The 144,179-nt window shown below is 36.7% G+C and overlaps 1 protein-coding gene across 5 annotated transcripts; it reads left to right on the top strand.

The window, feature by feature from the left end:
- The first annotated feature begins 44,900 nt into the window (after nucleotides 1–44,900).
- GLRA3 (glycine receptor alpha 3) lies at nucleotides 44,901–136,555 on the top strand. Of its 5 annotated transcripts, XM_037389923.1 has the most exons (11): nucleotides 44,901–45,300; nucleotides 66,237–66,364; nucleotides 72,657–72,724; nucleotides 92,632–92,855; nucleotides 95,863–95,945; nucleotides 108,666–108,803; nucleotides 120,780–120,994; nucleotides 122,593–122,739; nucleotides 127,951–128,070; nucleotides 131,912–132,052; nucleotides 134,483–136,555. In XM_037389923.1, the coding sequence occupies exons 1-11, from the start codon at nucleotides 45,182–45,184 to the stop codon at nucleotides 134,573–134,575; spliced, it is 1,476 nt and encodes a 491-aa protein (XP_037245820.1). In that variant the 5' UTR covers nucleotides 44,901–45,181; the 3' UTR covers nucleotides 134,576–136,555. The 5 variants fall into 5 exon arrangements, with proteins under 5 accessions (XP_037245820.1, XP_037245829.1, XP_037245846.1 ...); XM_037389932.1 differs by having other exon boundaries at nucleotides 72,714–72,724; nucleotides 131,912–136,555; XM_037389949.1 differs by having other exon boundaries at nucleotides 120,912–120,994; nucleotides 131,912–136,555.
- Nucleotides 136,556–144,179: the final 7,624 nt, after the last annotated feature.

The raw sequence follows: 144,179 nt of genomic DNA, 5'->3' as shown, positions 1-144,179 counted from the left end.
CTTTCTACTCCTACTAACTTCCTATCACTAGGAATACAATAAAATTCAAGCTCACGTATCAGGGCTGAACGGCCATCAAACGGTGGCAGCACACTGCTAGTAGACAAGCAATAGACCACGCTTCATACTAGCAAGCAATGGTTAGGGCAGCAAAAATGTCTGTCAAAAATATAGATATTCCCATGAACATAAGGGAGAAGAGAAAGTTTATTAGAATTTGGGAAGGTGGATAAGCAATGTGGTCAGAAATAGATGTGTGAGGATGTAAGTAAAGAGTAAGAGGAGATTCCTTTTACTAAGCTGTGAAACAGTTTAACGAAAGGAAGTTATGGTCTTATCACTTTATTATTTTTTCCCCCGATATTTGTTCTGCAGGTAAAAGGTATATTGCCTTATTAAATACTTTTCTACACCTTTAGTCTGGAAAAACAGATTTAGGCCATCACGGTAGTTAACTTTCCTGTGTTCCGGTGGTTTTTGAAGGGGAAGCTTGTTTTTCATTGCACACACAAGCCCATCAAAATTTTCCTTTTGTATTTTCCCTTCATCGTCCAACATGCAACACAATCGTTTTCAGATTAAGTTTGGTTTATGCAAGAGTAAGACAAGAGGTTGGGAGGAAGGAGAATGCCAGAAGATTCCTCCACCCCATCAATAGTAATGTTCCAGTTTCTAGTCATCACCTATATGTCTCCAACCAGAATACTAACAGGCAGAATTAAGAAATTCTAGTTCCTTCATGTATATTTGAAAACTCAATGTTTCCCTTAGTCCTGCCTTGTTCACTTCTATTTGTCTTATGGAAAACTAAAAAACTGACATCAACAAACGAAGGTTGAAGTAAGCAAAGAGTTAAAAATAGGACAGAACTGAAAACAGTTTTCTGTATCCCAAATGACTTTTGTAACCACTCAGACAAAGGCCTGAGTGGAGGAAACTCCTCTTATTAAAGAAAAAAACCCAAAAAGAAAAAAAAAACCAAAAAAAACCCCAAAAAAACCCAAAACAAAACCAAAAAACAAACAACAGACACCCCTCAAAAAAAATTAAAAATACCTACAAAAAACCTCCACAACCACCAATGCCCACAACACCCAGCATACACAAAGAATCAGGGCTGCTCATGTCAGCAGAGATTAAGCATTTCTATGTATTTGTAGAATACAATTAGATAATTTTAGCGATAAGATACCAACAGAATGAGGTGAATTTTGCAAGTCACAGTCTTGACCTGAAGAGGAACTTCATACCCTAAATCCTTCCTGCATCTGACCTGTTGTACTCCCAGCATGCTGAAAGCAGACACCCTCCCCCAGACCCCACCTCCAACAGTACTGGAGTGTTTAGCAATAAGGTCTCTAATTATGCTTATTGGTGAAAACCAGTGGAAGGCTTATGAAAACAGTTTCAACATTGTCATTTACCAATACAACTGTGACTTCACAAACACCACAGACTATCACACTCATTTCAATTACATCTAAGATATCACTCAGGAAAACAGTGAATAAACCTGAACCATTCTGAATTATTGTAGTACAAGTGGCAAAAAATTAACACAGATTCTGTAACTGTGTTGTAACAGGCTGCTGTATTTTACATAATACTGCAAGTCAAAGCTCTGATGTGGTTGTGATGAATTTATCTATGCTTGATAATCCAAGATTTTTATATCTCATTTTAAACAGTTTGGATATATCTATATTGTATAAAATTTGGTTTGTAACTTTGTAACAATACAAAAATTGATTAATTATTTATCAGTGTTTACAGCACTAGCTGATATTATCTGAAAAACAATATAAGATTTTATTATCAAGTATATATTAGGAACGCAGACAGGGTATCAAGTTTGAATTTGATTCTATGGACTTTTATAACAGGATGCCTGCACCCTGATAATAACAAAATAATTCCAGAAAATCCATCCTCTCTGCTCCATCTTGTCCCTTTCTCACCAGTTCCTCAGGGTTTAGGGTCAGAATGTTACATGGGGAAAAGAAGAGGTGTCATCTATACCTTTCCTCAAGTGAGACATTTGTGAGCCAGATATGCAAGTCGAAATACCTGATTTATTGCTGTTCTAGATATTCCAGCCTTCAACCCCCAGTGGCATCTAGAAAGCCAAATACTAATCTATCAACTCTATCACAAATTCTCACAGTTGTAATCAGCACTAAGAAGGAGATTATTTTTCTTCAACTGCTTGGGGTGGGTGGGGAGGGGGACAACAACAAAACACCTTGTTTACCTCCAGCTTTAATCTGAGCTATTTTTTATGAGACATAATTGCCAGATAACACCACTGGTAAAAATATAAGTCTGGCGACTATTTCGTCCCTGGTATAAAGTCTATATACAGAAATTGTTTTTCCTGTCTAATATTCAGACCACTCATGAGTGATCGGTCTTAAAAAGCTCACATTTGCAACTGACAGGTTCTCAAATGGCTCACTAGTCACTTAGCACTCAGACTGAAACAGAAGTGTGTGAACATAAAAGTTTATTTAAACTTCAATTTACTATAGATCTTGAATTATTTTTTGTAATAAAGTTTTAAAAATTTGGAAAACTGTGTCAGTTGATTTAGTATCAGCTATTGAGATGTGATTAAACCATGACTTATTGCAAAAATAGATGCATCTAACCCATGCTTATATTTCTTGTTGAGCCTATCTTTGGGCTAGTGGGCTAACATGGAAAGCAATCAATTGTTTTCCATATCTTTGTATGGAATTTCCATATCTTTGTATGTATATTTGTGCACTCTACTGCAACATCCAGGATACAGAATCAAAATCTGGCCAGCTAATAATTCACTTAATCCAACTTCAAAACAAAGATGTATCACATGATACTTGAATTGCAGTAAAAGCAAATCTAAACCAAACTATTGGCCAGGAGGTTTAATTCTTCCTCACATATAAAACACTTCCTTCACAAATTCTGCATAAAAAAAATTCTCAGAAAAATAAATTTAAGAACCTAATTACTTGTAAAATACTGCTACTGAGCACAGACCTTTACAGCACTACAAGACTGCCTACATGATGTTAAAATTCAGGGCTTAAAACTAAAAATAACTTGATATATACGTATTTGTCTTAAAATTATATCATACTGAAACTTTTTCAGGAGCAAGATCAAGCTTCAGAAGAGCTCTCCACAAAACGTAGTTTAAAGGCTACACAAGGTTTCCCAAAGTATCACAGAGCGTGTGTGTGTGTGTGTGTATAAATCTTTTTCTTGCACAAAGCATGAGTGATTTAGTAGACTCTGCATGTGGCCAGGAGTTAGCTATGGTGAAATTTGAAATTTTACAAAGACAGTCATCTTCATTTATTCTGTCGAACTATGTACCACACCAGGATTGTAAAGGGTTACACGTGAAGTTTGTAGCAGCCTTGAAAAAACACTCTGGATTTTGACTAATAGCAAGGGATATTTTCAATAGCTAGTTGCATACCACTTAGGATGGAAGTCACTTCTGGTTTTGTGACCATAAAACTACAGCAAAGAGTTGGAGAAAGACCTGGTGGCAAAAACTTCCATTTTTAATCTACCCTGGAGCAAGCTATAAAACTCCCTATTCTCCCTTAGTAAGAGATTTGACCTAGCCTTGTAGCAAATCAGGTCAGAGGCAACGCAGAGAGAACATGACACTGTCAGACTGACATACAAGCTGCATTTTATAACCCATACCACAGAGGAGTTCACTGGGCTGTTGCTAGCCACATCAGAATATTTTGACAAGCCTGGATAAAAGTAAATACAAATAAATTCATAGCTACCACCTTTACTCTAAAGTATAAACTGTTTCTTCCATAAGTAGTTCCAGGGCCAGTAATCAACAATAGACAATGTGTATTCTAGGCAGAAAGTTTTTACCACAAGGAGTTACTAGTACCCTGAAAACATGGAACATGTGGAAAGTGGAAAAAAACCTGCCGGCTGTTTTTATTATATTTGCAGTTCTTAAAAAGCATACCTGAAGGCTCTATTGAGATGAACACTTTTTATTAAACATTTTGTCCCCTCTATTACTATTTAACAAAATAAAATATAATAAGCAGTTAACAATTTCTGGGCTTTATTTTCCTGATGAAGTACAAAGCTTAACATTTCTCCCAAGTAAATTTTATTGGGGGGCGGGACAAACAAAACAACAAAAAAAAATAATCAGAGAAGGCACTTGTCAGAACGTCAGGTTGTAGAGGTTGTAGTTGCCAAGAAAACCTTGCTAACGTTGAGTACAGTAGCCACAAGAGTTAGCCGTCTATGAGCACTGCTGCAAGCAATGACAACATGAATGCTTCAGCATTTCAGCATGAATAAATTTGCCTGTACATATTCACTGGCAAAGCAAACTTTGCTTTCATGAACAAGTATCCCTGAACTTCCTTATTAATTTGTTTAGAAATATATTCTGTTTAATTCAAAGTAATAGATCTAACACCCAGATAACAAAACACATGCAAATCTCTTCTCAACTCCCTTCACAGTCCCCTTCAGTCTGTTAAAACACCATGAAAGATTGGATGTCCCATAAACTTTTCCATCTGCAAGATAATTTTATTATTTGCTTCTTGCCTGCTTCTACAATACTTTGTGCTTAGGCTTTTTTTGGGTTGTCTCACTGACACTGCTGTAATGCCATCCTCTTCTAGATTTCCATTCCATGAAACAGCACACAAATTATCACTTCACAAACCCAACAAATCACAGTAAAATCTTTATTTAAAATGAATGTGCTTCAAAAGCAGCAAATAGTATTAAAATGATCTTTTAAAAATATTTTTTGCAAATAAAAAAAAAAGATATTTTATTCCAAGTGGAAGATAATTAGTAGTATCTTGGCAACAAGCATTTAATTGTAGGGATCGCAGAATTCCATATCAAGTTAGTGGTATAAACAAACCTCTCATCTAAACCAAGTTACTAATATCACATACTCAGTTGTGGGAGCACATATGTATGCTCCCTTTTGTGTAAGCACCAATCCCACCAGCATGCTAACTACTTGATCACAACAGCCAGTCCTCCCTTGGTTTATAAAAATAATTGTTCCCCAAAGTGTGTGTGCACATTACTCTGCAATTGCAAATGTTTCTATTGCATTCAGCAATACTGACACAATTATTTTTTTAATGTCTGGACTCATTTTTAGAAACTTGTCTTGGTAAAGCACTATCTTGCAGAACTATATTAACTAGGATTATCTTGGGAAAAAAGAAAATGTACAGACATACTCAGTATAGTAAGTTCACATACCCATCATAGCACTTATATGAAAGTACAAATAGAGCAGCATCTAAATGAAAACCTGGAAGGAAGATTAATTTAAGGAAAGTAGTACACACAGCCTTCTCCTATTTCAAAGCTTCCTTTAATGAAAATATTTACATTCTAGCAAGACAACACAGGGCCATAAAAAGACAATAAAAATGAAGTTGCCTCTCCTTTATCAGCTTAAAAGGGAAGAAAAGAAAGTTTCTCCCCTTGTCATTTCATACATTGTACATTGTCTTATTCCCATCGCTTCTGTTTGACAGAAGGATTTTCATCAGTACAAGAACAAACTGTAGAAATGTGTTCACTATTACACAGCCACTTAGCTCTTCTCAAATCCAGAGACACCTAAACATCCATGCTGCTATCAATGATGTATTTATAGAAAATAAACCAGTTTGAAAGATCCTAAGTATCACTGTTTCAAAAAAAGTCCAAGAGTGTTTCAAGTCGTCACTTGCTGCTCTAAATCTGTCAGATACCAACATAACATTATCAAGGAGATATCATTATCAATAAACTTAAAGGGCTTTGAGATAATCTAAACTTTATCTCTGTCTATACCTGCTTCCAGAGCATATAGATCAGGTTTTGATTCCAAAATTAATCCTGCCTACTTTTTTGCTTGAACTCCTTTGCCAAGTTAGATATTAAAAACCTGAGTTGGATTTTTTTTTTCCAGGTGTCAAGCATCAGTTTTGTAGCCTTACCTACCAAAAGCAAATGTTCAAGTATGCCTGTTAGCTCGATTCTGGATAGGTTGTCCACATTGCCTGTATCTGGCAGTAGAGATGCCCACAATGTTGACAAATAAGGCTATCAAAGACCACCTATGCATTTTCAAATTAACATGCAATTAAAGAACTACTCCAATAATTCAATACTCAGAATAAAGCAAACATTCCCTGAGGGCCATAGTCATTATAAAAGAACTTTCTAGAGATCTTTTATTGATTAACAAAAATGTAATCCAAAAGGACAGTTGCATAAAAACTTAACTACTCACTAAGTCCTTAATATACCACAATTGGGCAAGTTATTTGTCACTGTGCACCTAACGGTCCTCAAGAGCCTGGGGTAGTTTGACAGCAGCCATACAAAAGATTTCAGCTAGCTAGAAATAAATGCTGCAAAGCCAAACCACAATTGGTGTAAGAGGCTTCACTGTGCCACCATAGAGGGGGGTCAGTTTTCAAACACGAAGCAAAGCTTGCATGGTAGTGAAGCTCCATCAGACTGAGCACTGATTGTGTCAAGCTGTTGCAACTCTAAAGTATTTCAGGTGTTCCAGAATCATGTTACTTTTGTGACTAACAAAGACATTTGGTTTGATATTTGGCATCAGTATGACAGTTTTCTGAAGGGCAATCCCAGCTCTCTTACCTCCCCTCCTCCCTAATCTTTCCATTGTACAAAGCCGACTTTTGGCACTTAAGCCATAATCTTGTAACCCGTATTAGGACTCATTCACAGATATACTGCTTCAGAGCTTTTAAGTACTTTATGTCCAGATTAAACTAGAAAAACAAATAGTCCTCAACAAAGTGAGCATACTGGACTATTTTCTCCAGCTAAACCAACAAAAATCCTGCTGACATATTGAGAAGGCAGTAAATCAGATAAAGACTGGAATATCAGTTCAATTAATACCAACCTCCCATGTTTAATGTTGTTGCAAGGAGAAAGGGTTTTCTGCATCTTTCCCTTCATCTGTACATGTAAACATAGTCACAACAATCTTATTTGTGTTTTTGACAAATGAGTAAATTCAGATACCCATTTACCTTTAGAGAGTCAGATATATGAACAAGAACTCTTAGAACTGAATTCAGTACTTATCTGCGTGGTATCTGCTGCACAAAATAACAAATAGACTAGAGAATATAGGGGGGAAAAAATCAAGTGACATGGGTGTGCATATACTAAACATCCCTCAGTTAAACTGTACTCTGCTTAACCATTTTTACTTGTCTGCCTTCAGCAGCTCAACAGCAAATACATTGATTGTACGATTGCCTATACCTATACATGGCTTAATACATGCTTGGTTGTTTGACTTGAGCTTTAGATCTGAAAAGAATCTGAGCAACAGAGCAAGACAGCTACAAGAAAAACAGGTAATGGAGAAACCTGTTATTCCTGTAAACGATATTTGAAAGACAGGTGTGTCTCTACTACCTGTCTTTCAAAATATTGTTTACAGAAATAACTTTTTCTGATAAGTGCACCAGTCTCAGTAGAGTTACAATGACATTTTGTAATGTCTAGTAAGATCACACCTCAAGTTTCATGGCCTGTTGCCACTATTCTGGTTGAGGAGCCATGCTGCACTCGCAGCAGCACTATTAGCTAAGAATTAAGTGGAACTACAAACAACTTCCTTCTTAGTGCTGACAGTTTCAGGTGAAACTGAAGTTCAGGATCCTGTGTAGAGGAAGCAAGGCAATGAGCAGGATTGCAACTCTGGACTTGAGGAGAGCTAACATTGGCCCCCTCAAGGACCTACTTGGGGGAATCCCACGGGTTAGGGCTCTAGGGGGTAGGGGGGTCCAAGAAAGCTGGCTAATAACCATCACTGTCTCCAAGCTCCAGATAGGTGCATCCCCATGAGTAAGAAATCAAGCAAAGGGGGCAGGAGGCCTGCATGGGTGAACAAGGAGCTTCTGGAAAACCTTAAACAGAAGGATGTTTATGGGATGTGGAAAAAGGGACATGGGATGTGGAATATAGGGATGCTGTCAAATCATGCAGGGAGGTGAAGAGGAAGGCTAAGGTCCATTTAGAATTAAATCTAATGAGGAAGGTCAAGGACAACAAGATGAGCTTCTTCAAGTACAGCAGCAGGAAAAGGATGGTTACAGAAAATGTGGGCTCACTGCTGAACAAGGTGGGTGCCCTGATGATGAAGGACACAGAGAAGGTGGAGTTATTGAATGCGGCTTTTGCTTCAGTCTTCACTGCCAAGGCTAGCCCTGAGGAGCCGCAGACTCTGGGGACAAAAGAGGATGTCCAGAGAAAGGAAGATTTTCCCTCAGTCAAGGAGAATCAGGTTAGAGACCACTTAAGCAAACTTGACACCCACAAATTCACAGACCCTATGGGATGCACCTCTAGGTGCTGAAGGAGATGACATGTTATTGTCAAGCTACTCTCCATCATCTTTGAAAGGTCACGGAGAACAGGAGAGGTACCCGAGGACTGGAGGAAAGCCAGCGTCACTCCAGACTTCAAAAAGGGCAAGGAGGAAGGCCCAGGAAACTACAGGACTGTCAGTTTCATCTCCATCTCTAGAAGGGTGATGGAACAGCTCATACTGGAGGTCATCTCAAAGCATGTGGAGGAGCAGATCATCAGGAACAGTCAGCATGGATTCACCAAGCGGAAATAATGCCTAACCAACTTGATAGCCTTCTGTGATGGAATAACTGGCCATATAGATGAGGGAAGAAAGATGGATGTTGTCTACCTTGACCTCAGCAAGGCTTTTGACACTGTCTTCCATAACATTCTTATACATAAGATCAGGCAGTGTGGGTTAGATGAGCACAGGAAGGTAGATTGAGAACTGACGGCACAGCAAAGCTCAGAGGGCTGTGAGTGATGGTGCAAAGTCTAGCTGGAGGTCTGTAACTTGTGGTGTTCCCCAGGGGTCAGTACTGGGTCCAGCCTTGCTCAGCTTCTTCATTAATGACCTGGATGAAGGGACAGAACATATCCACAGCAAGTTTGCTGGTGACACAAAACTGGGAGGAGCAGCTGATACCCCAGTCAGCTGCGCTGCCATTCAGCGAGACCTGGACAGGCTGGAGAGCTGGGCAGGGAGGAACCTCATGTAGTTCAACAAAGGCACACGTAAGGTCCTGCACTGAGGGAGGGACAACCCCCCACACCAGTACAGGCTGGGGCTGACCTGCTGGAATGCAGCTCTGAAGAGAAGGACCTGGGAGTTCTGGTGGACAGCAAGTTGCCCATGAGTCAGCAGTGTGCCCTGGTGGCCAAGAAGGCCAAGGGGACTCTGGGGTGCATTAGAAGGAATGTGGCCAGCAGGTTGAGGGAGGTGATTCTCTCTACTCTGCCCTGGGGAGGCTGCATCTAGAATGCTGTGACCAGTTCTGGGCTACCCAGTTCCAGAGAGACTGGGAACTACTGGAGAGGGCCCACCCGAGGGCTACAAAGAGGATTTGGGCCTGGAGCACCTCCCTTATGAGGAAAGACTGAAAGAGCTGGGCCTGTTTAGCCTGGAGAAGAGAAGACTGAGAGGGGATCTTACCAGTGTCTACACAGATATCCTAAAGGTGAGTGTCAGGAGGATGGGGGCAGGCTCTTGTCAGTGATGCCCAGCTAACAGGACAAGGGGCAATGGGCACAAACTGCAACACAGGCAGTTCTACCTGAATATGAGGAAGAACTTCTTTACCCTGGGGGTGACAAAGCACTGGGACAGGCTGCCCAGAGAGGCTGTGGAGTCTCCTTCTTCTGTGATGTTTAAAACCTGCCTGGATGTGACTCTGTGCAACCTGCTCTGGGTGAACCTGCTTTAGCAGGGGGTTGGACTAAATGATCTCCAGAGGTCCCTTCCAACCCTGACCATTCTGAGAATATAGACGTGCTTTGTTTAAGTTGCACGTCCTACCACTTCATTCCTCTTATCTGAAGCTTGTCTTCTGACCACATATAACCCTCAACATTAGTGCTCAGTGATTTCATCCCTCATCTCACTGCAGGAACAGAGTATGCTGCCATTGCTCCAGGCTGGTGCTCTTTTGCTATTCACCTCCTCTTCTAGATACACTATCAAAGGAGCTAACAGGCTGCCATGAGGCCAGACAACTCCTCTAGTTCTATAGGCTTCCGTTACTCTTTTCCCCTGATGCTTGTTGTCAGATTGGGGTTTTGGTGTTTTTGTTGTTGTTGTTATTGTTGTTCGTTTCTTTAAGTTCCAAATAGTTAGGTCAGTATTCAAGATAGTTCTGGGAAGACAGAAGGTATCTCCATAAAGAGGAATAAACCCTCCCAAAATTCTGATATAACACAGCTAGTGCATGTGCCATTCGGTCCTGTTCCCTTTCCAGACTGAAGGGACATGTCACCACCACTTCGGAGTTAGAGTAAACCACGCTGAAAAGAAGTACATCTCATGTTGCTCTTCCAATACTGCAGCTACAATAGAAAGAAACAATGCTAAAATTGTGACAGAACATCAAAGATATCCCCGCTCTAAGGGAGACAGGCACAGGAAGCAACATCCATAGCACTCCCTTACAGACAGGGAAAACACATCTATCCTATAGTCAGAAATCACTAGATATATTTAGACTGTGTTCCCTAATACAGATCAACAGACAGTCCTTGGGCATCTTCCCCACAATCCTGATCCACCTCTTTCATATCACTTATTTTTGTCTTTCAGTCCTTTGAAAAAAAAAAAAAAAAAAAGTAGTTTCATCTCCTTAGCATCCTGCCTTTTCCTTACAAGCTGCAAATTGCAGGAAAAAAACGAAGAAAACAGTCTGACATGAAGAAAGACAGAGTTCAGTTCAGTAAGCTTGCTGTTATAAACCTCCTCCTTTACATCTGTTTTATAAGCCAGAGCAATTTAACACCTCAAAATATTTCTGAGAAATTACAATTAATGCATATTTTCTAACAATATTTACAAAAGCCAGATCCAGCAAATAAGATACCATAGCTCTGATCCAGCACCATTTAAATTATTCACATAGTAAGCAACTTTGTGTGTGGAAAAAAATCCTAAGCCATTTAATAAATTAGTGTTTGTACTTGTTTAAATAAGGATAAAAATCAATGTTCCATTGTGTTGTTCACATAGTTCTTTGTGTGACCAAGAGGGAGGGCTGGTTGTTACTGTTGAAGTCTAAATATGACAAGCTATACATTGCATACAAGTAGGGCAGGGGTCCTCAGACTTTTTAACCAGGGGGCCGGCATGCGGAGGCAGTGGCAGGCAGTCATCTGCGGCTGCTTGGTTTCCCCCCCCCCAACCCCCAGTGGCTGGGGTGTGTGTGTGTGTGTGTCTGTAAATACCAGGGGCCGGATTGAGGACCCTGGGGGGCCGTATCTGGCCTGTGGGCCGTAGTTTGAGGACCCCTGCTAGTAGGGACTATAATCTATTTAACAGCTGTAGCTGAAAAACTACGTTGAGTTGCCTCACTTCAGCAAACGGCAACCTTAGGTTAAGGTCATTTGCAAAGTCTGGTAAAGAGCTTCATATATGAATACTGTCTGTGGGTTTGAAAAAAAATAAAACTCCCAAATCATACCAACATCTACACAGTAGGTCTACTAAATATAAGTACTTTCCCTTTATTAACTCCCACTGACTAAAGCCTGGTTTCAAGTTAGGACTGCTTGCATTTATTACTTCCAAAAATGGTAATAGTTGCAGGGTAGTGCATTAGGCTGAACAGGGAGAAAATTCTGTTGTCAAAGCAAATGGGTTAAAAAAAAAAAAAAAAGCAAAACCCTCTCCAAATGCACTTCTTCCCTTGTTTACTACGGGCTGTGAAATTCCCTCTTCATTCTGTTCATTCTCCTTTTTTGATCTCTGCGACTGTGAACTATTCTTAAGAATATTTAGATGTGTGGGGCTTTTTATTTTATTTTTTTTTCCTTTTTTAATTAAATAAGCCTTGTCTCAGTTACGTCCAAAAAAAAAAAAAGAGCCCAAGAAAATCCATGCATCTTTCAGTAAGACTGCAAAATGCTCTTAGAGTAATCTCATTTCTATCCTTTTAATTAAAATACTCTGTTCATTTCTTAAAGTGTAAACTCCCAGGGAAAAAAAGCTTTAAAGAAGCATGAAAACAAAAGGAAAACAAAAATATGATCACAAGAAGCATTTCCACTGGCTGTGAAAGACACTCCAAAATGATCTTTCTGGTCATGAAACAAAATCTCTTTGAAATTCATTTAGTCAGACACTACCAACCCAATCCTGTAATTCTGACTCAGGCAAAACTGTCATTGACGTCAATGAAAGCTTTGACTTCATGAAAAAGTGAGAACAGATTTCAAGACTGGAACCTAGTAGTGCTTCATTTCATTACCATCTTCTTTCACAAGCAAAAACCCCATTAAACTCAGAATGATATTCTAATCTAGAAGAACTGCACATCCACAGAACACAAAACAAGCATGGTATGAATTGCAGTGGAATTTTATAGTGGCCTTTATTTTAACTTTCTGTTAGATGTCAGGACAGTGCAGAAATCAACATATTTTCCTTATGAGTGTTGGCTTCTCTCAAAGTGATTTGTGAAAACAGATTTGCTACTAGAAGTGCTGTAGGGTAGACAGACTGTTCTAGGGAAAACATCAACACATTAAAGAGACTAAAGAAAAATAGGCAAGAACAAAGCAGTATAGGAATATTCAAGTATTTAAAATTTCCTTGATATCTTACAAACACAGAAGAAGCCATCCCATTTACAGTTGGGAAAAGGAAAGAAAAAAAAAAGGAAAAAGTAGGCTAGATATGGTGTCAAAAGGACTTTCTTCCAGAATTCAGTAAATATTTGAAATTAGAGACCTTCAGCTGTCTCTTGCCTTTCAAAAGTTGCATCTGCGTCTAACAAGCAGCTAAGCCAAATTATTTTAAAATTAACATCCTTACATCTTTACAGAGATGCATAGCATACTCTATGATACTCTGGAAGACCTTTTTCTTAAAAGACACATTTTGCAAAACTGATTTGTCAAAGATAGGCATCAACAGCTTCCTTTTAAAACTTAACATTGCAAGTTTATGAAAGATCTTGAACTTCAAGAAACCTGCAGGAAGCTTCAACTTTATCTTAAAACTAGTGAATCCTCTCTCAATTTTCACTTACCAAAGGCCCTGTCTTCTTAAGAAAAAATAACATGAAAATTTTAATGTTACAGTTCAGAAGCAGACCAGATTCAAGTCTAGAATTATAAATCCCCTAAATTTGAGGCTTCTCATTACCTAATCATGAAGAGTTACATCTGCAGTTCATAGAATATCTCAAGTTGGAAGGGTCCCATAAGGATCATGAAGTTCAACTCCCTCCTCCTTCTCACAGTTGGTCATATTTCAGTAGTAATATAACCAATCACAGTCCAAAACCTTAAGAAAAATTGGGATAATCAGCACTGGTTTAAGGCTTCATTAGCTCTTGCTATGGAATGGATCAAGTACGTTTAGGTTTTCTACAGTTCCGTGCAAATGTTTCAACTCAGATTAAATGCATAAATAAACACGAGGTAGTGACATGCTCCTACACTGTACGTTCAGTGTCTGGCTCATTTAGTTGACTGGATCCATGCAGTGGATTATACCCAGAATCTGCAGATCCTGGCAGAGTAGACTGTATTGCCATATAGAAACCCTGTTTATTTAAAGGAAAAAAGTAGTTAAATTATTCTTCTGCCTCAAACTTTCCTCAGGCAGGAACTTTCACAGAAATTCTGCCATGCTCCTTTTTGATATTTGTCTTACTATTATTGAATCATATTAGTAAATATTTGAAGACAAAAAAAAAATCACATTCTTCATTTCTTTTCTTAATTGAATTGTTCACAGATCAGTAGAACGTGTGATACTATAGAGATACTTAATGAACAGTAACAGAGTAAGTTCAAGAATGACTGTGGCTGTATCTCAGATCTTCTAGGTCTAAAGGCAATTGCCCAGTTTTTGTTTGAAGTTGACCTTCAATGGCAACCTCATAGTCATGGAGCTACAAGTGTTCAAAAAACCATCTGTACCACAAATGAACTTCAATCCAAGTGGGGAGTCACGGAGCACATATCCTACACACGCACCACCCCAACAGCCCCACCACACGTACACCTTCGAAACCAAAAGTGACAAATATGTCAGAACTAAAAGCATCGATATTTTTTCCTATAATTGGATTTCTAAAATTAGGTTTCATTTACTGTCTTACTTTAGAGTGCCATAAAACTATCAGCATTCTGGATAGCTTCTGTAGCCCATTTAAACATGAATATTTAATTTCTTGTGCATCATGTTGTGATGCATGCATACACTTAAAAGCCTATAAAATGTGACACAGAAGTTTAGGATTATTTGTAAATAAATGTAGTCACTCAAGCCCCCTGCTGTCCTGTGGAGTGATGCAGTTCAGCCAGAAGAGCACCTGTTGCACAAAGGGGATACACATGCTGTCCCAGCATTCATTCTACTACATACCCCATTGCAACAGTTCTACCTTCAAAACATTGGCTGCCTGTTGAGGAACTAGCACATGCCCTCAGGACTTGAACCATCTAGTCAGCAGTCTGTCCACTTCCACAGAACGTCAAGCATTCAGTTGAGGATTTCACCTCATACCCCAGCCCCACACCTTTTTGTAACACGTAGATAAGGTCATGGACTCAAGGTTTCTGCTCCAAAATTAACGTTGCTATGCTCAAATCTTCAAGGTCTGGCCAAGTATTGGCGAAACTGTATTGGCATTGGATTGACATCTGCAAAAATCCTGTATTTTTCACTCTATTAAAAGAGAAGGTTACACAAGAAGATCGAGAGAGTGTTGTTTGCAACTACAATAGCTGTTACAGCCTACCATTATATAGAATGGCTCAGTATCACAAGATTAAGATTCATGCCACTGTACACGTCTGTTACTTTCCTGAATAAGCAAGAAAGATTAAAACACAACTACAACAAAATATGAACTGCAGCTTCAAAATATTTCCTTTATAGGTTTTTTAATGTGGATCTTAGATACTCTATACCCAAAGTCAGTTTTCCAGTGGGATTTCTCAGAGGGGGCACGAGAAAAGAGGGTGCAAAATGAAAGCAGAAAAGTAAGAAGACTGAGGGCATGGAATCAAGTTTAAAGGTTACCAAGTAACTTTTTGCTAAAGAAGTTTGTTTGGAAAGCTGCTCATTGCAACAAAAAATGTAATGAATTTAAAGAATGTATTGACTTGTTTTATATATATATAAGTATAAAATTCTCTCTTGAAGGCAGATCTTTTTGGACAGGCTTCTAAGTACATTTTTCAGTCCTTAGTACTGTTTGATGTTCATTAGTTTTTTATTTCTTAGATGTATCTGTTTTCACCATGTACTTTTTAGTACCTGCTGGAGGAGGGGAATGAACAGGGCTTAAGAAGGACTTGATATTTTCAGCAGTTATCTGATCACATGTAAGTAGTTTACATTAAGATTTAGTACATGAAGACATCAAATAGGGATGCAATTTTATTTTTTTTTTAGTGAATACTTTACAAATTGAACCTGGTCTTCTGTGTATTAAAAGGGAAATTGAGACAGTTTACATCTTGAGACACAGCTTTCCCTTTTATTTCATTGCTCAGATAGCCTGTAAGGGTGATGCTATCCCAGGCAATTCTTATACAATATATTTTAAAGTAGAGCCAGGTGAAGGAAACAGCATAGGAATAAGCAAATCCTCTCCAAATTGGTAAAAATCAGAAGTTGATACTGGGCACCTAGAACCTTTAATAAAATGCTTTCCTGTGCAACTCACAGAAGTCATCACCGTGACTGGGCTTTCAAGCACTCGTTGTGCCAAGGAGTACCTAACAAGCACTTGTTTGCTACACTGTTTGCCCAGAGAAGTGGTGGAGTCTCCATCCTTGGAGATATTCAAAACCCATCGGGACATGGTCCTAGGCCACCTACGCTACATGACCCTGCTTGAGCAGGTGGTTAGATGGACCTGACAACTTCCAAAAGGTCCTTTCTGGGATTCTAAAATTCAATGATAGGCTTTAAATATGATCAAATAATGCTCCAGTATCTGGCTTTTGGATTATTTTCCCTATTGAAATACACCACTGGGAATCAGATTCTTAGATTTCTAGTCTGATGTGTACTCTTGTCCCATCATTTGTTTTATATACATATTTATCTCTACACAATGACTCCTGATCCTAAGTCTTTAAAAGATATACCTCAAAACATGAGTAAAAAAAATCTTAGTCATGGAAAAATCAATGTAACCAATTTTACTAAAAAAAAAAAATCTTGTTGAAAGTATTTTTATTTGTTTTCCTGGGGGAAAAAAAACTACCAAAAAACCCCAAAAAACTCTTCTGCTGTTCAAAAAGATACCAACCCAAACCCCACATCTACCTTTGATGTAACAGGTGCTCTTTAAAACAATCGCCGTGTGTATATGCTGTTCTATTTCAATTCTTTTTCTCCATTGCTTTTTCACACTAACGAGATGAACTTGTTTGGGGTTCATTCCTCCACCCCGACCATACTTATCTAGGGTTTTTTTGGTAGATAATCCATGCAATACATCCTAAGCTAACAAGGAAGACATTCTGTACTGTGAGGGTACTGGCACAGGTTGTGAGGGTACCTCACTGAGGTGAGGCACCGGCACAGGTTGCCCAGAGAAGCTGTGGATGCCCCATCCCTGGAGGTGATCAAGGCCAGGCTGGATGGGGCTTTGAGCAACCTGGGCTGGTGGAAGGCATCCCTGCCCATGGTAGGGGGTTGGAACTAGATGATCTGTAAGGTCCCTTCCAACCCAAACCATTCTATGATTCTGTGATCTGTGTGACCAACACGTTTGCTGGAGAAGTGGTCAGCCAGTTTCTGATTTTTCTGTTTAGTCTAATAAAAGCCTGCCTTTGTGTATTACATTAATAAGGGCATAGAGATTTCTTCTTATGGGAAGCATAACACAGGAAATAAAAGGACATTGTACTTCACAGTACATTCATTAAACTGTTGCAGGTAGATCCACTTCCAATAATGCCGTTTCCCAATGAGTTATTTTCATTATACAACAAAACCCTGGGAATTAGTTGCGTTTTGCCTGCACAAGACTGCAGCCCAGCTCTCCTGTTCTGAAGGCAGGAAAGCAGAGATTTCGGCTACCCAGTTGAGAGTTTGCTTAGTTTTTATTATAGTCTTAGAACTGGGAACAGCACTAACACCTGCAGCAGGTGAAGATCTGCCAGTCTTGCTCATTTTGCAAGTCTGAAACCATTTGCCTGCCAGTGGTAGGCTGTGACTTCATCCACATGTACTGGTATAAAGCATCTCTTTCTACTCAGCATAGAAGCTGCTTCGCCAACACCCTTGACCAGGCTTCCCACTGAACACATTGGAGAAATCACTTCAGATAACACCCTATCCTTTTAAAGGGATTTTACAAATGCATAGAACATTAACAGATTTCCTTGTTACATCCTACCTGGAAATTGGCAGTTAGGTGACACATTGTCAGTAATCTTAACTGCAACAGCATATGTCAGAACTCTGTTAGCATTAGCAATAACAACAGATAAATGCTTACAGTCTCCAACTTGCATAAGTTTCTGAGCACACAGAGAGTCAGTAAAAAATCCTGTATGCTGGCTTTGAAGAAGTCTCTCTAGGGCCTTGGCAAAATATTGCATTAAAACTCACACTATGGGGGAGTGGGAATTACAGTGAAGGTATTTAGGGTTTTGCTTACATATTTTCCTCCCTCTACCCCTCAGCTGAAATCCCAATGTATTGTACTGGGAATTCTCTCTTCACGGATCACATAAGCCATTAAAAATTACAGCATTGTTTCCGTTTGGGGCAAGAAAGTTCCATGAATCTGGTAGATTTTCAGCTATAGTGACAAATCTCATTTGTGAGAGGGTAATATCAAAGAAAAGAAGAACTCGGTCCATCAAAAGTTTCCCTGGATTAAATAAATATATCACATTCAGCAGCTTTCAGTTGCTGTTTAACTTCTCCATTAAAGTTTTTCCTATTGTCTACTTGATGGTAGGTAAAGCTGAGTGGGGGACTAGTCTATGTTTATGCAAAGCTAATTCACTTCTTTTCCTTCTGAACATTTAATTAGGAACATGTACAAATACTTATAAGTTAACTCAACAGATTCTCTTCATGTTTAACAAAGATATAAACACACACACCCCCCAAAACAGAAAGATGAAAAGAACAGCCATTACTTCTTCAGCTTCTGTTTTCCCTCAGAGAAAAAGTAACACCTTTGGTGAGAAAACCCACAGAAAATGCAAGTTTTTTTCCTGGTCAGTTCACTTTGGTAAACGCAGGGACACATCTCATGCCTAGTGTCCTCAGTAGTTTGGTATAAGAACAACACAACATGAGTTAATTTTCATAAACTAAGAGATGCAAAAATGTCTGTAAAATAACATGGCCCTGAAGGCTAAACTGAGTCCCATAGAGTCCCTCATTGTTAAGTATTCTTTAACTTCACAGGCTGCTTTGGAAAGCCACTCTCAGGCTTTATCTGGATTCTTTTCAAGTCAAGTCTTTTGGATCTCTTATTTTTATCAACTAGCAAGGTCTAGTCAACCTTGCCCTGACAGAATGGCCCCGTCTCAGAGCTAGTCAGCTAAGGGCAATGATACCAGCTTTTCCATGAACAAACAGAGCTGACACACAACAGGCAGTCTGTAGTGTATTTCACTATCTGGAAAGCAACTGATCTCAGGTAAGGTATTTCAGTTGCTACTGGTCATAAATTAGAGTTGACCTTGACAAGTTGCCAGTAATAAAAAAAAATAAATAAATCATATTTCTAAACAGTTAAGACAAGGAAAAACTCTTCTAGCCTCAGCTGCCTAGCAGTAAACACAAACCCTTCAGAAGTCACTGGTCACTGACAAGAAGCATTAACACCTGAAAATTGTCGGCATGAGTCCCAGTACAACTCAAATCGTGTAAAAGCTACTTATTTCATAGGAATCTTATAACAGCCCAGTTTGGAAGGGACCTTGATAGATCACCTGGTGCAACTTTTCATGGAAAGGGGTCCTAGATGAAATTATCTAGCACCTGTCCAATTACATCTTGAAAAACTTCAGTGATGAGTACCATCACATCCTGGGGAGATTGCTCTCAGTATCCTAGTATTTTAGACCAGGATATTCACAGTATTCTGAAATTCTTCCCATTTGACTTTTTTTTACCTCTATTGTTTATTGAAATAAGACATTCATAGTTTGACACATTTACATACAATAGCTGTATCTTAAAAACATTTTTGAATGCTAAGCTGAAAAAAGAAAACTGGTGGACAATGAGTCACCTTCTTTACTGCACTTCCTCTGCTTTAGAGAAAAACTCCTTGCTAATAACATTTTTGGAGAAAATGTTTCAAAGAACAGATTTTTTCCTTTCTTGTGGCTAGAAAAATCTGATTCACTGTAATGCCAGACTCCAAATGTCTCATGCAAGAGAAGTTTATTTCCTGCCCACAGCCTTTACAAGATGCCTGCACTGTATTTAACTTCAGGATGTCATTTACATGTGCATCCTTCCCATAAGGGATATTATGGCTGGCTATGGCAAATAGCCACCAAGTAGCTTTGTTATTAATTCTAACAACCCAATGCTTTTTCCATTTTACATTTTTCACCTAACAGCCTTCATTTATTCAAAGAGGGCTCCCACAGGTATCTAGGCATGCATGATAATTAGAAAACATTTTTCCAAAGGAAGTATCCAAAATGCACTACTTTTAAGAAAGAGCACTGTGAAACAAGGGTCACCCTGGTTATATTGAATTGAAGGGGTTTTCAAAGCATGCTGCTTGATCTCACCTTCCATCAATTTTAAATACAATCATTTAAGTAAGTCATAACAGTAAAAGCATAACTGCCAGCGTAAGTCTAAATACATTTTTAAAGACTTCCTCCTCTCTCTGCACCCACTACAGCATTATTCACACACTTTAGTAACAAGTTTACAAGTTTACTCTAGCCACTGCTAATCTTTGTGAGATACTGAAATAGATTGTAAAACAAGTAAACAATTTACTAATGACTGAGGAAGCAAAGAATTGAGATGCTTTCAAGAATCCAGTATGAATTAGTTTGGATTTGTTTTCTACATAATTTGTATTAACATTTCTTTACGAATGCAGCAGAGTTTTTTTATTATGTGTGCAAACAGAGCTTCTGAAATATGTCAAAATTTATCTCTTGCTATTGCTGTTGAATGCTGTTTAAGCTAGGCAGAGGTAGCAGTCATCATTCTTAAATGTGTTTTCTTGCCTTATCGACTGACAAGGATGTCTTAGAAGCTTCAACAGTTCAGCCATTTTTAAAAGCTTTTGATAAATGAGAAATTTTTGCCACTATGTTTCTATACAGCAAAAATATTTTGGACCTCCCTCTAGAAAAAGTAGCTTAACATTTATGAAAAATGAGTAATGTTTCCAGCAGGTTGAAAGTCCTACATATTAGTAAAGTCTCACGAATGGGATTTCTTTGTCATCATGGGGGTTGTATTTAACAAGTTGGGTCGATTACATATCTATAATCATTCATCTATACCAAGAAGCAAATAAGAAAGAAAAGTATTCTTACTCCCATTTTAGACTTTGGAAAGTAAAAAATGAAATAGCTATATACGTTCTCCAGATTAAAGAACATTACTATCTCCAAAGGACATGGAGACACTTAGGGTCCTCCAAGAAATAAAAAACCAACTCCTTTGCTATACAAAAGTCCATAAAATGACTTTCATGTTTCACTCTATTTCCCAAAAAGCAGTATAAAGCAGTGCCACAGAGACAACAGAACTAATGAGAGCATCAGTTTTAATCTGTACTCCTGAAGACTACATTCTATCCTACTGAGGCCCAGGAAATGCACAGCAGCTTAATTTACTTTTTGCCATTACTGCATTCCTGTTCCCTTGGTAATAGGTCTCTTATTGCTAGACATCCTAATTGGTGAACTGACACCCTTCATTTTTATTGCAAGGCTATTTACATTTGTATTGCAGTTTTTCATCCAGCTTCTTTTATTCCAAGGAACAAGCCCCAAAAATCTGCTATATTACTCATCTGCCAGAGACTATTTGAGTGCATTTACATCTCCAGATTGAAAGTATGAATCTCTCTTCAACATCATTTCTGTATTTAGACCACAGCTCCCCACCACCATTTTTAAATGGATTTGAACTTCATCCATCAGGATCTCATCTGTTCCAAGATCTTACACCCAGAAGAACTAAAGCATATTTCTCATTTTTCTCATCTCCTGGGCTGACAATCAGGAGCATTTCTTCAGAAAATGCATTTTGACAACATTTTCAGCAAGAAGCACCCTTACTGAGGATGAAGAATGGAAAAAACACCTATACATAAATTGAAGTCATTAATTTTTCCAGTATGTGTCAAATTGTGCAGGGTTCAAACAAACTGCAGTATTCAAAGACACACTAACACTACACCCCAATTCCACCATGCTTTTGATGATTTCAGTTGAATCCGAACCTTTTTGCCTATATCTGTAAATGAAATAGACTTGCTTCATTCTCTTCCTCTCCTCAGGAGAAAACACACCAGGAACACCATTCAGAATAAAAACAATTGATACTCCAGATGAGGTCAGAATTAGTTTATAAACAGAACCAAGACATTGTCCAATGAAACAAGCTGCTTAAGTCAGCAAAACCACATCACACCCCTCTGCCCCTGAAAGAAACACATACAGTAGCTGTTCTAGAAGCAGTGGCAGCCTCCTATTTCTGCTGCAGTTATATAAACTATAGATTTCTTTTATTTTCTGCCTCTCAGCCAATACAATCAGGATGAGAGAGGTCTCCTATCCCTTGTCTCTTTGGTCAACACATGGAGTGATATACTGCAGAAGAGTTGCACAATCTCATCATTTTCCTCTTCCCTTTCCTATGCTTACTGATTGTCACTCCCAGCAATGCATCCCAGTTACCTGAAGCTATGAGTTATTCCAGACTGCCATCACACAGGTGAACCATAAACCAGCCAACACAGATTGTTGAACTGTGCTGCAGAGCACACCAGTGAGCAGTGCATAGACTCAACTCTCCTAGATAGAAGCCATCACCAATGAGGTGTTTAAATACACACACTTTAAATTTTTGCCCAAGATCAAGCAGGACTCAAATTGCACATTAAACCTCCTTCATAGTCTGTAAAAGGAAAAAAATTACTCTAGCTTGTCAGGCAAATAGAACATAATGATTATCTAAAAAAAAAAATAATTAAGAAAAAAATCTTCTCAAGAGTTAAAAAGTCCTCCCTGAGAATTACTCTAGATAATAGTCTTCCAATGGACAGAGAGGATGAAGTGGCCGAGGTAACCCTGACTACATAGAAGGCAAGTCAAATGATAAAATGCAATTTTTCTTTTTACTTTAGATTTGAACATCCTAGACAAGGGAACAAATAAATACAGCCTCAGAGTCACCAGCTGTGTTTTCTTAAGTACCACCTCCCTGTCTTCCAAATGAAATTTTGAGATGTGTGAGCATGCAAGATATATCAGGGGGTGGCACGACACATAGCACGGGGTGCGTATGTATATAATATACATAATTTTTTTTTTTATGAGTCAACCAAATAATGTTTTGTCAAAAAAAGAAGGAAAAAAAAAAAAGCAACAAAAACTTTGAGGTAGTTGCCAGCTAGAGATTACACATATACATTAGTTTTCCTTATTTATGTAAATCGTCTACTATATAATGATATATATATAATAGCAAGAGATACCAAAATTATTTGTCTGGGTTTTATGGTTTGGGTTGGATTGGGTTTTGTTTGTTTGTTGGTTATAGTTGTTGGTGTCATTTGTTTTGATTGTGGTTTGTTTGGGGTTTTTTTTAAACCTCACAGTAAACTCCATTAGCATTAAAATTCATTCGCTTCTCCGACCTACTTCCTAAATGGAAACAATAACTGTTTCTCCCCCTTATCTGCACAAAAGGGGCTGATAATCACAAGAGAGATTTCCATGCTTTCAGAATACACCTGTGAAGCCCACTCTAAAGTATGCGTGAGGAATACAAATATATCATAATTTGCCATTCCTTGTGCATCTCACTCAAAGATTGCTTTTATCATTTCCAAACTTCAATAAAGCTAAAATTATGAGATATATGGGAACTTGGCATCCTGCCAACACACACAGAGCTCCCCTTCACACGTTCTGTTTTGTAGATATAGAAAGATTTTTCACTCTGAAGTAACCAGGAATTTTCATGCAACAAAAACATGTAAAGCTACAGATTTCCACCAAACCCCTTACCTTCATGTCCCAGAGCATCCTCAAGGATATTGTAGTCCACAAACTTACAAAAATTAGAAATATTAAGAAATCGTTAGCTTCCTATTCATTAGCCGAAGTATTAAAGTGCAGATTCTCACCATTGTAACCATGCCATGCAAAAACAAATTTTCAAATACCACTCTGAATGGCTATACACCAGTTTGCTAATAGAGTGGGGCACATCTCCTCCACGAGACAGTACCACAGGGTCCTTCACATGCCTGTGCTTTGCAAGCACCTACTCAATGGCAAAGCAGGTATTTTCTGCATACAGAAACACATGCATGACCCAAGTGAGTGGGACTCTGGCAGTAAGGGTCCTCTTCCATTTCCCAGCATCTATCCTCTCGAATTGGTTACATTAATAAGTCCCCAACTTAGTTTTAGCTATTAATGTAAAATTTTCATGAAGGCACTGCCATTCTTCACCTTTGGAAAACATTTGTTTAAATAAAAAACTCAGTTCCTCTGTGGTTTTATACAATGTGATGCGATTACTACAAGTGAAGGAATGCAATTCTGTAAATTTCCATGCAGAATCTGCTATTTTCTGAAATCCTTTATGTAAGTTAGCTCATATGCTTATTTTTTATTAATAAATGAAATAAAGTCTTAAGTTCCACACCATCTTTATATCTGTAGCTGAAGTAAAATTCATGTTATGTTGAACTAAAGATGCAGCCAAGAACATTAACATGTAAAATATATACTCCACTAGAAAAGAACATTGTTTTATGCTTCACTATAATTTTCTGCTTCTGAAGAGTCTTTGAATTAATGCTATGATTATGTCAGAAAAGGGACTGGCAAATTCTAAAATTGTCTCCACTCAATATCACGTGACCGAGACAATAGAAAATAAGTACTCTAAACCAAGTGATAAATACATTCAGTCATTGAAGATAGGGTTTTCATTTTCTAAAAACAGTGTTGCAGACTGAACATAATGCTATGTCATATTTAAGCATATGCTGTATGTGTATTTATATATGCATATCTTATCAGGCCATGCAACTTAAACAGAAAAACAAAACAATATCTGCAGCTAGGTAGTGCAAGCTATCTGTCATAGCTCTCCTTCACTTACACTAACTACAATCCAGAACAGTGTATTCGCACCAGACACCTGCTGTTAAGTGTATGGAGAGGGGGTCACTCTAACCTCCTGCTGTTGAAGCATCTAGGAGCACAGAGTTCAGATTTTCTGTGACTGGATCGTCCGGGAACAGAGTAATTGCTATACTGGATCAGAAAAATAGGTAACAAAAGATAAGCCAAAATGAAATCAAGGTTTTTTTTTATTCACATACACACAAAAATCATAAGAATCAATTCAATGAGACTCAGTTGTTTCCAAGCGCTTTAAAGTTGAGGTGCATCGATATATGATCAGCACAAATCAGAAATACTGACTGCTGAACAGGGACCTTTAAAAAAAACTTTACTGTATATAGATAAACAATAAAATTATTTCATACAACAATGAATATCAGCCTGGAAATTAGTTTAGTACCTTTGAAGCAAAAGCCTTTGATTACAGTGTATTTGGAGGGGAAAAACTGTTTCTTTAACACCTTATATTCAAGCCTGTACAAGTTACAGAAGTAGCAGTTAACTTATAGATTTGTGCTTTTTTAGAAAAGCAGGAAAAGAAAAAAAAATGGTGTTTAATTAACTTCTTTGTTAACAACCTAATCTGTAACCCATAAAATTCCTAGCAGAAAGAACATTTATGAAGACACATCTTAAAGATACAGGATGTATTTAATGAGGTACTTTGTAGTCAATATCTGATCTAAGACCCATTACTGACAAAATTTCTTCACTGTGACAGTAATATATTGTCATTAAAAAAACCAACCACACCTTCAGCAACCTGTAGCTGTTCAATGAGACTCAACAGTAATGCATAAATGCACAAGTACAAAATTTAAGGATATGAAACTTAAGGATTACAATGAAGTGTATATCTAACTCAGCCAAAGATTATTTATTGGATATGGACACTTGGAGACAGCATTGCACAGACATCAGAAGCACGGATCAGGTAAAGACAATAATTTTCACAGGTGTATGAAGACAACTATTGACTTTGAATCATATCCAGCTATTCTCTTATCAGTAGATATGAGAACTTTGATTTCAGTAAGTGCACTTCGGCACTGAACTGAACTTCAAACCCATATTTTTTTAAGAACTGTTTTAATATATATGCTCAACCAATTTAAAATGTTAACTGTTTCATAGAATCATTTAGGTTGGAAGAAGCCCTTAAGGTCATTGAGTCCAACTGTAAACCTAACTGCTTAGTCCACCACTAAACTATGTCCCTAGAGCACCACATCTGCACGCCTTTTAAATACCTCCAGGGATGGTGACACAACCACTTCTCTGGGTATCCTGTTCCAGTGCTTCACAAACCTTTCAGTGAAGAAATTTTTCCAAATTTCCAAGCTAAACCTCCCCTGGTGTGACTTGAGGCCATTTCCTCTGATCCTATGACTTGTTACTTGCGAGAAGAGACCGACACTCACCTCGCTACAACCTCCTTTCAGGTAGTAGTAGGGAACAATAGGGTCTCCCCCAAACCTCCTCCTCTCCAGGCTAAACAACCCTGGTTCCCTTAGCCACTCCTCAAAACATTTGTGCTCTAGATCCTTCACCAGCTTCATTCCCCTTCTCCAGACACGCACTAGCACCTCGACATGTTTCTTGAAGGGAGACAACCAAAACTGAACACACTATTTGAGATGCATCTTCACCAGTGCTGAGTACAAGACAACAGTCACTTCTCTTGTCCTTCTGGCCACACTATCCAGTGCAATCTAGCATTTAATAGTCTCAAAATTTCGTCCTATATGCATTGCTATTTAAAGCACACATCCTGAAGGTCTGCCCCACAGGCTGCACATACCAGTCATAGAGGAGTGAGCTTCAGAAGGTGGACAGACTTGATCTATAACACGTTAAACAAGTCACCTGGAAAAGCACATGAATCTCATTTGTTCCCATTTTCTAATATTAAAATAATTCTTTGTGTAAAGAGTCCCTTACACAGTTTTAACATTACTGAATGTTTGAGGTCTCAAGACTTGCAGAATGTTTTCAAATTATATCCCTTTGAGATATAACTGCATGCTGCACTTACCCCTTCCTCCTTCCCAGAAGGATGAGGCTAGAAAAAAACTCAATACAACTATTTGATGCTCCTTTTAATAAGTGAATCAACAAAGCAGGAAAAACTGTTAAGAACTACATCTCTCAAAGCTTTCCTAGATCCCTTGCCACACACAAACAGAAGCTGCACAGTGAGTGGAAAGAGTAGCACACCTTTTACAAATGTCTAGTGGTCAAATACTGAAACAATCTTCTCCCACTATCAAGCTACTGTTAGGCAGAAATTTACATATATATATATACACAGCCCACAGCTTTAATTGCACAGCTCAATTTCAGAGCACATTTTACCTGGTCATAGGAAAGCTCTTGCACTCTGGTACCACTTTCCTGTACCCATCAGTTCAGCAAGTAGTGCTCCTTGAACTTATACTTACTTCCACTTTCTTATTATTTGCACTCAGGTTGAAAGCAGAGTCACCTAAGCAGCCTTCATTTAGGGTAACTCCAGAAAGAGAGACAATGTTAAAAATCTCCTAAAAATAACTTCAAAAAACAGGTTCAAAATCCATATTTACTTAGGAAATACTGTACTAACAGCAACAGCCATTTACAAGCTCTTTTCAATAAGTGCTTCCCCTCACCACATCTGTATTTCCTTGATGAACAGCCCTAGCTGGAAATGCTTAAGCAGAGAGCATTAGATAAAAGAAAACCTAAACACTATGAGCCTGCTTCAGAAAAAAAAAAAAAAAATCCAGAGAATTAAACACGATCCTTTTCACAGATGTGAATTATGGATACTGCAAACATGAACAACATTGAACAACACAGTAAAAGCTTAAGTTAGGAGGTAGACTGATTTGAGAATTAATAAAATGAAACAAGTAAGCTGGGAAATAATAGCAGCGTGGGAAGCCCAATAACCAGCTGTGCCTTTTTCATACTAGTAGTCAGCTAAATCTCATCAGCACAGCCCCCTCTCCCCTTAGCACCACCTCTGCACAACAAGCTACACACTGAAAACTAGAATACAAAGAAGAGATTATAAGAGAGCAGAGACTTCCCCAAACTCTTTATACTTAAGAAATACAGAACTGCAGCTACAGAAGAGCTGCACCAGTCCCCTAGTACCGAATACAGAACAAGATTTTTCAAGACATCCCCAGAATTTGACAGAGAAGCACATTACAAAGAAACAGCAAGCCATCAACTGTATTAAGTTTCCCTACCTTAAAAGTCATTACTACACATAGCGAGTCCCTGTACTCAAACAGCACTCATAGGACAAAACCAAAACATACAAAGAAATCTACCTCATGCTAGAGCAACTGCAAAGAATTGTATTCTCAAGGAAAAAATAGCAGTCCAGCAATAGAAAATATTTCCTTAAGAAACATGAAAAAAAAATTAAAAAAAAAACCATAAAACTCTCTCTTAATTACCTTTGTAGATAGCCATACTGCTACAACAAGTTAGGAGCATCAAAAGAACACTTCTGGTCTATTCTTCCTTCTGTAAAGAAAGAAACAGTACCTGGGTCCAGGTTTTTTAATTATCTTGTAAAGAGCTTAATTTAATTCACCTGCTGAATGTCTGATTCTGTCTGTACTTGCACTAGCCTCCACCTGCAGTGTGAATTAGAGCAGAGTGGTGGGAGGTTTTGCAATGTTTTATCATCAAAAGTTTTTCTCAAAGCTCTCCTTTTACAGGAGACAAATAAGCTTTTGCTTTAGGATGTTTATGAATTCTCAACAAGTTTTGGATAACCAACTTAAATTTTGTTTATACTTTGACATGATGTTTATTAATAAAAGTTAAAAAATGTAGTATCTATCACCAATAGATTGTGGTTGTGTATGGTGCCTGATATCACAGCATATCAGTGTTCAAATCAGAGGAATACTGTACATAAACTCACATATTTTTATACTATACTTTTCTACATTAATAAATATGTATTAGTGCTGAACAAAAGAATTAAATTCAGTCAGGCATATCAAGTTGCTTAATACTTCTAGTTTGAAAACTAGACACGAACCTATACCACTGAAGCTGACGTGAGAGGAATAAGCCGATGGAGACTATATTCTCTGAGAGTTGCCATCACTAGCGTATTATTTTTAAATCATCAAAACATGGGTAGGGGTACAATGAGCTGTATACAGTGTTGCTGAGTCTTCATAGTGTGGCCTTTTGTAGGATCAAAATAGGTGTAAAGCACTACCATGTGAGAACAGAAGCTTTCCATACCCACTTTTCAATGTGCTTTCACAGACTTTCCATTTTGCTAGAAGCATACGGGTTTGCAGCCACACCTACAGCAAGGTGTCAGGAAGCCAGGAGGGCTGGCTGACCCTGGAGGGAAGGTGAGTCAGGGGCCAAGAGCATACCCAGGGCAAGCCATGCTGTCTCTGATAGGCTGTGGTCCCACAGCACCCAAGTAGGGTGGGCACAGTCACATGCTAGTGACGGTCCTCCGACTGTGCCAGACCCAGCAAGGGGTGAACCATGTCCATGAGGCAGATCACAGAAACATGGAATCATTTAGGTTGGAAAAGATCTTTAAGATCATCAAGTCCAACCATCAACCCAGGACGGCCGAGGAAGATCCATCAAGGGGTAACAGGAGTGAGGCCAAAGAGGGGACTGAAGGAATGGCTGCAACTCAGGTCTAGCCAGGAACAGCAAGAGACATGACTGGAGACTGGTACGCCTACACTGTAGCTCAGGCTGGGACTGAAGGCTCACTCTTGAGCTTAAACGGGTCTTCTGGGCCCACATGCAGGTTTTTTTTCCTTTGAGGAGGCAGTGGTTCTTTTGGGATCTCAGTAAGAAAGGCACCAGCACTTAAAGCTGGTTAATTAATGTATTAAGCAAAAGATGGAAATAACGGAAAAGTGAAAGCAATTTCATGTCCCTCCTGATGCTGAGTGTGGCTGGAGGTCCCAGATGAGGCTGTGTCAGGGTCTTTAATGGCTATTAGTGCACTTAGTACCCTGACATGAGTGCACAGGATCACTACAGTACATTTCAGAATGTAATGGAATTATTGATAAATTGTTTTAACTTTAAAGCCATTTAATCCTGTAGATTTCATGAGCTCATGAAGGACCAAGGTAAGACACCTAAAATAAAATCTAACAAGATAGTCCAAAACCTATGAACAGGGATATTTTTATTTTCTTTGATTTGGTGCCAAATGGATACTGCATATGTCCAGAATATTGGAAATGTTCTTTTTTTAAGGAAAATACTATAAAGTCTTGAACTGACCTTAGGCAGATTATTGCATTTTATTCTCATCATTTAATTTTGAGAAAAAGAAATTCAAGCCGCAAAAAAAAGGTGAGGAAAAGTACTCAGGAGACTGCAAGAGCTTGGTTCATTTCGTAAATGCACTTCCTGAGGTAAACACAAAGGAAGGAAAAGAATAATACTGTCAAAAAAACCCACACACCAACACAAAACCTAAGCAATCAAACAGAAAACTATATGTGAATTTAAACTTGCCAGGGTTTGAATCACAAAAAAATTTCTAATCATCAAAACAGTGGGATACTACCCCTCGGGGAGAGCAGCAGAAAAAGGGTTAGATATTTCTGCAGTGTAACTTAAATTTGTCAAACTGTGCATGACTTTGCAACTGTGCTATTACCCAAAATAGCTATACGCTAAACCTAATGTCTCAGAAGTCATCTTCCCAACCTATGCTCAGCTTCATAGTACCCACAAAAATACCACTGCACTGAAGAAACAAAGACCTCCTTAAGTAGAATTAATGCTGTGCAGGCAGGTGTATATCCTGTTCCCTTCCCATTACCTTCCCAACAGGACTAATTAGGCCAAGGCAGAGCACCACCACAGCATGGTGATGGGTTTTGACAAGTTGCTTCAAGGTGGCTTGAGTATCTTCATAGATTACTACATTCAGTCACGTAGAATCATAAATAATTTCAAACACCTATTTCAGTATATTGCTGCTCTGAATGTGAGTAGACTTCACAGGGCAGTCCTCCTCGCTGTCCCAGACAGGGGTTTCACATTTGTAGTCAAGCCTACCTTCTATAGCAGTCTGTGTGGAAAGTAGTGAGGTGGAAGCTAGGATAAATATAAAATAAGCAAAAATACAATAGAATCACCATAACCATAACTGCTGATGTGTTATTTTCCACTTTTTGATGCATTGATCACATATAGCAATTAATAGTAACATTAATAAATAACAATAATGATTTCCACCAGTAAACTATGCCACTATAAGACAATACTAAAATTACTGCTAAAAGGAAGGTTGCTAACTTGTTTTATAAGGGAAAATATTCAGTCTTTTGTCAATACTGTTATAATCCTTTATCTTCAAGACCTGATGATAATAAAGATGATTTATGTGAAGTTGCTTGCTATTACATATGTAATTTTGAAATACCATGCACAATTGATTTTGATGTTTTATATCCTTCTCCCTGACAACCATGGATTCAGATCAAGGACGACTCTTGCCTTTTTATAGAAACTAGCGTTTTAAAGTCCAGTTGACTTCAACAAAAAGAAAAGGAAGACATTAACAAGAATCAGCAAACTGAAAGTACTTGTCTCTGACTTAGAACATGAACATATTCAAAATATTGTGAGCTATGAGGTATTTTATGGTTTAGCAGGGTCTAATGAATTATGAGATTAAGGTCTGGGTTTATAAGGGTTGAGGAACAACATTCAAGCTGAAGCTGGGTCTTAAGCCTAGAGTTTGGCTTATTATTCTTTCAGGCTCTTTTCTCTAAACTTGTTCTTCAGCAAGTCTGAGGCAGATGTGTTCACCTTCCATTGAGGAAGTTCTCACTGGTACTCCTCAGCTTTTTTGTGAAAACATATCAGTACCTTTAATGAAGGTATACTTCACAATTTACCTCAGCAGGATTGCTAACATGAACACATTTTCTAAAATCCTAAGGTATTAAGTCACTTACCGCAAAAGGAATGTACATTAGGGTGTGTTATAGCACTACATTCTGCTCATAAACTGTCAATTGGCATAATATATCAATCTTCCCAAAGTATTATAGCTCATATTCTACCCAAATGTAAACAACTAATAGGTCAGTGGCTGTAGAGAACAATAAGGGGTGGTTTCACTTTCTTCTATTTAGTTTCAGGGATAATGTTCGTTTGCTATATTTCTTGGAAAAGCTTCCATGTGCAGGATTCTCAAGTAGGTTTCTGAAAAGGGAAGGTCAGAGACATGTGTAATTACACCTCAATGCAAATGATCCAGCCGTCCAAGCCCTTACAAACAAGTCAAACTATGTTGTTAAGCACTCATTCCGTACCAAAAGTAACATGTATAAAAACAATTTTATGTAATTAATTATCACCAAAATAATACGTTTTCCAGCAAATTAATGAGCTGAAACGGGTCAATAGATGTCAAAATATCTTTATATGAAAAAACTACTGAGGAAAAAGTGAACAAAAATAGCTTGGTTTTCAGCGACAACTATGAAAACCATCTTCAAGTAGCAATGTTTAAAAAATAACAGCCAGCTACCAAACTAAGCTACCCCAGGCCTTACATTTTGAAACTGCTTCCCAGATCATTATAAAGGATCCCCTGTATTTAAGTTGTACAAGAATTCAAAGAGTTATTGACAGTCTATATAGCTCATAGTCTTCTTAATAGATTTATACCCTTTTCAGAATGTGTACAGTCAGTACACGTGCTGGAGCGTAGCACAGACCATAGCAAGAAAGAGATCACAGTTAGTCGAAGATTTTCCACTTTGATCTATATCTTTAGTATTCCCTCTCTCTCTAAATTCATACTTGTGTTTGTTAGCTGCTAGAACATGCTGCAAAATCTGTATACTCTGTAAGATGAATGAGAAGACCGATGTAATGGTAGGACTAGAAACTCTTGGCTCCTAGGCTTGATTCCTTCCATTTCACATATACCTACTGCATTGATACTTCACTGCATTTTTTCATGGGCACAGAGAAGTGCTTACTTGAAAGGGTTTTGGATTTTTTTTAAATTATTATTGTTTTATTTTATTTTAATGTAAAATACACCAATAGAAACAAAGGTAGTCCAATAACAGCACATTTTGAAAATATCATAACTAAGCCCCTGACTATAAGCACAAACATTAATACAGTACAGCCGAAAAAACAAAACACTGAGGTGTCCTTGTAATAATTCAACTCATTACAAGACCCACACATTTTCAGCTGTATCATTAAAATTGTCTCAACCCATACTATGCTTTACACATGCAAGCAATCATATTTTTAGCATCAAAATCCATGGGAGTTAATTTATACAAGTACAATTTGCTTCTCAAAGTTAATTTTTTGCATGCAAATCTATCCCATGGGCAAAGAAAAATAACTAACACTCAAAAAAATTAAAGAAACTCAAAGTTTCACACTGGGAAAATGGCAGGCCACTCTGGATATTTAGGCATTATTCTGTTATGATTGCAAGGAGAAATTACACAAAGAAAAGAGGAGCACTTACTAACTAGCAGGAACTACCTCCCCTGAGCATTGAGCCAGCAAAACATTACCAGGGCCGCTGACTCCATCAAAACTCCAGCTCACTTGTTTTGAGCTAAACACAGTTTGATGGATTGAAGTCTTGATTAATAAACGGAGCTAATAACAAAGTATTAAATCAGTTTGCAAATCTTTCTGATTTTGACTGGACTGTGTGCACAATGGTTCACAGCATTTCACCCTTTTCTTAGACCACTGTTTGTTCTCTTCTTTTTTCTAAAATACAGGGGAAATACTGACTTCCCATTGACTCTCATTATCTAACAGAAATTCTGTTTATAAGCACATAAAGAAAAGACCAGATTTTGCTCTGAGGCAGTCAAGACACTATAGTGAATATAAGCATATCAGCTACACATCAGCACTTCTTTTCAGTGATTACTTATGCAGTACAAATTTACACTATGTTTATATCCTTGTTTAGTCGTCTTCATATGAAGTGAATACATAGGCACACATTTTGAAAACTACTTTTATTTAATAATAATGTTACTTTACATATTAGAAAATTTGAGGGTCTTGTTTTTATGTATATACCTGTTATTTACAAGACTGTGAAGTTTTTCATTGAAGTTTCCAATCTCCTCTCCCTCTACCAATATATTTTCCAAATTCTGCTGTATATGCACTTGATATGTAGATGTGATATGTTATTACTCTGTCAACATTGCATGAGCTCTAGTACTCAAAGTAAAATATAGACCATCTATCTGTGTTTTAATTTCTGCCACTACTATTACCCATCTCCCAAATATTAGCTTCTTGTATAATTTACCACAGATCTAAGGAATACTATGGATAGAAGAACATGAGTTGCCACTGGAACTGGGGAACTTCATCTGAATTAAGAGAATTAAGGCTTAAGATAGAAGGTACTTGAGAAGAAAAATTATCTGAAGAAAAACATATGCAAACTGTTGATCACACCTCAGTTTGTTAAAATATTTATAATTTAATCCTCCATGAATTAGAAACAATTTATTTGTATGCATCCAGAAATTGAATGAAACAGCCAACAGTTAAGCAAACCAGACTAAAAAGTCTATTGCTTTTTTGTTACTCCAAGACTTGCTTTTGAGATAATACATTTTGAAGAATACTGTGTTGCAACTTTGTGGTGAATACCTATATTTCTTACAGAGAAAACTACCAAATCCTTTTATACAGACTCCCCACTTTATTTTCAGAGACTGAAATACATTGCTAAGCCTTTTTTTGCTTATTGAGGTATACTGAACAGCTACATTTTTCTTTTTAGTGACTTTATTCTTATATTTTTAGGTTGGCTTTTTGGACCGTGTTTATCAAAATGAATTTTTGGACCGTGTTTATCAAAAAATATCTACTCTATTTGTAGTTCTGTGTTTAGTAATAGGTCAAAGCCTCTGGGGTTTCACACTTGAATGAATTAGATCCTGGGGAATCCTGTGTACTGAGAAAGACAGATTAATTAACATAATCAAACATGTCTCAGTAAAACCAGAATCTAAAACTACAGTGATGTCATATCCCATCACAACACCTTCTTAAAAGGCTGGAATGTTCAAACTGGCAATACAAGTGTGGTAAAGACTACATATGTGAGATCTTTATTCCTTACCATTATGATATATGTGGTTTTAAACTCTGTCGGCTTGGAAGCCAATCTAATGTTTGTAAATTCAATTCACAGCCTTTCTAAGGAACTAAATAACTTTGATGTTGTACATGTATATAACATGAGAAAACGTTGTAAGTTTATAGATCCACAGGTTTTAACACTGGAGCCATCATTGATTTGAACTTCTGAATCTCAAGGCTCATCAAGTTTTAGCCAGCGACTTCTGGATCAAACCCAGAACATGCAGCTGACTAGATGTAAAGACTAAATGATGATCAGTTCTGATCCCTCTTTAGTTGTTTTGGACTTTTAATTGCTTCAAAGTAGGAAAATTTGTCCTATTCTGAATTAATCTTCTATCAGGTTCCAGTCTTGCTAGTTTACTACCCCCACGTATTTAAAAAACTACTTTCAATTCACAGTCTTTTTTTCATCCTGAAGGTGTTTAAAGATACCTCTAAACCTTTCTGCTTTTTAGAAGCTAAATTGCTTTAATTTTATGTTAGGAAAGTATTCCAGACTGTAATGTTCTTGGAGTTATTTTCAGAAACCTTTCAAATTTGTCAGCAGCCTTCTTACAGAATGATTATACAAATATATTGAACCATAACATGTTCCAAGATTGGGCACGCTTAAATAAAAACAACTGGTGGTGGTGCAGTTCCTCACCCATTCTAGGCAGCTCTACAGTGTCAGAGATCCCTGTTAATCTTTGGCATTTGTGTAATGAGTTGGGCAGTTAAGTGTCCCTTGACCTGATCGGCAACAATTGCATGGCTAAGGTGGGGAAGAGTGCTGTTGTGCCAGCAGCTCCTGCTGCCTGGCCCAGGTGGGGAATGAGAGCGTGGATAATCAGTCATCCCTTGACAGCCTTGGAGCATTCCTCATTTGAATCATAGCCCTAGTGGGACGGTACCATTGTTACCAGAATTTTGAAAAATTACCAACCCAGAGTGTGGCCAGGATGGAAATTTACAGATGACTAAAGCCAGTCATCTTGAGACCCTATAAACAATGTCCTAAGGGAGGAGGTCCCCTCCTGGACTGCAGCAGGCTGCAATCAGCTTCCCCTTTTGAGTGGGACACCTCTCAGAGCTTGAAAACTCCCAAGTATGCAAATTTCAGAGAACTGTTGCCAATAGGTGAGGACAAGGCCTGGGCTGAAACCTCCACTCCTCAAGGCTCAACCCTTCACTCATTGATAAATGCCAAGATATTTGATGTATTTCATGGAACTCGGGGAATTTTTAACAGGCATACCTTTGTACATTTATATGCATATATCTTTATGCATTTATCTCTTTGTGTCTGTGTGCACGTGTGTGTAAATTTATTTAGATACCCTATCTATAATTAAGTTACTGCTGTGATTGTAGTAAAACCTATTAACCTCGCTTTGTAAATGTTCAATTAGTCTATGATCAAGTACTGCTAAAATCTTGTGATCCAACTTAAAACTGCAAATAAACCTTACACCCCCTTTAGAAATAAACTGTTGTCCAAGTCTGAGACTGGACCTAGCTGCACCTAAGCTCTGTCAGGAGTTTAGAATGCGAGGGGGTCTACTCTGAACTCCTGTCACTCAGCAGGGGAATCTCCCTTAGGCTTTTGCACCTGCGGTCTCTGTCTCAATCGTTCTAGCTCAATTCCAACTCAGTTTTCCTTTGTATGTTTCATCCGTGTAATAAGTAATAGATTGAACCTTGCCACCAAACTTCGTGAACTCACATTCCCAAAAATTCATATTAAAACCATTTTCCCTGACAACTTTGATGGTGATTCTTTAAGCAACCTAAACGACCCATTTGCAATCAATATAGTCCACAGGATGGCAAGTTGTATCACTGATTACTTACTGAAAACATGGAAGAAGTCCAACTCCCAAATACTCAAGAAACTGGGTTTGTGATAACTGGCATGATTGGAAAACTGTAGAAGAACTGTTAAACCTTCCAAGGGCCATATAAAAATGGAGAAAGAAAAGGAATTATTTGAAAAATGTTAGGCACCTGCGTAGAAGCTGCCTATCAGGATAGAAAAAACAGAGAAAAGCAAGATCTGAAAGGGGAAATAGAAGGCTGGAAAGCAGCTGAGATACTACCTTCTTTAAAAATTGAGCAGCTGCAGAAACAGTTACAAGAAAAGGAGAAAAAACAAAAATTGGAAGAAAAGATAGAGATGATGCTTATGTGGGCTCCCAATTCCCCTGACATTGCATGGATCAGAAAAGTAATTTTATCCCCTGAAGAATGGGATGGAAACATATGGGGTGACCCTGATAACAGTGAACAGGAGAATAGAATTCTTTATCTTTTACAAATTCCCCTCAATATGCCAAACCCATTATAAAAACAGAGGAAACTACTGGACCTAGTGGTGGAGCGGGAGATCATACCTGAAAAACAACCCCATTTGATTCGATTCAGATGGCTCATTTGCAAAAGTGCCATGGTTGTAAGCCAGGCAAAACTGAAACTTATATTTATGGCAATTGTGTCTAACTGGAGGGGACAGAATCTTACTAAAAGGTGATGAAGCAAATGGATTTGGGGGGCTTGGTGTCTTTTTATATGCTGGCTGCAAGCCCCTAAATGATTCCCACTCATTAACAAGTAGGGTGGCATACTGGGCTGGCGGAATACTGGAGAGAGGAGAACCTCTGTTAACACCCATTAGATCATTGATCAAGCTCTCCACAGCTATTACAAAAGCTATCTGTGTCCAGACCATGCATGAGCACAGTCCTTTTGATGTTCCTATAGTGGCAAATATGGATCATGACATGCTAAAGCCGTTAATTAAAGGAGCTCTTGTTGTACTCAAATCTTACCTCGTTCAAAACAAGATGAACTTGAGAGACACAGACTTCAACACCCTTTTGGCCATAAGGGATATTTCTGATGACCAGAAAGAAGCCCTAGAGTGCAGAAATCTCCCCACCTAGTCAAAATTAATACATGACATTATAAATCGTGGGTGAGAAGTGGGATTGGGTGATCTATCTAGTGAAACTAAAAAACAGGTTGTAATGTCAGACAAAGTGTACAATCACCCCAAAACGGTTCCCAAGAACCAGGACTCATTGATCATCAACCCAGGACTCAGAGGAGGAGCGAGCTATATAATCAAGCATTGGCATTAAGCATTCCAAGAACTGTAATTCAGAGACAACCTGCCAGCATTATCCAGAATCTAATTCATGTGTTTCAGAGATACGATAACAGCAATCAGAGAGAAAACACTCCAGACACACAGACACCTTCACACACTCTGAGAGGGAATGATAAAACCTTTCTTCCCCAAAATTCAAGATCCAAAAATGAATACCACCTGGACGACAGCTGGGCCTGTCTGGCGGGCAAGTGGAATCGTACCAACAGATAGATAATAACAGCCCATATAATCTAATTCCAGTTGGTCCTTGACAACAACTGCTGAAATTTCTAACAGACATAGGCACATAATTTCAATATTACCACTGCAATATGTCGAGAAGCTGTGTGTGTGACCCAGGCAGCAAGGAGTTAAAATCATTGGAATAAATGCAGTGTTATTTGCCAAACCGCAAAAGTTAATTAATGGCTCCCAGGCAAGAAGGCCTCCATTTGCAGTTAAAGATCACACATATTTTGGGTTTTGATGTTTTGAAAGGCTGAACCTTGCATCTGCTAGACAGCAGCATGTGGTCCTTTGGTTCAAATATCGACCCTAACCCTGACAGAAAACAGGAGGCCACAGTGTCTGTACTCTGTGCAGCACCCGCACTCCCCGATTCAAAGATTACTAATATACCATAATACCCAATTTCTTCTGCAGCATGAAAGGGAATTTCTGAAGTCATAGCTGATTTGGAAAAATAACAAATCATATCCAGAACGCACTTCTCATATAATTCACCTGTTTGGCTGTCCGAAAAGCGGATGGGGGATGGCAATTAACAATTGCACTTAAATGCCAATACAGCCCCACTGACAGCTGCAGTACCCAATACTGCAATGTAACAGTCACACTATGAGCAGCTACACACCCATGTGTGGCAGCACTAGACGCAAAGCATGTGTTCTTTACGGTCCCCTAACAAGAAAAGGATAAAGAGAAATTTGCTTTTACTTGGGAAAGTATACAATATACCTTTAACAGACTCCCACGAGGATATAAACACTCACCCACAAGTGTCCATGCTGCATTTGCTGAATTGTTACAGTCTCACTTCCTCAGAATGTGGAAGTGTACAAATACACAGATGATATTCTAATCCAAGGATATTCCCCTGAAAAGACAGAGGAAGGGACAACAGCAGTGTGGCAAACACTCCATGAAGCTGAAGTTGAAACCTCACCTGAGAAATGTCAGGGATCATGTAGAGCAGTAAATTTTTTTGGTACTCGGTGGATAGCAGGTAGTGCAGTAATTCCACTGGACATCCTAGGTAAAATAGAACAGCTGCACATGCCCCAGTCTAGGAGAGATTTACAACAGCTTATGGGTACTTTAATACTGGAAGAAATATGTACCTAAGTCTTCTGTCATTGCTCACCCACTGTATTCATTTTCACAAAAAGGAAAGCCATGGAGATGGAAACCAGAACATGAAGAAACAGTCAAAACTCTAATACAGAAGTTAAAGACATACCGATCCTTGGGACCAGTATATCCCCATGACCCTTTTATAGCAGAATGGGGGTTTGCTGAACATGGTACTCCCTGTAACCTGTTCCACACTAGCTCTGATGGACCAGAGATCTTTATTGTTCAGCTCAACTGCAGTTAAAGAAACAGAACAGAGATATTCCTAGTGGGAAAAGGGACTTTTGCCTTTAGTCCAAGCAGTAAAGCAAGTTAAGAAAATACACTAGGACAGCCTGTGCAAACCAGGCGGCCATGTAATTTGCTAGAAGAAATCCTAAAGGGGACTGCTGCCTCAGAAGGAGTTACACGAAAACCTGCAGGTAGAAAATGGTATGCTCTACTTGACAGGAATTGCGGAGGAAATGAAATTAACCAAAGGACAAACTAAAGTTTCCAAACTACAGATGTCTATAAATGCAGACCCATTAGCACCACAACAACCTTTTAAACCCTCGCCAATTTTAAATGTGCCTCCCTTCATACAAGGAACATTATCAGAAGACAATTGGTTCACTGATGTCTCAGCAAAAAGAATAAATGATGAATGCCAGTAAAGGCTGCTGCATTAAATATTGCTTCTGGCAAACAAGTAAAAGAAGAAGGTGACGGCAGTGCACAGGTTGGAGAATTAAGGACACATGTTTCAGCAGCACAGAATGGAGCAAAAATTATATATGTAGACTCCTATGTTGTGTGGGCTGGTACCACACTATGGCTCTGTCAACTGGCAACTAAACAGATATCCAACCTGGAGAGCTCAAGATTGGCCATTATTATATAAATATAGCCAGGAAAACGCCATTCAAGATGGAATCAGTGAAAGCACACGCTAAGGACAATAAGCCAGCTACAAGTTCAAATAAACAGGTGGATACACTGACCAAAATTAGGAAGATGAAAATAGGGAATTCCTTAAATCCTGATTGGTATCAGTTGGGAGAATGGCTACATCAAAAATTATGTCACGTAGATAAAGAAGCACTTCATTTTGCTGCACAGAGCAAAGGCTGGCCCCTAGACAGGAAATACTGTGAAGTTATTCTTAAAGATGTTCCCAATGTAAATTAAGATTACAAACAGATCACCCTGCTAAAGCACTGCCTTTGCACATTGGGGAAGGTAAAGCCTTATAGTATACTTGCCAGATAAATATCAGTCCTCTAAAACTGTACATCGGGTATACATTTTAACAGGTGTAGAAATAATATCTGGACTCCTCATGGCAACTAAGTGCTGGAAGACCAATGGACAAAATACAATATGGGGGCTCTCATCTTGGTTCTCAAGTCTACCTGGTCCTGATACTATCCAAAATGATAATGGCTCACACTTCTCATGCAAGGATGTATAAGAATGAGCAAAAAAGAGAAGAAATTCAGTTGGTATTCCACACCCCATATCACCTCCAGTCACACGGTATGGTAGAAGGAGCTAATGGCTTATTGATAAAGAGCCTCAAGCCATATGAGGCCCAGTGGGATATTCAACTTTCCAAAGTACTCCACCAGTTGAGTAATCATCATGGGACCACTGGAAGCCCTGTCATCCAAGCATTCTTAACAAAAACTGAACCTGACGCTACACCTTCTGATGAAAGAAAGTGTCCAATAACATTACAGCCAGGACAACCTATTAGGATAAATTTACCACAAATTGGAACTGTGCCTATGACTCTATAATTAAGTTACTGCTGTGATTGTAGTGAAACCTATTAACCTCGCTTTGTAAATGTTCAATTAGTCTATGATCAAGTACTGCTAAAATCTTGTGATCCAACTTAAAACTGCAAATAAACCTTACACCCCCTTTAGAAATAAACTGTTGTCCAAGTCTGAGACTGGACCTAGCTGCAGTCAGGAGACAGACCTAAGCTCTGTCAGGAGTTTAGAATGCGAGGGGGTCTACTCTGAACTCCTGTCACTCAGCAGGGGAATCTCCCTTAGGCTTTTGCACCTGCGGTCTCTGTCTCAATCGTTCTAGCTCAATTCCAACTCAGTTTTCCTTTGTATGTTTCATCCGTGTAATAAGTAATAGATTGAACCTTGCCACCAAACTTCGTGAACTCACGTTCCCAAAAATTCATATTAAAACCATTTTCCCTGACAACTTTGATGGTGATTCTTTAAGCAACCTAAATGACCCATTTGCAACACAACTTCTCATGACTACTACTATGATTAGTTTGCCTTAATATTCCACAAGGACTCTGTCATACCAAAAAGTACATTCAGTAATCCTTCAATCCATATCTGCATATTGCCTTCTCTGTATGAACACTGTTGAGTAGCTGCATGATCCTGAATTCCAGATTAAAGTGAGCTACTCTATAAAATTGACTTAGGCTTGTCTCTTCCTAACTGCAAATACCCAAAGTTTTTCAAGTATCCCCATTCTGGGGGCAAAAAAAAGGTCATCTACTGTTATATCCATATTAGGTTCATCTCCTTCTAGTAACCTTAAAGCATTTCTGACCCCTAGGCTACTCCTAGTGAACATCCCTCAAGGTCAGTTAGACTAGTGAAAGAGTAGCTATACAGCCTGCTGGTTATAAAGAGAATTAGAGATAGACATTGACATATTCTGGTGAAAGCTTTTCATTTCAACATACTACTGTTTTCCATTTGTAAAGAATATGCTTCAATTAACCTCCAATACCACTGAAAGTAAATTATAGAACTCAGCCTTGTACACATACGGTAAACACATACCAGCTATCATGTTTTGAACAATGAGCAATATTTTATGATGTTGCCATCCAGGTATGAGGCATACACAAATGAACAACATTACTATTTGAGACAGATTCCTACTACGGTGACATTCTGTGGATTTCTTTTTTAAAAAAAGCATATTCAAACAAATCTCACCTTTCAATTTACTGTATCTATTAGAAGTATCACGAGATAACATAAAGACCTTCTAAAGACTGGACATAGCCACGTGTTCAGCTTTGTGTAATAATACGTAAAGTCTACCAGTAGTGATACAGAAAGAAATAAAAAATTATAATTAAACCAATAGTGAATTAAAACACTTTAAACAATTAGGGAATGTTTTATCAAAGGTCGACATTAAAACTTAAGTATGCTTCTCTTTCTAATCTCATTGAATCAACAGTATGTGCTTCAGTGTTTTGTTGAACTGGAACTTTTCATAATTCAAGGCAAGTTGTTTGCATCCACTCAGAAGAGAGTATTTTAATATTCAACACTACCCATATGAAAATTTTCAAGAGCTTGAAAACAACATTCTTATTTAGCAGAACAAAACGATGCAACAGCAAAGTTGCTACTTAAAGCATAAGCAAGTGTATGTTTCTCCCACAGGGATTTTGAAAAGTTTGAACTCTGCATATCTAAATTATAGCCTAGATTTATAATTAATGGAACTGTTGCTACTGGAGAACTGGAGAGTTTGTGCTGGTAGTTTTAACTGATAAGATTATAAGAAAAATCCACTTGCCTCAGTACAAAGAAATCAAATATTAGGCTAATTCACTGTTTAAGTACATAATGCACAAAGATAAACAGTGCCTGGAGAAGCAGCCTCACAAAACACTTATTTTAAGGGGAAAGATAAGAATCAACTGTTCTAAACATACAAAGTACTCTACACTGATTTTGTAGAGCACCTGCATTGACAGACTGTCCTTGAGCAAATAGAGGCATTCCTTAGTTTGTTTGTCATTACGTTTTCAGCTAAGGGTTTAAACAGGTTCTTTCACAATCATTGTTGCCACCCAAGGCTATGGGGTGAACAAGAACAAAAACATAATCTTTTTGCAAAGTGGACCTAGAAACTTTAGAGAGTACTGAATACAAAGAGTCCCTGAATTTATGTAACCACTACTAATACAAAAAGTGTTCAGGGAGCAAAGCTAATGATATTCTAGTAGATTCTTCAGCAACACACTTGATGGTATCAACAAAGACATCCAAACTGGATGTAAAATGTGTGGTAGGTGTTATTATTTAGTGATACCCACTGGGACAACCTTGAAGAAGAGCTAGAAAAAGAATAAGGATATGGCAAAAATGGAAAATGTTAAGAACTGAGGTGAAAGTGACATGTGGGATATTTTTGAAACAAAAAGGACAATATACCTCAAATGGGAACATGTGATTGCTTTAAAGATTTCTGATGAAAGATCCTATTTCTAACACATGCCCTATCCTTGGATATAAGGTGTGCATAAAATCCCGGTTTCTTATTTCTTTCCTGCATCTCCTCTACTCAGTTATCTTTTAATATCTTATTTTTTCTATTTTGTGTAAAAAGTTGTTCTATATTTCCCTCTCCTTCCATCTTCCTTTTTCTGTAATGAGTTTATAATACTTCCCTCACATTTCAGTTTCTTTTACCCTGCTTCACGTGCCTAATTTTGCTGAACCTTTGCCTTTTCCGACATCTTCTTCCTTCTTCAGCACTTAAGCTTTCTATCGCTTTTTAGTAATTTAAATAAGACTCTGGCCTGAGATAATCACATAGGCTGTGCAACTAGTGGAGCTGCACGAGTAGCAGGGCTGCTGCCTAACACAAACTCGTGGCTGTAGTAAAAAGCAAACCAGTCAGCAGTGCTGAGGCAGACACTGAGAGGGGGATATGCACGGCCAGATACAGTTCACATCTGCAGATATCCGTCTCTGAACTGCTCCCAGATTTCTCCTTCCATTGGATTTCCCAGACAGCTGTAGGTGCTCAAAGGCCATTGCCTTCTCAGCTCACAGACAGCATCCCTCTCCACAGTCTCAGACAAATTTTCCTCTTCTGCCCCTCTCCAGGCATAGCCCTTCCTCATACCTTTCATTTTAATTCATGCACAAACTGTACAGATTCCCACAAGAATTTCTCAGGCAATATTTGGCAGCACCAACTGATAAATCCTTATTCTTTCCTAATGCAAGCAGCTTCTGGCCTGTGTGAAGCATTTGTTTCTCTAACAATAACTGTAACCACCTTACCCTCCTGCTGCCACTTGCGAACTCATTCTCCGTTCCTCCTTCTTCCCACACAGGCCCTTCCCGTTTCCCGCTTACAGGGCTCTTTCCCTTGTCCCATCCCACAACCCCTTCCACCCTCCTCCCCAGCCAAACTTTCAAACTCTGCATTTCCCTGCTAGCCCGCCTTATGGCACCAGGGCACCTCTCCTTTCTGGATAGAAGAGGACACACTTTTCCTGTGTCCATCGGCACCGTGCTTTGGAAGCAGAAGAGACCGCAATACAGAGGTGGGAGTTCTTTCCCCCCGTTTCGTAAGACAGAGCACACCGCCAGCCCTACAGGCAAAGCACAGTGACACCCCCCCACCCGCCCTTACCCCGGCCGTTTCCGAGCGCCGGGGCTGAGGGAACTGACCCCCAACCCCGCCCGGCCACTGCCGCGGGCAGGCATCGCCCCCCGCCCCGGCCCGCAGCGGGCAGCCGCACAGGCGGGGGCGAGCGCAAGCGCCGAGCAGGGCCGGCAGCTCAGCCCGCCCCCGCGGGGCCCCCGCCCCTCGCCGGGGCAGCCGCTCTAGGGCGCCCCCTCGCCGCCGCCCGCCCCGGCCCCGCCCCGCCAGCCGCCGGGGCCTCCGGGGGGGCGGCCGGGTCCGGCCCCCGCCCTGCCGTCCCGCCCTCCCCGCCGCCGCCGGGGACCGCGGCGCCGAGCGCCCGGGATGCGGCCGGCGGCGGGGCGCCGGCTGCCGTCAGGAGCCGGGGGCAGGCGGGCGGGGAGGTGGGCTCCCGCCGCCGCCGCGGCTCGGCGCCGCCGCCGCGGCTGGGATTAGGCTCCCGCTCGGCTGCGATGCAGCGCGGCGGGGCGGCCGCGGCGGGGCACAGCGGGAGGGAGCGGGGCGCCGCCGGGCACTAGGCGGGCGGCGGGCGCGGAGCCGCCGGAGCTCTCCAGGGTGCTGGGTGCCGCCCGCCCGCCCGCGGGGAGCCGCGCCGCCGCCGCGCCGATGCCACGGACGCGACCTCTCCCGGGCTCCGCCGCGCCGGCGGGAGGCATGGCCCGGGTGCGGTACCTCCGCGCCGCCGTCTCGGGATTTTATCTGTGGGAAGCCGCGGTACTGCTCAGGTGAGTTGTTCTCTCTGGGGAAGGGAAGGTCCCCGCGCCGGTGTTCTGCGGCGGCTGGGACGCCTGGGACTCAGGCGGACAGTCGCCGCGGCCGCCGTCGCCGCTCGCCGCCAGCGACCGGCTGCCTCCGGCAGCGGGGCTGTGGGCGCGGGGACGCGGGGCGTGCGGTCCACGCCTCGCCGGTGACTTCGTAACACCGCATTGCCCCGAAGACGGTTTTGCATTTTGCAAGCCAAAGGCTGCACGTTTCCATCACCTGATCACAGTTAGGGTTTCCCTATCTGATCTGTGAATTTTATCAGGTTTTAGCAGGAATTGTAACTTTAATGATCTTGAAAATTCTTCGGGGGTGAAGTGTCTGTATGCAAAAGTTACAGAAGATAATCCCAGTTGGGAAAATATAGTCTTATTTATTACTCTCAGTTCTTTTCAGTAAAAGTAAAATCAGGGATTGCGTTAGAGAACTCAGAGAATTCTTATACAGAAACAAAAAAATTATAGCTGAGTGAGCAGAGAATACGGTCTACAGAACTTCCCTCCAGAGGGAGAGCTACTGGCTGTCTAGGATTTGTATCACAAAAGGTAGCAACGTATCCATAAATTATGACCTGAGGAGAAGACTAAGGTTCATACGGCTTTTTCTACTTTCTAGCCAGCACGCTTTTTTCTGGGTAAAGCAACGTTATGATACCAATGCAAGCATTCTTTTAATGCATAGCTCTGGAAGTGGGGTAATAGCAGGTTAAAATAAACTTGAGTTCTCTGTTTAACAATGAGGGAAAACTTAAAAAGAAAAATCAGACATGTAAAGAAGCAGACTTCAATGTCATCATGCTGATGCAGAGTTAGCCATGCTTGTTATCAACAAACATTCTTGCTCTGTATCACAATAAACAGACTAGCATATAACATGACAATGCCAGACTATTTTAAGGATCACATTGCTACTTGACAAAGATAAAAAGGGAAACTTAAATTTGACAAGTGGCTCTCCAAACAGAGTTTGGGGTTTATACGCGTAAGGGATCTATAACCACAAAGTTAAAACAGCAGTGTGTGGTGCCCCACGATGATGGCAGACTTCACAGGTTCTCGCAGGTTGATAGCAAAGCTTTCGTTTCTGAAGTTTTCTTTATTACCTGTTTTGTATCAACATATGTAATGGAAATAGTTTATAATGTGATTTTATTGTATTTGTGCCAGAAGAAAGAGATTTTAAGAAACTGGGTCACGTGGTACAGCATTGACACCGGGAGGAAAGAGTAAATGCATGGATATTACAATTTAACTTTTCCAGTTGCATTGAGTATTTAATGTTCAGAGTAGATGACCAAACCCCTGTGTAGTGTAGTCAGTACAAACAGTACTGTGCTATTATTATTCTATTTCAATGTACCTATAGAACTTAATTTTCCTCTGCATATTATTTAACTGCCATCCTACTGTTGAATGATTCATCTTTCATTTTAATGATATAAAAGCACATACTATATTCCAAGGGAAGAAGTAGTAAAAAAAGTCAGTTTTGGAAAGCATACATGTATTTTGCATCACATAAGTCTGAACTAACATTGCATTTTTTTCAAAATGTATACAGGCATCTTATTTTGCATCAATTCAAATTGTTTTGTTCAATGTCCAAATAACCATTATATTGCAATAACCCTCTGCTCTTAAATTGCCATTTCATCACAATGAATGTGGTTACTGTGCGCAAGGACTGTACAGTCTGAGAAAGACTTCAGAAAGCTGCTCAGAATCTATGTATATCTTTGCTATCTATCTCAATATAGAGACTTCTGGTGACTTCAGGTCTAGCAGTAATACCTGAGAAACCTAAGTCAGTTCAAGACACACAGGAGTCTTCTCCAAGCTTTAAAATGGGGAAAGTGATTAAAAAAAAAAAAAAAAAAAAGTGTTAAAATATTAAAACCTGTCAAATTCCCAACTTCCTGAAGCCATTAATTCTAGTTCATTCCCAGCTTAAGCCTTGTGAAATTATTTCCATTACAGCAAAGGGAACAGGGAATAGTAGATGCTGATTTCACTCTCTGTAAGATGCGCAGACTCCAGCCTTCGCACCTATATAACACCCTCAGTGAGAAGATGGATGTGATATGAATTTCTAGGAACCTTAAGTGTTTTACTTGCTCAGATATTATGGAAAAAAAGAATGTATCTTCTCTTATGTTGTGCAACATTTAAACTTTTCTGCTCTTCATTAACAAGCACTCAAGGCTTTTTAAAGTGATTGTTTAAATGATATGCCTGTGAAGACAGACGTTCGGTTTTATTTTCAGTATGGGTCAAATGAAAACAAAAAGGATTATTTTCAGTATAAAGTTACAGGCTCGCTACTTTAATGAGCAAAGTCTCACGACTGGCATACTTCACAAGAGGAAACTGCACCTGATTTTTTTTTCTTTTAATTTTTCACCCCACATCTAAACGCTCTTCCACTTAAAATGACAGAAACAAGATGTATATTGGTTATTGTAGGATCTAATTATTGATTTGATTTCTGAAATACATTGTAGAGAGAATAAAGCATTTTTAATAGTCTTTCATAATATTGTGCATGTATGTACTGCTATTTCTTAGACAAATAACATACTGATAATATATTCATAGGTTTTAGAATAAAAACAAGGGTTTAAGCACATAGCACTCCATTATGTTTTCAGTGAAATATCTGAGGACTGGGAGAAAAGCTATAATCAGACCAAAAATAAAATAATTATTATATATTAATGACTTCCAGGCCAAACCCCAGTGTGATATTAAGATGAGAGTAGAGATGTAAAAATAAGGGTAAAAGCTAGGGAAAATTATTTAACAGAGCCTAAAAATAACTGTAATTCACTAACAAAGAAGGAAAATAAACACTTCTAAGATATGGTTTGAAGTTATAATAATTTTTGATAATTTCTCTGAGTTTCCATTGAAGTAACAGTGTTAACAAAAATTCCTCTGGATTTGCCTGGATTCCAAGAGGTCATGCTGCAGGGAAGATCATATTTGTAGTCAACACAAAGATCATATTTGTGAGTCAAACAGTTTTATAGGAGCTCTCAAATTTGCATGGGCATGAGCGCAGGTCTACTAGAACTACACCGTCAGGGACTTACCAGGGACTGCTTTCTCCTTAGAGCACATAGTATAGGTATTTCATATTAGACCGGTGTATGGGGAAAGCATAGGATGAAAAGGTAGGTGGCACTGTGGAAATTTAAATTCTCCCTATATGATATTTCTTTAGTTATCTGTATTATCATCGGCCAAGAATCATGCTACGATTGGGTTATTGCCTTTTTTCTTGTGCTATTCACTACATTATTGACCTTATATTGAAGGAAACAGTACCAAAGACAGCTAATTACACTTAGAGAGAGATTCTTGGGGAAAAAAACCCACAAACACACAACCTAACTCTGGGGCATGTCTGAGCTTACAGTTAACTGATTTTGAAAGTATTCTGGCACTGCGTTGCAAATTGATTTCAGATTAATAGCTTTAAGAAGCAGAAGTCAATATCCTTTAAGCCAGCATTAGTTCCTCCAAATAATGGAACAGAAAAAAACAACATCTAAAAATATTAAATCTGATGTATCATCACAAACATCTTTGAAAATATTTTCAGATGTTCTGATAAGACTTCACTAGCTTATTAATACGTCAAGAATTATGCCTACAATACTATTAAAGAGATAAAAGTGTCTGTTAAAACCAGGATGTGGATAAAACAGTGCATGAAAGAGAATGTAGTAATCCAACATGAGAGCACTGAGGCACTCCAGGTCCTAATGAAAAAATTTTAATATGCCTCAGGGAGTAGCAAGGAAAGGCAAGGTGAGCTGGGTGTTCAAACTCACAGCAAGGCACATAGAAGCAGGATCCTACCCACAAAGTATAGAGTTCCACAGCACCTATGCAGGAGCAGAGGAGATCCAGTCCAAAGAACAGTTCAGATTGACAGGCAAAGTTGGTAGTGATGAGGCAGTCCAAGGTCAAGCCAAAAACAGGTCAGCAGATCAGGCTGTGGGTCAGAATTAGGAAGCTTGCACAGAGACCAAGAACATTTCCTCAACACTCCTGAGGGAGGGGGGCGGGGAAAGAAAAGGTGGGGGGTAGGAGGCTGGGAAGAAACAAACAAAGAAAAAAGGGAAAAACAGCTCCTGAGAGTAGAGGGGTGAACCCCTACTGAGGCTTCTACAGCTTTTATCAAACAGCTCTGCTTCAAAGCTGGGCTGCTGCATTATCAGAGCTGGCATTGAGTACAGGTAGACAAACCCCTGGGATGAAGAAAATGTACTCAGGGTCCTTATAAAATGTTAGGAGTAAAACACCAGGGTTCCCTTGCAGGATGTACCCATAGGCAGGCATTGTATTTTCCAAAACTCAGACAAAAAGGAATCAGGTTTTTTTTTGCAGCCAAGAATACGTAATTCAAATTCTTTTCTATTTCAACTCTACCAGTGAAAACGCTGGTTGATGCCTTTGAGCCAAGTATGAGTTTTGTCGTCAGTATGAATTTGATCAGAACTTTTACTATCCATTCTTTCTGTCAATAAAAAACAGTTATTTTTGCAAGTGACTACTGTGTTTATAGTTTTGAGAAAGAATTACATGTAGATTTTTGGGTTTTATGGTTATAAACTAAGAAAATAGAACAACCAAGAAATTTCAATTAAAACCATGAATCTTTCAATTCTTACTGTGCTAGTGACATTTGCTTATTTTTCAACCTCTCCCAATTTATTCCTAGCCCATTGGTGCTAACAACTGAAAGCAAGTAATATTGTAAGATATGTGCTGCGCTGTTATATGATGAAAAATATAATAGCTTCTCTATCATATTAGTCTTGTCCAGATATCTGAGGAACCATGACAGTTAGAGAAAATTAAATTTTTTATAAGATTGGAGCTTCTTGTTTTAACAGATTTAGTATACGAGCTTCAAATGACCTTACTGAGTATTATGTAATAATACCTATAGGGAATTATTCCTGCAAATCAGCTTTTCCCAAGCAACGAACAATGAAGAGCCCTTCTGTGTGGTGTTACATCTTCTCTTTTTTATTGCTTTTCCCACTGATCTTCATGATGTTTATTTGAAGCATCTGTAAAAGGGGACAGGAACTAGAAAAAGAGTAGCTTTACTTTCACTGACACATAGGTATTGTGAACAGATCAAGCATAAAGCACCTTTTTGAGGATATCGACTACCAGCAGAAAGGAAACATCTCAGAAAGCAGGAAAAAAACACAGCTAGAAACTATGTGTAACAAGAATGCAGGACCAAAGCAGAATGAGAAGGCATCAGGAAGCAGAACAGTCTGCACAGTAAAGTCAAGAGAAAAGATGGCAAGAATCTTTGAGACTACTTTTTTCTGGCAGAGACTATAATCCGTTATTTTTTATGGCTTAAGAAGAAATATAATCATTCCTGACTGATGTCTTTAGATGCCGTGTCAATACTTAGTAGTGAGAGTAAAAGAAAGCATGAAGGAAAAAAGTACAATAATAGACAGCATGTGGTTATAAAAGTATAAAAGAAAGCATTTTGTTATTACTCTTCCAGTCAGCTGTCTAGTGAGGTGGTCCAACATTATGAAACAGCAAACATGGTAACAATACTTGGTCTACATTGCAGTGGACTTTCTACATAATGAGCACTTCCCGTACGATCTTCCTATACCACATACCACCCCGGGCTTCCTCCAGACTTACCTCAGTTGTGCAAAATGGGCAGGGACAGCAGGGAGAGTCAGGGCTATTTCCAGGTAGGAATTTCCCTGAGGAAGATCAGTACTCTTCAACATGGTTACTACTGAAGTTTCTGTTTGGTGAAATGAAACATTAGGTGAAATGCAATTTCCAAGGGAAAAATTTTGAGACCACAGAAAGTGTGGAAAAGTTCGAGACTCTGGCCTGAGATTATCATGGGTCATTGATGGGGCTGGTGAAAGAGGGGAGCTGCACAAGTAGTGGGGTTACTAATACAAGTCAACGGCTACAGGAAAAGCAAGTAGGCAGATTATCGTGACTGTTTCAGTGAAACAGTAAAGTGAGTAGAAAGGCAACACAGGAGTACTAAATTATCTCAGTCTGTGAGGGCGAGTTAATTGCTATTAACCTGTATGTGATTTTTACAGCTAAAAATTGTTTAGGAAGGGTATCATAAGCAAAATCAGTACAGCTATGACATTTAAAAAAGCAAACTTTTTTTTCCTCTTCCTGATTAAAATTCAAGCTGTAGTTATAACTACATAACCTGCTGTTTTGACATTTTTCCCTTCGTTGCATTCCATCTTTGATATAAATTCATATAAAAATACCTTTGATACAAAATAAAAGTAAATTTGGAACATCCTACCCATCTCACTACTTCTCAAAGCTTCACATACCAGGTTCAGTTTGCATAAGACTCCACTAAGTCTAGAATTTATCTCCAGTTTCTTGTAAAATACAATCTTCTCCCTTTCAGTATTTTGAAAGGTAAAATATGAACCTAACATCATCCTGAATAGCATCTCTGAGGATCCACAAGTGCCAGAATATATAATTTCCAAGATTAGATTCTATAAAATCAGCTGTTTACAAAACTGTATAAATTTATATATATATATTTTTATATATATGTATCAATTTTACTAACAATTAACTTTAATTAACCTTAATTCCACAACTAACCATTCAGCAGAAATGCCTAGTAAATACAGTTATACCAGCATGGTTCTTCAGAAAGTTAGAGTTTCTTTTAAAATTATTATTACTTTACATCTTAGTGGGTGACTGCAGAGATCAGGGACTTTTTTTTATGAAAAGTTCGTTTGTAATGTTCTGGGATATAGTGGGACCTGATTATTAAAAAGATCCTGATTTTTTCTCTTGCTAAAGCTTTTAATTTCATAAAGTTTTCAAAACGGCACTGCTATCTGTTAAATTCAGAGATAACAGAGATATCTGTTAAATTCAGGAGTGTGCATAAGATGAGACATATTCATCTGCAGGGACCACTTAAACTTCCAGTTTTGCGAGCTGGCTAAGGGTGCCCTACTAGATGAATGAAGCAAATGCCACAAAGTGGTAACTTGCTGGCAAAAGTAGGGTAAAAGTTTTCATTTTTTGAAGGGAAAAATAAAAATTATAACATCAATCATGACTAAAGCACTGACTTCACACAGCTAAATTATGACTAACTGCAATATTCTAAGGTAAATGTCAGTTCTGTGCCTAAGCATCTATATAACACCTCCATGAAGCAATGCACATCTGAGTGATGTTTTTCCTGATGCTGTTAGGTCAGATCCATTACCTCTGACTCAGCAGTATTAGAACTAAAATCAAAGTGGGCAGATTTCACCATCACATCTGGACTACATCCTGTAAAATACTTTTTTTATTAAATCCATAGTGGTTTGGGTTTTTTCATTGATTTATCAGAAAGAACACTTTATACAAACTTTCTTTTTTTGTTTGGAAAAAAAAAAAGGAAGCAGATTTATCAGAGTTTGCTTTAACTCTTAATTTGCAAAAGTTGAAGTAAAATAAACGATCTTCTGTTTTCCTTCGGTTCCTGAACACTAAAGATTGGATACTCATTTTGAACATGATGTACCAATTTTTACTGCAAAAAGTGAATATGAAGTGCACCCACTTGAGACAGCAATCTACAATTACAAAATGTAGAATACAGTAGAGAACTGAAATTTAAAATGCTGTTTGCAAGAGGTTTCTCCATATATGTTTTAAAATTTTACCTCCAAAACTTATCCCAAAATTCTAACACTGTGCAAATGAACTGTAAGGTACAGTTATCTCTCTACCTGTTTTTGTTGTTCCTGTACACAGATCTTCGGATGTAAGAGTATTCCAGTTTTCATCTGCAATCAAAATGTGAGCATAAAGGCACTTGCTCAGGTTCCCTAAGTAATGGTGAAGGGAATGCCCTTTTTCATCCTTTTTAAACAGTGATGACTCTTTCAAGAGGTTAAGTGTCTTGCACATAATGAAGGCTGGAACACTGTTTGAGGTGGTCCTCAATGCCTTCACAATCACCCAGGAAAGGGATGCTCTACCAGGAGCCCATGAAACCCCCTGCCAAACCTGCATAGGATGTACGGGGGGCGGCAGGAGGATCATTGCAGGTCATCATCTTTCCTTCACCTAGCATATTTCCATTCGTTTACACGAAGCTTAGAAGACTCAGATGATAATTAAGGGGGACTGGATAACGTGCCACAACCAAGACTAGTATAGCAAAGACCAAGTATGTATCTGAGGGGAAGTTCAAACACCACTTCTTGTGCATGAAGGAGAATGCGTGTAGTGGACCAGGATAATTTTGGTGGAAATATGAAAGGCTAGCAGCACTGTTTTTAACCTTCACGTTATTTTCTCTGACTTAGTCAGTAAGGAATATGCTTCAGTGCATGCATTAGGAATACTGGGTCCTGTCATTACGAGGCATGAAACCTGCCACTCTCATCATCACCCTGAAGCTCAACCCTGTTGTTCCTTAAAGAAAGTCTTATACTGAATTGTTATACTGTTTGATAGAATTAATAAAAAGGGAAAAAAATACTTAATCCATGTATCTCAAATTACACAGCTGGTTGGATATCACCATTACTGTCTAACAGAAAATTCCAAAGCTTTCAAAAGATTTTATTGTTTTTTTCAATGCATAAAAGGCAGTTTACGTTGCAGAAAGGGGGAATAAATCTCTGTGAGTTCTGTGGGAAAGATGTACAGAGAAGCTTTTGAAAATTAGAACCCAAGACCCAATTTCAGTTCCCATCAACATTAGAAAACTGACTGTGGCTGACAGAATTAAAAGGACACTGGACAATATTCCACCCAAGCCTGCCAGCATTTTGTTAGAACAACACTGAAATAGATGTTTCTGTAAAATTCTATTTCAAGAAATCAGTATTTTTCCAATTAGAAATACTTTATCTTAATTGAAAATTCTTAATCAATAGTAATAACACAGTATCTACACTATAATTAGTTGACTAATCAAAACAATCTCATGAGAAGTGTTTTGGGAAAGAACTTTATATAGCACTGAGTTCTATTTACTGATAAGTTTTGACTTGTCTAGGCTGCAGTCCTGCTTCTTGAAATACTTTATTTTAAGGTGAATGACTTTTCAGGCTATGTTCAGCTCTTCTTTAACTGAACTTGTATCTTATCAAACTTATTTTGGAGAAAAGGTCTCATATTCTAAACAACCATCTGACATGCTCACTGAAGATACAGGACAACGTTGTTGTACTGATACAAACAGAGCTTCCCTAAGGCAAATGGAATAGTGTTTAATTGAATTGTGCTTCAGTCTTCACAAACCCTGGGGTTTTAATTCAAAATCAAATGTTTATCTAGTTTTGATAAACCTCAACCATTTCATTCTATTATAAGATTTTATGTGAAGACTTATATGAATAGTAAAAGAATTATATGAGAAGAAACATATCAAAGAACCCCAATTTTCTGTTTCAGTTAGTTTTCAATTCATAAAAGTGGGTATTTAAAGGAAAAAAAGGCAAAGGAGGAACAGAAGCCTTATGACATTCTAAATGGTCCCCAATTATGATTACAATAAATACCTATTTTCTACAGATGCACACTTCACTGTACACGTTCCTGTTTGTACTGAGTGAGAGTAAAGCAACCTAGTGAATGCAAAGTAAGCTGATGGGGAAATGCTGCAACAATAGTAGAAAATCTAGGTGGTGAATTAGATCTAGAAAACACAGTAATATGCAGCTGTACAATTTAAAGGAAATTTTGGGTTGCATTCAAAATACAGGATCAACCAAGCAGCTATAATCAGTAGAATTCTCCTTTCAGTGTTCACAGGTTGCTCCTACATTTGGGAAGAGTTTCCCTTGGGAAACAAAAGTTTGCAGTTTTTAGCCAGGCAAAAATCTCATTTTAATTCATTCTCCTTTCAGTCTAGTGTTGCCTCATTGACATTAGTTGAATTACTATTCATTATGGCAGTAAAAACAACTTGTCAGTTCCTGCACAAGTTCAATTGGTTAGAGGAGTCATTCATTAATGACAAAAATAAAATTAATTCTTCAGCTCTGACATGCTTTTATAGAAGGATATCTGGTGTTATAAAACATAATATTTTGATATTATTTTACTTGGTCATTTTGCCATCTACCCATTACTTCAGTAATTGCCCTCCATTATTCAGTTAATACACAAATGTCTTTATAGTGAGATAGTAATGCAAGTTCAGACTTGCAGACTACTATAAACTACTGATTTACAGCTTCTATTTTCAAAGATATTCCATTGATTTTAGCTAAGTTTTACCAGTCTAAAAGAACCCCTACAAACCAGTTAATTGCATTTAGGGAATATCTGACTCTCTTCAATTCAAAGTTAAAGTTGTAAAAAACTTAACCAATGGAGTAGATCTTTGGAAAAGTGAGAGATTTGTCAGAATTTGAATATTTAAAATATTCTCTGTTCCTTGTATAACTCAGTCGAGTTCTTCCCCAAAGTTGTCAGCTGAGCAAATTAAGAAAGAGCAAGAAACTAAGACCTTAGTTTAGAACATTTATAAAAATAAGGTATACCACAGGTACAAAAGACTACTAAGGAAGTAGGTGATTCTGGGAAAACAATGAAAAAATACTCAGATTAAAGTCATAATTCATAAAATGTCTTAAGAAAATTCACATGCTGCATGGCTGAAATTGGCAAAAATATACTTGTCTTAAACAAGAAAGCAAAATTAGAGGGATAACCTGTAGTTTATTGAATCCATATCTTAATTAACATAGAAAGTCATGCCCATAGGATTATGAATAATGCTTACAAATTACTTTTCTTCCTTTACCCGAAGAGATAATACATTTTTTTTCCCCAAAGGGAGGTAATAAAGCATTGTGCTTATATAGATGTACTGAGTCACAAACAAAAACCAGTATATACAAATTTAGCCTCATCTAGAATATGAAACCCTCTGACCTGCAGAATGGTGATCAGGTCAGAGTGACTTAACCAGAAGACTTAAACCCCCATTATTCTCTGTTTTTCCTCTCTGTCAGGAAAAGCTGAAGCACTCGACAGCAATCCAAACCTTTTTTTAAACTATAGTATGTAAATAAACTATAAACATTACACCATTCTACATCCACGACAAACGATTGAAGGAAGACTATAGAGCTGGAGAAATTCTTAACTGTATTAATAAAAGAGAAAAAAAAATACCACAAAGGTATCAGGAATATCATAACAAAATGCTTGTAACTAACCTACAAAGAGCACTAAAATGCAATGTAAGTGTGATTCAGTCATTGAAATAGAAAAATTAATATTTTGCAAATCCGAAGGAAAAGACATTATTAATAATCGTGTTGAAATGCAGTTTCATGGATTTTCATGTAGTTTTCATTTCTAACCACTAAAATAATAAAGAATGGATAATTAATGATCTTAAAATGGAAATTTATTATTTGTTGCACATAAAAATTGTTATTTTGGCTGAAAATGTGTCTTGATGTAACTCTGCTTATCTCTGCAGCATTATATTGAAAAATTAATCTGACCATTTGAACTTATTCAAAATAAAAGGATAAAATGGTAACTACAAATATATAAATCTGTGAAAAATCAGTATAAAATCTAACCTGTCACAGAAAATATTTAAAATTATCTTAAGGATTTTTCTTAGAAAATACCTCTTTAAATTCCTGATGATACAATGTTTCTGCTCGTTAGTTGAAGTGACAGTCTTTTCTCTGGCAAATATGAGTTGAGAGTTCTGAGCTTCTCTCTGATCTGGTAAAATTATCATTACCTAAAACATTGCAGGATATAGAAATCTGCATTTTCATTGCGTTACGAACTGACAGTTTCATGACCTACAACAAATAAAAGACATTTCATCTTTAATTAGCAAGCAACACATTATTGTCAGTTTTAACAGAAAAAATAGGAGAAGCATGTAGAAACTCAGTCTTTTTTGAGATATTACAAACTTAATTCTTTTTCTTTCATTTACTGTCTTCACGTTTAGTACATGCCACCCACTTCCACTACTCTTCCATCATTGGAAACTCAGGGTTTTTTTCTGTCCTCAGAATGAAATTAATTTATTCACCATTAAAACTCATTTTCGTGCTGAAATAGAAAGGAATTGGAAGGAAATTATCTCCTTGCATTAACCTTGAACTGTAGAAGAAGGTACTGTTACCTAGTGTGTAAAGTTACATACTAGGTAACATATGTTACCTAGCATGTAAACTAGGAGTTCAGTTACCCTAGGCTCATAATGTAGATAAAGAGGGAGAGATTGAGTCTTTCGAAAGATGATTCAGGGAAGGACCCAAATGTTGAGTCTTGTTTTGCTCCTCAGAAGAAACTCTTTATATGTGAGCTAGAATGGGACAGCAGCGACAGCCAATTCTGTATGTCACTTTCAGGACTGGATCCATGCAGCTGTGACCAGCTGACACAGCTCCTGGCTTTCCAGAATGGCCCTGGCTTTTCGTGAATCAATATTGCTGATGAATGGCCTCCAATAAGTCTATTTGTCTTCTGTTTTCTGTGAAGGGTTTTAATTTCCAGTAGAGTGAAGAGATTGCTTTACGATTTTATTGCAGTTTTTAAAAATACTTGCTTTAAACATATTTATCCCTCCTTCTGAGCTCCCATTCCATGATATTCGCCTCATCTGCAAGGCTTTCAAAAGTTAAAACTGTGTATTGAAATAAAACACAGAGACTTGTATTTCTGTTCTGACACAGCTATCGCAGGTAGCCAGCTTGAACACATCACACCTCAAAAGAACATCTGTGTCACGCTACTTACTGGACATGCATTTCAATGACAAACTGCAAAATTTGGGGAAAAAACTTAATTTTATCCACAAAAATCAAACAAATTAGTATCGTTCATGCTTTACATTGACATATTTCTTTGTCTAAAATTGAAAGCAGGTGTGGGTTGTTCTTTTTTTCTGAAAGAGCAGGGTTTATTGGTTTTGTACAAACAAGCAAAACATTATAATTTGTCTGGGCTTGAGATCTGCAGTGGTCATTCTTGTTAACGTCAATTAGGTTTTCTTTTAAGCTGGCACATTCTGGAACATTCTTCTGTCAGAAAGGTAGCTTTGTCAGGTTTATGTTCATTCTTGGAATTATATGTGCAAATTCTACATACTATGAACTCTGATCTTGTTAGTCCTTTACCTACTTTAATTAGTAGTTCAGGTAATTAGAGACATTCCCTTTACAAAAAAAAAAATCCTATGCTTCTGACCTCTTCAAACATAACGTTTACTTTTCCCATTAATCCTACCAAATGCATTTTATATTTTATACATTTTTATATTACACAAAAGATGGTTTAAAGACAGTCTTCATACCACAAAATCTTATTGCCACAATTTTCAAAATGCAATTATCAAGGCACTGTCAGATGATCAGACACAGGCAATTTGAGGGTCATTTCTTTTGAGTAAACCTTTTTAATTACATTGTATCACTGAATAATTTTTGGTTTAAAATCAATTAATTATATCACCTTTACTTACAGAATCAAGGGAAATAGTCATCAGATTAATTCACTTAACCATTATTGATAAACCAGTGACTTAAGTACCAGTGCAGATTAATTTACTGAAATACTTTTCTGTATTTCTATTTGTTAGATGCAATGGAGTGCATATTGGGTGGCTACCATTTTTGCTTTCCTTATGAGTGTGTAATAAATTTCTTGAACTTCTCTGCAAAGCTTTTTAATTTAAAGTGCATTAAAAGCATTCAAACATCAGCTGGAGAAAAAGGACCACAAACACAAGATCCAATTGCCACACTTGCTGTCTGAGAGAATGAGCTAAGTAATGAAATGACAGAGCTATTGGACCATCATAATGCACGCAAAGCATCGTATAACAGCTCTGTAGATGCATTGTAAGCTGAAACACAAAACTTCTGTCTCTCTGAGTGGCTAAGATGGATTGTGTTTGAAATGGAAGAAATAATTTATGATCAGATGAGAAAAATCAGCAAGCCAAGTATGGCAGTAATTGTGTTAATATAAGATTTTCAAGATAAAATACATAGATAGTTTAACAATGGAAGGGAAAAAATGAACATACCATCTAATTCAAAGGTAATTTTTATAAATTGTATTCACAAGTAAATTAGTGAGACTCTGGAGACTACTCTTAGAACAACTTGGATAATTAGGGGACTGCTCTAACTTGGAAACTTCTCTCTGGTAAGTTTCCAGTGGATGGTATCATATTCTTTCTTTACATCATATTCTTTCTTTACCTCTGTCATCCACCTGTAGCAGCAACAAACTTGGAATCAGAAAATTGTGTAAGATGTAATTTCTTCTTTCACCTTTTGCCTATAACTGTTCTTATTAAGCCTTCTGGAGGGCTACAACCTTTCTTATACAAATACTGACAGTAGCCTTTACTTCTTTTCTTCGGTATTTTCAAATTAAAAAATATTCTTTTAAAGGTGAAACAAAACACTGAAAGTTATTGTTAAGAACCCACCTTGAAAATGAGAAGTTTAAAAGAGAAAAATCAGTCAAAAGCAGTACTTTCTGTAGCACACAAATGATACAAAAGTCTCAAAGGAAGTACGACTGAAATTACTTTTGAAAATACACGTTTTAGAATAAAGCATATAAAACCCACTGTCAGCTATAGTGTTCCTTTCCTTTATTTGTGCTTTGGTAAAAATGTGCAGAAGTTTGGGGCAGATAGAAAAGAGAGAACTTACGTTATACATTGGCTCTTCAAAAAAACATGGAAAATCAATCTGATTTTTGTAGCTTTAAATGTTTTAGAGAAGGAAACATTTGTGGAGATTGTGAAATTCCCTTTGAAGAGTTTTTCTCAATAATTTTCTTTTGGAGGAAGGGAAGAGAGTTAGGTTTTCTCTCACAAACATGCCTGCTTTAAACGCATTTCAGCAGCACATATTCATGACCCATACTTTCTCTTGCTAGCTAAATTGCCAGCTGCTAGATGAGATCTCCCATTTAAATTCTTTAGGTGTTGGTGCTCTGACTGCATAGCTATGTTAACTGTATATATATTTTTTTAGAGTTCTATAGAATTACTTTAAATGCACAAAAGAATCAATAATAATGCAAACATAGCCTCAGCAGAGGGGTTAGAAAAGAACCGAGTCCCATCACCTGGAATCAATCATACATGTCACAGCATCTTAATATCTAACTCTATCTTGAAACACACAGGGCTTTTCTATCTCTACTAAAAGTGCTAAACTATTCCTGAAGTGTTTCAGTGGTTGCATGCCTTTTAATTTATGATCTAAATATAACCCTGGCCTCTTCATATCCATTTGTTTTCATGACAATGCCATCATGTAGCTTAAAATTCTTTCCTATTTGGAGGTGCATGTCACAGATGGAACACTAGCTCATTTATTCCTAGTAGTGGTCAATCTCTGATTTTTTAAGGTGCCTGTAGTTTATGGGCAACACATGTGAAGTTTCCATTCTGGAGCTTAATTCCATACTGTGCAATGAACTGATGCTTACAGAACTCTTTGATAAATCGAATACCCAGCTGTGAAAGGAATTGAGCAAAATGGGCCAACGTTACCATGTGTAACCTGCACCTCAGATTACAGGTTACAGTACAGGCAACTGCTAGCCTGGAACCCAGCCCCAGCATAGAAGGACTCTAAGAAGACACCATTTTTCACTTTGAACTATGCCCATTGCTCCCCTTCCTTAAGGTCTTTAAGTCCATAAAGTGTCTTTTGGCAATCTAATGATTTCTGCATAAGATTTGTAAAGCTACTATGGATTTAGCCTGCTTTTCTGTATAACACATCATTCTCTTTCACCAAACTAGCCATATATGAAACACAATACCTTATATTTTGCTAAATTGTTCCAGAAAGCTGTACCGTCTTGGCTGGTACAGTTTGATCTTCTGTTGTCACCCTTATTATTAAGTTCTGTGTCTAAGTTTCCATTTGGATTTGTCTGTATCTCATTGATTTTTCTTCTGCCTTTCTTCTTTAGATAAATGTCCAGGATTTTCTGCCCCTTTGAGGTATTTGAAAAATAACATGATTGAAGTCTGTAATCTCCTTTTTGATAAACTAGGCAGATTGAGCTTTTAAAGTCTCTTACTTTAAGAAAGTGTCCCTAACTCTCAGGTCATGCTTTAGTGGCTTTGTTCAGTACCTTTCCTAACACTTTAATGTCCTTTTAAAGCTTGGACACAGAATTTGATGCAATGTCCCAGAACTGGTCTCATTAATATCATATAAAGTAATAAGTGACCTTCATGCTTCCACGCCACTGGATAGTACAGTAGTGCAGTAAGAACTTTACCACAACAGTGCTGAGTCGTTCAACATGAGCTCTGAATCCTTCTTCAGACTCAATTGCTTTCTCCAACTCTGCCCATATTCTCAATTCATATATCTCTTCAAATCCTTCCTCTGCCTGTTTTAAACTGTTCTACCTAAATGGACTGAACTTAAGAAATGGTTTGTTTTCTTGTTCTCATCAATATTTATACCTCTGTAATTTTTTTATTTTTATTTTTTTTAATTCTTATTTTTAAATCATCAATGATTTTGTATTTTCTTTCCAGATCATAGATGGCAGTGCTGAACACCACTCTTACTACAACTGCCTATGGTACCTTTTGTCTAGAATTTAGGATGTAGGTGCTGATCTAGAGAAACTGCATCTTGTTTGTGCCAGGCTACTTCTTACTCTCTAATGTTTATATCCCACTGTAAATATCTGCAACTCGACCTGACGGTTTCTGACTCAAATATGACTTTTGGTAGGTCATGCACTATCACAGACCTGTGAATCAGTATGTTTTCCTAACTCATTCCATGAAATTCCAACTTGGCAGTCTTCACAGCATGATGTAAAGCTCATGTCTCCTCAGATTTTAGATGAACAGTGATTTAACAGACAGACTAGACCAAACACAGGAGTAATTATACTGTTCATGCCTGGTTTTGTATAACAGCTTATGAGGAACAAAACTTCTTATCCTAACTTTTGATAGTATAAATTCAGCCAGTCTCAAATGACTTTTTGAATACGTCGTTTGACAATATCTTCCATTTTTTTCTTGATTTTTGTCCACTACCTATGGACCGATTTAACTTACAATTATTTTTTTTATTTTAATTTCAAAACAAAATATTTTTAATTTTATTTTTTATTTATATATATTTATTAAAATTTTATTTTTAATTTTAAAAAGATAAATTATTTAGTAAGGCTTAATTTATATTGTAAAGATGTTCAGGACACATTCAGGAAACTGAAATAAAGTACTGCTTTAAGTCTGAAACTGAAACATAGTTTAAATCCTTATAACTGTTAGTAATGTTAGCCCACAGGAACAACACAGAATCACTACCAGGGCTAGCATTCTTGTTGGTAACTTTTCCTGTTAAGATGTGAATAGACCAGAAGACTGGGAGGTTTTAATCTCTCTCCAGTAAAATACTTCAGCAATGGGAAGTCTTTGCTGCCTCTACCTGTGAACAAAATGTACAGCTTTCCTTCTCAGTAATTTAAAGTTGCATAATGACTTCATGCTAATCACAGCTCTTGTAGCTCACTTTTGAATGCACCACAGGATAAAAGTTTTGCTGAGATTAAATTCTTATAATTCTGCCTGTTAGAAAATGTATGCACAAATACTTTAAAAAACTGTGACAGGTCAGAATAAATTCCCTCTAGAGGTGCGCAAAGCTGTTCCTGCAGTTATGCAATAGTTGTGTATCAAGGAGGAAGCTATGTACATTAATACTAAAAGGAGCTAAATTCTTACTTAATGAAAGAAGCGTAACTTTCTCTAACCATTTAACCAGAAAGACTTATTTTTCAGAGGCAATGTACCATAAAACTGAAAAATCCTTACTATGCAGAATTAATTTTTATGTTAATCTGTAAACAGAAAACCCGTTCTTTGCCACGTAGGCCTTCCTAAAATCCAATACTTTACTCAGGTTTTACTATATTACGAAGTCTTGCTCCTTTTCAGCTGGAAAAGAACTCCACAAGTCAGGTCACATAGGTGAAAATATTACTCATCCAACATTATTCTTGAAATACATGTTTTTGATTAAAGGTAATTTGAAAGGGCAGAACTCTGCAGTGCTCAGCCAGCTTTTACTTAGTAACACACCAAGCTAAGAAAAAGGGAAAACATTCCTTGAAAAAAATATTTAGTTACAAATTACAGCTGATTTCCAATATAAAACTTGCTTATACAAAATGTATAAATTATGCTGAATGTATTGTTTTCAGAAGCGGGCAATACAATTATTCAAATTATTCTGAGACTTTTAACTGACTAATGAAAGCAAATATTAATGATGCTATCATACAAAAGGTAAACGCCACTTTGAGAAAATCCATAGTCACAGCAATTACTATTTTTCCTATTCAGTATTAATTACCTTAGTTTCAGAGTACTCTATTCCATGACAACCCTTAAAAGTAACAACTGCAACAGAGAGATTTAGAAAGTGAAAAAAGAACAAACAAGTTCTCCATTCAGAGAAAGGGATCAATACTGAAGCTAACAATAAGCCTTCCTATATTTATGTTCTGGATAATTTATTTCTATCCAGAACAAAAATAGGGGATACATATATCCAGTAGGGTAGGAATTCTATATGGAATTCTCTGTACAATAGAAATATAACTTCTTTATAGAAAGAAATCTAAGTGTTTGATATATATATACACACATACACATATACATCTGTTTGCTACATATAGATGTATATACACAGTAATTTGATTCTCCTGCATTGCAAGCAGAAAGATCCAGCAAAGTGTAATTGGACTCTTGTATTTTATTTGCTTTCTAACCATGGTTAGAAAGCAAATATATAACGTGTTTTACAGAAATACGAATGACAATAAGTTGCAATGTGATGAATCAGATACTTTCAGAATGATTCGTAATGAAAATGATGCCAATAGGATAATTTCAGATTGAACTAGAAAAAGAATATGTTCAGTACTTATTTTCTCCGAAAGGAAAATACATTTTCCAGGTTCAGGGAGAAATAAAGAACTAGGTTAACTACTGAAGGAGAGTAAAGAAACATTGTTACTGAAAGGTAGTACTAAAAGACATAACAAAGTGTTCATAACAATTTAGAAATATCCAACAATTCAGGAATTTATGAACAATCTAGAAATATGCAACTCGACTTACACATAGAATAGAATAAACACTAGATAAGCAAATAAAAGGATTAATTGTTGACTCTCTGATTTCATTTAATATTACAATTAAAAGACTTGATTTCCAGTTTTAATGAAAATATGAGTAAACCACAGCATTCTAGAGGTTTCTATGTTCATATTCTCTGTGTGTCAAAATTTGTAATACTCAGGACTTAATAAGAAATAATTTTTTGATTTAAGATAATAAATCCAAATTTCAAATTTGAAGACAGATTTTTTTACCAGAAATTCTAAATGGGAGTTGCCATTTGTGATACACAGTGCAACTAAAGTTGTTGCAACTAAAGAAGTGCCAAAACTAACTTGTTCTGAGCAGTACAGCCTAGGGAGGAAAAAAATTACATTCCCAGGCTGCACTTAACATGGCATCTGCATACACATATACCTGTATAGAATTCTTCCATTTTGGAAGCCCATTCATTTTTAACAAGCAAAGTTCAGCGTAGCTTTTTGTTGGTTGGGGGTTTTTTTGGTTTGGGGTTTTTTGGTGGTTTTTTTAGTTAGAAAATTCCTAAGGGTTTTACATTATTTTACTTCTAAACAAAGGTATATTTAAGCATTTCTAAAAGAGTGAATTGACATTAATAGGAGACAAAGAAGTGGGTAAGTAAAAGAGATTCACATGCTTCTGCAAAAGATTTTTGACTAGAAGTCAGCAAAACCAGGAAAAGCTCTTTATCTTTTTTCAGACTCCAAAAGCCACAAAAGATTTTACTTGCACTGTGTATCACAACATTACTCACAATTTTATTTATGTATGTATCTACTGACTGTATTGTTTTTCAGTGGGTTGGACAGCACTCAAGGAAGTGTTCCACAACAATAAAGACCTTTTGTTGGGGTCCACATGTCTGATCACAGTGCCAATACTTTTCTCTCTTAGCTTGTGCAGAGCACACTTTGAAATGTCAGTGGGAGTTCTGCATGCATACGGAGAGGAGGCTATAGGAGGTGACATTTGCCGTGTGGTCCCGAGATGAAATTTTTTCCCTAAAATAGTTCCTTCAGTAAGTTGTTGGTTTTTTTCCAACACAGCAGTCACTTTTTTTTTTTTTTTTAGCAGGAAATGAACCTTTAAGACAATGTTGAAGAATACCATTTGCCAAAAGACAGTTTGAAATGTTGTGTTATGTTTAAATATCAACATAAAACATTGGCTGAACAAAAATTGGTGGTAGTAGTGCTATTCTATGAAAGATCCTTACTACTTTTTTTTTTTTTCCTCCTGATCTAGGCTTCTATTACACTACACAGTTAAACAGACCAATCTTAGAGCAGAGTCCAAATTATGACATTCCACATGCAGAGCTATTTGTGTAGATGACATTCAACTCTGTGATAATGGATTGGTTACTGTTGACTGGAAGTGTTACTAATCTCCATAAGTCATAAGGAAGAGGTAATAGCAATTTATAACTGTGCAGCTTAGAAAAATAAAATTTGCTTATAAAATGACAGATATAAAAAGGACTTACTGTTTCCATTTCCTTGCTACTACTATTTTTGAAGCATAAACTAGCTTGAAAGGCAATCTTAGCTTTCTATATCTTCTGTTCATACAAGAATTAACTGACTAACTGTGTAAAATTAAAGTTCCCCTAATAAAATCTCTTACAAAGTTTTTTATTCTCGTTTTTTGTTTGTTTGTTTTTCCTTGTTTTTAGCTTGGTAGCCACAAAGGAAACAGACAGTGCAAGATCTCGTAGCATGCCAATGTCACCATCTGATTTCCTGGATAAGCTAATGGGCAGGATGTCGGGCTATGATGCAAGGATCAGACCAAATTTCAAAGGTAATTTCAAACCTAAACTTTCAGGTTTTAAGTGTTTTCACACATATGCAGTTTCTGGAACAAATACAAAAACAAAGAAGTACACTCACGGGGAGGGGGATAAAAAAAAAAGGTCTCCTTTTGCCTTACTTTGCTATGACAGTTCATTTCAGTAGTAATATGCTCTATTCCTGCCACTTTCACAGCTGCCCAGATGCAGTCCTTCTGCAATTTCAGCTTATCACTAGATTTGAATTGTCTAATATGGTTTGGTGGTTTTTTTTTTCCTTTCCTGAAATGCTTGTTAATGGATTCAGATTCCCACCTTGGACTAACATATCCTGAAGCACTCCAGAAAGCAAGTTCTGTGAGAGGCCAAATCCTCATACCTACCTGATCCTAAGTAAAAGGAGTGTGTTCATGATATGACAATCAGAGTAAAGCTCAAGAGAGCCTTAGTTACCAAATTTATCACCAAATTAGATTCCTCACTCCTGTGCCCGAGTTGTGCTTTGAAATGGCAAAAAGGACCATCTTTCCTCTTGTTCCTTTCCCTGCTCTTAGTTCTCTACTGAAACTGCAGGTTCTCAATACCTGGAATTGCATCTTGCCATGTGCCTTTGATGCACTTGTAACAAAGGAGATTCAAACAAGACAAAGGAAATTAAAAAAAGATTGGAGGTCCATAGTCTGCAAATAAAATGATTACATCTTCTAAGGGTCTTAGCACAAACCATATTATCCAGACCCAGGCATACTACAGTACTGAATGAGGGATTATAGAAACTATATTATTATACAAGCATACAAACTATTATATAGACAAAAACTACCCATTCTAATTGTTGCAGTCCAGGAAGTTTAGGCAAATTTAACTTTTTTTTCAGAATGTCAAGAGTTCCGATAATGTAGTGGAACTATATTTAACTTTATTTCTGAATCTTTAAATCAAGTTATCAGTCTTTAAATTCTCCAGAATATAAATATTTTGAAAGAGTAAAACTATTGTGATTAAAAATTATGTTATTCTTACTTTTTCTTACTGCCTATCTTCTTGAGTCCGAGAGATTCTCTTAGCTCTAACATTCACTATGAGGTGGGGTTTACTCCATATTTACTACAAAAAAATTTCTTCAAGCAGACAGGCCTTCCTCCTCTAAGTCATCTGTAACTACCTTTCCATCTTAACTCTTATTCAGCACCTTTCTGACACCTTCAATACCCAGAAATGTAAGGGGTTGTGACTCTAAAGCCATTGCTATTTACTGGTTTTGCCTGAATTTGCCCAGGCTGATTCATAAGGACCAAATAAGTAGTTGGTCAAATTACTGCCTCATCAGTAAGCCATAAACATTTGGTATATATATATAAACTTGTTACCCATGTTTCACTGCAGCTGGAGATGCCTTGCTCTTAATAAGTTAGCAGTGCTGATATTTCTTAGAAAATGAGAAATGTGCTCTGGAAATTCAAACACATCACTAAAAGATTCACAACAGTGTTCAATATCCCTGATGACCATACAGAATAAGTCCCTTGGGCTTTCCTTGCCAGAATGACTTTGAAGCATATTCCATTGCCAGGCTTCCTGGAGGATTAACGTATCAAACAATATTAGCAAAGTAATGCAAAACATTGTATTTCTAAAATTACTTTCTTATATGAATGGTAGCTCTTACATTGTTTTTGCTCCTTATTAAAGTTACTCTGACTTGTTGCCACAGTATACTTTTTAGCACGCAATCTGCAGGTTCAACCTAAGGTAAAGCTGTGCTGGACAGAAGACCTCAGGCAAAGCCCAGGCACTGCAGTTTTTCTTGTTTTTTCTTTGAGTCTCCTGAAGACCTACAAACACGTGTTTAAAAATGAGGAGTTTACAGTTTAGCTGTTGATTTGGAGATTGGATTTTGGCATTTGTCATGGACGCCACGTAATCAGTCTTCTAATGGGGCTACAGCGAAGAATAGGCAGATGGTTTAGAGATTAGCAAATTGAAGACTGTGCCTCCTGAAAGTATAATTCAAAAGACTTAGAGCCTTGTTTTGTAACTATTGAAATTTAAAGAGACAAAACTAATTTGACATTGTTCTTTTTCAAAAAGTGCACATTCTAAATCTTCTAGACAGCTATGCAGTTTGAACAAATCTGCCCAGAATGATTCAGACCTATCACTAAGAATAAGTATCACCTTAAGTGACTTTGCCACTTTCTGGTTAGTTTTATTAGTCCCAGAACAAGTGCTGGAGCTTAATGCCTTTTTGAGTATTTAATCTAGCAACAGTTCTAAAGAAACAGAATGAGTACTAGTACGAGAACTCAGATAATTTTAAATCATTTGTCTTTCCAGTAAAATCCCTATGTAGACATGATTTTAGACTACCAATTTGTCATAATTAATCTTGGTCAATAACACGTAATTACATATTTTGTCTGGGTGCTCTGCTTTTGGATAAGGAATTCTGTATATCTGGTTTTGTTCAACAGAAATAATATAGAAGTAGTAGTATTTATTTATCTATGTAATAAAATAGAAAATTTAAGAACTCTTGTAAAATCTTTGTTCCAGTTGCAAAATATTTTTATTTTCAGTACATCAAACCCATAGCAAGATGCTTCCATTACTAAGCTGTTCCATGTCCCAATATATATCTGTTCCTGCAAATATGGGAAATACGTCACTGTCTTTCAAATTTTGATGCAATTATGTAATCCATGTGCAAAAATTGTCATGGCCTCAAGATACTCAGAATTAACCTGATACAGAAGAGATGTTATATTTTTAAATCTATACAGCACAGGTTGCACCACTGATAAAAATCCATTAAGGTGGAAATTTGGGGCTTTACATAGGAAAGAACAAAGCATTCTTTGCCCTGGTACTGCCAAACAGTATTCAATTGTTAGTTTAGGAACTTCTTAAGGCACGACTTAACTGAAAATATTAGTTTAGATAAATGTGTTATTCTGAGACATGGAGGAAAACAATTACTTTCTTTTGATGTTCACAAATTTTATATTTATGTATCACTCTGTACAATACACCTTTTCCAGTGTGGAGAGTCCTGTTCTACTTAAGCTGGTTTTGTGTGAAGCATTTCATAGAATTTGTGATCCTTGTTTGACATCTTGACATCTCTTTTCTCCCTAATATACCCTTCTGAGGCAGACAGAGAAGAAATTTTGAAGTATTCAAGAAGGAAGTTGATGATCTGCTTATATGGGAGTTAATTTTTTTTAATGTATTTCTTTGCATTCTCCTAACTTTATTGATTACAGAGCATACTTCCAGAGAACCATCCATAATGTATGTTGCCCTACTTTCCTGCATGGAAATCGTTAATTTTGATCCCATCAGTAGGAATGTATAGTAAGCATTATTTGGCATTTGGGAATTTAATCAAATATTTCATTGCTTGATAACTCAGTATTTTGTGATTTTTCCGCACCTCCTTGTAGTCAGCTTTATATACAATCACCCTAAATAATCTTACAGCAGAAGTGGAATTCTATTGCCATGTCTTCTTTTCTAGTTCATAAATACCGAAACACAAAGATTCAGTGCAGATCCGGTGGGGAATTCACCAGCAGTTACCTTGCACTTTGAAAAATAGCTGTTTATTCCTAACATTAAAAAACTTTAAAGCAAAAGGCATATAAAAGGACTTTCTCTCACATCAAGACCAATATCCTTAAAAAGCTTTCAACAAAAGATCATGTTGGAAAGTTTTTGGAACTCCAAATAAACTATTTTAATTAAATTAATTATGTTAGGATTAAAAATGATATTTATTTTATCGCCTTTGTCCACACGGTCATCAGCTCTTTCAGTGAGCTTCAGTAGATCTGAGAGATGTTATTCCAGCAAAAATAACAAAAATAATATTAATCCACATGTCTTAACCAAAACAGTTCTCATCATTTTAACCAGTCTAACCAGTACAGAGGTAAGGTTCACAGGCATAACGTTCATTGTCAATGTCATCCACCATCATACCTGAAGTCTTTTTCTTTTTTAATTCAAGTTATACTTGCTGAACATGGTACACATTTCCACTGATAACAAAACTGACACCAGCAATAGCTGACTTACAGTGATTTGTATTTCCACAATTTTGCAAAGATTTTTATACTGTCTGGCTTGATATCACCTCAGCCTGTCAGTTTGTTCCTGTTCACTTAGTCTGAAATGTCTTCTACAGTCCTCATACAAATCTTCCATCAGAATGGCTCCAGTATTTGACACAGCTAGCAATTGGAGACAAATGCTGCTAAGAAGACTACATTTAGTTTTTATGCTCTGACCTTCTTCACTTTCATAGATACTTTTATATCTTAATCATCTACTCCTGACTTCACCTTCCAGGTCTTGGCAGGATTCTATTTTTAATGCCTTGCAGATAGTTATCATCGTTAGCTTTTCCACCTCTATTGAGTTTCAGCCCCATTTTTTTTCCTCCTTGTCTTTAATCTATGTTCAACTTGCCTGAGATCCTATGTTTGAATATGACTTCCAGTTTTAACAGCATCATTTATTCTTTTTAACCATGTTTTGGGAAGTTAATTTTTACTTTCAGCACAGTATCTTTGATCTCTAAAACATTTGCAAGCTGCTTTTAGCTTATCCTTTTATGGTCTATTTAACTAGCTGCTAACTGTATTTTTGTAATGATGCTTTTGAAATTAAGCATCAGTGTTGTAGCGATTTAGGGCTTTTTCTTTATAAAAGCAACCATGCTTGCTGATATAGCAAACTTACTCTTTATAGCATAGTACTATTTTAAACAAGATAGTATCATACCAAATTTTAAATGTTGACAAGTGCTACAAGATGAAAGCATTTAAAAGGATAGCTGCCTTGCAAACAAATTATCTAACATAGCTAGTAAGTACAGTTTTCTCCCTGATGGTTTTTAGTGGCTCTGCCTTTGTTTGTCTCCCTTGCTTTTTCTTTTTCCCTTGATCCTTTTCAGGAGTTGTCAATGTCAAACTTTTACTGAATTCTAAGTAGTACTGGATATGCTCAACAGCTCTTAATTAACCAAGTAGCGAAGCGAAAATAGCATCAAAGTGACTGCAGAGTGATGCCTCCTTACCTGAGAATTCTGCTCCATAGGTGTAGTCTTGTGTATTACAATGGCTGAAGTAGTGATGTTGCAATTTCTATACAGTACCTCCAAATCATTATTCCTGTGAGGAAAGCAAGCTGGTTGTTCCAAGTTGTGTCCTGTTGGCAGAAATTTTAATGGATGTTCTGATTCTTCAAGTATTTAATATCAAGTTCATTGGTCACATTAAGTTTTGCTAGTTGCAAACCACCAGCAGTGGCAGAGGAGCTTCTTACTTCAGCAACCCTAAAAAAGATATATTACATAAAGGTTTGTAAGACCAGTCCTCAAATTCCAGATATACATCTTTCATTATTAGAGACTTTACAACTGAGGAAAAAAACCCTAAGGGGTTCTCTGGTGCTGAACTGGATTATCAATATAAGAATATTAAGGTGCAGCAGGGTGACAAAAAAACTTGTGATGGAAAAACCTTGTTTCTGCTGTACACAGACGGAAATTGATAAGAAATAATGGAGAAATCAACACACTCTACCACAATGCCATTTTTACAGAGACTTTCAGAGAAATAATTTAAAACCTTTTCCATAAAGAGACAATTCATTGTTCAGTTATCATTATGACTGCTCTGCCACTACTGATACTTCACAAATGCAAGATAAGGCAGAGCAATGTTTAACTGAAGACCCATAGTAACAGAAAATTCCATTTAAATGGATTCTTAACCATTTTATGGATTTAAGAGAAATGAGAATAGAATCTATGTCATTCTTTCTTATCCACATTTGTTCCTGTAAGCAGTAGAGATAAGAGCAGCAATAAGGTATTTCTGTTACCAGTTATGACATTAAAGGTAGCAGCTGTCTTGAGTGAAGAAGGTCACTTTTTACCCTAATTGTTGTAAGAAGTGACATACAATGCTCACAGAAACACTCATAAAAATATTTTTTATTATATATTTCAAATAGGATGCTGATTCTTTTGCACAGAATCATCTGTGCAAGTTTATAATGAACCTTCTGTCTTATTTTTAATGCTAGAAGTGGCCAGTCAAGTAGTGTACATTTGAGAAAAATCGAAAGGAAAGTTATTAGAAATCATTCATTTAATTGTGCATTAAATGAGTTGTGAATGTAGCATTATTTCCTCCTAAGTCAATAAACATTGTTTCATAATGGTTTATAGTTTACAGTCATTCAATAAGCAATGATTCTGGAACAGGGACTGGTGTTTATTTTCTTTTGCAGGCCCTCCAGTAAATGTCACATGCAACATATTTATAAACAGCTTTGGATCCATTGCAGAGACAACCATGGTAAGATATTTTACCTCAAGCAGTGTTTAAAGTTCAAGTTAAATATGTTCAATGAGCTCAAAAGCTAACTAGGGCTTCTTTTCACCTGGAACTAAATGAAGAAGGAAATCCACTTCTAAGAACAGAAAGTGAGAACATTTAATTTGGTAATTGATTTTTTCTAACAGAAAAACCATCATTATACCATCAAACACACAAGTAAAAGTAAAGTCAAGGGTTGCTTTTTTTTTTTTTTTTATTTCTCCATAAATTCTTTGACAGTTGTAATGAACTCTTTTTTTTCAATTTGACAGGTATCATTTCCCATAGTGTTCCACCTTTCTAACCTCAAAAATGTCATTAAGTTGCTTTGTTATTAAGATGTTATAATTTCATTATATACAGTGCATATAGGGATGTATACTTTATTTTAAAAGTCCTTCTTCCATAGATCCATTGCACAGAGGTTATAGAATAACTGAAACAGTGATCTGTTATATAAAATTTCATTATGAAATCTAAGAATGGGGTAAATATAAGTGGATTTCCTGCTTTTTGTACATATGCTTGTAATTTGTCTATTAAGGAAAGGCAGAAGGTAGAGTGCAAAAGCACCAGAAATTTTAAGAAAAGAAGGAGAAAGAGAGGTCAAAATCTAAAAATAGTAAAACTAGATACTGAACTGCGAACCAAAAAAACCCCCAGATTGTTTAATCTTATTTAACAGTTGAAACATACATGCTAATAACTTGGAGCACAGATTTACTCATTAAAATTTGGTGAAAGAGGAGATATAAGCATTCCTTCTCCATACAAGTGGCTCACAAATTTTTAAGAAAGGCAAATAAACACCTTTTAAAACAATTACGTATTAATTTGGGGACCAAGTATTAAAATACAGAGATGAAGAAAGAAGTTTGAGAGTTTGTAAAATCCATATGTAGTAAATGCTTTGAAATCCCAACAATTTCAAGGATCAGGATATGTACTTGGAATGACAGAACACAGAATAAAAATAATTGGTATAGCAAAAAAACCAACCAACCAACCAAAAAAAACCCACTAAGCAAAAGCCATCCCTCTGAATTAGCAATAAGAGCACAAATGAGACCTTTGAATGTAGCCATGGACCTAGAGTTAGAAAATCAATAACATAAATTCATAAATGCAAAGTGATATTCACAGCTGCCTGATATTTACCTGCCTTGGAACATAGCGGTGGATGTTACTGAGAGACACAGATGAATTTTTTCAGGTAGAAAATTACTTTAATTTGTATTTGGGTGCCTTGCCAGATTGCAAATCCCAAACAGATTGACATGGCATCCAAGGAGATTTATTCAGGTTTGATCAGAGGACTAAGCAATACCCACAGGATTAGAATAGTGCTCCACAGCTACTTTTAAATGGAAAGAGGATGCCTGAGTTCACATCGCAAATGTATTTTCTCTCCAAAAAAAAAGAGAATTATAAACATTTCTTTTCAGTGTAAGTGTTAGTACAATACTTCTATTTTATAATTAAATTACATTCTTTTCCCTGTTGCCTTGCAAGCAAATTAAAGCAGTCAAGATAGACTACAATCTGGTTTGTAACAAATGGTTCCAGACAGTACATTATAGAAAACACCAAACCTTGTCAGAACCACAGGGGGGTTCATTCTGTAGATGATATGCATTCAAAAACTAGACAATTAAACACAACCTCAAACTTAGGACAACTGCTGCCTTCATGATGCTGGTATTCTGTTTATAATTCACTGATACAGTCCACAACTGACTTTTGTTTATGGTCCGCAGTTGTTGACCTCTCAGACACTCAAATCTTCCTTTGCAGAAAAGTAAATGCTTTTCTATAGGTAGGACTTTCAACTTCATATTTTATTAGCTTTACCTCTCCCCAACACTGAAGATTAATATCTTAAAATTACAATCAAACCCATATTTCATTATTTTACAAACTGAATTTCTGCATTGCTGAACAAGTTATTTCACTGCAGTTCAGTATCTTAACAATTATCACTATTTTACCAATTTTATTTACTGCAGTCCTTAAAATTCAGGTACTTAAGTCTTAATATTTATTCTAAATCTTTATGCATAGAAGGGCTCATTCGAACAATATATTAGTTAGAATATACTAGAATACTTTTGCTTTCTTGATAGATACCTTTTTCCAAACTGTAAACAAAAAAGCTTAAGTAATCAACACATGCAAAACAAAACTGGCCACTAAGTGGTACCTTGAAGTGTCGCTGGTATTTAAAACTACCAGCTAAATAATGGGTTATGCATATAATCTATTAGCTTTAAAGAAGTCCGAGTACATCAAGCCACATCCTTCACTGTCGTTGTAACTGCTTCTGGCAGTAGGTCCCTTTCTCCCGTCTCTAGTTTTCTAGTTCTCTCATTGACGACCAAAATCTTTGAGCTCCCTCTGCTGCCTCGGTTACATATAACACAGTAAGCAGTTACAGAAAAACAAAGGGTTAAAAAAAACAGGATTGGCTGCAAAATAGCCCTTTGCCCACTTTACATTACCAGACGTTATAGTTCTCCATAAGGAAGAGGAGTTTGTCGGTGGGCAAATGGGGATGTACAGTGTGCAGCAGGAATCAGCTTTCAGGCCAGCAGATACTCTTAAACTCATCCGCACAGGGTCTAGCAGATCGGGAGAGACAGCCAAACCAGAAAAAAAGTAGCTGAATTTGGCTTGCAGCTTGTTACTTCTGTAAATTGGTTTGTTCTTTTTCTTTTTTCTTTTTTTTTTTTCTTGTTTTTTACATTTCATTCAACTTCTTTGGAGTATGCATTACAGTTGGAGTATGCGTTACAGTTATTTCATATTACCTTTCTTTGTCTCAAAAGACAAACTGGATGGTTCATAGCAAGGAAAAGACATGCCACCTCTTGCTAGAAAGCTGAGATTCCAGTTGAACCTAGGTAATTTTAAGTGATCATATGAGGAACTTAATTTGTGTCATGTATGCTCTAAGGAGGCAGAAAAAAGTAAATCACAAAACTGAAAACTCCCTTAAAATTTCATCATTGATACCATTTAGGATGCAGCCTATTGAGCCAAATGGTAGTACCAGATCTGTATATGTTTTGACAATATTCACAAAGTGAGGATTTCACACTTGTCCTGTAGCCAAGTAAAACTCTTCTTGCTTCGCACATAAAAAGGAAAACATAGATCTAGTCTCATTCTTCACATTGCTACTACTCTTTTTCTCACATAAGGATTTAGAAATCTTAAAAAATATGAGATTAAAAAAATATGGAAGCTCAGAATAAAATTACTCTTTCATTACATGAAATTGACATCACATAATTAACAAATTAACATCTGAAGTCTTTTATTTAAGGCAAATAGTGACATATGTAAGAAGACTTAACCTTAAAAATGATAAACCAGTCAGATTGTTTGGTAATGTTAAGTTAAATATATATTGGCAATATGGAAACCATATCCTACAGGAAACCAAATAATTTGGTTATTGGTCCACCGGAACTTAAATTTCAGGGTTTATCACAACATCCTCAAAAGTTTTTTACAGAGGTGTTTTGTAGCTCAAGCTGTGATCAGCTTGTATTTGCACGGTATCTCCTAATGCAAAGAGATTTCCTGATTGTTAAGAGCAGGGTCATATACATTGTTGGCAGTTACCAATAAAATAAAAAGAATACATTATGGTCTTACAGGATGAGCACAATATCAATGCCAACATTTTCAGATACAGATGTTCAGAGGCAAAATACTGAATGCATGAATCAGAAGCTACAGAATAGTTAGGGTGGGGGGTGGGGAGCGGCTAGTAGATTATACCAAAAAGCCTCTTTTTAATTCAGTAAATATGATTGACCAACTTCCTCAAGGTTTTCTGGGTTTTAAAGCTCAGGAACAACACCTTGATCTTAAAGCAGATTTACAGCAGTATTTACTAGGTACATATTAATATGCCTAGCATAATGCACATGCTAAAAGTGCATTGAAAGGGACACTCACTGAGAGACATAATGGCAAATGAGAACAGTGCAGACAATTAACACATTAAAAACCATTTGTCCGTTATTTGTTTCTGCCACATTTTTGCTGATGGGTATTTCTTGACTCAGTCTGAAAAGAACTGTGTTATCCTGGATGTTGCTAGGAAGTAGGTGAGAGATCTTCCTGTACTTCCAGCACTAATAAGATCATCTTACATTTACAAATGAAATGCTCTTTTAGCCCACATTAACCCATTTTTGACCCATTGTAACTACTTTCTTTTCACAAGTCTCAGATCTTTAATTTCATTAGCTTCAACTTTCTTCAAGTGAGCATTTCTGTTTATGTTCTATTCTATCTACTCTACATTGTCTTTAAGAAAAGTGTTCACTTGTATACCTTGCAAAGCTTAATGCTGAAGATTTTCACCAATTTTGTCTAAATGAATCATTTAGTTGATTGTCTCAAATACAAGGAGATATATGCCTGCCTTTAGTGAAAATATGCTAAAAAGTTCTGTGTAATGAATATAGCAGTGTGTTAATACTGAAGTGACAGGCAGGAATATCCACATTGCACAATTTTTAACTCAGGTGAGTGAACATGCAATAAAGGCCACTATACAGTTTCAAAATTACAAAAAAAACCAACAACAAACATTCAATTTCTTTCCCCTATTTGACCATAAACTTCCTTATATCAAGGCACAGAGAAGTCAGGAGACTGTTCTTGTATAAGTTTGGAAGGCAAATTATTTAACATCCTTTATTTTATCATAAACTTGCCTCTGCCACCCTGAGCCTGGGTCACAGAGTCAGGAGTAGACAGAGGTTTTTAAAATCCTAGCAGGTCTACAACTGTCCAGTTTGTTACATGACCAGACTTATTCAAACAAACCTCCGTGCTGAACATGCATTCTAAGCAGACAGTATCATTTCACCCTCCACAGATTTCCATATTTCCTATTTTCCATATTGTACAGAAATTCTATAGAATGCAACCAAAGTGTGCTTGAAAAAGTACGTTGTGATGCATACAGAGTGTGAACTAGCAAACAAATAGCATCCCTTTGTTTCAAATTAAAGAAAAAGAAAAAAAAAGACCTGTATCAGTTGACTTTAGGAGTAGCAGTGGAAAATATTGTTTTGTGCAGTTGTGCTCTGAAACTTTAGTCTAGGACAACTTTTTAGAAGGGAGTCTTGGAATTCCGATACTGTGTGGTAGAAGATATCAGGTAAAATGCTGGCTGGTATTATAACAGCGCAACAGCATGATGAAGCAGAAAGAGACAAGGAAATGTCAGGCAAAGGTAATGTCATCCATCTCACCAACTTAGAAGGTGTGGCATGGTGCCAACTCCTTGCAAAAGCTGATCAATAGCGCATTTTTCATATCATTAAAGGGTGTTGAGGAGAAGAGGTGTTTCCAGGTGCCCATTACAAATGACACAATTGGAGCTGTGCACTAAAACATGAGGGTCAAGTACCTGATTTACTCATACACTGTAACAGATGGTGCAGCAGATGGATAGGTTGGGTGACGCTATGCATAGAAAGGACTAGTACAGGTGATACTGCACATAATGGTTATCAGATACCAACAGGTGAATCTCCAGATCTGGGGAAATCTGGTTCCCTACGAACACCGAAAATCACCCTTACACAAGTCACAAATGGGGAGAAATAATCTCACTGTGGTTATCTCCTGGCTTCTGGGAAGCTTACAAGGATGATTGTACTATTCTATACCTCTTCCTAACCTTCTCTTCCTGTGTTATAAGCTAAGACTATTCCTGTATTCTTTTCTGGCATCTATGTTGGATTTTTTTCTCAGGAAATAACTCCAGCCTTTTGGGCTTCTTTTATGACTCTGGAAAAGTAAAGGAAACGTCATTTTTTTTTTTCCTTTTTGATTCCTTTCATGATTTATAAATAATTCAGAAAAGAAAAGGTTTGGGTTGGATCATTCCATAATTAAATTCCAGGAGCCTGGGCAGCAAATGAGTTTTGCACTGAAGAAAATAGTTTTGACTTATGTTCGGTTTAGGTTTGAACTAGCAAAAATGGCTGATTAAATTGAATTTTAAAAATAGTCAGAAGCTTTGCCTTTGCTGCAGTTGATGACCTCCGCAGAAGCTGGTGGCAGGCTTCTTTCCTTGGCCCTTCAAGCCAGTGGTTTTAAAACTGTTTTCAGAAGCAACGCTGCAGTGAGTTATTAGGGAGCAGTAGTGTTTGTTCCTTGGTTATCAGAGTGTGATTATGTTAATTGAAAAAAAGGGGTTGGTTATAGGGATGGTTCCCACATATTTCATATGTTTGAAAGCCAGTATATTCAACACGGATGTACAGAAAAACAGAAATATAAACTATGAATAGACTCATCAGTAAAATATGAACAAATAGTCTTGTTTTATTAAACATTAGGTTAATCTTTCTTGCTTGTCACCAATAGAGAAACAAACCAACTGAAGACCAAGTTTCAGGTTTATTTTAGATAGCATCCTGAGGCCAAATTCTGCTTGAAAGCTTGAGATATAGTGCAACCTTACCTAACAACAGAATGCATTTGTCTGAGAAAATATTACAAAAACAGCAAGGTCTTGTTTTCAGGTCTGAAAAACTGCCATTTCTAGATAGCCTTTCAATCATTTATAAAGAACTGAAACTTCCTTTATGAAAAAAAGAAAATATTTCATGCAGTCAACATCTTTAGATTGGCTGTGAAGTTAGTCTAGAATAAGTGATACTGTAATGATGAAAAGCTGCTTGAAAAGTTTCAGTCATTTTCAATACCTTTAGATGAAAGTACTGTCACAGAGGATCCGACTCAGTTGTTCAATGTGCATTTGCAGTATTAATGGAAATTTAAAAGTGATGAAAGAACTCAAAAGGACTATATTCCGACAATGAACAAGTCATAGGTCTGAAAATATAATAACAAGTATCTACAGTAAAGCAGAAGTTCAAACTGACAGTTTTCACTGACAGCAGCCATGTAATGGGCACAAACAATAAAGGTGTGGTCCTTTTGCAAACACAGATACCTTTAAGGCAGAATCTAGAAACACAATATACTGGAAGGATTCTGCAATTAAATACTAACATTCCTATTTCAGTTGTCCTGATTTGTAATCTGGATTGATTTTTGTGCTTGTGACCCATAACTTATTTCAAGATTTTTGGAAAGAAGAGGAATTGGAATAGGTTTTATAGCAAGGCTTGGTGGCTGAGACCAGCCAAGTTCTGTAACATTTTCTGGAACCTGGAGCTGAAATTCAATGGTATCTTTACGCCATATGCAGAATAAATAACTAAGCCAGAAATAAAGACTGCTGGTACCATTTAACTTTCACTACTGATAAAACAAATCATCCAGATCTTAATACCCATCTATAAGGGTAAATTATGACTAATTTCAGACCTATGGGGTTTCTAGACATAACTTTTATTACTTATTGTCAACAGACAAGAGGTAATCTCTCAGGTTTCCCAACATGCAATAACAGTGTTTCCAGACTATTATACATGCAGAAGAAAGGCAGTCTGAGTTAATATAGAAAAGCTGCAGGTAGAGACTAAAACCAGATTTTCTTATTTCAAAGCAGACTGCTCTTTTCTGATCCTATTTTTGTGGTGCCTGAAAATGCAGTTCCATAGCTATAAATAAAGTTAATTTAAGAGAACTGCATGCAGATTTTTAAAAAGCAAACACCGATCAGCTTCACTTCCAACATTTTAGCAGGTTTTTGTCATTCAATTTAACAAAAGACTAAGACTACATGCTTAAATACTTTGGTACTTTTTGACAATACATAAATCCACAAAGAAATGTTTTCTTTAATGAACAGTAGCAACAATAAAATGTTAAATGTTGAATAAAATCTCCAAGATTCTTCTTGAAAAACAACCAACAGTTTATAGTCCCAGCTGTCACACAAAACATGGAAAATACCCCAGTACCTCAGGCCTAGGGCTGAAAGCTGAGTGCCTGTATCCACTCATTCAAGCTGCACATCCACAAACTCCTTAGCTACCACCAGATACACACAGTATCTTCTGCTTTGACTTCCTACTCCTGGGAGAAATACCAATCAGGTATACATCTATACCTACTTCAGGTATACCAAATTCTGCAAATGACATAGAACACATCAATCGGAGATTGTTTCATGGGTCTAGGGAACAGGCAGCAGCAGTAGTCTGACAGTTGTGTGCTGGGCAACAGATTTTTTATATCCTTCCTTATATTAAGGAAAACCTAGCTTCAAGTATTTTTTACCTCATTTAAAGAAAAGCCTGAATCCAAGCCTGCTGTTGCCTTAGTACTCTAAGCCTAGGAGTAATTTACCTGTTTTATCTAAAATAGAAAAATATTCACCAGGATAGGTGTTATAATCAGCTCTTCCAGACCTACTATGGCAAATAATTTTCTCATTCTCTCTGGTCCATTTCAAGAAACATTCTTAAAGACTTTGCAAAACAGTTTGTACAACACAGAAAGTTGAACAGCTCAATTTAAAGACACCATATTTTCCTTTTCCCCACAATCACATATTGCAATTATTAGGAACAGAAGACTTGAAGGGGCCTCCTACATCATCAGTGCAAGCCCTTGCTATGGCAGATAATTTTGCTTTATAATCTAATTCATCACCTGTTCTAATGCTGTCTAAAACCCAAATGGTTAAATAATAAATATGTACTGGAAGAGTTCTCCAGTACAAACACTTTACATGAAGCATTAACCTTGAAATTCTTTCCTTGAATAAGTTCAAGTTATTTTGGCATAATTTAAAAATTCAGTTCTGCTCTTGTGTCTTCATCCTGTTCTTAATACTTCGTACTTCATGCACTCTGGGTGTGCATTTTTAATTACAATAGCCAAAGTAATTACTCAGCATGAAAGAGCTGTGCACTCAATTTTTTTATATGTCATACCCAAACTGCAAATATATGTTCTAAATCACATCCAAAAAAGTTGAAAACATTTTAAAATACTTTAAAATTAAACAGTAAAATTATACAGCTTATCAAAAGAACTTATAAGAATCTCTTTTCTACATAGCCTTTTTCCTTTTCCAAAAAGAACAGACAGATGATATCAAATACGGTCATTAACAGCTAGTAGAACAAGAGTATTATGAGACTGTGATTCAGGCTTTAATTTTCTTTGAAAGTCAATATAATCACAGCAAGGTGTGGGCTGTCACGCATTTTTTTACCAATATGCCCTGTCCTATGTTATTACTGGCATTATAACAATGGTGCCAGAACTCTTCCCCCCCCTCGTCCCCCAAATCCTTCTAGATTCTAATGCCAATTTACACAACAGTAAAACATGGCATCTCTGAGACAGTTTGGTTTCTTCAACTGCACATAATAACCCTTATGACTTCAGGATCTGTCTCACCACTTATAGTCCTCAGCAGGCTCAGTCACACTCTACAGCATAGAATTGGGTGCTGCATGTTCATTTTCCCAAGCACTTTCTTTTGTCCCTTCAGCTCGTCAACTATCTTACCCAGGAAGCACTACCCTGCCTCTAAACTGACCAGACAGATGTCTCTATGCAGGAATCAACAGATTGTCACCTTCCTCCCTCTCTCCAAATTGCACGTAAACCCAGCTCACAGGCACCTGCTCCTCTGCTCCTAGTGCTCCAGCTTGCAGAGGCTTTTACTTTCTCAGCAACTTCATACTGGGCTTTTGACACAGCAAAGCCAACAACAAACAGCTCGCTCTAGCTGCAGCCTTCTCCACAGTTTGGAAAGGTCCCAGTTTGCAAGCCCCTACAAAACATGACCCTGGGAGCAAATTTAATCCCATCTCTTTCTTTCCAAGAAAAAAAAAAATCCCCTCATCTCCTCAAGGCATTTCTTGTCAGAAACTGTGAGCCAGTGTGAACAGATATTGATCAAATGCTTTATAACCATATGAAGAAACTGAAGGTGCGTTAAAATATAAATATATTGAATACACAGAACTGAGGAAAAGTATGTATTCACTATTTCTTCTTTAACTGTTTTTAATGACAAAATAATAGTCTTCAAAAGCATTTCTGGGGAATCTGAATTTATTCCTTTGTTTTAAAAAATAACCAGTCTTTACATTGCCTAATCTTTTAGTCACTAATTTCTTTCTCGGTTTATAGATTTCCAAAATGTAAATATATATTAACCTATGAAAGCTAGGTTATTGACATAACAGGATGAGTTAAAGAAGATTTCTTCATTGTACTATCCAACTACAAACATTGTGTGCTACAATATGTGGGATCTTTCACAACCTTCTTTTTAGTTCTTCTATCTTCTTTTATAGATTTAAATTGAATGAGAGCTTAGCTACCTGACTCCTAGTAGGACTGAAGGGATAAAATACTGAAAATTTGATGTTTCTAGTCAGTCTTTATTAGTTCCCTCTTTTGCAATATAGTTTTCCTTATTTTTATGAACACTGTGAAACTGACTACCGTTTCAGAAAACTGAATATATAAAATACATAAATTGCATGACTTGATATTATGTATATTATATATAATACATAATACATATATATCTGTATATAACAACAGTTTTCAAATATGTGTTTATACTTTTCACTGCTTAAGTCTTCATTTTGGATAATTTTACTGCAATTTTAAAATGTTTATACTAGACCTTGCAGTATAACAAGACCATTTCCCAGCTTAGCAAGATGTAGGGAAAATGTTTCAGATTTGTGCCTGTGACTACTGTTCCGGTATGACTGTAGTATTACAAATCACAGTATTTGAGATCTATCAAAATAAGTTTAGGATTGGCTCTTCAATGAGTAACGTCTACTGCCACCACCTTCATCACGGACCTAGAGGAAGCCCATCGACTTGACTTTTCTTCTTTCTCTCTTGCTACTCATCTAGAGTAGCATTAGTTCACAAAATTAATTTCTCCATGAAAGGAGCAGGTTAGCAAATGGATACTGGATGGATTTTGTGCCTGGTTTAAGTTTTATTTAGTTGCCTAAGTGCATTTAGTGTTTTTAGAGATGGCCTTAATAATCCCTAAGAGGCCTTGCATCATCTAGGCTGGTAGAGATATCATAGGATTGCAGAAGATGTGCATCTTTCTGAACCAGCAGCTGCAAGGCAGTTTTTCAAACACCATTAGATGTCTTTGTGTAGACAAGTTGTTCCCTTTCTTCTCAGTACTGGTACAGTTCAAATACACATTAACGTTTATGTGTTGCTGTGTCATCAGTGGTAGAACCTCTAAAACAACATGATTTTCCTGACATATTTCTTGGTGTGCTTCATGCGTATCAATACATTTAAAGGCAACTCATATCTAATCAAGTTTGTTTAAAGTTAGAGATCTATCCCTTCCCACAGCAAATTTTAGCAGTTGTTTAAGCTGCTGGAGATAGCAGGCCCTGCTTCTGGACTTGAGCTAGTTCAGCTTTACCTTTTATTTTACCCTATTTACCCTATTCTAGGCAACATCATATTTACCTACCAACACAAGAAAGGCTGCAGGGAAAGTTAGTATGGAATTCCCAAATTCCTATTTGATCTAATTGGTTATATTTCCCTGAGGAGATGAAACAGAGGACAGTTTCAAATTCATGTTTTCAATAAAGATTTCTACTATTAGTCCATTCAGTCACTCATTGAAACCAGTCATATTTGAAATGCTAATACAAAATGTATTAATAACAACATGGAACATATAGCACCAAAAATTCATCTGAAGAAATGAATATCAGAAAAGAACCAGCTTTTCACTTAGCAAGAAATACCTTCTGCTGTCAGAGCAAAAACATCTTCAGGGACACATCATTTGCCTGCAGAAAAAAAAGTCCAGAATCTTTTGTCAACTGAGAACATAGCAAAGATCAGCGAAGACAGAGGCTTAGTGCATGATGTTTGTTCATGTAATTGTCATGTCCATTTTCATCTAATCCTTTATACTACTGCTTGAAAGTGCAAACATCTTAAAAGCCCCTGAGCTAAAGCTTAAAAAAGCAATTACATTGAACAGGTTGCAAAATGTGGTTTTAGTGTAATGCATTAGGAGTTGGGAACAAACAACTTCCATTAAGAATGGGAATAGTGTATTCAATCTTCAATTAATAAATATTCTAGTAAGAGCTGTGACAAACATTATACAGTATGTCAGTACTGTGCTTAATTCATTTTTTAAGAGTAAACACCCTTAACTAGCTTTCACTTTTGATATGATGATTATTTGTGAGTACAGAAATTAAAATCCAGCCAGTGCTACTGATAAACCAGAAAAATATCCAATACTAAAATTAACTACACCTATCCATTTTACAATGTTTCCACTCTAAAATCTATGGAAAATCAGTACATTTTGTAGCACACTGTTGAATTCAAAAGATTTTTTAATTTTTTGTAATAAAGACAAGACAGTTAGAAGCTAAAAATTAAGGAGTCCTCACAGAAACTACCGACTATATTCCTGTTTTTTAGCTATGGGTTGAATGACAAAAACTTGTAGCTCTGTACTAATAAGTGTCCTACAAGTGACCCCATACCGACAGGACGGGAAAGACTGAACTAAAGTAGTGAGACCAGTTCTTATCCTTCAAACCATTAGCAGTAATGGTAAATGAGATATTATTCAACCCAGAAGAAAAGCAAGCTACATTCATCTGTTCCAGGAAGAACATTAACAGAGGCCATACCTCGGAATCCAAGGTTATGAAAGCAGGTCACACAGCTAGGAAGAGCACCTGGTGCACAATTAGTGTATATACTTATTTGCTGAACTCTGAATTTTGATTTTGTAAGGGAATCTGAGATATCTGATATTACAAGTAGCAATTTTGAAGTCCTGGTCTTAGCTAGTTCTTTGCTAACTTCTAGATCTATTGTCTTCAATTTGAGTGCTGCTGGGCACTTACTGGAGTCAAACTCTGCAAATGAATTGGGAAAAATTTAAATAAAACATTCACAAAACTATTCCCAGAATACCTACCTCCATACCTCATAGTTCAGAAGCCTAAGAGAAACCAACAAAACCAAACAAAATACCAACCCAAAGAAACAAAAAACCCAGAAAGATTAAAAATATTAATGAACACCTTAAAATCTGCTTTTATACTTTCATAGACAAAGAAAGAGCTCTTCATCCAAAATCCATCAAAGCAATCTTTTCTGAATAGCTGAAATAATTTTCTAAAGCTTCCTGAGATCAGAGGCAAGTAGCCCTCACCAAAATCCCCAAACCATCTGGCCTGTCCTACTTAATGGAGTGGGTAAGATCACCCATGATTTTCAAACCATCTAGGATTAGAGCTTTTATCCAGGAACCAAACAGGCCTTACTGCTCATCCTCAGCCTGCAAGGGCTCAAATCTAGGGATCCTAATCACCAACAAAGTGCTTAGCCAACTAACTTGAGGCAGGACTTGACAGGAAAATTTTCCGTGACTTCCTGTATGGAACTGCATACTTGTCCTTATACAGCAAAATTGCAAGAGTCACAGGATTAGAAAGAAAACTCGCAAGAGGAAAGCTTTCTCTTAAGGCCCATGGATGAAAAGATTTCTTTCTCAGGGAGGAATCATGTGGTTCTGAAAAATTCACAAAGCTGCTTCTTACTGAGAGAGTGGTGCAATACTGCAGTGTCTACCAGCCTATTTGGGTTCTGTAATTCCAGATGAGAACAATAAGGTCATACTTAGTTTCACCCACTGCTAAAATCAGTTCTGGAACGAGAGCTTCCACCTATGGAATTATCCAGGGACAGATCACCACGAAGGATTCTGTGCGTCATACAAACTCTTTATCACAATCAACAGCGTATCTACATTGTTTCTTGTAATGAATGCCCTACAGCTATTCAGTACAGAAAAGCATGTTCTTAAGGGATATTTGGCATTAGTCAGTTCTTGGTACTCTGACACAGATGTGATGTGTCAATTAAAGTTAAGTACTCAGCAATCAATTTAAATCTCAGTTAATTTCTCTTTAGCTGCTATGGTAAATCTCTGACAGATTAATGAGTTACAGTTAATGGTGGAGCACGGAGTCTGTTGCAATTTTTTTCCACTCATTAATTGAACAGTCATACAGCATAGATACATGCAGCATCCTTGCTGCAGTTCAAACTTGTAATAAGGTAAAGACACAATAAAAAATAAAGAAGAGTCCCATTATATGCAACAACAAATCATGCCAGTGAAAAGATCACCAGTGTCTATTAACAGGATAAGCAAAAAGATCAGCCATTTCAGTCCAGCCTAAATTTATTGATAATTAAGGATGCTTTTGTGCTTAGATTTAAAATGTTTTCTCCCTCTAGTATTTACCCTTTGATATATCTATGGATAGCAATCAAGTCATAATACAAGTCCTTTTTATTACCAGTTTAAAGAAAACAAACCTTTCCTGTTTACTTTCACAGAACTGGCTAACCTGTCCTAGCCCTATATTATCCTTTTCTGCACCTTCTTCTGTATATTCTTTTTCTGAACATACATGACTTCAAATGAGTCTGCACGGTAAAGAACCTCAGTCATTATGGAATTCCAACTATTAAGCATGAGGGAATACAGGGCAATCCTTCAGATCACACAAACTATATTCACATTTCTCAAATGTCAGCATGAATTTCAAGGGTCCTCTAGTTTTATTTTGCAATGACATCAGTAACCTGGATAGAAAATGATTTACCAATTTAGGAGGCTTACTTAAATTTAAATACTTGAGTTTCTATACTATGGATATTTAATCAAAGGCATATTGAAAACATTAGCTGAATAGCTTTTGGTCTGAAATTTCCAGATATGTAAAGCAAAACCAAGGATACTCCATCAATTTATCCAAAGTAATTAGCTTACCTAAAGTGCAGCCATAGTGCTTAGGGCTAGTGAACGAATTTAAAATGGAAAGATGTTATTACCACAATGTACTATTATGCCACAGGGCATCCTGTCTAATTATACTAATCAAGGCAGCAATAAAAAGCATGTAAAGTTGCATGTTTTTCAGAGACTAAGACAGCAACTTTATAAAATCTCACCAATAAAAAGTAAAACTATTAATATATTCTGTAACATCGTAGCTTTTCACGTACTGCAATTAGAAAAAGAAATCAAACCTGAGAGAGAAAAGAACTATAACAACCTGTAATGGTCAAGTCCCTACATGGTACTTACCTTTGTACTCGTATAACAAAAGCCAAAATCTTCCTTCAATTTTTGTGAAATTTTCTCTAATGTTTCTCTAAAGTAAAAGAATTTTAAATAATTCCAGCTATGGTAAACCAGAAAATCATATGTTACAAGAGGAAAACTTTCTTAGAAAGTGAAAATTAAATAAGTTAGTATTATGTTTTTACTGTTGTTCCGTAACAGTAACAACTTTAGTACTGTACTGGATTGTGCAGCACTCATCTGGTTCAGAAAATAACCATTTTCTGCTTAGTTTTCCATTTTATCTTCCAATTGTGCAGTTTGCCTTAAGTCTAACATTTTTTTTACACAGCATTACATCAAAATTAAAATATTAAAGATAAAATTTCCAAGGCTTTTAATTAGCCTGTTGCAAGCATCCTATTTAACAAATTACAAGATTAAGAAGTCAAAGTATATTGAAGATAAAATGCATAAGGCAGCCATAATATTTTGAAAAATGAAGGCTAAATATGTTTTTTGTTTAGCCAAGAAACAAAATGGAAAATGAAGTGACATATACTCTACAACATTCCTTTTTAGGTTGGTGTACTGAGGATGTTGTGCTCAAATCTGAAATTACTAATACTGTTTCACAAACAACTCAACATGTGATACCTTTTTTTTTCCCTTTGTTGTTTTGTTTTTTTTGGGGGGGGGGGCAAGGATAGAGGGGGAAGAATGATAACACACACACACATATGACCAAATAGTCTCATTCCCTATGGGGTGATAAATTCAATAGAACAAATAGCCCACAGTGGATAGCCCACCGTGGTTGCAAAATTATACATATTTTGAAGTGGCTCTTCAAGACATTGGTTACTTTTTTAGGCCAGGATTTCCTTGGGTCTTATTCTTCCTTATACATATTGTCTCCTTTGTAACATATACTTAAACCATATAAATTATTCCTTCCCCCCCCCCCCCAAGTCTCATAGATTTCTCTAGTTCTGCCTGACTTTTACATCAGGTCACCCTGCTAATTTTCATTCCTCGCTTCAGCCTTCACGTGAGCAGCTCTTTCCAGTACATCCATGATACCTTCTTAGGAACAGATGATCACATCCAGCTTTCATTACAACAAAGTGCCATAGTTATCAGATTAAAAATAATTCTTCACAAGAACAATATTTCTTATAGAGCATTTAAATTTACTCTTGGCAGTGTTCTTGGGAAGTCCATAAGATTTTCATGTTAAAATTTTACAGTAAGCTAGAACCAATAAAGCAAGAATCATTTGACTACATTATGCAAAAGACAATTCTAGATTTCACTTCAGATGAATGTATTAGTCAAAATTATGATAGTATTTGGAACTGCCACAGGTAAAGTTCTGGAAGATTATTCATTTATGCATAAAAAAGTGATGATTTGGTTCAAATGACAGCATTCAAAAATGATGAGGGAAGGTGATACGCAATGTTTAAATGCAGGACAAATTTTGGAAATTTGTTTTGATATCTCTCTCTTATATCTAGAAGGATTCCACATATGGAAGGCATATTAAAAATGCATTAAAGAAACCAGTGAGAAGCAATCAATATCTTGAGGTTTTGTACAAAAGTGGTCTAGCTTTATTCTGTATGCTATAGCAATATAGCTTTATCTGTGTTGGTATAATGAAGAACAAATTAACGTATTTGGTAAGTATTTCAAATTTCATTGTCTGCTGGAAAAGTTAGTACTGGAGTCCATAATGACCTCAGCCTTGCCATGGACAGCAAAAAACAATTGCCTGATCTCCCAATATTTTTTTTTGTTTGTCTTTTGAGCCCCATGAAGCAGATGAACAGTATCCTGACCCTCTAAGAAAGTTCACCCTGTGGCTAAGGGTTTGGAAGGATGATAGAGTAAGTGTAGACCCATAAAGCAATCTCATTCTGTAGGGCCAGGGTACAGCAGCTGTTCAGATGATGGCAGCCTTGAGGTTATAGAAGTGGCTGCAGAAGTCACCACAATTTAAATGATGATTTCTCTCTCCCCTCAAGGAAGCTCCCCAACACAGTTATCTGAGTGAGAAGTTACCCCTCCAGGCAAGTAACACGTGAGAATAGTAATCCTCTTGCAGGAAAAAAAAATATTAATTCTGGCAGTTTAATTCTGGTCTCTGTGTTTGCATTAAACAACGCTACCTGTTTAAAGCAGTTAAGCCTTATGCTTCTTATATGTGAGCATTGTGTGAGCATAAACTCAGATGACAAATACTTGCCCTTCATACTTTAGCAGTCAAATGTATCTCTTTCCTTTTGATATATTAGGATATTTTTTTTTTAGTAAATAATGAGAGCCAATTTAAGTCAGAATTCTCAGGGGAGAAAACCATGAAAATAGCTTCAATTGCTTCAATGAAAAATTTAACTGGGATTTTTTTAATCTTAAAAGCTGCAAACAGTTTAAAATGATAATCTTTAGGCAAACTGACATATAGAGTAGCTTAATATAACCTAGAACAGATTCCTCTATTTGTCTGCCTCCATTTTCCATTTTCATTTCAATTTTCTCCTATGCATTTTTCATTTGTTCTGTCTTACACATATGAGAAGTCCTATACTCTATAAGCAATCCCATTCATAAGCTCATCATATTCTACAGAGAAAAGTAAACCAAATAGACATACTTCAATTTCAGGTTATACAAACTAAAAGGTAAAGCTTGGGTTTGGCTGAAGTGCAGATGAAGTCCTGAGAGCTGCAGTGCTCCCACCCAGTGCGCCCCAGGTTTACAGCTAATGTTTCCTTCCATGCAAGGGTTCCACATGTTGGGGCAGGCACTAGAGCCATCACAGATCCCACATCCCACTTCTTCCTGGTCTTTCGATTTTACACAGGCATGTAGAAAGAGAACCAGTACTATGTGGTATTTAGGATATCAACCAAAGAAATAAAGGTGTTTCAGGGTGTATTATGTCCACACGCTGCAAGGAAGACACCAAAAACTCAGTTTTATGAACACTGAGGCACTAGCTGGTCTAAGGGTTTTGCCTTACTTTGGAGGTAGGGGAAAAAAAAAAAAAAAAAAAAAAAAAAAGCACCAGCTTGTTTCTACATCTGTAAAGTACAAATCCCTGCCTCTGCTTTCATCATGCCATGGTGCTAATTATCAAAAATACCAACAGCTTCTCTTAAGAATGTTTTATGGATCTTGAGGCTGTCACTAGCCATGATGAAGAAGAAAGGGAAATTTACTTCAGTCCTTTGCTGAAAGGGAGGTTAAAGTAATTAACGATTGGGGAAAAAAAAACCCCACTCGATTAACAAATCCTAAGCTTTTTCTACCTGGCATTAATGTTTTATGCTTCCATTTAGCCAGAGAGCCTTTTTCATGTCTGCTGAAAACAATAATCTGAATTAATTTCACTCTCCAGGTGTTTTCCACTTACTGGCTTTGTCTTGAAAATGTATAAGGTTATACAAATATAAAATCCTCTACTAGAACTTTCTCTATATGATATGCAGTATTTTCTGATTATCAAGCAACAAATGCTTGGTAAGCATGTTTTTAGTGGTTTTGCCTACCCTTATTCAAACTGAGTAATTAAAATAACCAAAACAGCAGGATGCTGAAGGTATAAAAATGCATATTTCTCATGCGTAAATGTTGCATTTTGAGGTTCCTGTTGTCATTTATTATGTCTGTTAGCATGATTCTCACAACTGTATGGCTGGATGTTCCGAGTTTCATAAGACCAAATATTGATACAACACTGGATTTTTAACAGTACCCACAATTTCTAGACCAGTGGGGTTTTAACTGGTTATCCTAACCACTAATAACCACTACTACTCATAGTTATTGGCCAACTTGTATTGCTCAGCCTTGAAGACCATTTTCTGTTCTGACTCAGAGTTTTCTTTTGAAAATTTTTATTCTTTTTTAACAACAAACAAGTGATGTTATTTACTTCTATTACATTCAGAAGTGTAATAGATGCTATTACACTTGTATAACATTGTGTATGTTATATATATATTATATTCACTTTTATTGAAAAACAAATATTTTCATCTTTCAGTGGTAAAGTTTTAAGAAAATGTGCAGCCATAAATACAACATTGTCTTTGACTGAGAATATATATGACTCCAAAATGATTTCCAGAGGTTTGAAGCATGCTGCTCTTTTCTGTAAAAGTACCCTTGATTAAGACATGACTGTCTAGGCATTAGGGTGACTCCACTTGTACCTAAGATAATTTACCAAAAGGACTTACATCATGTCCACCATAATTGAAGAGGAGGAACATCCCTCCTCAGCTAGCTGTATGGCAAGTTACAGCTCACGCAATTTTCAATAGGGAACAGAGGCACAGAAAGTCTAAGTGGTGGGTCTAAAATAGGGAGAGAAAAAAAAGATTAATTTAACTTCCCTTACAGTGGGACAGATTCTCACTGCCAGAGAGAGGGAAGTGGGAGTGTCCCCACCAGGAGCTGGGCAGAAAAAGGTAACTCCAAAAAACTCTTTTTATGCTTCTCTCATTTTGAAATCAAGAGAAAGCTACTGTAGCAGTAGAATTATATGGAGTTATATGAACTGTACATGGAGGATGGATTTCCTTCGCTTGGGATTTTTTCAGTTGCCTTGAAATGCATCTTTATTCTTATCCATTGTGTCCCCACTAATACAAATAGGTATCATGCCAGCATTCAGCTAAGTAATTCTTTTGTCATCCACAGATGGACAGGGGATTACATGGCTAAGAAATGACATAAAAGGTAAATCCCTATGCTTGATAAAGCTTTGTTTGTTTTCTTTTTCATTCAGGATTACCGAGTGAACATCTTTCTCCGTCAGAATTGGAACGATCCCCGCCTTGCATACAGCGAATATCCAGATGACTCTTTAGACTTAGATCCATCCATGCTGGATTCAATTTGGAAACCTGATTTGTTCTTTGCCAACGAAAAAGGTGCCAACTTTCATGAAGTTACAACAGATAATAAATTGTTGCGAATTTTCAAAAATGGAAATGTACTTTACTCCATCAGGTGAGCCTCTAATCAAATGATTTTTTTTTTCAGATAGAAACTCAAAAGTGTACCTAAGAATTTCTAATGAGTATCTTCAGTTGTTAGTCATGCAGAACTATCACTAAAGTAGTTGTGAGTTTTGAATACAGAACTTTATCATCATTACTTTTCACTGTTAATACCAAATAGAAAATGATCCTTCACCAGTCATGCATGTAGTAAAAATAATACGAAAAGTATCTTTCCTACTTTCGAGTACAGATACTGAGCCTAGAGTACATAGGACACTTCACAGAGCAAATAATCCTGGAGTATTATAACCTGAGCTGGCCTATGTATGAGTTTCACACACTGTAGCCTCCAACATCATGTTTTTTTCTTTTTCGCCTTTTTGGATATTGCATTTGCACTTCAACATGGAAACATGACCTATTTGAGGAAGCATGACATTTAAAGAATAGTTCACGTACTGCTGGAGATGGAAAGAAAAGTGGAAAGTAAACTTTTGAAGGGTTTAAGAAGCTGTAAGCAGCAATCATAAGTATTGACAAAATCTAGTTATCCTACTTCTCCTCACTTTAATGCAGACGTTAGTAGGCATTTTACCACTATTTTAAAAAACCTAATCTAATGAGAAACACATTGGATATAAGAATGCTAATGCCCTATTAGGCATGATACAGATTTGGTATTAATACAGTGACCTACCTATGCAAAATTTTACATTTTTCAAAATAAATTTATCTCTTGTCCATTTAGTGGTTTGTTTTGTGTACTTTTACAACACTGCATTAACAGGTAATTGGACTTTTTGAAGAGACATGAGGAATCTGTGAAACAATTTGTGCACTAAGATAATATGTGACTTGCATGCATGTGTCAGTGGCAAGGGAGCCTCCTTCCTCCCTCCTTCCAGCGCAGGTGGGCAGTGTCTTGTCAAGCTTACACGAGGAGAAAGGTTGGGTTAAAATTCCTATCAGCATTTCATATCCAAAAGGAGGTTAGTATGCCTATCTGGAAACATAATAATTCTTCAGTGTCACAACATGCACTCTGTCACTAGAAACAGATGGAAAGCAAGTAAAAATTATTCCTTCTCCAGACCCAAGTAGAAAGTAGAGCTAAAATAAATTATCCCTCATCTGAGTCACCCTGAGAGGCACTGGCAATTGTTCCACTCTAACCGAGTAACTCCTTCTCCTTGCCCTTCTCCCTCCAGATACATACAACAGAGTATAGACACCACCACTCAACTGAAGCATGTTTGGATGGCAATTTCAATAGAATTGAGATCAAGTTCATGGTCACATGAAATGGGGGGAAACAAACATGAGAAATATAATAAAGTTATAAAAGGAATAAGTTTTATAAATATATATGTGTATATATATTAAGTTATATATATAACATAATATAATAAAAATAATGTTATTATATATTATATAATATATATTAAGTTATACATAGCTTAATATAATTAAGTTATAAAAGGAAACATTGACTGTGATGAAAGCAGATGCCAGGTAACTCCTGTGTTTTTTATGGAGGCAGAAAGTTTATGTTTCCATGATTTAAGAACTATTACAATTTCTGAAACATAGAATTGGCATCTAGTTGAGTTGTTATGTGAATTTGAGTCACGTGAGCTTTTGTTGAGGGGAGACATGCTAACTGTTAATGTTCTGATATTAAGCAAAAAAAAAAAAAAGATTTCTAAATTTGCTTTTTTCTTTCATTCCCTGGTATCTCCTCCTCCCCTAATTTCATTGGAACAATTCAGACAAGAAAATAATAAGTTTCCAGTTTGTGATTCAATGAATACTTAATACAAAGTACTAAAATATTTACTGAAGCACAAAGTAAGGTCCAGGTGCTGCTTCTCTGAAATGACTTCCCATATCTCCAGCCACATAGATTTTGTGTTTGGAACCATTCTTAATAAAATGAAAATAAAGCCTTGGCCTGAGTTCCCTCCTTGGACTCTCCCCATGTAACTCTGTCACTGGCAGACTAAACAGAAGTTATAGAAATAAAGAATCAAGAAGCTTTGGAGAAGGAAAAAGTAGGGTAAAAGAAATATACAGCCATTCTTGCCATCTACTGCCCACTTCCCTTTAGCCCCAATGCCAAAAACAGGGGAATGTATTTAAGGTGAAGGGGATTAGAGCAGTGCCATTCTAGAAGAGCCTTATGCATAAGGGACTGAACTCAAGCTTCTCAGGTTTTTGGAGAACATTCTATCAACTAACTGACAAATGAATATGGGGCAAAATTTTCAGGCAGGGTATTTTCTAGCAAGAAGAAAGGTGCGGTCATGACCCTGAATGATGAATGGATACCTAAATACTGCCAGTGAGGGAAAACGTGTGCTTTTACTTCTTATATACTTCTCATTCCTCTGAGAAGTATCACTCTAAGTTATTGTATTGAGATAAAATGTAAAAATGCCTCTTTTGCAAAAAGAGGTTGTAAAATATTTCACAGGAAGTATCAGGACTAACATGAAACACAGCTGCCGTTCAAAATTACAGGCACATTTCAGCCTACCATCAATATCATAAAATGTTATCTTGAACCTTTGAGTTGACAATTTAAGCACCTTATTTTAGGACAATAGCACATAAATTACTCTGCCACCATGATTTGCAGCTGACATCTGTTACAGAATTCATGTAAATCTGGGTAAATTTTACGTGAAGGATTTTAAATACTTCAACAGTACAATAACTCTGCTGTAGCACAAAAAGCATGGTGTTGTTGCATTCCTTTAGACTTCTCATAAAGTCAAGCAACCCTACTGAAAAAATTGGTTTTCTGAAAGTCTGTAATATTTTTTTCCACATAGCCACCCTAGGCTGAGCAAGTGAAATGTGTTCAGCTAATATACATCCCTTTTGAGAGTCTTCTAATGAAAAAAATTATTTTCTTCTATTTCTAATGGCTTCCAGTGTTTTCATGCATCCTTCCTGTGCAGTTCTATGGCATTTTGTGGTATATTTTTAATACTTTTTTTCTGTTCTTTCAGATTGACTTTAATACTGTCCTGTCCGATGGATCTCAAAAATTTTCCAATGGATGTGCAAACGTGTATAATGCAGCTGGAAAGTTGTAAGTTTGTGTAATGTATTATCATATGAATACTTTTTCAAGGATTACAACAGCTATGTAGGAGGTAGAAAGACCCCTTGTAGGGTACAAGAATAAATTTTTAAGAAAGAATCCTCTATTTTACCAAAAGAATCTATGAAACATACATGATTTTCAAAGGAAGAGATTCTTCCATCCTTATTTGTACCGCAAATCAGCAGTTTTGTGTAAATCTAAAGTTACCTCTAAATTTAAGTACCCAGTGCCAGTTTATCTTTATGCAAAATTTATGCGTATTGGGATTCACCATGAAGTCTTCCCTGTGTTCACATATACAGGGGGACAGTAATACAGGAGCGCAGAGAGGAAATATGAGAATAACTTAATTGTGTGATTTATGTGAATATCCTAAAATCTGTAATAACTCAGTGTCCTTAAAAGCTGGAAAGAACATGATACACACTGAGTCCCTGGTCTTCAGATTCTTGCCCTAGCTGTTCAGCATGCCTACATTTTACACCTACATATCTGTACTTTTTATCTGATCATCCTAGAAGGGCTTAGGGAAAGGGCTTACTACAAGGGAGAACTGTAAAAGATTGCAAAGCACATATAAGTATATATGCTTATGCCTATGTACCTACATAGGATATTCACTTATACAGCCCTCACCCCCTCAACTGGAGCAGCACCTCTAGATCAGTGGTACACCCTCCCCAGAAAATCTTGGGAAGGGCTGTAGAGCCCTTGAATTATGAGGAGGAAGAAGTCCATACAAGGTATCACCTAGCTAGGGATAAAATATGAGTATGAACTGACCATCAACCATAACACTGGAAAAAATTCTAGCATCTTCTGAAGACTCAAGGCTTAAAAGAATTTGTAGTAGTACAGAGAGCTTGATGTTGAAAACACACAGCAGAACACAGAAAAAGACCTGATAGCTTTCTAGTGCAAAGATGGTGTGACAGTTTGACCAAACATGGTGCTACACTAGAATTTAAATAGAAAAAGTGAAATTACAACTCCATGTGTTTTAAGTAATCTGTTCATAAAGTTCTGTTTGCATTATACAGCAATATCCTAAGGAAGGCAGAGGAAAAGGTAAAACCAGCTTAGACAAGACAGGCTTTGCAGAAATATCTTTCGGTTAACAGCAATACTTTTTATATGAAATAAATAAAATTAGCTTTTGTTATCTTGACCCACCATATATTGTACTTATCATCTCCCTTCGTATCTCCCTCAGAACATAAAGGAGGCTGGAAAGCATAAAGCATTATGCCGTTTCAAGGCACAGAGACAAAAAGACAAAACCAAAGGTTCTGTCTGATGCTATGATCTGAGCTAACACAGGATGTGTGAGGAGGAAGGCACACATATGCGTTAAATTCTCATTTTCCTTGTGATATGAAGTATTTGGGAATCACCTTTGCCACTTAAAATGAGAGGACTTTGGGAAAGATTTCTAGCAGAAAAATTCTCCTAATGATGTGAAAACCAGAAATAAAGTAAAGCAAAGCATTCTTTCAAAGATTCCAGCAATCTGAATTTTGTGAAAACTAATGACAGGGGAAAAGTAGATGAATAAGTACCCGTCTTAATGTCAGATCTAGATTTACAGTTTTGAGATCAATAAATGAAATATTTCAGAAAATAATTTCCTGTGTATAGAATGAACATATTGGATTATTTGAAATATACTATAGATCAGAAACACAACATACATAATTTGATTAAAGTGTTTCTTGGGTTTTTTCTTCTTTTACTGAAACAAAGTACTGTCTAAGAAAAGGAGGAGGTAATTATCTATCAGTCAGTATGTCAGAACTATTTGTTGTATGGATAATGGTATGCTTTTACAAAAAATTGTAGGGTGCATATGAAAGCCAGATCTATCTTTCATTGTGGTGGACAGACGTTAATATAAAGCAGGCTTTCAGTATGAGGGCAATGGCTGAATCTGACAGCAGAAACTTTCTTGACTAAAATTGATAGTTATTTGCTGCAAATGTCAGAGAATTTAGGGCAATGTCATATATTCAGCATTCAAGCAAAACTCCACTGTCAATCAAGCAGATAATCTTACTAATAACCTATGTCACCTTTATAATTAATATGACTAAATAAAAGGTTAATATGAGGCAGTTGTATCAGAGTACATACAGATGACAGCTATATTCGCTGTATACAATTATGCTTCCAATAGAAAGTATCATAGTGCTTGACTGAACAAGAAAAAGGTATATTTTTTTAAGTTGTGTTTTAAAAGTTAGGAAATTGTTGTTTTAACAATTTCATAAAACTCAGCTGTATTTTTCCTCCTTTTCAGCCTTTGTGAGGACAGGTCATACAACAACTGAGCATTCTTGAACAAACAGGCATCTGTTTTGCTTTATAGAAGCCTTGCAGGAACTCACAATTCCTGCAGACTGCACCATAGGGAACCAGTACTTACTAGTTGAGTAACACTGTAGATCATAGTTGTCCTAATGTATTTTCCAGCAGACCATTTTTCACTGAAATCTTGTTTTTAATCATGCAGTTCAGTGGGAGTAAGTTCCCTGCTCGACATTTACACAGTAGAGAAGCAACATTCACAAAAGAAGAGCTGAACAAAATATAAATGAGTGCTTCAAAATCTTCTGGTTACAGGGAAAGATCAAATCGGATTTCATAAGGAAGTTACAAGTAATAAAGCTTTCACCATATCACCTTGTCTAATTTTATTTTACCTGTAACTCCAGACATTTCAAAAATAGAGACTATAGGCAAAGCAGCTGGCCTGAGACAGAAAATTTTGCAACATGTGGGAGCTCTGACTATACCTACATGTCTGATAGTAGAATAACCAGTTAGGTTTGCAAGAACAAGACAGCAGTTCCCTGAAATTACTTTGGGACAGATTCAAAGAAGATAGGCACAGTGACTTCCTAAACGTTCAAGAGCAGGAATTCAACTGCCCAAAACCAGTTTCTCTATAAAGGATGTACTGGAAGGAAAATAGACACCTTGGAGGTAAAAAAAAAAATGGCTTATGTCAGTCTGAACTCAGATTACTTCCAAAACTTAGAAGATGAGCAGAAACATCCAAATTCCAGTGTCTTTGGTTAAGAACAGGCAGCCAGTTCTCTTTAAAATTATAGAAGAGAAAAGGGACAATGAGTGCATTTAGCACTTTCCCAGGCTTCATAGCAAGTCTTCTGAGGTAAGAACTGACATAACCCTGCAAGTCTGAATCCATCCAAGCATATCTAATTTCTAGGCCACAGTGTCATACTCTCTTGTGGCTTGCACGGCTTACATCTTTTGGTACACAGTAAGGTATCTTAAACAGGGGGATCAAAGCACTCACAGTGGTGGTTAATGCACTGTCTGGGGAAGTGGAAGACATGGGGTTTCAAAACTGAGAACACAGTCCTCTCGTGTCCTGAGTAAATCATCTGATCATCAGGTTGTGTTATAAAAACCAAAGAGGTTGCAGGAGCAAAACAGCAGCAGCCATGCTTCCAGATGTTTCCTTTTAAAGCGATGATCATTGCTTTTTTTCCCACTGAATGTCAAGTTGGGTAGGACATTGTGCAATTATTAATTTACAAGGCTCATTTATCTCACAGTTTCTTTGAATTATGTTTGATCTTGCAAGCCTTGCTCCTGCATGTATCACTAAGCAAATTAGACTGTTCCTAACAAATCACTCATCTTTTTCTTACTCATCTCGCCACCAGGTTGCAAAGAAAGGCTGACAGTTATGTATAAAGGAAAGATCATAGGTTTTACCTCTACTATAAAATAATAATTTTTTATTACTCGATACTTTCCTTCAATATTGATACTGTTGCTCCAGCATAGACAGTTCTAAGAGAAAAATTCATGTATAGCTATTCTTCCCAATTTATACTTTTATTTTCAACCAGTTAATGTTTGTGGTTTTTTTTTCCAAGGTCAGTCTAAGCAGCTGGATTTGCCGCTGGTTAAAGTACTCCACTTATATCATGAAGTGTCTGAGAAATATTTAAGTGGAAATGTCTTCTATTTTTAAAGGATTTGTTTTACCAAATGATTTCTCAGCAACTAGAATGAGCTGCTTTTGTATCTTAGAAAGGAAGCAAATGAAAATGCACATATGAAATAATCCCTTCTACATTTCTGTGCCTTACACCAGGGCAGCCTATAGGCATGTGGGATAATTTTAGTTTTATTCTGTTTGAGTAAGATACAAAGAAATGTCAGCTAGATACATATTTATTTCTGTACCCTGTCTCCCAGGAAAGAAATGTTTTTCTTTCATGTGCTAGAGCTTGTTGTCTCCCTCTTTTTTAAGTTTCACTTTTATCTCACAGCACTCCTTTATTCATATATTACAATTATAACTTTACATGACATTCAATATTCATGAATTTTCCAAGAATAGTGAAAAGACTAACTAGTAACAAAAGAAGAAATATACTATCAAAAGCAACATATGTAAGGAAAGAAGCACCTGGTTCACCTCATAATTTTATTTTTATGCTTATTGTCTCTCAATACATTAAACAATGGCCGCCTTCTTATTGATTTATGGAGGTGTTTTAGTCTTTCTAAGCAATCATCCACCTGTCTTTTAGATTTTTAGAGAAAATTCATTCTGTACTACATGATGCTGTTACATGAATAGTACAATTTCTTTCCTTTCTGTGTCTAAATTGAAGATTGTGCAAATGGTAAGATCTATAAGCAGGCTATAACAATACAGGCTACTGCATTACAGAAAATGATGCACACATTGTTCCTTTCCCACAACAGCACAAAGACACCAGAAGATAGATAATAAAACTGGAGTATATTTCTCATCTCCCGGGGAACCTCAGGTCTCTCTGAGTGACAGTAATTACGGACACACTAGATCAGTGCCTGCCTTTGCCTAAACCTGTGAAAACTATACCTCTTCTTTCCATTTCAGAAGCACAAAATTTATCAAAAATTCATCCTATGGTTCCAACTCTGCAGATGGGTCACTTAGCCCGCTACATGTATCTGAAGTGAGATCTGACACACAGGGACAAAGAGCTAGATATTTGTAATCTTTATCTCCTCATAAGCACAGGATGAAAGGGCAGTCGTACAGCTGCAGCTGAACCTATAGAAACTAATATAAAAGTGACAGCCAAAAATCTATAGGTATCTGCAAGGAATATTAGGTTTGAGAGATACGGTAGAGAGCAGAGCCCAAACTGTTATTCTTCTCTGAAATTCAGGCTAAGAAGGATAAACCTGTAACTCCCAAGGGAAAGACTCCATCAGGACGATGTCAAGGGCAGTGCAAGGGGCAGGCCCTTTGCAAAGCAGCTCAGATGTATATAGAATAAAATTCTGCTTTCTTGGAGCTTCAGCATAAATTTAGCCTTGAAATGCATCACAGTTGATTTCTAAAGCTAGTATTTTTAGTGCCTAATGTATATTAGAAGAATTTATTCTAACCTCAAGTCAAAGCCAAATTTGTTAGCCCTGTCATCTCTTCCCCCTGCTATGTTGCTTGGAATTCAGGGCACAATTCAAACCTCTGCCATGTTCATATGGACAGTAATGTACAGGCAGCCTATCCTGGAGGCACATTGTTGGGATGCCTAACAGAAATAACTCTAGTAAACATGACTGTAGTCCTTGCTTCAGCTGAATACCTAAAGAACTACTTCGTTTGCTGAATAAATCCAATGTTACTTTTGGACCTGTACCTTACTAAACATTAAAGAAATTAGAATAGAATTTAGATAAATCACTTGGATTAAAAGAACTATAAAATAAAATCTGTGGTTGAACCAAACTCTCTTGTACAAAAGCGCTAGATATTCAGCCTCGTTGTTTCATGCCATACATGTTCTTGTTTACTGAACAAAAGATTTTGATTTGCCTGTAGGTATTGTAAAATTACACAAGGGAAGCATGGCCTTCCTGGAATAGAACAAAACGAGTAGAAAATTTACAAGATACATTGGTATTCAGATGGATCACAAGTTTGCTTAAAAGTTTTATTCTTCATAGCTTGGAATGTTACTCTAAGGGTGCTTAAAAGGAAAAAACTTGGCAAATAAGGCTGTGTCAGCAGAATTAGAAAAGGGGGTATCTTGCAATTCATAAGACAATTGTGGTTCAAAGGTGTGGAGTCTCTGAAGGTGCAATGGAATTGCTTGTCTTGAATAACAAACCTTGGTTTTTCTGTAATGGTGTAGTCTTTGGACAGCTTGGAAAGGAGACGTTAATACTTAAGTAATTCTTTAAGACAAACTTGTTGGATGTCCATTGTGTCTCCTATAAGTTATGGGCTTTTAATGCCTACAACTGACACTGAATTAGTTGAAATAAAAACTTCATAACTTAGCATGCATGTATGCAACTGATATAAATAGCTTGGTTCCAGTAAGTTCTATAGAGTTTTGTGGACTGATGTGGGTTGAAAGGAATCCTATTTGTTTAAGACAGGCTTTCGTCCTATACTGTCAAAATTGGATGAATGAAAAGGTTATATTTATTATTAAGATTAATGATAGTTAAAATAGTTTTAAAAAAATACAGATACAATCTACTTTTTTCTTTCAGGGGCCTCATATGGGTGTTGATAACAACTTGTCAACACCATTTTTGAAAAGATAAGGTTTTCTGGGAAAGATGACCAAGACCAAGGGAAAAATTTGGTTTTCTGTTTTCCAGACACTACAGTTGCCCTTGCTGCTTAGAAATACTCCAGCAGGATCAGATTCTTTTTCCTTGCAAGTTTTCCTGAAGCATGCAATTGAACATGATGAAAAATTTCACTCTAGCTAGACAATTTTCAGTGCTGTCTAAAGGCTGGAGTTAGTCTGTCTTGTCCATCTTCTGCCAAAGAGCTTTGTATAGATTAGATCAGGGCTCCTCAAACTTTTTAACCAGGGGGCCGGCGCGCGGATGCAGTGGCAGGCAGCCATCTGCGGCTGCTTGGTTTCCCCCTCCAACCCCGGGGGGGGGGGGGGGGTGTCTGTAAATACCGGGGGCCGGATTGAGGACCCTGTGGGGCCATATCTGGTCCGCGGGCCGTAGTTTGAGGACCCCTGGATTAGATCAATTAAATAGACTATCACTAGAGTTTCATTTTATTTGATGCCCAGATATTCAAAACCCTGCACCAACTATTCCAGGCACAAGGCCTGACAACCACTCCTCATCAATGCCTTATCTTTTCCACCTCCTCCCTCCATAAGTGTGACCACACAGAGTTTTACTTTCATTTTTTCATATTTATCACCAGCTCTTTGACAGACAATTTTCTAAAGAAAAACTTCTGCAGGCCAGATCCAACTTTCCCAGTTTCAGGCCCTCTACTTGCCAGTTACTTCTATTCTACTTAGTGTGCCAGTTCTTCATATTCATCTCAGGTGGAGCTTGCAGTCTGCCAGTACATGCTTCACTAGTTAATTACCTGGAATGACATCAGGCCCCTAAAAATGAGTTGTCTCTTTAAAGAAAGCTGTTGAGAGGCTACAGTGGCACACTTACACACAGTTCTTGGGTTTTCCCCAGAAGTACTCCCTCTGACAACTTTCTGCTCCTGGGATGATAACTTTGTCATATAATTACCAATAATTTTCATCTGCTTTTGCATTACAGATGTGCAAGACCCCATCCTTGCGTTAATAGAGACAGTATTAATGTAACCTAACCAGTCCTCTAATTTCTGAACACTGCTGTTCAACATAACAATGTGTTTTTCTGTCCTTTCTTTCCAGTTCTATGATGACACCACTTAGATTTTGCATAATTAGTAATACCTTTGCAGAATTAGGTAAGAACAAACACTTGGATGGTAGCCAGACAACATTGCAAACTGCAATCTCCTTTAGCCACAGCAGCTGGTTTGCATCCCATAACACACATAATTTGGCATCTCTAATTCTTTTCTCAACATTCATGTATTTAAATCCTGCAAACCCAAACCCTAGTACATTGCATTTCAGTGACAGAAGTCCTTACTCATGCACATGATTTAGCTCAGGTTGGCCTGGTCCTGCAATCACTATACTAGATGATAACCACCATTGCTTTCAGCTGTTTCTGTACTAGAAAAGACTCACTTTTTCCACCAGCAATGAAAAAGTGAGCTGTGTCCTCATATACCAGTAAGGCCAGTGACTGACTTTCCTTTTTTCAAGACTAAAATGTTGCCACTAGGACTTTCCTCCATAATGCTCTATTTCCCAATCATCCAACCACCTCACAGTCAAATATGAAAAACTCCTTTGTACTGAAGCTGAATATCATGCTGGGCTGCAGCAAATGCAAATAAGATTTTATATATATATATATATATATATATGTATTCTTCTCACAAAGCAGCACCAAGAAAGCTATCTGAACAGCATGAATTTACAAAGAATAGGAATAACTATTATATAGCAAAAGCTTACCCTGAAAGAGTGCTCAGAAACAGATTCAGTTTCTCTTCCAGACACATAGACTGGGACTCCCTTCAGGCATGCACACCACATGTCCTATAGAAAGCAGAATAAAATGGAAGCAAATCACAGAGGGGAAACACCTTACACTTAAGTGTTATCCCAAGAAGAAGTCAGGGTTCAAGAGCTAAGCATTCATGTCTACTACAGAATAAGCTTCATACATCTATAAGCAGTGTTAAACACAAGCAGCTGAGTAGGAGCCTAAAGCTCAGGTCGACCTCAGGTTTAGTATTTCTAGAATTTAGTTTAAGATGTTTTGTGTTATCTTAATTATCATGCTTTCTGTTTATTTCATGAGAAATTAACGGCCTGGATCGAACCTGTATACATTTATCAATCATTGGCAGAATAATCTATTCCTAATATATTCTTTTTGAACTGTGTCTGCATATATCTACCCAACAAATTAGCCCTTTCTACTAGCAGTGCCATTATTCAAGAATATCAAAGCAAAATTTGAAAGACTACACAAAGGTATCTGTCTTATTGAATTTTACTATTTGGGTACTACTGTATTCAGATCAAACATTTTTAACTGCAATTGTGCCTCAGGAACACTCAGTTTTAATTATGAGCTTAATCAGTTAGATTAACCGGTGCTGCATAAACCTGGAAAAAAAGAGCACCATTACTCACTTCTCTTATCTGTTTTTTCTCAACTAATCAGTTGCTAATCTTATACAGAAAATTAAATAATTAACTTTTCATTTTTATTCCTGTAAAACTCATTTCAGCAGTGAATGGATGAGTGTACTTTCTTCATCTAGATTAGTAAGGTAAAAGCATTTTAGCAGAGACCTTTGTTGCAGCATCTAATTATTTCTGTGATTAGTAAGCCTCAGTACTGCAAATACATATGCATGAAACATCTGTATAGTCCTGTTGAATTCAGAGAGCAGCATCAGTATTTTAAAGTTATCCACATAGTTCTAATACTTCAAAATTTGATGACTGGCAATTCTAGGATCCTAAATCTAAAAAAACAACACTGCCCTCGAGGCTTCAAGATTTTCATGACCAAAGCTCCCTACACTTCCACTACTTGCTGTGCACCTAGCCCCCACCATCCCATTGATGGCACTAAGCAATCTGGTGCTTTATCCGTATCAGGATCCTAAGTCTCTACTTTGTTGCTGAGACTGAACTTTAAGGTCATTTCAAAATCTGCCATGATGTCTTCTTGTGCTGCTGGAAGCCCAGCCACTTCAATAAGGAACACTAAATACATTAATCAGCAAGACTCCCAAAATTAGGATGCTGGGGGACTGATTTTTAGGCTCATTGCATATATAACACCATACACATAAACTGTAGTAATACTAGAATACGGTAACCACTGACTGGTTTAAAGGGCCATTTCTCTAAAAATGCCTTTTTCCCCTTATGCACAGTGCACACAATACCATGAGCATTCTAAGTGGTGTTCAGCAATTCTTCTTCATAAAATTAATTAAAACACAAAAATATTTTCCTCTTTTTGAGATATTAAGGAAGCCCAGTTACCTATTAGTATTGCTGTTCCTCCTGGAAAATTTCTAACACAGAACAATGAGGGGTTTAGCCCTTTTATGCATAGAATACTGTGGGATGTGCCTAGGACATGGGCTGAGTTTGTTCTTGCAATTTCTCTGATTCTGCTTTATCTCTGCTGGTGACCAGATACTTTCCACTGTTGTCTTTCTTCATTTTCTCCATGCCAAGAACAAAACAATGCAGTAACTGGACAAAAGGAAGAGATCATCAGTTTATTTGGAACTGTACCAAATAATATTTTCATTCAGAAAATCAAGAATAACTGTCCTTGTTAATACTACTTACTAAGGAAAATTTAGAGACAAATTTGTGTTATCAAATAGTTCAATATGCTTAAATAATTTGTTTTGTCACTTCCCCAATTACAGGATTATTACAAGATTTTGGATATCCTTAATTCAATCAGCACATTTGATTGGGCCATGTATTTCACATTTAATAAAGGACCATAAATTTAATAGTGATTTAATTAAATATACCTAGTAGAAATACAATACATATTATACTATTTGAAATTTCTTTCATACAACATAAGCTCACATCTCCATTAAGCTACTCTATATTTTAAGACATATTTACTTTATAATTATGATTTTGACATACAAAACCAAAGTTACAGAGTTATAGTATTAAATGCTAAAGTTATATTTGGGTATTTAAAATGTAAACATGATAAAAATTACTTACTCCATCAGCAGTGCTATGATTTTTAATAGATTGCACTACAGAAGAATTAGTGGGCAGGGTAAATAAAATTAAAAGCATGCATTAGAGATGAATGAATCTGATTTATTGAAATACATTTTGACACAGCAGTTGTTTCTTGTCAGCTCAATGAGTTTTACTCAGAGGATATCACTTCTGGCCATAATCTACATGCTTCAAATGATAAACTGCTTTACACACAACTGATTTTGTCTGAATTCATGCAAAGTTTGATAAAAGCTGTACTTCTGCTTGTTCATAGTTTATGGCATTTAATGGTGAATTTTAAGACTGTGTTTCTGGAATGTCATGGGTTCAATAAGACAAAAAAATAAATGTTTCCTTGCACAGTGAATATATGCTTGTAATGACTTGAGTAACATCTGATCTTGATTAAATACTTATTTAAAAGAATATAATCTAATTTTTACCATATTCATACAGTCTCAACAAAATACCAAAGTAAACCAACAGTCAGCCTGAGTGCCTGTGAATACCTTGTATAAAGGTACTCCCCAGAACAAACATGGAGAATCGAGAAGCAAGGAGATTTATTGAAAACAGTTTTAAACTTATGAACAGCAATTCTTACCTTATAGGTGTATCCAACATAGACAGATCAGAAAGGATGAAGTATCTCTCAGATTTGAGGTCAGCATATCAGGCTGTTATGACTGAATAGCATTTATAGATGTATTCAAAGAGTAATGGAGTCACTGAAAATAACAGAGGAAAGATTTATGCTCACACACCAAAGAGGTTATTTTGTTCACTGGAACTCAAAATTTCAGTATTTGCCGGCAGACAGTAACTCATAGAAAGTTCTTAACATCATACATTGAACTATAATTTGTTACTGAAAGGTTAAAAGATATTTCCAGTTATCAGTAGGTTACCCTCAACAGCTCATTAGCATTGGACTAAAGCAGAAAGGAAATATTCCAAAGCAGCAAAACAGATGAATGAAAGGTATATAATTTAGATGTAAAAATTACTCCTTTTTCCTTCTGGCTCAACCTGTACCTTTGTCATTCAAACTATTACAACAATAGAACCTATCTGGTTTTAGATTTCAATCCTAAAATCTCACTTTGTCCAAATCTATTAGATTCTGATAAATTCTTAGTGAAACTTGAATAAGAATAGGAAGCCTTCTTTTTCTCTCCTAGTTGCCATAACCAGATAAAATTTATTGAGAAAAAAATTATAATAAGATGCCAGGGATATACTGGAAAGATAATATATCACATATTCAGAGGAAGTAGAGCTATTTTCCCCACTGATATCCCGTGCAAACTGAGAGGGGGAAACAGCAGGAAATAGTACCTGCCCGTTAAAAAGGCTTACCCTTGATTAGTACTTCTACTACGGCTTTTGCTATTTTATTTAATTTTATACACACATGCATACGGTATGAATAAGTGCAGGAATCTGAATATTAAAACTGAATGCCTTTATAATACATCACAGTCAGCTAATATGAGAAGGTTACAATCAATTGCTTTCCCTTGTTTTATACCAGTTTCAGAGAAAAGTATTTTTCAATTAGTACCTCACTCCTTCAGAAATTTTAATTTGTTGTTCTCTTTGAAGAATTTGCACTTAACATTCAAATTAACATAAACACATAAACATATCTTTGATAATCCACCATTTCACCTCAAATAAAAGGACAAAGAGGTCTGAGTGTAAAGGGCCTATTTTATCCTTTATGGGCTGGGGAGGGTAAGATTTCCCCAATCACCCAAGAGAATTCAGTGTTTAACTTATTTTGATGCTTTTGTTAATTCCGTTAATAAACTACCTATTTATCAAGATTTCACCAAGGATGCATAAGTCTGGCTTTTTTTCTATTTCAGTATGGTATAAAATGGCAGATAATCACTTTGTGATTAACAGGTACAAGCAGACCTCCCACGTTATCTCCTTTTTATGAATTTATTTAAGTCATCACTATTTGGTATGCCCCTGATTTTCAAAGTTTGCAGATGACTTAGAGTTTATGTGTTGTTTGTTGCATTATTATTTTTTTTAGTTGGATACACAATGAATGATCTCATTTTTGAATGGCAAGAAAAGGGAGCAGTTCAAGTAGCAGAAGGTCTCACTCTGCCACAGTTTCTGTTGAAAGAAGAAAAGGATTTATGTTACTGCACCAAGCATTACAATACAGGTAGGAAAGTGTATTAGTGATTAAAACTGGAAAGACATTTAACATTTATTGTTAATTTGGAGAGGTTGTTTTGTGGTTGTAGTTGTGGGGTTTTTTTTATATTCTCATTGAACACACAAAGATAAAATGCACAAGTGCATTGTGCAGGATAATAGTCTTAAATAACTGACACAACAAAACAAATCTACCTGAAGGCTGATCTAACTGCTCTTTCAGTAAACTTAAGAAAATACATAGCTGAAATAATTCAGAAGCAATTCAGTCAGGAGTTTTATATTTACAGTGGGTGCCATGACCACATCTACACTGTGGGATCTGAAGCACCACTGATATCCAAAGGTCCGTATGTTATGCACTAAGCATGGTTTGGCTCAGTCCAGAAAAAGGGACACAGAGCTGCCAAGCCAGCTATCCCTGCCCTATTTCATACAGCAAGGGGGCAATGCAAACAAGCTGAAAACATCCTTAACGTACAGTGGCCAGGTGTCCAAACTAGATATGGCCTTTCCAAGTTGAAGCCTTTGTAGAACTGCCATGTTTAGCTTATCATCTCTGGGATTATTTGAAAATTTGAGGTTTTAACATTAATAATATAGTCAGTTTCAATTGTAAAAAAATTATCTGAATAACTGGACAATCACAGGCATAATAATCCTCAAAAAGCATGTATCAATGGCTAAGAATGCATAGCTTCTACCTTCTAATGGGAAAAAAATCAAGAGCTCTTTCATTCTAATCCATATCTTTTTTAATTTATGGTCTCTGGTATGATTCTAGATTAAACATGTCTTGAAATTTAAGATTAGAATGATTCATTCAGATTCTGCCAAAATGGCAGAGGGGAAAAAATTCAATAGGTGGCATTCATAAGGGATGTCTTGTTGCACTCAAAATTAAGGAAGAGCACTTTTCAACACTGAGTTTTATCACAGATGCCATGGTGCCCTAAGGGAGGGAGTTTCTCTAATTTCCATTTAGAGTGGGGAGATATTGGTAGAGACATTTTGAGCACTTTTACTGGTCAAGTACTAACACCTGGCTAATCCTTAAAACCCTTCCAAAAATGGACATACATATCCTATAGCGTGGTGATGTTTTCACTCATTCATCCCTTTGTTAATGGTAATGAAATTCATATTATTCTTTTTTCTTTTTGCCATAATCCTTATGAAAAGGAAATTTTATTTTCTTTTTTTTTTCTCTGTCTCCTTTGAGATCTATAGGCAACCTCTTCTTCCTTCCTAGGACTCTCCTGCTTTTGTGCCATTTTGATGTGTGCATGTAACTGTACTTCTATAACCTGTATAGTGATAATAACAAATGAGAATTTGCAGTAGAAAGTATTCTAATTTTTCCAAAGTTCATTTGGACAACATGATGCATCAAAAATCTCTGAGGAATTAATAATTACTTAATCTGATATTGAACTGTTTTAAAATGTCAGAATTTCCAGTGGTTTCCAAACACCTCACCCAAAGCTGAATTGTACTCTTGCACATTTGTCTAGGAACTTTCATTATAATCATCATAGTTTAGACCTTTTGATTTTGACTGAAACTTCATTTTTTCACTCATTTTGAGCCACTGTTTTTTTTTCATAACATATGTTTCAAGCCTGTTTAAGTTGGTTCATTTTCTTCCAAGCAGAAATAGTAAAACATGCTATGTCTAGGCATAACACACTAGGTTGCATGGGGTCAACTTACATCTATTGTCTTTTTCACTGTGGCCCTAAACTGAGCTGGGAAGCGGGAGCAACAGATGTTATTAACTTCATGTAAAGTCTCATGACTCTCAAAATGTACCTACAAAACAAGTGCACTTACCCCTGTGAACTGCTGTCACATTTAGCTGGGAGAAGGTTTACTGTCGTAACTCTAAAGGACAGTGCAGCCAATCATCAGTCCCTTATATTTCTGTACTGCTTTGGCCAAACTGCATTTCTGTGGCCAAAAAAAATAATAATTGGGCCATTTCCTTTGTCCATAAAAATTCAAGCCATTTATTAATACAGAAAACTGGGGAAGCCTGGATGCAGGCACCCACCGCACACTTCAGATTGAAGACTTGAAAAAAACCTCAGCAAACAAGTACAGTTGCAGCTGTGGGACCTGCCTGTGACAGGTGGGGAGGGGGGAAATGAAATGGTGAGTGACACCAGCTGCAGGCAGAAGGGTACATCCTCACCAGAGGAAACAGCAGAGTGGCCTGCTCTGAGTTACCACACCAAAATTACAGGTAAAAATTTAGAAGAATTTTGGCAGGGCAAACCAGAAAGAAAAGATAGTCTTACTCATGCAGGACTACCTTTGCTACATTCTCCTCTTCAACATAACATTTTCTCCATTTATTTTTTGTTCAAGTCTCCAGTATGATGTTAATTTAATCAAATTAGAGAGGTTTGGTTTGATTTCCAGGAGGGTGGGAGTGCCTTTCATATCTTTCTTACTACTAGTTAACTACTGTGCACAGACTAAAAAATCCTAAATATTATATTAAAAGAAACAACAACTAAGAGTTTCTTTACCTCCATTATGTCACTCGCATATGTGGCCAGTAATGTGCTTTCTTAAGGCACCTGATATGAGATACTGTAGACAGATACTCCTTTAGGATTCTACACACACACACACAAAGAAAACACAAAACAAAAGAAAAAACAACAAACCTAGAAATGAAGCCTGTTTCTCTGGCCTACAACAGATTAGATAAAATTAATTCTTAAAGGAATGCTAAGCAACTGCAGCTGGTATGCAATAAGTGACCAAAGAAGAGTTTTTAATTTAAATTTAGTTACAGCCCAGGACAGAAAGCTCTTCTGAGACATCCTATAAAACAGGAAAAAAACCAAAAGTCTCCCTGTGAAACAAATTAATTTGAAGCTTCAGGACAGTATGTGGAAGCTCATCAGTGCATGTCTCGTCAGTGTTTCATGCCCAATTGAAAATGGATCACTGTAACCACAGCTTGAAAAATAAACTGCTTCTAAATATAGGGACATAACAGTTTCAGCAACGGTACAGCATAATGGCTCATCAAATCTTGTGTTCTGAAGTGATGCAACATTTCTGATCATTTTCATGTTTTCACATTCAATTGCATTTCCACAGTGACAAATTTGGCAAGTGAAGTAGAATCATTAACAACCAGAAAAATCACATTTGAACCATTCCCATTACAAGAATGGTCTTGCTTTACCACATCCTCATTCACCTCCTATGTGACATGCATTGCTCCCCTGGGCTTTTATGCAACACCTAATTTTACTTTCAATTGCAGGTATGTTCAATCACAACTTCAAAAAGACCCATATATGATAGCATGAATATGTACATAATAGCATTGGCTAACAGCCACAAACAGAAATACTCTGAATCTTGGCTTTATTTATACACCACGGGTAACACGCTAAACCTGCACTTGCATGGTGCTGCTCAGAACAGTCTTACATAGATTAATGGGGTTTGGCTCAAAGTATTGCACATAGTGGTCCTGGAAACAGTGGTTGCTACACCCACCACCAGAGCCGATGGGTTCTCTATGTGACCCTTCCTGATGAGTCTGTATGCTTAAATCTGTGATGCGAAAAATGGCCCACTTCCTTAACACCACATTCCCCATTCTCCTAACACATACTTCCCAAACACCATCTTTTCTCGTGATTGCTTTTGTTCCCCCTTAATGTCAAACAAGTTGCTTAACAACCTGTAGACTGCCCCTTCTAGGCCTTACCTTCAACTGACTTAACGCCTTATATTGGGCCATTGTGCTGCCATCAGCATAGCAACTAAAGGAGACATAACTTTGATGCCTTCTTCTGCCAACAAGAACTCAAACAGCTACTTGTTTTGATAAACACCTAAACCACTCTTTTGGAGACTATAGCAATAATTTTTAAGCCATGCTTTTTTAACCCCTTGGGTCCACTTCTCAGAAAAGGGTATTTGTACTTTTTATCCAGGAGGTATTCTATGGGCATGGAATCGCTGAAGCTGCTCATTCCTTCACTGAAAAAAAGAGAAATTATAAATATATATATATTTATATATATATATAAACACATATATTTAAAAAAAATTGAAAAACAGAGTCTGACAGGCTGAGGATGTGACCAGTCCTAGACACAGAAAACAGCACTGCCTGAGTCCAACGGGGCATTTTTCTCTGCAGAAGAGACTTCAGTTGTCTCCCTTGCGCTGATGAAAATTTACACATTCTACCTTAAAGATTCATTGAATAAAAATTGATCAGCTTTCCTGGAAGTAGAGACATTACATCTAGATGTCCTTGATATTTATGTTGCTATCAGATCCTCCTTAGTTTCTACTTCTCCCCCCTCTGTCCCTCCTAACACATTATAGCATGTGACTAGTCTTTCACCTCACAAGACTTCTGTTCAACTCAGTATTTCTTCTGATGATTTCTGTTCAACTTGATAACTACCTAGCCTTCCCTGTACAACTGCTGCCTACCTAGTTGATCCCCAGCGTGTACAAGTGCATGGGGTTACCCCATTCTTATTGCAGAAATGTACATTTGTCTTTAATGACTGTCATAATGTTGCAATGGGACCTCCAGCCTATGGAGGTCCTTCTCGATGGCAGCTTGGTCCGCCATTCTGAGAGAGATGGGAATTGCAAGTGCAAAGCCATCAAGTTGAAAAAAAAATAGTTACTATTTTCCACATTTATTTTCAACTTTCCTTTACTGCAGTCAATATCAGTCTTACATCAATGTTAAGTTTATCACCTGCCCCAGGTTTGTTTCCAAATAAGCTATGTAAAGTCACTTCCTTCCTGACCAAGAACTTACGTAGTCAATGGCAAGTGACAGCATCAGCACTGATACCCCGCAATATGCCACTGATATTCACAGTCTGACTTGAAAAAAAAAATGGATGGCAGTACATACTTACAGTCATTTTGTGAATCTTGGCTTTAGATAGATAGACACCAGCCGAATATATGAGCACTCATGTATTCTATATACTAGACACTCAAAAATCATCACTTCTAGTCAGGCTGCATGATCTTAGTTATAGCCTCATTTTACGACAAGGAAAAGCCAAGTACTTTTATAAGTACTTTTTATCAGCAAAATATACTCAAATTGCAATTCATATTTCAGTGCAAATTGCAAAAAAGTGTCTGGAGACTGCACTTACCAAGTGCTGCTTTATTACCCTGTCTCCTTGTCCTTATTATATATAAAAATAATTTCAGCTAACTTTACTTATATATAGTCAACTTTATAAAGACAGTCTCTTTGCACACACACAGAATTTATGGACTGTCTTGTGTACTTAAGAAATTTTATCACAGGAAGGCAAAAGGACAGAAAGTATTTAACTGTATTTCAGTAATAAGTAAAGCAGAATGTCTCTAAAATGATGGTGGAACATTCTGGGAGGAATAAAAAGGAAATCTTTTTACTGTACAAGGTAAACTCGCTTGCCTAGTGGTGATTCCGGTAATGACTCAAACAGGAGAGAAAGTATAAAGAGCAGTACTGCCTCATGGAAAAGTCAATTTATATATTTCATTCTCCTTCTCCACGCTTTCCGTGAAAATCATCTGCCATTATGTTTGTGGTGTGATACATAACACACTGTGCTTTGTAGCCAAATAAGCTTAATTATGGTCTTCTTTTAGCAGATGCAGAGCAAAAAGGAAGCTGGTAAAAAAAACGCAGAAGGAAAGTGTTGGTAGTCCATGCCATCCCTCATGGCAGTACAGTTGTATTTCCTTCTGAGAATATGTCTGGTTTCAGCCAAACAGTTATTTCAGTTGTAACACAAAATAGTCCTCAGAAAATTATTTTAGCATTAATAACTTTAAAAGTAAAAAGCTTTCTATTTGGTGTTTTGGGGCTTTTTATCATTAATCCAGTTTGTCTGAGGACACTTGGAACCAATACCTTCACTCCTACTAAAGGCAACAGCAATCTTTGCCAGGATGATTCCATCCTGTGTACTAGCTGATAATCTGAAACATTAGGGCTCACGTATGCAGGGCTTGTAACAAAATCCTTGATTAATTACATGATGAGTAATTTTGTTTCAGGACAATACTGATCAAAACTTCATCTGTCTGGGGCTCTAACACAGACATACATAAAGGACTAGGTTTTCTACTACCTAGCACACTGATGTGTCCCAGCTCATGATGAGACGAGTGTCAGAACCAGCATTAGGGAAGGGCTGGAAAAATACAGCAAAGGGGAACTCTATGATGGCCTGCAGTTAGATATTTTTTTATTTATTTTGTATATATATATATGTATAAATATAAATAAAATGTACTATTCTCAATGTGAATTGTCCTGCAATAGACATTTGGTTTGAGTAAATATCGGTCCTTTTTTCCTTCTTACAAGGGTACAGAGACTAGACAAGAAAACTCAAAAGGATTGCAATGGCAACAATTTAGTGAAAACCTGGGAATCCAAGGTATTAAACATTAGAAAACAGTCAAAGTCATAAAGTACAGTAGCCGAGTTGCATCAATCCATCCATACAAAAATCTGTTTTGAGTCCCCCTATTGTTTTGTCGTATAAGAAGTCTTTAACTTTTGATTTTAGAAGAGAGGACTGTCTACTTTTCTGTCTATAGAGAAAAGTGTGTCAGCTGGCTTTTGTACTGTGTTATCTTTTCCTCATAAAATGAAGAACTGATTTTTCTAAGTCTAAAAATGGAAAACACTGCAGAGGTTCAGAATAACATCTAGAAATAAATACTCTGTCTAACACAATTTTCAAATTCAGATTGAGCTTGAATGCTTAGGATCTTTATGGGGAGTAGAAGAATTGAGCTGCATAAGAAAGGAATTTCCAGAAGACAGAGAAATGGGAGAAGCTCTGTATTGTATTAGGGATCTAAATGTAATTCAGCCATTTAGGCTGAGCATATCCTAGCCACTGGAGAAGTCTCATTCTCCCTTTCCCCTTTCCTGCTATCTTTTAGTACTTAATTTCACGTTAAACCTGTGTCTCTAGCTGTTGTTCAAGGAAGAAAATGCAGTGCTAGAAAATGCAATGACCATCATCACAGTTCAATTGTCCCAGGACTCTGTTAGCAAATCTCCACAGCTAGCAATATTTTAGCCCTTGGGCTGCCTGTTTGTTGGTTATCGGTTACTGGTAAAAACAGAATTGTGTGGCCTACATCCATATTGACAGATGTATAGTAAACAGAATATAAAATATCCATTTCCCAGATCTAAAACTTATACTCTGTAGGGCTCCATAAAGATTTATTCAGATTTGCCAACCTTAGTTAAGTTCAGTTTTGCTAATCTTTGAATCATTCTTTATTCATCAAGTATAAAATTCTTATATTAAGTAACTAGTTTAATGTAATATCTTGAAGCTGTATAGTCTTTAAGCCACCGCCCTCTCTATATCCATAAAATACTTCACAGTAGATCACTTAATAGTATTAGCAGTGGCTTTTCTGATAAGGAAGGACAGACTATGGCTTACTAGTATCTAAAGTAGTGTCAATAACCAGAACCTTCAGCAGATATCTCACCATTCTGCATGAATTAATAGTTGAATCTCTGCATGCTTAGTTCCTTCTTTTTTGTTTACACATTAATTTTCTGATTTCTTATGTTATTAATTTCTAATGTCATAGTGATTTAATAAATTTTATTACTCTTACCTTTATTGTTTCTTAGGCACACTGTTTCCTTGGCTCAGTTTCCTAAGGTGATTCCCCATTATAAAAACTTTCTATGTAACTTCTGAAACAGATACTCAGCCTTCCTCGGTTGAAAACTGTAAACATGATCGTGACACTGTAAGGATACAGTAAGAAAAGCTTCCCCTGGGGGATATCTTAAGGGTTGCTTAAAGGGGACAAATATATTTAAGCTCTACCAACTACTGCCTCTGGAGCAGTTTGAGGCAGACAAAACTGAAAAGAAAGACTCCTTATAGCCTGAAAGCTACTACTTACACTTGATTTCCCTTGCACATCCTACACTGCTGGCAGTACCTTTAATGACACAAGCATACTGCTGCCTGCATAGCCCACTGCTTAAACATCACTTGCCTTGGTCAGAGGATGCTGTGTCATGTGAAGGTGTGTTAAGGTAAAAAAATGTTCTCCTCAGGTTACTCACAGTTGGCCACAGCAGCAACAACCAAAAAAGAATATGTGACCTAAATGCTAACTCCCAAGAAAAGCTACTTATACTTTCTGGGAGAAAGAAGAATTACATAGACTGACTGGAATATACATTTTTCCACTACAGCATTGGTTTTACTATGTACACTGTATGGTAATCATACCAGCCCAGCAGATCTGACATTGTTACCAAAGCACATGTGTAAGAGAGACAAATGCACAATCATGTGCATATATACCAGTACATTCACTTCATATGCATGGGTACAGCACACAGCAGTGCAGCACTTTTGGTGCCTTCGGTGCACTTGAATCCCTGGTTAGGCTAGACTTACAAACGCCAAGAACATTACCTCTGTTTCAGGAAAAAATGCTTAGCTGTTTTTTTTCTTTTGCATTACAAAAATCTGTCCATTGTGTGCGTGTCTGTATTTAGCTCTGGTCTGAAACTAGCATCAGGCCTTCATTTGTTACTCAGCCTCAGCAAAACCACGATACCACAAAGGTGCATATACTCCTCCTAGCCACTCTCCATGACATTTGCAGTGCATATTAGAATGAACTAGAGCTTATCTTTTACGTACTGTAATGAATTATTAGACCAGTGTTCTTAGTTGCTTGTCTATCTCCTTCCCCAGCTGAGCTGACTTCATGGGTATGTCTCTTCTGATCTGTTCAAGCATCCAGTCAAACAGATAAACCACAGCTAACCTGGATTTGAAATTGAAATGGAAAACATGAAGAGAAAGAAGGCCCACAGCTAGATGCTGGCTTAAGTGGGGAAACAACAGCACAGCCTCTGCTGGCTGCCTCCTAGCTGAGGCTCACATCTGCTAGTATAAATGTTCTTTTTCCATTCTGCTTCATTAGCCAGGTTTATGCAGGTGGTTCTGATATCAGAAGAAGGGCAAAAAAAAAAAGTCACACGTTCCACACTTAGACCAGCAATTGCAGTGCCAAGACACTCCCAACTGCCGCCTTGCCCCAACAGTCAGCAGTGGAGTAACAGAGAGAAGTATGCACCTGGGTGGCCACCAGCCTCCCTGAGGAGTTGCCACATACTAATTTTTCAGTGCTACACTAGAACAGAACAGACGAGGAGCACAGTGGTCTTGTCTGGGAAACAGTAGACTTATGACTGGCATGTCCATAAACTCAGTGGGCCTAAGGCAAAGGCAGGAGTCTACGTCACACATTTTGTGGAGTTAAGCAAAGGTACTTTACCACTTAGAGACACACTTCACCTTTTTTTTTTGGCTTTTTTGTTTTTTGTTTGATTGATTGTTTTTTTTTTTTTTACCTTGGCCGATGATGTTTACAAAAGTACAAAACCAAGAAAAAAATCATTCAGTATAATTCCTCCGACACATCATTCAGTCCTAGTTCTGGCCTCTTCATCATCCTGTCTCTTTTCTCTCCTTTTCTGTGGTTACTGTATATTCCATCTGCAATTCTTTCATTCAGAATCTCTTTCATTTTGTTAGGGTTCTGTGGTCCACAGCTAGTCCTCTCCTTCCTCTTAGTTCAGATAAACCTGGCAAACATGCAACTACATAAAAATAATCCACATCAGAGCTAGTATATTATTTATTGCTCTCTGTTTAGGACCACAGTATTTTTGTGCTGAGAGCTCTGTAATAATTCAAGCCCACTTGATTACTCAGAAGAGAAACTCAGATCTCTTATCCCACCTTTCTTTGGAGAAAAAAAAAATGTACAAGCAATAGCCAATGTTTATTGACACTCCGGTTATGCATAAATTACCCATTCTGATGCTCCTTAGTTTTCCTTCCTAATTTGTTTTGAAAGAAGAGTATAAGACCCTATAAGAAGGAAATGTTGCATGCTGAACTGTAATTCTGGCTGATGTGATGCCAAATAAAATGGCTTTACAAAAGACCTAGATTTGTTAGATGCATTTCTGTCACTACTTACCACCATGATATACTGTGATGTATGAGAGATAGACTACTGCTTTCCAAGGCTGCTGAATTAATAGGTGTCACAAAAAAGGAATCTTCTGGGTAAGGACCAGTTTGAAGTAAGAATATGATTCTGACAAAGGCCAGTCAGTGCAGAACTTCTAGTCAGGCGGGGCGTACTGAACTGCTAAGCAAAAGAATGCCTTGTGTCAGTATCCTTTTGAAGATACTGGAAGAGAAATGTAGGTGAAAACCCTGGTAGACACCAAAATTCCCATTCACTTTGTTAAACAAGGACTGCATCCCTTGATTGAAGCAGAAATCGGTTTTGAAGCTGGGGCAGCAGATGGTTGAGCCAGGATTTGGGACACAGATTGCAGGAGTGTAGATAGGATTCAGAAAACATGAGCAATTAGGAATGGAACTAATAATTGAGCCAGCAGATATAAAACTCCTGAGATATCACAACAATTTAAAATTGAACATCATAACCATCATCTTACGAAATATTTTTTTACTGCCTCAGCAGAATAAAAATTTCATCCAATAACATTTACTATGACACCATAGAAAGAACTAATAGCCTTTTAAGAGAACTATTATGAAAATAATGAAGTTCAGAAGATATTTGCAAGCACTTAATATGTCTAGAATAAAAACATTTTGGTTTTAATTTCTCTGAAATTCATTTCTGTATGCCTAACACTATTGTCACAGTATAATACACAATATATTAAATTAGTATAGGATAAGCTCGTAAAGAAGTCCGTTACATAAATTCTGTTAATGTGATAAATATTAAAGCACTATTAATGTGGAATGATTTGCTATAAAATGGCATTTTGGTAAATATAAATGGATTAGGAAAATATCTATCAAAAACTATTGGAAAACATAACCAAACGACTTCATACAACTTCAGAAATAAATAACTATATAGCTTTCATGTTAAACTTAGAATTAGTAAATGCTTTCATTCAAATAAGGAAGAAATCTGAGGTATGTATGTTTCTGCTGTAAGAAACTGTTTCACATATACTTTATTTACAGTAATAGCATTGCCTCCAGCACCATTCATATGTGACTAATATAAGCATTGAGCAGAATTAGAAACTATAATGAGACCAGGTCAAGATCTGTGAAATACTCTACAGTTTACAAGGTTAAAAAAAAAAAAAAAAAAAACAAAAAAAACCACACTCAATCTGGATAAGAGAAAGGAAATGGTTTTATGCTTCTATGAGCTAACAATAGATTATTTTGTTGTTGTTGTTGTTTTTCTCATTTGCTTAAAGCAGTAGAATTTACTTGATGTGCACTACCTGGAAAAATAAGGTCATTCAATTAGCTTTCTGAAGTTGTCTAATATCAAGTCCTTGATTTCTGTTTGAATCTTGGTCACTGTACTTTTGAGCTGAAACAGTTTAGGGATCAAGAGAGATTTAGCAGAATCTCCTATTGATAACCTAATGTCCACATTAATCTCACTATATTTTTCCCAAATTCATTGGATTAAAAAAATAAATTTAAGCTTAAAATTGAACCAAAAGACAAAGAAGATGTTATACAATGGGAGATATATATTTACATATAGCTGTATTTTCAAACAATAAGTGAAAAATAAGTGTGATCACACAGAGGAACTTCCCTGTTATAGTGAATTGTGCTTTGGCTTTTATAAGGAAAGAAGAGTTCCAGAGGTTATTGAATTCTTAAATTTTCAGGTTTTCTGTCCCCTTTCTTTCCAGTAGATACACCTGTTATAATGGGAAACATGCATATTAAAAACCACTGAAGAGAAATTAAAACATTCATATTTCATTAGAGAACAAGTACATTTGATGGAGTGTAAATTCTTTAAAGTGTACACTAGATGTTGACAGTAAAGAACGTTCTATTGACTATTTCTTCTTTGTTATAAAAAGGAAAGTTTACGTGTATTGAGGTGCGATTTCACCTTGAAAGGCAGATGGGTTACTATCTCATCCAGATGTACATACCGAGTCTCTTGATTGTCATTCTCTCCTGGGTGTCATTTTGGATCAATATGGATGCAGCTCCAGCCAGAGTGGCTTTAGGCATAACAACTGTACTGACCATGACAACACAAAGCTCAGGTTCACGAGCATCTCTTCCAAAGGTAAGCAGAATTTCCTTTGTACCACATTAGTACAAAGTCATAATGTTATGTGGCAAATAAACACCTTCAGTCAACCATATGTGTTTTAATTGTTAGCATTTAAACATCTTCTAAAGGAGATAAATAACTTTGAAATACTTAGAGGTTCTTTGAGTCACCAATCAAATATACTCTATTTATCCCCATCTCAACTATTTAGCCAACTACATACCTACTAAATTCCATAAACCTCAGCAACTGATGAAAGCAACGTTATTCAGTACTCCATAAATTCTGCTTAACAAATGACTAGCTCGTCCTTTTCCAGATCCCAGTCTCTGATGACGTGCTAGCAGATATGACTGAATTTCTAAAGGTCATAGATTCCAAACTGTTCTCAATTACATTCCTTTCTCAAAACCTGCCTACATTACAATGTAACTCGACTAGTTACAAACACATTTACATCAACATGTAGAAAAATGTGAAGCTAAATAGCTCCAAATAATGGTATAAAGAATCACTCACCACACAATGTAAATAATGTATTTCTTACATATTTCTATAAGTATTTAAGATTTCTGACCTGCCATTGCTTTAAAGATTTTGTTTTTCATTTTAAGGGTTATTCCTTAACCATCTTCACATGCCATTGCAGTTAGTAGAAATAAAATATGTACAATAAAAATGTACAAAGTCTACTTCTATATTAGTTTTAACATGCAATATTCAGGTTGGCTAATTAGATTTTTTCCTAAGTAAAATAGATACCTTTAACAGAAGTGAGTGTTCTTTGTGCCTCATATATATGCATCCAAACGTAGCATCAACACATAAGAAAATAGAATGCTGTAAAAACTCAGAAAAGCAACAACCTAAGAGGTTACCCAAGAGAGCTACGTATGTTTTCATCACATTTTTGAGGTCTGAAGCTATGTTGGCTTGTATGAAAAAAAGCTCTTGCAGATTTGCAGAGAGAGGGAACAGGCCCTAGTTTTCTACTTCAGATTATATCCTGCAGCTGAGCTTGGCAATAAAGGATTGCAACGATTCCATCCACCCTGTAACTGATTTTCAATACTTCCACTGTGTCAACATTACAGGACTAATTTTGAACCTATATTTTTGACTTAACATGCCTAAATTAGCAGTGAATGAACACATCAGAGTTCGTCATATATCTCCTTCCTGCCACCTAATTTCTATTTCAGGGCTTTAGATCAGCTCTGTTATAATACAGGAATTCCCACTGGTCCCACTATAATCTATTCTATGCCTCCTTAGTATCATTCACAGATGTCAGGAGGACAAATAGAGGAAGAGCATGTGCTGCTTCTGGATTATTTGGTTTGTGATAAAATACACAGTACACTATGAGGAACCATTAATGAAGTAAACAGTAAACACATTTTGTGAAAGACCACATTTTCAAAAATAATATTTAATGCTTACAGATTGAATTGTTGTCCTTCTTATTAGCTGGCTTTCATGCTAAATGTTGTTTGATGGAAGTAGTGTTGGGATGTGGAGATATTAATGCACTTCCTCCTGATGTGAAATACTAAACTTCACATCTGTGGTCTTAACATATTCAGTCTTCTGTTCTATTCTCTGCACAGGTGTCATATGTCAAAGCGATTGACATCTGGATGGCTGTGTGTCTGCTCTTTGTATTTTCTGCACTTTTGGAGTATGCAGCTGTGAACTTTGTGTCAAGGCAGCATAAAGAACTTCTGAGATTCCGTCGCAAGAGGAAGAAGAACAAGGTAAAAGTTACCATATACACAACTTTGCAAGAGAGTCTGAGATTGATTTGTGCCAGGATATAGGGTTAATTTGGTAAACATACTGTAGATTAAAGTGGCAATACAAATAATATGGCAGCATAGAATGAAATTCACTATAGGCAGAGGGTCACTACAAGGACTATGCACTGCATAAATCCAACTTGAATTCCTAAAAGAGGGATTAAGAAAGATTTAAATGAGGCATGGGCCATGTGGGAGCCATCTGTACAAGCATGGATTTCACTCTGTTAGAAGAGTTACATTATACTTCAGTGGATGAATGTTACTGGTGCTTGCAGCAGTTTGTACTATACTGAGATTCAACAAATAATGTTTCTTAATTTCATTCTTGTATTCAGTTCAAAGCCTTAACAGATGTGTTTCATGTAAATATTATTTTAATACAAAAAATACTTATTCAATTGATATTATTGGTGGAAGAACAAACATTTCCCTTTAAAAGGCTGAGAAGTTTGGGGCTGGTTTTTTCCTTCTGTCATGTTAACATAGCATAGATTGTTTATATAACTAGTAAGAAACGTTAATACAGCAACGGTTATTAATATATAATTTATAGCTGAAGCTAACTAAACTACCACTAAACTAACTAAAATATGCCACTACCAGTGTGCAAAGTCAAAGAGCTAAGACTACAGGTTTGAATTCTGAACTCTTCTGTTAAATCAAGCAATAAGTAAAATTTCTTACAACAATACGTAACTCCTACTTCTGATTTTTCAAAGAATAAATACATCTCCAAATTACTCATTAAATGAGTACCCACCACTGATGTCACTCCGAGCCTTTCTACTGGCTTTCAGTCACTATCTAGAATATTACTGTGGATGAAAGTCTGTAGCAATATAACTCATTTCAGCCATCTTTTGTTCCTGAAGACTTACCTCAATTTACTACTTACATCACAAGAAGATATTTTACAGGTTGTTTCGCTTTTAGTTAGAAGATATTGAAAACCTGTCATGCTGTAAGGCCTACCTAAGCAGTCTCTGCTAGCAAGACTCCATGTTAAAAGACAGGCTGGACACTCAAATGACGATATTTTCAGACATTCCTGTGTGTCGAGTTCTAAACTAATTCAGCTTCAGAGAGAAACTAATGTACTGTAGCCTAGAGGATGATTCAGACTGCATGTACTTGCTTTCAACATTTGTACCTGTGAAAAATGTGTTTTTTTCTTTTCACTGACAGTAGCAGAAAAAATGCTTTCTGAGACACACAAGAGGAAAGTAGCACTTTTGTGACAGGGTGTTTGTTTTTGAAATATGGCAGCTCTCTGAAAGCTGCTTAAAGGTTTGGAATGGTGGGAATGGGATAGGCAGAGATGGACTGCAGGACAGGGGGCAGGTGAGCCACCACGAATGCGTCATGTGTCGAATACAAACAGCTCTGGTGAGTGATATGTGACTATACTTCAGTCCATTATTTTTTTCACCATGTATTTTAGTGTCTTCTGGATCTCAGGCAAATTTACCGCATTCAACTATAGTGACACCTTTTCACTTCCTTAAGTACACATTCATTATTATAATCACAGGGCTTAGAAATTGGCAGGTAGTAGCGTTACCCTCTTTCCTCATAATCAAACCAAATCTTTTTCCAGCCCCCTCTTAGCAAGACTTCAAGCTCACCAAAGACACACCTTCAGCAATCAAAATCAATCAAATTTCACCTTAGAGGTATGTGAGGACAGCTCCACAATATACAAAGCACTTCTAAGAGAAGACCGCCTAACAAGTATGCACATGAATAGTCTCATTGACTTAAGTGTTTTGCTGGATGAGTGCTTCACATCATGGTATTTTTGAATACACACTTAAAAGTCCTTATTCTAATTTGACACTTCATTAGACAGTCTTCTAGTTTCAGGTAGGTTGCTTGCTAGGTACTCATAAAATTAGAGGATTAGATTTAGAGAATGCAGGGTCTATAGTACAATATCAAGTACTCCCCTTAGATTCTGAAGGATGAAGGCATGCGTTTCCATGCTTTTTTAATAAAACTCAAGTGAGCATATTAACTATATTTGGACGGTATATGGCTTTCCCTTCCTGCCTGTATCTGTATGTTTCATCATGAGACAGGTTTCTCAGCCTAAATCTGCCAAAAAATGCTTTGTTCCTATGCAAGGTTATGATTTTGAGAAATATTTCTAAAAAGATTAATTTAACTGAACGTTTCTTGAGTGATTCCAATTCTGTGTAGAGCTAGAGCTCCTGGCCCGAGCTAATCTTTAAGAACACACCTTCTCAAGCTCTAGAGACAGCTCAGCTAATTGCTTCTCTTTTTCTCATTGTTTTATTAAACAATTCCCTGCCCAATAAATATATAAGAACTTGAAACATTATGGCATAGAGATTTTACCTCTTAAAAAAAAAATGGATCACATCCTAAACCCTCTGGTATATAAATAATAAATGATGTCTTATGGATTAAAGGAAGCTATAGTTATAGCTATATAAGAATAGATACGGTTAATATCTAGCCTTCTTTACCACAAATATTATTATTTATTCACCATGATTTCTAACATGAAAAGCAGACCCTAGGATCATAAGTCAAATTTTCTGTTTCCTTCCTCTTTTGTCTTTTTCAAAGTCAGTTACTATAGCTCATGTTTATAAAGTTTTGTAAGGGTTTGTTGTCCCTTTGGACTAGGTCAAACAGCCACTGGCTCTCAGGAATTAGATTGTATTGACTTTTGAAACTACCACGTATACAGAATTGTTCATTTGACCACAAAGTCATAAGACACGAAAAGAAGTTAGGTTAAAAGGCTGCATTTGAAGCAAACTACAGAGGTTTTCTTGAACGTTAAATCCTCTTTGTTTTCAAAGTGAAAACTGTTATTCTATTCAGTATTTATGTCCAAATAGATTAGAGAAATAGAGCAGTTAGGATAACTTATTTGACATTTTCATCCTATATGCTTGCCATCTTGGGACATTTTACAAGGATTAGGTTTTTCTACCAGGTAAATTCCAACCAATGAATATAGATCTTTTTGGCACTGGCATTTTACCTGCCAAGGGTACGGCAAAATTCCTAGTGATTTGACTGTGTTGCAAAAATCCAAAAATAGATGGGTCTAGAAATGTTTTATTTCAGGTATACATTGACAGAAGAGAACATGCGTGAATAAATATCTAATTGCAATAGGGAAGCTATTTATTATTTACTTTTACCCAGTAAACCCTAGCCAATGATCAGATGATTGAATTTCAGTGCTGGAATGCCCTTGGGAAGTCAATGAATCCATTTTCCTGACATAAATCAGGATCAGTTATACCTAATTCATCCCAGTCACAAAAATTCCACAAGCTCCTCTGAAATCTATTCCAATGGTTTAGAAAGTTTTTTTACTAATGCCCTTTTTGGACTCTCATGGCTTGTCTAGAGTGGGACAAAGAACAGACTACTTCATTCCTTGATGTAGCAATTTGCACATTTCCATTCAGTCTTCTTTTCTTTAAATATTCCCAGTTGGTACAATCTGGTTTTTTTTTTTCTCGTTCTCATTCTCCTTCCCTGGGAATTTTCCTAGTAAGTCTATATAATTCCTCAAAACTGTGTTTGCAACATGAAGACTAGCCAGTAACAGCTGAGAGTAGCCAAATGACCACATGATGGAAGTTATACATTTGTTTATCCAAACCAGTTTTCCATTTGCCTTTTTAATGACATATCAAGATTGCTACCCTCCATAACTCGCAGGTTTATACAAACCAGTTTTCCATTTGCCTTTTTAATGACATATCAAGATTGCTACCTTCCATAACTCACACGTCTCTTTCCAGAACTACTGCAGAACCATTCACTTTCCATCTTATGTTTGTGAAGTTGATTATTCCTGGCTAAATGTAGTACCTTGTATTTGCACTTACCAGCTCTCCTCTATTTTTCAGATTCTTTGTCCAAATCATTACGTTCAATTTTAACTCCAAACATCTCCTTAAACAAATTCACAGTTTTTCCGAGTTTAGAGTATTTTTGAAATTTTGTCAGAACTATGGGTTATTCCTTCTCAATGCTGATTAAAAACACAGAACTGAAATCTCTCTCTTAAAAAGTATTTGACTGAGCTCAGATAAAATCTCTGCAGTAAATTAGTGTAGCAAACAAAATAAGAGCTGCTGAGTTTTATAGAAAATTGTACAGTTATATAAAATGTAGTTATTTACAGAGCTGTATCAAGATATTTTGGCATCCAAAGCTCATCTATTCTTGCCATTTTCCTTATGCTTTTTCAAGTAGTCACTGCCTCTTTCTTAGACCAGCTAGTACATCCTCCCTTGCAGCCTCCCTTCCCAAACAGTAACAGCAGCATCAAAGGCAATTCTTAGGTATAACTGCACCCTCTGGCTACCGTTTTTATGGTTGTAAGCATGGACTTCAATGATTCCAAATAACTGAAAGGCAAATTTCTTTTCAGAGGCTAAATCCAATTTGCACAGAATTGACAAAAATTCTGAAGTGTCTGGGATTGTGCTATAAATACATTTATAAATGAAAACTTATTGCTACATAATATACAATTTACTCATTGCTGTTTTTCAATACGCATCACAAAAGGTATAGGAGATTTTTCAAAAAGGGTCTAATTTGTTTATGATTACACAAATCGCATTATGAATCATGAGAACATGGGGATTTTGGTCCCTAATTTAAGACTTCATTTTGTAGTCCATATATGATCCGTAGTGCTTTTTCTCTGTCAGAAAAAGAAATCTGGCCAATGAACAAAACTATTTCACAAATCTTATATTACTAATGTGATGGAAATATCCTTCAGAATGAATGAATATTAATTATCCATTTACAGTTACACTCTTTTCAGTCTTGAGAAACAAAAGTTAAAAATGGCAGAATCAGAAGTCATACAGGGATAGTGACATATAGCTATGAACAGTGCGTTTTCTTAGTTGCATTTACACTGTACAGGGAAAAAGATTAACTGCACATATACTTAATAATACTTTGATTTTAAATTAGCTTTTAATATATTTAGTTTTCAGGAATAGTCTCTCTTTTAATTCTATTTTCAAAAACCTAAAGATCAACGTATCTTTAGTGAGGAAAATAGACATGCAAACTAGATTGTCTTTAATGGTAATCACACCTCTTTTCTTTTGTTTTCTTTTTGGTCAACCCACCCATCCGTTTTGATGAAAGTATTTTGAGGGAGTTCTTGATGGAAATGAAATCAGTGAATCATTGCAGCATAGCAATGGCTTGAGATGTACAGGACCTATAGACGGGACTTTGCCTCAAATCTACAGTACAAATTTAAGGGTAAACGATGAAGAAGATGTCCTATTTGTCATAACGTGATATCCAATCATTAACAGAGGCCCTGTCCTTTTGTCTTCCCACGTGAACTCCATGTACCTTCATTGCTACCTGTATGTGATGACGTGAAATGTTAATAAAGGTACCTGTCTTGTTAATTTTGTAATCCATTTTGATCTGTTTAAATCGGATTAAAATATAGTATTAAAATTTTACTCTTGAACTGCAAAGAAATAGTGACATCAGTTCATGGAGAAATCAGTTACTACCACATCAGCATTTAAAACCAAGCTGTCTGTAGTACCAAAAATTTAATAACACTTTTACTCTCAAAAATGAACAATAAAAAATAGTGTTCAAATAACCAAGCCAAGGCTTCAAATAAGTCTTCAAGCTATTACTACAACCTACAGTCAAAGGACTATGGAGATATTTTCAGCTCTTATGCATATTACTCAAGAGAAATGTATTATTAAATATATGGACAGACAACAGCAGTCAGGGCCACAGAAACTGACAGCTTTCTAATACTTTATAGCTAAGTATTTTGTGGAACAACACTGATATGAAAATAAACTAATTGAAATTATTTCCTTCAGGTCTCCAAAGAATTCTTTCTAAATAAAAAAAATTAACTATATTTATTTCCATTCTTTAATTACAGTAATTTTAATAGAAATGATAAAATATTTCTATGTAGCTGTATGCAGAATAACCTTCAAACTTTTAATTCCAAAACCATGTGTGAAAAGCACATTCATACCAAACCTTTATTAAAGGACATTCATATCAAACCCTTATTAAAATTCATTCATAATAAGATTTTAAAAGCTTTATCAAAAATCAATAAGAATTCATTCATTTTCTTTTCTTTAGTGATGATGCACTAAACAAATACACAAAAGACCAGGAAAAAAAAGCAAGCTTCCTTATTAGTTTTTTTTAAAAAAAAAAAAACACCACCACCAAAATGCAGGACTTTTCCAGGAAGATTCATAGTCCAGATTCTCAGCTGGGGCATACAGGATACTTCCATTAGTTGATTTCAATGGCTGTGGACTCACGTGCACTGTAAGAAGTATTTCTAGTCAAAAAGAGGGACTGTAGCCAAGTCACTTGATAAAAACAAATGGGTGTCACTGACATTTTATAAAAATGCCTTTGGAAACACACTCAAATGTTAGTATCAATAATAACAGTAACTATACCTTTCCTGATGTGCACAAGCACACTCAGATATGAACCTGAGGCCAAATTAATGATTTTTCTGCATTATGAACCTGCTGGAAAACTTACAGAACCACATTTTAGATATTTCAGCCAGTAACTCAGAAAAAAATTATGGTGATACCTGGCATGTTACAAAGCTCTGGAAGGTGCCCTTTCTTGCATACCCATTAGCCCTGGCACTTTGGTCTGACTGGCAGGCTCCAACCATCCTGCCTGCCCTTGCAGACATGCCATCCAACACACACTGGGCAGAAATGCTGTACTCCTAGAAGGACCTTCACGTCACTCACTCAACAACAGAGAATATTTCTAAGCAGTCTGCTTGCAGACTAAATTCAGGACTTCTCAAAGCAAAAAAAAAAAATGGCCTTGAAAACCACTGTAGGGGATCAGGAGCATAGAACAAAGACAGTAAAGTCTTAGTATATAGTGCCTCATCCTGAAAACATATCCAACTGAAAGTTGCTACTCAGAAGAATTATTTTATTATCTTTTTGAGGCTGTGCAATCATAAACATTATTTTCTGGAGAAGCGTGAAAAAACTGCATTGTAAAAAACCCTGAATTGTACATAGTGGTGTACATAGAAGGTGTTTAAAGGGCAAGTTTGGTGTAAATTCTGACAGTCCATGTATTTGTAACTTCTGTTAACTGGAATGCAACACTACAGCTCTGCTGGAATACAGCTTCTATAAAGATGTTATTTCCAATCCTTTTCTGACAGGAGAGGAACACTATTGCAGTAATGAGATCTTTTTTTATCACGTCATCAAATAATGAACCTATCATTTTGTATTTCTGTTATTCATTTCCATATTGAAGTCAGTGATTTTTCCTCCTCCGTTTCTTTCATGTTAATTTTGCTTTATTTTTGTTTTTATAGGAGAATTCTAATACAGATTTGAAGTATAGTAGTTTCACTGAACTATTTTAGTCTACACATTTTTCCAATTTGCATATATGAAAAACTATTGAAGCTGGGTGGTAACTACAGCTCTGCTTGGATGCTCATGCTGATTGCCAACTAGTTTACTTCAAACTAAGTAACTGATCAGCATTCTTTCATAGATAACTTATTCAACTGACATTGACAATAAATATCACTGGATTTTTTTTAAAAAAGTAATTAACGATGGTTCTTCAACTACTCAATCAAGATTTTAAAATACGTTTAGAATTAATTCTCTATTCCAAAACAAATTCAGATTTTTCAAATGTCACAGGTATTTTAAATCAAAAAATTCAGAATTTTGGATTTAAACTGTGTTCATTCAGAAATTACATTTGTATAAAGAGGTTTAAATAAAACACAAATGCTTCCAGAATTACTCGAACTGAAATATGGATTATTTTATTTGCTTTGATAATTAACTCTTTTTACCCTTTTATTTTAATCTAATTGAAGAAGACCTTCAAAATATCAAAACTTCTCTTACAAAAGGAAAATTGACTGCTTCTCAATTCTTTTTTTAAGTGTTATGGAAATTATTTTCCAAAATACTTAAGAAATAATAAACACATAGTATTTTGTCATACTTCATAAAAGTCTAGAATCCTAAAGCAACTAGTCTAAATTAGACATAAAAGATAGGAAATCCTGAATTTAAAAATCAGTATTTAAAAAATTGTGAATGCCATCAAAATCATCTGACTATCCTTGGGTAGCATACATAGTGAAGGAATACACTGGGATATATTTCAGAACCAAGTCTGCCCCTGGCTTCACAGTCTGTGTATCATTTATTTGCCTGCATTTGTACCTCGTTTATTATTTGAGAATATCTATAACCAGGTAAAGAGTACAAAATGTTTGTCAAGCCAGAAGCCACATTCTTTTGAAACACATGCTGCGAAAATATATATCACTTCAGACCACTTACTTTTGTTTGTGCCACAGGATTTAAAACCACTTTCTCTTATAGCTCCCTAAACTCAGAATGTCTTTGCTAAATCTCCCCTGATTTGACAGAAGAATGAATGAGAAGAAAAATCTGGTCTTTAGTTTAAAATAAAATGAATGAAAGACACTTTACATACTATTTTCTTTGTCTAATGCATTCACAGGGAACAGCAGAAATAAAGCATAAAGATAAGATTAACCAAATACGCCATGACCAAATAGGCAGAATTGTCACTAATATAATCAACGTGAACATCATTAGCACTTGTACGATGAATACCTCTAGAGGCCAGGATCTCATTTTGTTAAGTAACATATAGAGTTAATGGCTGTTCTCTGAAAGACCAGTGTGAAGTGTGCCCAGTTGAAGACTACGGATATTTACTGTAAACGGGAAAATTAAACCAAGTCAGAAGTTGTGCCTGATTACCACTAGTTTACTAAGCTTTCTCTTTTCTCCAAATAGATTACAGAAACTATAAACAAATAGGAAAATTCTGTTCTTATTAATGCACCTGCAATATTTTTGACAGACACTGATAGGGCTGAAATTTCAACCAGTTAAGATAAACTGTGGATTCAAGAAGTCACTGAGGTAATGATGTAATAATTGCTATTTAGAAGCTGGTAAGATTTCTGTAAATAATAATAAATTAAAAAAAACCCAACACTTTCTTGCTTTTTTCTTTTTTTTTCCTCTCTTTTTTTCAACAGGATGATGACGTACGCGAAAGTCAGTTTAGCTTTACAGCATATGGAATGGGCCCATGTCTGCAAGCAAAAGATGGAGTGACACCAAAGGGGCCAAATAATCCTATTCAAGCTGCACCAAAAAGCCCTGATGACATGAGAAAGGTATTCATTGACCGGGCCAAGAAGATAGACACAATATCCAGAGCTTGTTTCCCATTAGCCTTTCTGATTTTCAACATTTTTTATTGGGTAATTTACAAAATCATCAGGCATGAGGACATTCACCAATAAAAGAGATTAAGGCTTGTAGTGCATACGGATCTGGCTGCCATGCTCAACAGGAGGCTTTCTGTTAAGAATACACATGAAAGGAGTGATTGGGAGAGTTAAATACATTCAGGGAGGGGGGGGGGAAATATCCTGCATGGCCTGCAATGCCCAGTCACAGTGGAATGGAAGAATGACACCCAGAGACGATACATCTGCTATTGCAAACTTTCTGTGTCAAACTAAGTATTAACTTTTTCATTGCAAATCACTCTCTACTGAAGCTTTACTGCCAAGTATTTATACATACTGTTACATAGTGGTACAATTGTACAGTATTCTTTGATGTTCATGAAATTTTTTAAATTCTGGTGTATTTTTAATTAAAACAATTGATCCAGAATACCCTAGGTAAACCCCACAGTATGACAGAATAGATTAGTATTTTTAACCTTTATTTCAATTTTAGAAGATAATGACAGATTCTTGATTTCAGATTACAATGTTAAGGATGTTTTCTTGTTTTAAGGACGGTACCTGTGGTTTTGCAATGTGCACATTTGACACATTTAAAGTTATATAATTTATTTAAGGTACTTCATATTACCGTTCCCCCGGAAGCTGTATGTTGAAATAATCTGACAGCACAAGGTATCTATAGCCTAATAGTCTGCATATCACATGGGAAATACATTAACATTTATAAAGTATTGATTAGTGCAAAGGATTTTTTCTTTTAATTACATACAATTTAATAATTGAAACATAATATATTTCACTCATTTATATTTTTTTGAAGGGTTCTTTTTTTCTCAATTGATAAAACTCATACAGCTTGTGAGATAGACAAACTACATCAAAATCTTGTACTGCTTCATTTTGATTCAAGGGAAAGAGATCTTGGACGAAAATTAAAAGTAACTAGTCAACCGCTTCACCGAAACATTTGGAGGACAAGTACAGCTGTGTTTATGCACATTTACCTCCAACATGTTACCAAAATACAGGAAGTTTAGTTTGTGAATATATCAAGTTTTCTGACTTGTTCTTTGAAGTATATTTATATGACTTTAAGAGTGAATAAGAAACACTTCACAACTTTGGAAAAACACGCAGCTCTTCAGAAACCTGAAGTAGGATCTGCCTGGTCTTTTACATACATTTGTTGTACTTCACACTAACAAACAGGAGAACAACTACTAAAAGTCTTAGATTTTCCCTGTTTAGGATTAAAAAAAAAAAAATCATATTAGCTGCTTCTTTGAATTGTAACACAATAGATCACATTTAAGACATAGCTTATAGGCAAGAGTGTTTTCTATTGAAAACCAAAAACATGCTAAGATATGGAAATCTGACATTTAGAAATGCTGGCTGCTTTAAGTCCAGTAGCTGAGGCTGTTTCTCATTGCAAAATATTTTTATTTTTTGTTTGTTGTTGCTCAGAGTTTGTATACAAAAGCAAAACCAGCTGGAGGCAAACATCTGGTGCACTGCCAAAGGCATGGTGCATATGAAATAACAGAAGCAATGTAACTCTGCACTGAGGTTTATAACAGCAACCTTGGGATGGGTTGGGCTTGTTTTTGTTTTCCTCCAAGGATTAGTTAGAAAGATTCTAAAATAGCAGCTCTCAGATTTTGTTCAGCTGTTTCGGAAAGAATCTGTATGATCCTCCTTTATTTTAAAACAATTTTTATATAGTTTTGCTTTATTTATGATCTGAAATGAACTCAATTTCAAACCATTATTTTTTGCTGAGGCTGTGTCTTATTTTTGTTGATTTCTTTATGTGCATGCTCCAAAAATCCGGTTCACTTATGAAGGTGCTCATGTATGCGAGGGGTTATCATGAACTAATGTCTGACATTTCAGTTGGGTTATATTCAACTTTCTTAAAGTTATCATTAGCTGTATCACATGAAAAGGGATGTTAACTTGCTTCTCCCGTCAGTGAAGTCAACAGTATTTTATGTAAGGACTGTTTGAAGTACTAGATCCATAATCAAGAGGCAATCAAAAAATTACATTACCTTTCAGGATCATCTGTCTTCTTTCCTTCTAAAGTAGCTGAATTTCATTTAATAAGGAATTATTAATTGAAGGGATCAGCGTATGAAAAAAATGCTGGCCAGATCAGAATAGCTCATAGTTATTCTTGTTTGTAACACTTGGGTACCTGGTTCACATTGCCTCTTACCCAGGCATTCAATATAGCCTGTTGCACTCACACATGTAGTACTACCTTGTATTGAAAACATTAACAAATCTGAGTACTGTAGAGATTAATAAATCTAGCCCTAATTTCTTTCTTCACTCTTTAAGGCAGAAAAGGTCTCTGCTTTCAAAGAGAGAATCAGACAGGAAATCCTGGAAGTAATAAAGGAGAAACTGGATTGTAACACTGGCAAAATGTAACAAGGAGTCAGAAAGAGTGTAATTTGTTAAGCAAGAAGGACAAGACCCTTCATTCATATATGAACCTATTACCTCAGTGAGGGGAAATAACCCCTGTGCCACATTTCACTTTGACTAGAGTAAACAGAGGGGAAAAGCAAAGAAATGGTTCCATTATCATGTATTTAAATGCACATAACATTTGGCATGTGATTCTGCTGCCCCCAGGTAAGTAAAGATTTTCTATTTTGATGTAATGGAAACAATCTCTCCTGAACTGATGGTTTTGTGGTTTGTTTTTTTTACTGGAAGTGCCAGGTAACAGAAGCCTCTGCTGTCCACTAAATAACATGTTTTCCAAAAGAAAGCAGAACTTTAAATTTAATTTAGATTATTCCTAAATGACTTAGTGTAAAGTCACATGGTAAAGAAAGAAATGTAATTTGAGATAAGAAACCACCTGCTCTTCACCACTGACTAGCAGAAAAGTCCCAAAATGCCAGCAGGCATGCCAGCCCTCTGTGCAGAGCTAGAATCAACAGCTACTGTCATCAGCTAATATCAGTGTGGGTTATGATTCTTTTGTAACTTTATAATGAAGTAGCAGGGAATAATATTAAGAAGATGCAAGAGTCAATACTCTGAAGTATTATCAGACTGCAGTATTTATGCTACTGTCCTGTGAAAGAGGCAGCAGGGAGGCAGAAAAATAATCATCAGGGAAATAATGCTTGAGGCATATGTTACCTAGCAGGGCTTCTCCTACAGCTAAAAAAGACCCCATTTATTAGGCTGAAGTAGATAGCTACCTCACCTCACAATCACTGAACCTGGGCTCTGTAGAATACAGGAACTTAGTAAAACCACACAAGAAGGCTTCTTGTAAGCACAACCCTTATGTGACAGGCTAACACAGTTTTGCCCCAAGTCATTATTCATCATAGGTGAAGACTCTGTGCCGCTCGGATCATGTTTCTGTGGTCTCTCTAGACCAGTCCTATACTCCAAAAACAGAATACTGGCAGTAGAAAATTATTGCAATACATTGAAAACAGACAGAGAAACTAGGATCTGGAGGAATGCTCCAACAACACAGCTACCAAAAAGCTGTCACAGTCACCATAAAGGGGAAAGAAGAAAGCAAGAGGCGTCCTTACTACTTTCCCCCATCCCCCCCGTATCCTCTCTGTAGGCACACTTCTTCAGATGGAAGCAGTAGCTACAGGCAGAAACAATTTATGTCAACCGCTGCAAAGTATGTATTCTCCTTTGACAGTAGTTTCTACCTGTGCAGTTAGAGAATCGACTTGCACACCATCCACATTCTTAATGGAGCTGAGCAGGAGGGTACAGGATGAAAAGCATGTGCTGTACAGAGCATAAGAGGGACCAAAGCAGTGCCTGGAACTTCTCATATGACTGTCTTTTCTTCCTGCACCGAAGAAAGATGTGGCCAAATCCATGTCAAACCTTGTAAGGCCAAACCTTCATGATCTTGAGAGAGGATAAGGAAGGTCCCTTAGAGGTGCAGTAGATATACCCAGCTACCACAGTACCAAACTCCTGCTAAAATTCTGAACAGCAAAATACATTTTATTTTAAAAACTATATTCAAATATCAACAAAACAGGTTTTCATGTTTAGAGGGTTGGCTTTTTTCTCTCTGTAATACTGATCATCTAGAGGAGGCTTGGAGAAGAAAAGGAAGAAGGGATACTAGTGATTTACTGTTTAGAATTTAGCTATTTTAACACCAAAATAAAGCACATTCTACTTTCAAGGAGTTTTGACAAAAAGCATTGTTACTTAAGCAGGTTAGTGGAATTCAGGAAGAATATGAGATCTAATTATTTTTTCAGCTCAATCAGATATTAGTTTTCTTTGGATTCTCTTTATTAGCATTTATTGCAAAACCTTGTTATAGGCTGATTCATAGAAAGTCTTTTGTGATATGTGAGAGATGATTCTCTTTAGTCACTAGAAAGAAGACATATTTAGGTCATTTAGATGTGCACTTTACATTTAAGGAGTAAGGTATTGCTTCCACTTTGTACTATAACCCCTAACAGAACTGTAGGTTGATAATGTAGATAAAAATAGAATCTAATAAACTGTACAAAACCATATATTTTTAACAATAGGGAAAGATAAAAAGTCTTCCTTAACCTTAAAAAAAAATTTTGAGCAATAATTTTATATTAGATGGAAATGAATTTATTCATACAGTTCCCAGCCCAGGCTGAGATGGTTGGTTGCAAAAGATAGATACACTTTATGTGCAACTTCTGCTCTCATTTGAGCTACCATGGGAATTAATCTAATCCAGCAGAGTAAAATTTGGCCTTAAATTTTGAAACTGCCAAATGAGCTGTTAATTCTTACAGTACCCCTGTGAAATAGTAAAATATCTTTATCTACATCTTACTGTACAATCATATGGTTATTTGGCGAGAACAGTATCAGATCATCATGACTTTTTTTCCTTTTTGAGGCAACTAAGAAGAAAAATACAATTTGCAAACCAAACTACTTTTTAATAATAAAATGGGTATTCTATTTTGCAGTGGTTATGGAAAAGGTGCCTTCAGGCAACACACATCACTTACGGTAGTTACTGAAATACTATCAGTTTGGAAGGCTTGTAGAAGCAGGTTAGATTGCTAGAAGCAGAGGGTTAAATGCCAGAAGAATGTTGGCTCATCCTGTATCCGTGACATTCTTGAATATTACTGCACTTCTTCACTTTCATTTTTGTGAAATATGCAAGAAACATTTCTTATGTTTGTATTTTAATGTATGACAGAGTGATGTTAACAGATGAAATGGACTAAAGTAGCTACTAATGTTCCATGGATGTGTAATTGTGAGTTGTATAAAAAGAAATTGTGCCATAAGCTTTTGACATAAAGATTTAACATAATATACAGTATTTTGTGTGTTAGTGATCCCAGCTTTTTAAAGGCAACAGCAAGAAAAAAGAAAAAAAATATGGTAGTGTATTAATAATTTGTTTGTGAGTTTTCAAAATATTCTCCTGTGAATTCTGTCTGATGGCAATTTCATCCCAAAGTACTTCCTTTTTGATAAAACTCTATAAATGTATTGTGCATGGATTCGATTAAATTCCTTTTTATTGTATTACAGTATCATATTGCACTTAAACTGACATTCTGTGCAGACAGAAGTATTAAAATATGTGAAATTTATGGTGTCACCCATGTCATTGTAGATATTTTGATCAAAGAAAAATAAACTTAAGTTTTTTCAGAAAGAGTGTGATTATTTTTATGGTATTTTAGGCAATGGGTTTAAAGTCACAGGAGAGTCTATCAACACTATTGGAAAAAAGGATGAAACCCTCAGCAGTAGTTAAGGTGCATTACCATTAAATATTTCACGAGTGAAAACCTGAGAAAGAAGAATAGAGTGCCTTCAGTTTTTATATTATTCAGGTTAAGCTTCAAAACACTTTAACTGTTTTAATGAAGTGTACAAAGATGTGTTTTCAGAGATCATGGTGGAGGGTGACAGACACTGAATTAGGAGTATGATCCTCCAAGGCTTCCTTTACAGTGAGCGAACAGCAAGATCTCCCCAGAGGACAGGTGGAAGATGGGCTCCAGTTCTGAAAAAAGTTCATTCTGAAAACTCAGGGAAAATCATCTTTATAAATGCCTATTGAAATAATTACAGCCACTCCAAAATATTTTTTTTGCTGCTCATCTTATTACCAAAAGACAAAGAATTTCACTTGCAGCAAAATAGCCTTATAGAAATTTTATAGATCTGTGGGCCCTCCTAAGTACTCCTTGATAGAAAATGATTTCAAGAATACTGAAGTGAAGTTAGCAAATAAGAAGTCCTTTGGGAACAGTCTGAGTTCTGCTGATCTGATTACAACAGTGTTAATACGCTTGCAGAGTATACATCATCTCAGTAATAGCCACATGTCAACATGATGCCATTTAGGCTAGAAATCTTTAGCAGTCTCAGCATAGATGCTTTGTGCTCCCTGCCCCCTATATGACAAAAAGCAACATCAGTTCACTGCTTTCAATTTGCCTTTCATGTTAATGGGATACAAACACAAAAAAATCTGCTATACTCGTAAATGAAGTATTTCCATTATCTGTTGTTAGTAATTCAGCTCCAAGCCATAAGTTGCTGAACTTTATGAAATGAAAATTTATCAAAAGAACAGTGAAATATATCAGGACCACCAGTGGAATTGGAACAGAAATCCTAACCATGCTGTCATAAAGCCTGCAGAACAGTGTGATCAGACCCCTGCTAGTTATGACAGGGGTTCCTCCAACAAGTCTATACCATCTTGTCTTCCCAAGAGCAAAGCATAACTGTACCTCTGTCCTTGTTCAGGTATGTTCACAACAAAGTCATGAAACTACAGTAGTAACAAATGTTTCCATGCTGAGGTGCACAGTTTCAAGAGCATGAAATCTGAAAATACACTGTACCAGGTGTGCAAAAAGCAATTAAACCAGAAAGTAACAGCCAGATAAAGTGACTCAAGAGTCATAGAAAAAAGAAGTAACAGATCTTAAAGAGATCAACACATGATTGTGTTGCATAAACTGCGCATTCTTTTCAACATGGAATTCTGGGAAAACAGATATCAAATATCCTCTTTTTCATGTCTACATACATAGCCACCTAATTATTTTTAAAATTAAATAAATATTTAATTCCACGTAGTCTATGCAGTGGATTTTATCTCTAGTATCTTACTCTCTATACACTAGCAGGATCTGAGATTTTTTTTCTGAATAAGAAACAAGCATGGGAATTTAAAACCCTGGATGACAATCCAAAACAGCCACAAAACAAGAATTACAGAGAATATTTAATTTTGGGAATAAATGAAACTTTCAAAATTTGAATAATATATCTCCAAACCTTTAATAAACAAATATATATTTTCTATATAATATTTTGTCATTGAAAAAAATTAGATATTTCAACATTACTTCACAGATTCACAAAGTCACAGAATGGTTGAGGTTGTAAGGTACCTCTGGATGTCATCTTGTCCAACTCCCCTGTTCAAGCACAGCCTCTTAGAGCTGGTTGCCCATGACCATGTTGAGATGGCTTTTGAAAACTGACCATGTTCAAATGCTTTTTTTAGTATCTCCAAAGATGGAGACCCCACAGCCTCTGTGGGCCATCTGTGCCAGTGCTCAGTCACTCTCAGAGTAAAGTGTTTCCTGATATTCAAAAGGAAACTCCTGTGTTTTGGTTTATGCACACTGCCTCTTCTCCTGTCACTGGGCATCACCGAAAAAATTTGTATACAAATGATGAGATCCCCCAGAACTGGACAACGTACTCCAGGTGTGGTCCTACCAGTACTGAGTAAAGGGTAAGGATCACCTCCCTTGACCTGCTGACAATGCTCTTAATGCAGCCAAGGATACCATTACCCACCTTTGCTGCGGGGGCACATTCCTGGCTCATGTTCAGCTTGGTGCACACAGGACCCTCATGTCCTTTTCTGTACATCTGCTTTCCAGCTGATCATCCCCCAGCATACACTGGTGCATAGGGTTGTTACTTCCTGGATGCAAGACTTTGCATTTTCCCTCACAATACTGAAAAAAACTTTTCTTGAAATGTTAGCCTCTATTTTAGTAATAACATACCTGACCTGCCTTGAAAACCAGTGTGTTACTTTGGATATATTTAGTTATTCTCATTAGGCATATTCAGTAGGTACAGGAGACATTCAAACTGTTGTTTTTAAAAGCACATGATACTGCAGCTTGTTTGCCACTGCATGAGGTAGGAGTAAACCTCATGTAGGTATATTAGATCAGAATAAGCCCACACATCGGTAGAATGTGGCTGAACTTATTCAAAGAGGATGCTAGAAATTCTTACAAATTTCAGTTATTGTTCATTGCATTATATGCAAAACCAGTTTCTATCCCCATCCATCTCTTGTTTCTCATAGCAATAAGCATCATAATTTCTTAGGAAAGTATAAATTACACCAGAAGATGGCTCCCTTTCATATGAATTGGGGGATGTCATCGATGTTCAGATTCTGTTCAAGGAGATAAACTCTAGCCAAACGCATCCTTCATGTAGAAACTTCACGCACTGACACTCATTACTAAGAAGGAAATCTATGAAGCATAAGCACTATTCATGGTACAAACTACACCTCCTTTTGAAAGAGATGGAAATGTATGGAGGTAATGCTGTCTTAGGAACAAAAATAGCTGAGATGTTAATTTAGTAAGAACCAACCCCAAGGGTTTACATCTAAATACACATATGAAAATGTAAACATTTTTGTACCTGAATATTTTATTAAATAAAAAAGGCTTTATAAAACAGAAATAAGTAATTTACTTTAAGTATCTATCGATTGTCAAATACTTATTGCTACATATAGGATTTTATCCAACAGAAAATGAATCACCAACCAATTTTTAAAGCATTTAAAAAAAAAAGATGAAAACAATAATTTACACTCTGTTCCCAAATTTGCTAAAGTTAGAAGGTCTTTGGAGTAGATTCTTCATGTTAAGGATGCCTTCAGAGCACAGTTATGCACGACAGCTATTCCACTTATTTACAACACTTATGTTGTTATGCTGTAATAAATGCAAAGAAGGAAGCATTCCTCTCTGAAAGCTATGTATATATAACTTCATATTATATCTAAGATGAGGTGACCACACACATTTCAGCAATGTAAATAATGTAAATCTGCAGATCAGTCTGCCTTGTGATAGCCCTCTTGCTTTCCTAGCAGACTTCACCACTTTACACATTCACTGAACAAATACAGAAACAGCAGTAAGAACACCCTGAAGTTTGATCTGAAGTGATACTAAGGATATTATTACAAGTAGATACTATGAAACATTTGCAGACTAAAACAGATACTACAGTGTAACATTAACATCCATTTACTGTTTCTCCTTAATTTCTCAAGAGAATACAACACATTCTCTTTCATAATATAGATGTTAGTTAAATGAGACCCTGATGCACACTATTAATTTTGAATCAAATACTAGTTAACAAATTGTTTGCTAAAAGTCAGAAAACAATATATTTAAGGTTCACAGCAGTATTTACAAATTAAAAATTAACTAATATAGTATTTGTTGTACTAATTTTTTTCCCTGGGCTTTGCAATGATCATTCAACTGAATTAAAAAGCAACTGCTTTATATAACTCTATTACAAATAAAAGAGGCTCAGTAAAGATAAAAACAGTATACCTCATTTCAACAGGAAACATTTCAATTTTATACAAATGTGGTCAGAGGTAATACAAAAACACCACACAGTTTTGAGAAAATAAATTTTAGAGCAGTTTCAAAAGCGTCCTTTTCAGTAGCCTCAGATTTACTTTAGGTTTCCAAATTCCAAAAAACGTTTGAATTTTGTTATTGTAAATATGTGAGACCACATAACTTTGTGTAGAGTATTGAAGCAGTACCAAAGCAGCTTCTAGGTGAGGGAACAGTGAAAATGTAATAGGTCTTTCATCTCTCTCCCTTTCTCCATCTTTTCTTCCCAACAGCTTTGTATCTCACAGCAAATCTGATCCACCTGGGAGACTAGGACATTCTTTGAGGACTTTACTCAATAGCTGCAGTGCAAGACAGCAGTTGTTCAAGTCTCATCTAGGCTACTGGTTGTGGTAGCAGGAATTCAGTGCTTCATATGCAGTATGAATAATGCAATCGACATCAGGTAAAGTACAGATGGTATAAGAAGGCATCTTTCTAAGAGCTCCTTACATTTTGGCCTGATTTGATTTCACCCCTGCATTAATTCCTTTATTGCTTAATGACATCTTCAGAATGCTTTCAGTGGAGAGGTAGTCTATTCCAATGCTGCAGTCCGATATAGAGCTAAGTGTGTTGAACCAATTTGTTATCCCTGCTCCCCTTCTAACTATTTCTCCCCTCTGATTAGCATCAGCATTTCACACGGCTGCTCCACTTGTAGAACAGTTACATTGTCTTTCAGACTATCAAACTTCTAATACTCCATTTTTACCTACAACATTCATGCTTATGCTAGCACCCTGGCTCCCCCTATAAGGGAAAGTATGGACTCAGCTTAACATTGAAATCCATCCTCTTCCCTGAGACCATAACCAATCACTTGGGATAAGAGTTACAAGAAAATTCATGTACTCATATCCCTTTCTCACCTCTTTCCTTCCTTTACTATGTAATGCTGGGAAAAGTTCAAGTTCAGTATTCAGTATTAACATGTCCAAGTTGCCTAAAGTCTTCTATAAGCACCTTCTTCACGACACATTTTCAAAGTGTTAAACCTATGTCTAAATCCTATCAGAATTTACAAAATTTATTTATTCCTTCCCTGGTTTCACCTGAGGGGTACCGTTCCTTTGGGATGCCCAAAGGGACTGCTGGGTAATTTCTGTAAACTCACAGAAAATCCCATACATTGTCTTTTCCTGTCCACCCTCATAATCCCTCCTGAACCTGTACTATCTCTCACCCAACCATATCGTATTCTCTAATATTTATGAGACGGCTACAGCGTAATTCCAGGGCACAGCCAGTGTTTGATCACCTGTGAATTTTACAAGGTTACTTAACCCATCAAAAAATAATGCAGATTATTTTACTTGTAGCAACCACAGAAACATATCCTGCATGCTTCTTTTGGCATGCACAAAGTCATTCCAAATAAAACTGTTTTTTGCAGTGTGCTAGGAAGTGTTAGTGTTTTCCATTATTCATTCGATGTTTAACAGTTTCCTAATTCAGGGTCAAATTTAAGCCCTAGTAAGCACACAAGTCCTCTTTGCTATGTGTTTGTCTGTCCCTGCCAGGCTGTACATACATCAGTCACAATTTACATATGCATCACAATTTTGCAGCTTTATTTATGGTCACAAAAATTGAGTGTACAGATGCACAAGCTATGTTTACCTATTCATCTTGAACAAAAGAGGATTAAAAGCTTTTCTGCCACTGATTTTTAGGCAAGGCTGCCTTATCAGAGCATGATGGAATTTTCATGAAAGCAAGTGGTAAAATAACTGCTTATCCAACAAATGATTCTGAGAAGTTGTCCTCCAAAGCTTTATTTGCACCTTTCTTACCCTGTTGGCGCCTTGCACTTGCCTACCCAGACGTTCTGGAGCAAACAGAGCTTTTAGCAGGAATGAAGACAAACTATGAGAAGTATACTGTAAGACACCAGCCTTACTGGAGTGCTGAAAATGGTTTGTTTATCATTATATTCCCAACAGAGCATTCATGTGGTACTTTAGGTGCCTGTAAGTGCACTAAAATGCAGAAGGACAGATTTCCAACAGAATTGTCCACCCCTATAATATTTTTACAGAAGTATATGTAAAGTATGTCCAAAATACATGTTTTTGCCACTTCAACTTTTCAAAAAACACCAAACAGAATATGAATATTGCCAGGGAAAGATGCTGCTAAGCTTGCTTCTAGCCCCTGCTAGAAAGTACAGAAAAGTAGCATAGCAAAGTAGACTGACTTTTAACTGATATTTAACACACCAGAGGAATAAAAAAAAGGCTAAGATGTAACTACTGTGTGAGGATTGTCACAGGTTTTTGAGACAAAAATCTTTA

Source organism: Falco rusticolus, chromosome 1 (genome assembly GCF_015220075.1).
Source record: "Falco rusticolus isolate bFalRus1 chromosome 1, bFalRus1.pri, whole genome shotgun sequence".
In the NCBI taxonomy this organism is placed as follows: domain Eukaryota; kingdom Metazoa; phylum Chordata; class Aves; order Falconiformes; family Falconidae; genus Falco; species Falco rusticolus.
The sequence above is the reverse complement of the archived record's forward strand: the minus strand, read 5'-3'. Positions and strand labels throughout refer to the sequence as shown.

Coding starts and splice junctions, on each gene's coding strand:
- GLRA3 (XM_037389913.1), top strand. CDS start 45,182: ATGCCACGGACGCGACCTCTCCCGGGCTCCGCCGCGCCGGCGGGAGGC. Junction 72,725..92,631: donor CCATTGCAGAGACAACCATG/GTAAGATATTTT, acceptor TTTTTCATTCAG/GATTACCGAGTGAACATCTT. Junction 95,946..108,665: donor TATAATGCAGCTGGAAAGTT/GTAAGTTTGTGT, acceptor TATTTTTTTTAG/TTGGATACACAATGAATGAT.